Source organism: Anastrepha ludens, chromosome 6, assembly GCF_028408465.1.
Source record: "Anastrepha ludens isolate Willacy chromosome 6, idAnaLude1.1, whole genome shotgun sequence".
Taxonomy (NCBI): Eukaryota; Metazoa; Arthropoda; class Insecta; order Diptera; family Tephritidae; genus Anastrepha; species Anastrepha ludens.
Window position 1 is genome coordinate 65,596,781 of NC_071502.1, and position 144,179 is coordinate 65,740,959.

At 34.4% G+C, this 144,179-nt stretch overlaps 4 protein-coding genes and 2 long non-coding RNA genes across 9 annotated transcripts; 2 read left to right on the forward strand and 4 right to left on the reverse strand.

The window, feature by feature from the left end:
• The first annotated feature begins 1,526 nt into the window (after window positions 1-1,526).
• Window positions 1,527-82,858, forward strand: LOC128866089 (uncharacterized). 2 transcript variants are annotated; one of them, XR_008454914.1, is made up of 5 exons: window positions 1,527-2,127; window positions 4,453-4,763; window positions 60,078-60,180; window positions 78,091-78,139; window positions 82,196-82,858. It is a non-coding gene; the product is annotated as an uncharacterized LOC128866089 (long non-coding RNA). The 2 variants fall into 2 exon arrangements; XR_008454913.1 differs by lacking the exon at window positions 60,078-60,180 and having other exon boundaries at window positions 1,536-2,127; window positions 82,196-82,857.
• A 13,934-nt stretch (window positions 82,859-96,792) lies between these two features.
• LOC128866090 (uncharacterized) lies at window positions 96,793-97,623 on the reverse strand. 3 transcript variants are annotated; one of them, XR_008454916.1, is made up of 4 exons: window positions 97,561-97,623; window positions 97,398-97,477; window positions 97,225-97,328; window positions 96,793-97,155 (listed from the first exon to the last, which is right to left on the reverse strand). It is a non-coding gene; the product is annotated as an uncharacterized LOC128866090 (long non-coding RNA). The 3 variants fall into 3 exon arrangements; XR_008454917.1 differs by having other exon boundaries at window positions 97,211-97,328; XR_008454915.1 differs by lacking the exon at window positions 97,225-97,328.
• Window positions 97,624-102,332: 4,709 nt separating this feature from the next.
• Window positions 102,333-103,478, reverse strand: LOC128866091 (apolipoprotein D-like). The gene is made up of 5 exons (XM_054106589.1): window positions 103,406-103,478; window positions 103,230-103,344; window positions 103,030-103,160; window positions 102,738-102,919; window positions 102,333-102,664 (listed from the first exon to the last, which is right to left on the reverse strand). Exons 1-5 carry the CDS (start codon window positions 103,411-103,413, stop codon window positions 102,537-102,539), a joined length of 564 nt encoding a protein of 187 aa, XP_053962564.1. The 5' UTR covers window positions 103,414-103,478; the 3' UTR covers window positions 102,333-102,536.
• A 3,714-nt stretch (window positions 103,479-107,192) lies between these two features.
• On the reverse strand, window positions 107,193-132,894 carry LOC128866092 (apolipoprotein D-like). Its single transcript, XM_054106591.1, has 6 exons — window positions 132,889-132,894; window positions 108,292-108,309; window positions 108,104-108,215; window positions 107,904-108,034; window positions 107,576-107,748; window positions 107,193-107,506 (listed from the first exon to the last, which is right to left on the reverse strand). The coding sequence occupies exons 2-6, from the start codon at window positions 108,297-108,299 to the stop codon at window positions 107,373-107,375; spliced, it is 558 nt and encodes a 185-aa protein (XP_053962566.1). The 5' UTR covers window positions 108,300-108,309; window positions 132,889-132,894; the 3' UTR covers window positions 107,193-107,372.
• On the forward strand, window positions 115,224-116,762 carry LOC128866094 (apolipoprotein D-like). The gene is made up of 5 exons (XM_054106593.1): window positions 115,224-115,691; window positions 115,763-115,874; window positions 115,943-116,073; window positions 116,191-116,363; window positions 116,435-116,762. Exons 1-5 carry the CDS (start codon window positions 115,684-115,686, stop codon window positions 116,560-116,562), a joined length of 552 nt encoding a protein of 183 aa, XP_053962568.1. The 5' UTR covers window positions 115,224-115,683; the 3' UTR covers window positions 116,563-116,762.
• LOC128866093 (apolipoprotein D-like) lies at window positions 131,760-132,933 on the reverse strand. Its single transcript, XM_054106592.1, has 5 exons — window positions 132,868-132,933; window positions 132,673-132,784; window positions 132,474-132,604; window positions 132,174-132,346; window positions 131,760-132,102 (listed from the first exon to the last, which is right to left on the reverse strand). The coding sequence occupies exons 1-5, from the start codon at window positions 132,873-132,875 to the stop codon at window positions 131,975-131,977; spliced, it is 552 nt and encodes a 183-aa protein (XP_053962567.1). The 5' UTR covers window positions 132,876-132,933; the 3' UTR covers window positions 131,760-131,974.
• Window positions 132,934-144,179: the final 11,246 nt, after the last annotated feature.

The window sequence follows — 144,179 nt, forward strand, 5'->3', positions numbered from 1 at the left end:
AATACGGTGCTTGCGGAACGATATTAACATTATTTTTGTTCAAATAATCGCGAACAAGACGTGATGTGTGAGCTGGTGCATTATCGTGATGCAAGAACCATGACTTGTTGTCCCACAATTCCTTCCTTTTAAGACGAATGTTCTCGCGCAAACGCTTTAAAACGTTTAAATAATATTCAGCGTTAACCGATTTTGCGATTTGTGCGATTTTCAAGCACAATTTCCTTTACTTTTCTGATGTTTTCGTCGTTTACTGATGTTGCTGGACGACGTTCATGAGGCAAGTTTTCAACCGATGTACGGCCCTCTTTGAACGATTTGTACCACTGGAAAACACGTGCACGCGATAGAGCAGAGTCCCTATAGGTTGGCTGCAACATTTTTAAGGCGTCTGAAGCCGAAATTTTGTTGGAATATCAAAATTTCAAACAAATTCTTTGTTCAACTTGAATTTCCATCGTTAAATTCGAAGAACACACTCGAGCTTGACTTGTTTACAGTAGCACAGAAAACAAACTATGTGACATATCACGCTGAAATTTGCCATGTAAGCTTATAACAGTCCTACCAAAAAAGCAAAAATTTATTTTTGCCATATGTCATCCGCGGACCGTTTTATTGATAACGTCTCGTTCATATTTGAGCAGAAGGTATACATATATTTAAATCAAAGAATGCCAATAATAATAATAAGTTTTCCAGCTACAACATATTTTCAGAAAATTTACAGCAAAATATTTACATATATACATTCTAAGAATTTTAATTCTAAAAATGTTGTGGCCAGTGTTCTTAAAATCATTGCAACACACTTCAAATGAAATCAAATCAAACCGAGCATAACAGCGTTACAATGAAAACAATAACAACAACTTAGCCAAGCGCTGAAGTACTAAAACAAAGTATTATGTATTAAATACTCTGGCAGGTAGGTAAGTAATGCTGTTTATACTCGTAGTTGCCTTAGAGCTGGTGGTGGCCCAGGCGTAACGCATCCGCGCCGCCGGTCGACGCATACAAATCGTCGCCCAGTTGCCGTCAAAGTTGTTAAATCGCCAAAGACCAGATCGGATGTAGAAGAAGAAGATTCGCGGACTCCACCGACGTTAATCAACAAAGCGTGAAGCAGAAAAGAGTAAAGTGAGTGATGTGTGTGTGCAAGTGTGCTTGTGTCTGTGGGTCTGTCTACTTAAACTTAACGCGTCGCAAAAAGATATATAAAAACCAAAATTGACTTTGCTCATTAACAAAGGCAAAAACAACAAAATCCACATATAGCAGCTAAAAAATAAAGGAAAGAAAAACAAAAACACCGCCACAGTGGGCAGAGAGTCGGCCATAAGAAATGCCGAAGGAGAAGAGGTGAGGGCAATAAAACAAAATTGGCGGTGACTTAATTATAATTACTTTTTTCTTCGATGTTCAACACGCTGAGAAGCTCTCCACACACTCGTTGCAAATTCTCTGAAACTTCGCAAGACCGGTTTGGGGGTTTATGGCAGCACCCCAATGAGTGCAGTTTAAGAAAAGCAACTGAGCATACCAGCTGTTTGCTGTTTGCTGCAGACGCTGACTAACTTACGAGTAAATGCTTTGTGCTGAGCGCTTCAGTTGATTGCTTTTCTTTAGAGAAGTTTTGCTTTTTACTTAACTCATTTTCTTCTCATTGTCTCTTTGGCATTGGCCACTAACTTGTTTGCTGGCTTGCTGGCTTACTTGCAACTCAGCCAACCAATCAACTAGCCAGCTAGCAAGCTAGCCAAATGTCTCACAGCCACTACGATTTCGACAGTCTTAGCCTACTCGGTGTGGCGAGTACAACACAAACGCTTTGAGGTACGGTACGCGTGCGCACGTTGTCGTCGGACGGTTAAAAGTTTTAGTACATCGATTTTAGATTGAATTGGTTTGGATTTGATTGTGCGCGTGTGAAGTAGTGTGTGCGTGAGCTCGAATGTGGTTCGAGTGGAAGACGAGTATATGTACGAGTACAACGTTGCGAAGGAAGTCGAATAGACAACGCAACGAAACAGAGAAGTGATAATTTTAAATTTAAAGATAACCAATAAAAAAATATTAAAGAAAATAAATTTAATAAAACGTGATACGCTGTAAATTATTGCAAAGGTATGTGAGCATGCATGGAATGTGAATTCTAAATCAATGAAATTTTCAATAGAATTGTATTTTAGTTGGTTGGTAAAGTGAAGTGCGCGTTAAAGCATATCTAAATACATATGTACATATTTATGCCTTTCAACAACTCCCTTTTGAAAATAATGTTTACAAACGTCACGCGCCGCACGGCAGGAAGTCTCACAAATGCGTGCAAAGACTTGCTGAAGTTGTTAAATCATTGCTATTGGCATTTATGAATGCGTGCATGTGAATTGTTTTGCGGCTGACTTGATGATTTTAGCTGCTTGCATTTTTATTGTTGTTTTTGTTGCCCTTGTACGCTAACACGCTATGAATGATAGTGCAAATGAATGGGCTCAAGTTATTTCATGGTGCATTTCTTTACGATACACCCATTGCGCTTGCGGTTAAGCCTGAACGTTTAGTTAGAGTGAACTTTGTTGATGTTTTGAGTTTTTTTGTTTTGTATTGCTTAGCCGTCATTAGCAGTCGATGAGGTCAGCAAAATGTGCGCCTTGTGCTCATTTAATATATACACAAAGCGACAGTACGAGCCGTAAGAAATTGATTGATCAAAATTTGAGTTGCTGCTACTCTTCTCTTCGAAAGACTTAAGCAACGAACCCGCACCGCACCTAATTAAAGTTGCTGCGCAAATCTATACACATATTGTTTCGAAAAAACTAAAATTCATATATTTTGAGTGTTTTTGAGTGTGAATACCTGTGTGCGTCTTGCACGGTTGTGATTATGCCTTAAATAAAGCGCTCATCACCACACCATCTATGAAGTGAGCTGAGCTTAGTTGTGCGCCTTAAGCGTTCAGAGTATAAGTAAATAAACAAAATTAATATTAAACGCAGAAGTTGGTGTATTTGATTTCATAATACTTACGCTTACTGCCAGCGCAATGTATCGCGCTCTTGACCAACTCCATAGCTATACTTAAGCTGGCAATAGCAACAATAATAAAAAGGCCAAAAGCAGCAATAATATGTAATAACAAAAACTACAAAGCCAGCAACAGTTGAACAATCATCAGTCGCAAGCGTTGAATGAAGCGACAGCATAACCTCAATACAGCGCTGAAATTTATGCAAAAAAAAGAAAAAACCTACAATGAAATTAATAAATAAAAACACCCACAAAAGAAAATGTTGAAGAAGTACGAATAAATTACGAAAGCAAATGGAAGAATAATGGAAGAATGTGAAACAAACTGAAAAATAGGTAGCGAATTGGAATGTGAATGAGTACTGGGGGTGCAAAGTTTTGTATAAAAATTTCAAAAAAATCGGAAAAAATAATGGTTTCATTTAGAGAAAATAAACGGGTTTTAAAACGTTTTATAAAATATTACTTCCATATAAGATTCTAGTCTATATAGCATTTTTGATCATTTTGAAACTGGTCTCTAACTTTAAAGGCCACTTTATCATGCATTTCACTCATTTCAAGCGCTTATAAAACTCTCGGGTCAATATTTTTAAAGGCCAGTTTATATTCGCTTTAAAATTTTGTAGCTAAGATCGAAGGGTTTGAGTTCGAATCGCATTATTATTTTTGCGTAGGTTTTGAAATGGAATTAGATAATTTCTATTCTCATTAGAATTAAAGTTATATTAAGTACTTTAAATAAGCTGAGACGGTCCATGACTAAATTTGTAGTGAGATACAAGGTGGCGCAAAATTAATCACATTATCGGATGATGTTATAATTTTAGCAAATGCCGTCGTGCATCAATCATTTATTTGATAAAAAATTTATTCAAAAATAATTGGATGACTAATTTTGTGCCACCTTGTCGTTAAATTGTGAATATTTTTCCCAATAAGTTGGACTCAAGGACGGAATTTAAATAAACCACAAAATTTTAATTATTTTATTTATTTGGTAGGCCGATATTTTGTTAGGAGGTTATTTTGCTATTATAATTCTGCTGAAGTGAGATATTGCGACAGTTTTATTTCAATTTCGGATATTTTTTCCACCAAAGAAGAAAAAACTGCTATATCATATAAAACTGCTTTATCATCAGTTAAATAACTTTAGCTTAATATTGAAGAAAATATAAAAAGGCATAAAAAGAGTATATAAATAGAGATAAATAGAGCTAAATAATATACAAATGAAATTTTAAACAAAAAAATAGTTATACTGAACCACACAATTTTGGCTTGTTATGTAACCAAAGGAAAGTGGCCTAAAAAATGGGTGTAAAATATAAATCAAACTCATAAAGCTTTTTTTTGCAAAGACATATTTTGAAATAAACCAGAAGAAAAACTAATTTCCATAAATTTATTTGGCAGCAAAACATATAAATATCTACTATAATGTCCCAACAAGGAAGTAAAAAGAAATAAAATAAATTGCACGCAATAGCTACAACAACACTTAAATAATGAGCAACAAATAAAACTTTAAAATTCAACAACTACACAAATAATTTATATTTGGCAAAATTACGTAAAAATCAACAAGTCAAACAGCCAGCAGCGAAAGGAGCGGTCAACGAGTAGTGGGCAACCAAAAATTGGCAGAGTAAAATAAAAATATACAAAAAAAATTTAATATACAAAATTTAAATATATTAGTTACAACTGTCAAACAGCACAGACTGGTAAGTTTATGCAATAATTTTTGTAAACTGTTAGTAATTTTGGTTAATTACATAAAGAGCTGGCGTTGCTAATTTGGTTAAAATTTTTTGGCAAATTTCTTTTTCACTTTTTGCATCAAACATTTATCTCAAGTTTTCATTGGCTGTGAAACTTTTTTTTTAACAGTTACCTATGGAAGCATTTAATGACTGCCAAATCTTCTGTTGAAGCTTATGTAAGCACAATTAATATCTCAGCGGCGTATCTACCAATGTTAAATGTCACTTTACGCCTACTGCAAGACGTGCCATTTACCTTTGCTGAGCGAATAGATGCAGAATCGAGTTCAACTGCAATATTTCATTATTATTAATTAATTTTCATGTTTTTGGGCAATCATTTTTGTGCAATGGAAGCTTAAATATTTAATATATATTAAACACATTTCGATTATATCACTCGGCTATGTGGGTGCATGAGTTCATTGAAGTTTGTTTCTTAAGTCTTTTGTATGCCAACGCCACATCGAGCTCTTTGACGATTAAGGCTAACATTTCAATAAACGAATAAATTTATGAAATTCTAATAAAATTTGGCTTGAATTTTATGTAACTTTTTTCGTAGGCAAGCATTCGATTATTAAATTGTTTGTTTTTGTGGCAGTGGATGGCTGTTCAAAAAAGTTCGCAAATAATGTGATATTATATTATGAGTTAAAAAATTAACTATTTAGCTTGGAATGCAAAAAATATTAATTCTAGTGTCTAAGTATAATATTATACTACATATGCAGTCAGCGGCAAAAAAGTGTAATGATTTTTTAATTTCAGTTATTTTTTTTATAAAAAATGAGTTCAAAAACCAAATAATGCAAGGTTTCCAAAGTTCACAAAATTCGAGAAATTTTCATCAAAATGTGAAACTTTGCATTCAGAAGTTTTAGATAAAATCTGTGTATGCAGTTTTATAGGGCATTGAATTTTGGTAGTGTTTAGTATACTGGCTCAAAAATCTCGTTGGGTCTGGCAATTTTTTTGCTGATGTTGCCTTCTATCGGGTGTTGTCTTAAGAGCTTGAGAACTTGAAATGATAATGCAAAACAGAAATATTGTTGTTATGATTTTTTTTTATATATAATCTGGTAGATAATTTCATGGCAATATGAGATCCGGCACATGTCCGCCGTATTCGATCAGTTCAATTTTTGACTACTTTTTTCAATAAATGTTGCCGTACGGCACCAATAGAGGCTTGAATATTGGAATAAATCGATATATATGTATATATTATCGGCTTATATAATCAATATATATATAAGTATATACTTATATGTATGTACATATATCACTCACTATACAATGCAAAATTTTGACTTTTATGTATTTTTTATTTTTGATTTGAGTTTTGATTTTTTTATAAAAATACAAAACCGCAGATGGCTTTTTATGAGCACTGTTTTTATGAAAGAATGCACTTGGAGGTTTGCCATTGTTTGCCGAGAAGCGACGCCATTAGAAACAAATGTCTTCTATCATTCAACAGGATGATTTTATTTGTAATGAGGGGATTACTCAGTTGCGTCAATAGTATAAATACTAACCATTTGTGTTTTTCCTTTATAAAATAACTTTTCGTTGTTGGTGTATAGTATATGGAATACACAGTAGCTTTTCTAATTATATCTCTCCGATAATAATGTGTTAATTAATGTAATTTTGAAATAAATAAAAATATATATAGCGTATTTACAATTTCATCAGACAATATTCACGCAAATATTACAATCCTTTGAAGTTCTAGTTTGTTTTGTTTTAGCACTGTTTTGTTTTTGTGGCTGTCACGGCTCATTATTAATAATCATATACTGACGCACATATCTTAAAATTATTCCAAGCTTTTTCGTCAATACTTATGTGTTGATGTTGTCCTACAAATAAAGGTCTCTACAATTTATTTCTTTTGTTGATGCAATGATATTTCTTGTAGACGAGTTAAGGTATAAATAACTTTAGAAGATAGTGTACCGTGCCGTCTCTGAATATGAAGTAATTTTTATGAAAAGTTTTTTCATGGCGGAAATGAGTTCCGAAAACTTGACAATGCCCGTTGAGATGCAACTTTGGTTGTTTTGTTATTTTTTAATAAAAATTATAGTTAGGTTAAATTTTGTATAGCTGGTGCCTTGCACAGGGTGTTTGAAGGAAAGCGAGAGAAAACTCTTAATTCTTTTATATATATACAGGGTTTGATTGAAAAGTAATGAGCCTTATTTTTTTTAAGCAGTCTTATTAAACCTTTTGGTTTATTCAACTAATATTCTTCAAAATAGGATCCTTAAGCGTCAATACACCGCTGGTAGCGGTCCTTAGACTGCAGGAAACATTTTTTAAACTCATCTGCCGGAATCGCGTTCAATTCGGCTGTCACAGTTTTTTGGATCGCCTCGATGGAGTCGAAATACCTCCCCTTCAGCTTTCTTTCCAGGCGCGGGAACAAGAAGAAGTCCGGAGGGGACAGGTCTGGGCTGTAGGGAGGGTGGGGAAGCACCGGAACCCCTATCTTGGCCAATGCAGAGGTGCAGAGGAAGGCGGTGTGCACCGGCGCATTGTCGTGATGAAGGGTCCAATTGTTGACGAGGTCGGGCCGAACCCGAGCGATGCGATTTTTCAGCCGAAGGAACACTTCTTTGTAAAATGTCGCATTTACAATGCTTCCTGGAAGTACAAACTCCTTGTGGACGATCGAGTAACGTGGCTTCAATTTGCCCCTGCAAAATCCTAACACACTTTTAAAACAGCTTTCACGCGCGGAGCGATGTTGACTGCAACGCTGTTGCCAGCGAACTGGGACCGGTTTCTAGTGGAACGGGAAGGTCCAACGATCATTTTCCCCCACTAACCGATTCTCTATTTTGGTCTTTCACCGATATTCAAACCTACGTTCTCTCTGAATTCCGAATGATAGTTACGCACCAACTCATTCGCTTACGGTGGTCGCCTTGATTATTTTACCATAACGAAAATTTGAAATATTGAGTTTTATGGAGAACAAAAAGTTGTAAATTCTTACTTCTTCTTCGGCTAAGCATTCGAAAAAGGGCGGAAAAATTATTTTCGAGTCTTAGTCAGACCATAACAGTGACAAAGATAGTGCATAATACTTTCCATCTCCACGACGTCTCTTTAGCTTTTAAAAGAATAAAACTCATTCTCTTACTGGCTTTACTCATCAGAATATGACTTCATCTATATAAGAGTAACGAGGATATTAAAGATAATAACAATCATAATAACCACAATAAATTACATGCAATTTCATACCCATACAACTGATGACATTGAAACTATTTGCAAAAGCAATTTTAACCTCTTTGTTGGTGCTTTTTTGCTTAACACTTGATTTATATAACACATATTTGTACCCCTTGCACTGGAAAATTATAAATACAATTTTTTCTGAAAATACTTCCTCCAAAGTCGAGCTCATATACATAAACGACGATCTCCCTTTGGATTAATTTCTCGGATTTCTCTTCCAAATCATTGGTAAGAGCTACTTAAGTAAACCACATATTATGATGTGATAATATCTTTTAAAGAAATTTACCTGATGTTGTTTTGTTTTGTATCCAGCAATAAAAGTTCCAGTTGACTTTACTATTCAGGTTGAACTCACTTAAAAATTAAAAAAAAAAAAAAAAATGGAACTATTTCAAAATGTATTTGATAATATACTTGTGATTGTTGCTGTAACAGCATAAGAATTGCACATAAATGTTAGAGAAATATTGCCGAAGAGACAGTAAAGTAGACTGATGTCTAATGATGATACCATTGCCTGTATTGGTAATTTTCCTAGATTTTTAGAAATCGTTCCAATACATGAGTGCCATCTTTAGTCTCAGCACCCATCATATATTACTACAAATTCTACCCCCAGCTCTAATAAACCAATTAATAACCGGCACTCGACTTGTGTTTTTCCCTCTAACTGCGATTGTAAATTATTAATTGTGCTTAAAGAGTTAAATAAATGATGAGAAAATGATAAATAAATGAAGAACTTCTTTAATACAGCGATTTCATCTTCATTTCAACAGCAGCTTCATTCTCTCTCAATATATTTATACCATGAATTGTGCTTTGTTCGCGTAATTGATTGAAAATTCTTACCCAGTAGCGTATCCATTAACTAAGAAGCTTAAAAGATTCATTAATGTGTAAGCGAACATTGTATTCTACATCTGTGTGTATGTATATGTGTATGAATTTATAAGCTCACATGTAGCTAAACTTGGTGCTAATCAGAAGACATATACATTTGTTTTAGAACTAAGCCCATAGTGATTTCACATTCAGCCATCAAGTAAATTAATAAATGCGTTACTCCATTCTCTTAGTCGCCTACGAGTGATTACAAAAAGTATTTATGTACATATCTATATGTGTTTATACGTATTATTCTCAGGCGTATTTGGCATACGCAATAAAATATTCTCAGCATACTTGCACCGCGTAGCTGTCAATTCGTTTATCTACTTACATTTTGATGCATATGTGTGTGTAAGTTTGGTTATTTAGGAGACTGTTGGCGAGCAAAAGATGATTTCATATATTGAAGTTCAGCTACCCAGATAAATAACTTATGCACGTATCAAAACGCCAATTGTACATACTCGTACATATATTTTCATATGGCTATTTACCCTGAAGGGAAAATCGCTGCTCAAGAACTGGGGTTCATATAGTGATTTCGAGACTAATTCGAGTACTTTTATACATTGCTATTGAATAAAAAATAGAAAAAATAAAATATATATCCTTGTGCTCAACTAATTAAGTTAGCAATATTTTGAGCAATTTGGCTATACAGTAGGTTCTGTTTTTATGCGGTAGATACGTTCCGCAAGAAACAGCATAAAAAAAAACAGCATAAAAAAAGCTAATAGTTCTATAGTAAAACTATAGATACGTTTCAAATGCTAAAACCGCATAAATCTGAAATAATGTAATAAAATCGGATAAAAAAGGGCACTAGTCCCATATTATAACTATAGATACGTTCCATAGACCGCATGAATCTGAAATAATTAAATAAAATCGCATAAACAAAATATTGTATTTTTGAAAATTATATCTTTATTTAAGAAACGTCAGAATCGAAAAATAAATTTAAGTCAGAAATAGAATCAGACAATACCCACATGTTGCGCGTTCGTTTAGGATTTGGCGTAAAATCACTTCCGTCACTTGAGGAAATGTACACGTCTGATCAGGATGGTGATGCAGGCGGTTCCATACTTGTAGGGTTAGCATTTCTGATGTAATCTGTGATGAGTTTTTGCTTAGCTGGTTTAGAATCTTGTTTATATGTACAATTCCCGATAGGTCGACATGCATTTTGTAATTTAAAAAAAAACCGCACTATTTCAAAACCGCATAAAAAAAAGCCGCATAAAAACAGAACCTACTGTATTTATAATGTACGGTAATTTTTTTTATATGGGAAAGATTCCCAACACCGTCAAGGGAAAACATTATAAAAAATCAAAGAGAATTTTGAGTCACTCAAACTTTTATTTAACTATACTAAAATTCAATTACGTACCGAAATTTTTTCTAAAACTTCTGGATGGAAAGGTTGTTGAAAGGTTTTCGTGAAAATTTGTTGAATTCTTCAAAACGTGACTTTATATGGTATTTCTTATAAAATAAGGCAGATTTTTATATAAAAATTATCGGTCTAAATGACGCTGGCTCAGTTTGTTCAGCACACCTTGTGTTCAGTATAATAGAAGCGCGACAAATTTTAACTTTGTTTGTATGTTTTTATAAAAGCGATCCATATAACTCAAAGTTGCAAACTTTGTATAAAAGTCCCAAAAATGTAGGTTCGGTTAAAGCGGTTGTCGAGTGTGGGGCACACTTAAGCTCTAATCCTGCTAAAACCAGGGTGTAATTTTCAAAAATTTTAGAAGATTCATGATTTCCACAGAACTAAGAACTTCGAATTCGTAATTCCAAAAACTAAAAAGAAATTATCATCATAAATAAATAAACAAATAAATAAATAAATAAATTTTCAACTCTTTTAATCAGAATATTTGGAAAACTGCAAGATATGCAGTTCATTTAATTTTAGTAAAGGGTAAGTTTGAAGTTGCCCAAAAATTGCGCTGATTTTTGACAATTTTTCGGAGGCGATGTTTATAATTTTCTTCCACATATTCTTCCTCGGCAGTCTTATGGAGTAAAAGGCCTAACACTTCAGCGAGAAACAAATGTCGAAAATGAACCAAAATTTTGAGTTAATTGTAATTTGAACTTTGTTAAAAAAATATTTAAAGGGTTACGAAACTGAATTCCTAGAATTTTTTAAAATTTGTTTCGAAAATTCGGAATTAAAAGTTGGAAAATTGTACAAAAGTTTTTACAAAGCTTGGAGCTGTATGCTGTACGGTTTTTGTTGTATAATGCACTATACTTTTATAAAAACATACAAAAAAATTAAAAAAAAAATATTAAACCTTCTATTACTTCTCGAAAACCACTGTATTGCTTTACGTGCTCATAACCGTTCTGTTTCTGTATATATATTTTCAAAAGTTATTTACTTTATTTCATTTTCTGAGTTTCGGTTGCTCAAACTGTTCATGATTTTCCTACTGGGCATCCCAGTTGACTTGAATGTGTGAAAAAACTTCGCCAAAAAACCGGATTTCTGAAGACCAACAACGATGCAAAGTTGTCGCCGACAATCACCGCCGTGTTTGCTTAGTGGCTGCCGCAAAAGGCGTAAAAAAGTTGAAATTAAAGCTAACTTTGTGGACTTTTGCGGATTCACAGAAAAATGACGTCAAATGTGTGAGCGAAAAAGGCAAAAAAAATTCAAGATGTGCGCTCAAATATTATACATATTTATGTATATAGAAATAGTATTTGAATTAACAAAAACGCTGTCAAATATGTATGTGTGCTATTCCATATAATGGGTACATAACTTATGAAGAAATGCTTTAAAATTTATCAGCCAACGAAAATCGCTAAAAGGAAATGTTACAACATTTTATCGAACAGCATTACTTCACGTTTGATGTTTGATTGTTTGAAAGTATTTCATTTACTTTATTGACGCGATTTGTATTTATTGCAACTTGTTACCTTACTTGTGTTGATGTCACGCCCATGTCGAGAAATTGTCTAAAACGGCAGTTGCTTGGTTTCATTTATCCAAGCCAAGTATTAACCTGTTTTTCAAGGTTATAGCAAAATAAAAACATCAACTTTGTTTTTTTCGCTTTACTTCACTGTCGTTTGCAAATTGCCGATTGCACAAAATGCAGATACGAATTCGTACTTGTGTATACGAAATCGGACACTAACGTGATTGCCGGTGGTGACTTCGAATGTGTTGCCTTGATTGCAAATGTGTGAAAAAGCAGAGAATAATATCAAGCCAAAAAAGCCGAGGAAAAAAACGTTAAACTGATCTTCACTAAATTACATAAGAAATGGTTTACAGCTGTGTGTGCCGTTTCCGGCCACATGGACTGGATGCTGCAAACCAACTGTTGCCAACAAGCAATGGGTTAAAAATCAAAGCGTGAAAGTTATTGCATCATCGTTGTCATAACCGTTGCACATCGACAAGCAGCGGCTGCTCCTTTGGTGACAGCCAATTTGCTGTGACATTTTCACATTGACACTTAGCGGCCTTGAAACGCAAAAGTGGTGGGAAGCATGCACATACATGTGTAAGTATGTAAAGTATGATGAGCGTCTATGTGCGAGAGAATATGAGTTTCAGGTAAAACGACATTAAGTATTAATTAAGTACGTTGCTTAAAGTGGATTACGTGCAGTAGCGCTATTGCGTTATCCGTATATTTTTCTACGAAATAAACTTCTAATGAAAAAGGTGCGCTCTGCTAACAAGCAAAAAAAAAAATAATAGTAATAATAATAATAACAATAAAAGTAAAAGTACACAAAAATATATATATATATTATATATATATGTATATATTACAGCACACAATGAAAAATTACCGCTGTCAACACACCCCAATACCTTCATCATAAAATTCTCTGCTATGCGTTTCAAATGCAATAAAAGGACCGCTCTGTCGGTGCTCTTTGTCAACTACGCTTGACTGCTTACGGGCGGCTTACCACGGTTTTTTATTTGTTTTTGTTGCTGCAACACCTTTTTCCCACTTACAGCTCTTCTCACTCTCAGCGTTTGCTATTTGTTTGCTGCTTCTGTTTGCTATCACAGCTGAGATCATCATTCAGTAGCGTGGCAGCAAATGCAATACATAGGTATATATTTATCGATGTACGTACGTGCACTATGCGCTCACTCGCCGCACCCGGTTGCACCATTGCTGAACGAGTGCTATTGCATCGTGCCGTTCAAGGCAGATGACAAGCGGAAGTGCTTTTCATGGTGACACATTGAAAAATGTCTACTGTGGTGATTGACCTATTGGCCATGTGCGAAGTTTTGTGTTCATCGCGTGTCTTGATGTTATTTTTGATTTTTGATCTTGACTGAAGCATCGTGGTTGTGCGCTGCATGCGAGGTATGAGTAAAATGTATAATGCACCCAATGCATTATCTACTCACTACAAGTAGATTCTTGAAGATAATAGATAGCTGCCAGTTTTTATAAATATTTGTATTGGCTGACGTGTTTTTAGCCATGATATTTTCACTTCGATGATTTCAGGAATTAAAATGGAATCTTTGTATTTCGACATAAGCGCTGTTGAATTTCTTTTAAAATAATATACTACAACTAGCGTACACATAATTAATTGTTTGCTTAGTCTAAAAAACTTAGTCTTAGTCTATGGTATCAAACCGGCGCTTCAGTGCTACTTGAGGAGTGCCAGACTGGCACTTCAACCATTTCACCTACCTACCTACCTAAAAGCTCCACCATCCTATCCACTTCCTATGAAGAATCGATCGTTAAGGTTATTATGTTTTGCGAGATCTGAGTGATTTTATGTCAAGTAATAAAAGGATTTTGTTTATTTGTAGGCATGAGTATAATACAGGGTGGGCCATGTAAAATTAGCTTTTTGAATCGGCTATAAAAAAAAAACTAATCAATATTTTTTCAAAACTTTTTCTTTATTTTGAAGATTGAACATTGTCATTTATGAATGAAAAATAATATCGTTACAATGACTGCCACGACTGGTTTTACAGTAGGCCATTCGATCAACCTAATTTTTAAGCACATTTTCGATTGTTTGGGCTCCAATTTCATGAATGGAAACTTCGATTTCATGTTTTAAAACATCAATCGTCTCTGGATGGTTCGAATAGCACAAAAAATAGTCCAACGGACTTAAATCACAGCTTCGAGGCGGCCAATTGATATCGGAATTTCGGCTGATTAGTCGGTTTTCAAAAACGGTAGCCAAAAGTTCGAGTGTAACTTTTGGAAACAACTCGTTGATCATGTCATGGTAACGCTCGCCATTTACTGTAACCGCGGCTCTTCGCTCATTTTCGAAAAAAATGGCCCGATGATGCCGCCAGACCAAGAACTGCACCAAACAGTGACGCGTTGTGGATGCATTTGCTTCTCTACAGTAACGTGTGGATTTTCTGAGCCCCAAATCCGACAATTTTGCTTATTGACGAAGCCACCGATGTGAAAATCAGAAAAGAAGAAGAAGACTCACCACTTTGGAAATAGGTTTTCAATATTTCCCCATTTTGTTCAAGCGTAAAGCGTCCCATTTCGTTAATGTCAAACCTTTAAGTAAATTATGAACACATTTGACATGTCATTTGTGTTACCATTCTCAAAAAAATAGGTGGTTCAAAAGCAAACGCTATATGGCCCACCCTGTATGAAGTAAAGCGAAATTATTGAGAAAAAAATAATAGTTTTTGAGATTTACCCAATGTTGAAAATTGTGGTATAGAATTTTTTGAACTGAAAAATATCTTCGGTTTTTTTCTTAAAATTTTCATAAACATGTTTGTTTAATTTTTTTAGAGAAAAAAGTATAGTTTAAAAAAATGTTTTTAGGGGGAAAAATAACTTTTTTTGTTCAAAATTTTCGCAAATCTAAATTTTTGTGGTAATTTTTGAAAACAGCTCTACTCAGATTTTTTTTCTTATACTTTTGTAGTTGCAGCTCAGACTAGCCCAGTAATCCCAACAAGTTTCATAACGTGAATCCCATGACTTTTCGAGTCATATTCAAATTCATACAGCGAATAAGAGAACCAGTAGTCGCAAAGAGTATATAAATTCCAAGTACGCCCTTCGAATGCAACAGTTCCTCTTTACTTAAATTAGGCATTTTAGGGCAATTGTCCACAAGTTTATAAATATACCAGGCGATATAAAGAAGCATCTTTATTATACTGAGTCCGACACGTATATGTACACTAATTTACTTATCTCCTTAACAGTTGAAGATCCTGCTCTAAAACCTGAAGCTATGTAAAAAAAATTTTAAGTTGATGGAACGCAGACAATCCTTTACACATTTCGCTACTTTAAAATAAAAAAAAAATTTTTTGTTACCATTACTTAGAAGCTCATATCTTGACAAAATATCATCATATTAAAAAAATTGTGTACGCACTTTCATACTTAGTAGAGGTAAGGTGAAGGAAGTAGCCTATCCAGGCTCTTGTTAGTACATAGAAAAATATTTATTTAATTTTATCTTCCCATTTTAATCTCATTTCTTTTGTAAAATACTCTAGATTATTACTATATAAAAATCCTAATAAAACCAAGCTAAGCCGAGAGGTTTATTCCATAAAACAGCAAAAATGAAGAAAAAATTGAAAAACAAAAAAGAAATTTATTTCGGAAAATGCGCGTATTTAAAAAAGTGATCAGTAATCAATAAATGAGCGTGCAAAGTCTCGTTTCATTTACGTGCTAAATACTTACTGCAACTTGATTTATGCACAAACACTAAATTGAAAAACAAAACTAAATAGAATTTTACCGTTTTGAGCGCTTTGAAATATGTGGACAACACAAAGTGGAGTCAATTGACCCGCAAATTAATTTAATTTTAATATTTAATGTGTCGAAATTGCAGAAAACCCCCAAAAAAAAGTTAGCCCACAACTTTTCATTCCGCTCGAATGCGTAATAGGTATAATTGAAAATTTTTGTTTAGTGCGCAAATTGTTCCAAAGCCCAAAAATTTCAAACTAACATTTGAGTAGCTGAGGACATGGCTCAATAATAAAAGGTTGTGCAAAGCTTGACAAATGATTTCGAATGCTACTTAATCCATTGATGTAATTTGGATGGGAAAAGTGGGCACCATCCCCTTTCTGAAAAGGAATTAAAAAATTAAAAAAATGGTTCACAGAATAATTTTATGCTATTTTATGAATGGCACTTAATTATTTATACTTTTCGTGGATTTGTCACATATATATTGACAATGCATGTGATTGGCACCTATGTATGTGTGACTAGTTCTTTATATACTATATTTCATTATATTTTTGATTGCAAAGCTTTCGGGTTTTAGAAAGATAAATATCTTAACTTCAAAAGGTCGTAGTTTTAAACAATTGTGATAACCAAAACCATACAGAAGTAAAATACAACTTAACTTAGTATTTTCAATTTAATTACTGTATTTTAACAATTTCTGCAACTTTCGGCATGTTTCACAAAAGCTATAACATTCCCAGAAAAAACATAAAAAAATAATGCAATTCTCAGAAGGCCTTAGCATAGGCCATGTAGAAATTTTGGAAATTGCCTGTGACTTGATTTGGTTTGGTCTTCAAACTTTTTAATCTGCCCCTCAGAAAGTATTTGACTAACGTTGGATTTGAATTTATCCAGTTTCACTAGTCGTTACTTGGTATGGGCCAGTATATGAGGGCCAGTCAGTATATGATTTGAATCAAAATTCGTTTAAATAAAATTACACTTTTTAATTATTTACTTAGTATTTACTCTGCTTGATTAGAAGCGTCAACCAAAGGATGGCCCGGCTCAGGTTCATTCCAGCAATGCAAAACTTCGAGAGGCATCGGAAGAGCGTCATGAGACAACTTTGCCCTCTTCCGATCTGACCCGATCTCGAAATCCGTTGTCAAAGAGTGATACAAGCAAATTTTTCACCACGTTTCAATGAAGTGCCCATGCCGCGGCACAAACTTTTGCCCACGTTTTTTGGCATAACAAAAAGTACTTTTGAGTAATTTTTCTTTAGAATTTGCTCTGAAATAAAAAGTAACGTTTCCAAGAGGACATCACGAATTTATTAAGTGCTCAAGACCGCCGACACAGGAGGAAAATTAGACATCTTATATATATATATATATAATTGACGCGTACACCCTTTTTGGGGTGTTTGGCTGAGCTCGTCCTCCTATTTGTGGTGTGCGTCTTGATGTTGTTCCACATATGGAGGGACCTACAGTTTCAAGCCGACTCCGAACGGCAGATATTTTTATGAGGAGTTTTTTCATGGCAGAAATACACTCGGAGGTTTGCCATTGCCTGCCGAGGGGCGACCGCTATTAGAAAAATGTTTTTCTTAATTTTGGTGTTTCACCGAGATTCGAACCGACGTTCTCTTGGTGAATTCCGAATGGTAGTCACGCACCAACCCATTCGGCTACGGCGGCCCCTAACGACATCTTACATCTCCTTTAATTATTGCGTTATGAGTTGAGTATTGAATAAAATTCGAGCAAGTATAGAAATATGCACACTGCGCGATGGCCAGGTATCTGGATCTCTAGTACATATTTTTGTGCAAACGATGCATCATCCAACAACCATCAGTTCGAACTCGGCAACAAACTTAATCTATTGACCGCGCACACCCGTATGTATTTGATTTTCCATATTCATATATTGCCATGTCTACTTTTCAAAATGATATTAATTTTTGAAAAATCTAACGTAAGTTTTATAGTTTGCACGCTAGCTAGCAGCCCAATCTGACTAAGCTACGTGTATTAGCGTAAAAAACGTCAAACTCATACAGAGTTCACATATTTTAATGCATTGTACTACATTAAGTTTTAAACTCGCTCATATATAAGTATATTTATGTTCATATTTACACGTAAAACGTGCCACAACAGAGACCATTAAAATTTGCCTGCAGCTGTTATTAACGACCGTCTAGCCCATTAAATCACGTCTGGTTCTGAAACTTTCACTAAATTGCTTGAAGAACAAAAAATTTGTGAAAACTTATATTTATATACATACTCGAATGTACGAAATATGTACCTATATATGAATATGAAAGCATTTCAGTACCGATGTATTCAGGTATTTGAAAAAAAAGACATACTGAGAAATATTTATTTCTAGAACTGCCACCTAGTTGAGAATGTCATTAAATTTACAGGCATTACATTTACATGTACCTAATGACAGTTTAAAAAAAACTTTCACCCAGCGTAATTTTTCTAAGTGAAAAATAACCTTAGAACATGCGCTCACTTGAGTATTTACATATGCACAGATATCTGAGTTCATTAAAAAGGGTAATGTAAGGGTATCTTTAAAAATTACTATTAATCATAACTTCCAACTGTGAACTAGAAAATACCCATAAAATAAAATTATGCTGGTAGACAAATCGACTTCCGTTAAGCATACATGCGCATAAGCACAAGCATATAAATTCGAATATATAAATGTATGATTTATTCATTTGCAGTAATATACTCGTACGCCTGCTAATGCCTTAACAGCGAGTGTTTGTATGTGCAACAGCAAGCAGCAATGGCGATCGTTTCCAAGCTGTACACTGTCTATATTCTACTAGGTACTTGGGTATGTGTGTACATATGTATGCACACTTCTGTATCTGCTCACCTAAACTCCATATGCCGTGATGTGTGCTGACCGCCGCCGGAAGAGAAGAAAATTAAAGGTTCTGAATCAAACCGCAAACTAACTGCAGGGATAAAACAACAAAAACTTATTAGAACCAAGTGTCTGGAAAGCAGCTAATTTGGGGGAAAAGTTGACGGCAAGAACAACTAAAATAAATGAGGACTTGCAGTGCAGAGGTGAGGAAGAGGAGATTCTCCGGCAACGCCTTCGCGAGTATGTACTAATAACCAGCGGGCGTTAGCTAATTACAAAACGGGATTAGGTAGAAAGCAGACATAATTGTACAAAAATAATTTTTTACTGTTTGACTTGCGATGTAAAGAGCAGACACAGAGTGTAAAATTTGTGTTAGCCAACAGAGATTATAAAGCTATCTAAGGGAGTACACGATAAGTTCTTTTAAGTAGATATGATTAAAAGGGGAAAATATTGACCGAAAGATCCAGGTATATGTGAGGTATAAGCACATACATATGTAAATATTTGTGGATACAAATATCATTTTGCAAATTAGTGACCCAATCAACCATTCTGAAGACGCGTCTCATTTGCGTAGAGTAACTAAGAATATAAAAAAATAAATAAAAAAATCTTGAGTTGCCTGAAGGTTTGTAGTAGTTAATTTTAGAAAAAATCCATTTAAACGAAAAGGTATATTAATTCGAATTCCAAATCTTTTTTTAGTCTACAGCGAGAGTCTCACAAGCAGTTAGCTGTTTGACTCAGGAAAACAAATTCGAATTTAATAACTTTAAAATTCCGTTAAGGTTAAAGTTGCTTAAAAAACGTTTCTGTCTTCCGCATATCTGTTTTTAACAACTTATATATATTTCATACATATTTTGTTATAATCTTTTGGTAATTGCCACCAAGTTTTTTTGAAATCATTTCAAACCTTTCAACTGCACAAACTGAAAAAAATATGAGACAATGTGTTAAATATGGTATTAACGGGACAGATATCTCTAAACGGCCATATTTTTCCTGATTTTCATTAAAATTATTTAAAATGAAGAAGTCAATATATTTCTTTTAAAAATTGGCATACATTTTATTTATACATTAAAATAAATAACATAAAATTTGTTTTTTTTTAATAATTTAAAATGGCGAATGTACACTCAATTCTTCCAGAAAGGTCTTAGCGGGGCTTCTCAATCGGCGGACATTGTAGGTTTGGCGTCAGTGACCTGAATACAAAAACAAAACTAACATATTTTTTGTCTATTAATGTCATAATTTCTATATGAATTAACAATAAATGAAAAAAATGGCGAAATAATATGCTTAAAAATAAATGAATTTTGGCGCAAATTTTCTTACTAGTTTTGATTCGAAAAAAATATTTTTTCGAAAACTTGTAAATTCAAATAGAAAGTAATATCATAAGAAAGATGTGCGCAAAATTTCTGGAAGATCGGTTAATAACTTCTCGAGTTATCATATACGCCAATTCGAAAAATATAGTTTTGAGAAAGACGCGTCTAAAGTTTGAATACGACGTAATTATACTTCTCCCAGCGCCCGAACGCAAAAAAAAAAAATTTTTTTTTTGCGAAATTTCACAGGTATCTGTCCTCTTAACTACGGTTTGCTGTTGTGCTGAATTTAAATTCATGGGTTACGTTGAAAAATTCGAAATAGGCGACCCAATACCCCGCTATTTTTTTTTAAATTTGATATCGCTTGACGAAAGCATACCTACACTCCGCTACTTTTGAGGCTGCTGATCAAAAATGGCTGGAAACACTTTTTAAAGATAAATATGACTTGTTTCAAGTTATTTACTTGGGAATGCATCTTGATCGACGCCTCACATGGAAAAAGTATATTAAAGCTAAGCATCAACAGCTTAAAAATAAAACCAAGAGAATGTACTGGCTACTTGGTGGCAAGTCTCAACTTAGTCTGGAAAACAAGGTTAGATTGTATAAAGCTATATTGAAGCCTATATGGACCTACGGTATACAGCTTTGGGGAACTGCAAGCAAGTCCAATGTGGAGATTTTACAACGCTATCAGTCAAAGACCTTGCGAACACTTGTTAATGCACCTTGGTTTATCACAAACGAAGCCATACACATGGATCTAGGTATTTCATTTGTTAAGAGAGAAATCTCAGTATATTCTAGGAGATACATTGAACGATTGTCAAATCATGTAAACACAAATGGTATTTGCTTGTTGGACACAACCAATGAAATTAGACGATTAAAGCGCAAACATGTCTTAGACTTGCCATTCCTTTCAATTTGTCAATTTAATAATAATAATACAAAAAAACAAAAAAAAAAAAGAAGCTAAATATGAAATTGTTACAATGCTCCAATAAATTTTAAAATTCTAATTTAAGTTATACATGAAGTAAGTTATACAATTTTCGAGTAAAAATTAAATCTAATAACATAAAATATGCATAAGATTTGTAAAAAGAAAAAATTCTATAGTTTTCTATGTAGTTTTGCACCAGTGTAAATACTATGCTGTCATTAGGTAATAATATCTCTTTTGCTGAATATCTGTATTCTAAGATAGATTGCAAATAAAGTATTTCCATTTAAAAAAAAAATTTATTCTTAAATTTTTTATAATTTTGTCTGGGTAAATTTCATTTCCTTTAGTTTTTTATTTGTATGCTCCATTTTTTTATAATGGTTTTTTTGTAATGTATGTCAGGTTTACATTTCAAACTGCTTCATTATCGTGAGATCTTTGCCGCTACTCGTTCCATTATTGCAACTATTTTATCAAAAAAGTTGCAAAGTTTTACAACTTTCCGAGTGTCTAGAACTTTCACCTAAAAAATTAGCCAAGGTATCAAAAATATAGTACACCCTGATTTGATCAAGTTATTATAATTTTCGTAGGTGGGACATATTGGCGCAGAGCCGTTAAAGGGTTAAATTGTTTTCCCCAAATTGGTTTCTCTTAATTCTCTGCTTCATAAGTCTTCAGTCATTCAGACCCATATTCATATTCAGTTCAAACCAGTCTCAAAGAATTGTACAAAATAAAAACTGAAGCTTCGGCAGTGAAAATAATTTTGGTCCAGTCCATATTGTTAAGACAGTTTCTCCTTATAACCATATGTTTTTTGCTTCCGAATAATGAAGTTGAAGGTTTGAGGTTTCATTAAACTTAATTTTAGCTGTCTATTCAATCCTCTTTTTACTTATATGTAGTGATTTAAAAGTACTTCTCCAGACCATTTTTTTCTGGCTGTTTCCTGCTTGGCTTGGAGTTTAAGCTTAAAGTTTAAGCTTTATTTGAGCTTACTATCACGTTGCCTTTATCATAGTAAGCTAAAAAGTTCCATAAAAGTAATTGAGGAATATTTAGTCCCAGTTTTCTTAAAATTGAGAGGGAAAAGACGATTTGTAATCCATGGTAAAATCTTTTAACATTTAGCAACTGACATATGTATATCTTGAGGGAAAAATTTTGTTGGCAAGTGCTGCATTTAATTTATTTTTCGACTATTGATATAACTTCCTCTCCGACACATGCAATAATTTTACATTTTTATTAATTTTAAATCACTGAAAGAATAAAATTATATCTTTGAAAATCCGGCAAGAGGGCATAACTCTAAAGGCAATCAAAAATTCTTACCTGTGACCAATGGATAAGAAACTGTTCTACTACCCGCTTTTACCTCTTTGCTTTTCATACTTTATGCTAAGAATCTCCCCAATTATAAATTAAAATTTCATAAAGCAATCATAATTTCTGATTTTTGTTACATTCTTTGTTATTTAGCTGATCGTATTCTATTTGGTGGCAACTAATTAACACGCGTCGAAGCATTGAAGGCGCCAAAAGCTAATCGAAAAGGGAACAAGAGTGTTACACATACACGCACACATACAAGCATAACCACGCAAATGCACTAATAATAGCATTTTTCATAATTAGAAAAGAAGACAGCAATTTCTTAAAAATTCAGTGTGCACTGTGAATGCGTTTGCTCAAGCCCATAAAAAAGAAAAAACAAATTAAATAATAATTATTTTAAATTTTTCCTACGCTTGTTATGAGTTCAACAATGGCTGCTGTGTACGCTTGCGCACCTCTTGTAGCGTTGAAAATTTTGATTTATTATCGCTCAACAAGCATGAACAAAGTGTGGGCCGCAGAGAAAAGAATAGAATTGGCTGCTTCAAGTGTTGGCATAGAGCAGGATTAGAACCAATAGAGCTGTGGCATTGCAGTCAAAACACTTCCGTACTACATAGAAATTGATTTTGTGGTTGCACATCTGTTAATTTTCTTTTCTTACTCAATTCAAGTGGAGAAGTAATTTTCCTATTTCCTTGATTACTCTTCTGCTTTGTGCAATGATGTTTTATAGAGTAAAATGTGAGTAAAATGGTTGTATAATTAATAATCTTCAACACAATACCATTTTCCTTTCATGTAAATAAAAAGATTTGACGAATTGCCATTTAAATACCTAGTTTGTTGTTTTGTTTACTCAACTATCAAAATATTTATAGTGAGCTATTAAATAACTAATTATGACAGATTCACATTCACAGATAGATGTACTGCTTGCGTGTGAGAATGTAACCTTCTGTCAACTTTGTGAAAATGCTTCCTCAAATTCATTGATTCGGGTCAAAACAATAATGGAGCTACTGGCTTCATTACGTTAATAATGAACGAGCATTAGCTGCCAGGGCTATCAACAAAGTTATAACTTTGAGATTTATTCAATGTTGAACGCTTTGGTATACAGTTAATTGAAGTCGAATTTTCAGCTCCTTTCAATATCTTTAAAATGTTTTTGTTTTATTTTTATTTTTTTTTGTTTATAATAAAATATATTAAAAAACACTTATTTGAAAAAAAAAAAATTATATTTCGTGATTAGAAACTTTCTATATTTTTAGCGGACTTTTACAGTTTCGATGAATGAGCCAACATTCTCAAGTTCCTTACTTCTTTTTTTTTAATGGTTTACCTTTGACCGTTAAAAAATAAATCAATAATTGATGCGTACTCTTTTGTTAAGTGTTTAGCCAAGCACCTCTTCCTATTTGTGGTGGGCATTTTGATGTTGCTCCTCAAATGGAGAGACCTACAGTTTTCATGGCAGAAATACACTCGGAGATTTGCCATTGCCAGCCGAGAGGCGACCACTATTAGAAAAAGATGTTTTGTATTATTTGATGTTCATGAACAGCGATTGGAACCTATGCACTCCCGAATGGTAAGTAGGTAGGTAGGTAAAATGGCAAGAGTGCCACAGGCACACTTCAAGTAGCACTTACGTGCCATTTTGATACCATAATGTGGACCATTACCTGCGCAAAGAAAAGTTATGGAAAGAGAAAACCTTCTACAGCCATCCAGTGCTGTTGATTTAGTGGAGGAGAAAAAAGTGTTCTAGGCTGGAGAATTTCTTCAAGTCATCCCCAAAGGGCACGCTAAGGAATCTCAAGCGCCTAGCCGCCAGAGCCGGAAATTTGCAGACAAAATGTTCAACAGTCTCTTGCTCTGTAGGATCCCCACAGCTTCTGCAATAGGGATTGTACGGAATTCCAAGCTTCTCCACATGAGTACCGATCACCCAGTGACCAGTGAACACCGCAATGAGTTTAGAAAATTAATGGCGGGGAATCACATCACCTTAAGCATTCTATTTCTATCGTATTGAGGCCATAGTGTTTTTGAAATAGCGCACGATGAGACAAACCTCCATCTGTCTTTCGCTTTTCCTAGAAGGAAAAAAAAGACAACGGGACACCGATGTCTGCGAGGAGGACAGCTGAAACCGGTTCTGTCGACCCCTTCCTGGCAAGCTCGTCGGCAATTTCATTTCCTTCTATATTCTTGTGCCCGAATGGTAGTCCCGCACCAAACCTTTCTGTTACGGCAGCCGTTATGTCCGTTAACGCACACTACTTTCGCCTGAAAAGATCTCTACTAAAATTCCGACTCTACAAATTTACTATTTACTTTTCAGATTTAAATTTTAAATATCAAAATGATTCTCATATTTAAGAAACATTGGGTTAAAGCGTTCCACAAAAATATACGCCATTAAATTTTATTATATACACTTAAAGATAATATTAGTGGGAAATGCAGTTTTATACGAGTTTTGGCATTAGGGCTTAACCCTAATTAGCTATTAGGGAGACCTTAATACATTTTAAAAAACTTGTGATAGAGACAAAACGGCTGGTGGTCTAATATTCCAGAGCTCTTCTTTTCATAATTGCTAGTGATCATACATTCTTGTCTTTTTCTCCCAATTCGTATTCAAGGTGTAATTTAAAACAAAAAAGCGTTCATTAAAAACCAATTTTCTTAAAATATTCACTTAATTAAGGCCACTTATGCACATACGTAGTAAACCAACAATCATTTGATTGATTGTACATATTTTATTAAAAAAATAAAGGTACAAAGAAACACACAACTTACATACATACATACATACATACATACATAAAATCTTCTCCGTTTCTTTCTTTGATCTTTTTTATAAAAACTCTTTACTGCTGAACATTTACGCATTTTCTTTGTATTTTATATCTCTAAAGTAAAAACGAAATAAAAATAATACAAATTAATCAGCCAAGTTTGTTTTTAACAACTTTTCTGATAAATAAAAAAATGATTTTTAGAGATGCTCATATTTTATACAGCCGCCATTTGCAAAAATTATAAAACTTCCAATAGAGTGATTAATTTTGCGCCATTTTGTATGAATACTTAGGAATTAAAATCAGCAATAAAATCGAGTTGGAAACAAGTTTAAGTCGCCACATTTATAGTGAATGTGCTTTTGACAATGCAAATGTTCAAGAAAGTTGACTGACTGCTATGAGAGCTGCTGCGGCGGGTGTCGTTACCAGCAATGAGTAATATGTGTACAACAATAACATTTTGAATGAAATATATATGTATATGTATATGTTTAAGTGTTATATATATATATATACCTACGTGAATAAGCGCGTATAAGTACAAAAAGTAATAAACAATCACCCAAATATTTGTTTATACATAAATGCTTTTTATAAAAAAAAGCAACCGACCTTGAAAAAATAAGATTCGAGGCGGTACAAGCAAAACAACTTTAATTTAATAAACAAAAGCCGTCATAAAGTAAAACTTTTATGTGAGAAAAAGTACTTAAAATGACCACCAAAACCGGAATAAAGACAACTAATGGCATTCATGTAGAGTCTTTAAAGAATTTAAGTACAAAATCGCTATGTACAGTGAATAAAAAACTTTGCGCACGTACACGTTTGCAATTGAAGGTAAATTTGGTGCTACGAGTTGCTCGCTTAAGTCTTTCATAAAGGCAAACTAAGTTTTTAGTTACATGCCTACACAGATCTATATAGGTATATTTAAACTATTTTTAATAATAAATAGTCATTTTTAGAGCATATACTCATTCGTCTGCCGTTATATAAAGAGCATATCTGCAATATTTTTATATACACAGTGGGAAATGAAGGTAATATGTAGATGTTTGCTTGCCACTCATACTTACCAAAAAGGCGTTGCCAAAATAGCTAACTTTTTCGAATAACATTTCATTTCATCCCACTTATGAATCTTTCCATCCAAGTCTCCGTAAGTTAAACTTGAGGTAGCAGAATCCGATCTGGTATAGACATTCCCGCTAAAACAAGAAACACAGCGTTAAATAACTACAGCGCGGAGGCTTATTGACAAGTTTTGACAATTTATTTCTCTCTCGTTTAATTTAACATTTTTTTATGAAAACTCAGTTCATTCTCTAACATAAACCTTAACCTTATAAATACAATTTTGTAGAAATTTAAAAAAGATTAGCTAATTTTCATCAAAATTTTTAGTACAATAAAAAGCAGTTTTGAAGTGGCTCAGAAATCGCGTTGATTTATCAGAATTTATGTGCTCTCTCTGTTCCATATATAAAAACAAATATGTTGCTAAAACTTGTCAATAAGTTTCTGTGTTATAGGTAATAGGAAATCGATGCTTATTTCCCATATTACAAAAATCAAAATCAAATTTTCTGAATCTATTTATTAGATAGTGATGAACTTTTGGTACCTGAGGACGTTTTCAATTGAGGAGAATGACATTATGCTGTCGAAATAATTATAGGCATCTTGGTCATTTTGTTGCCAAGATTTCCTTCATATCAATCACATAGATTGCGGCAACACTAGTTTAGACAATTTTTTAGTATGTGTAACTGCGAAAGAACGCTAGATTTTGAGCCAATACAAATTTTTGCGCTATCTGTGAAGGTTGAAATCTCATCTTTGCTTAGAATGATATTAAATCTTAAATCACTTCTGCCGAGGAAGGGAATGTTCAAGTTGAAGACAAAGTTGTTGTGACCTGATAATTAGAGTTGCTTTATTTCATTCCAGTTCTGTTACGATGCTGAAGATATATGCTGACTTTTATTCATTCTGTTGGAACTGGAATATAACCCACGTTTATGTCCATCAAGACACTTTTTCCGTCTCACTTATTGAGTAGCTCATTTCTGAGGATGTTTCAATGACCATGAATTCGAATATATACATATATATATATAATATTTATAATTATGTAAATATAATTGGCACGTATACCCTTTTTGGGTGTTTGGCCAAGCTCCTCCTCCTATTTGTGGTGTGCGTCTTGATGTTGTGCAACAAATGGAGGGACCTACAATTTCAAGCCGACTCCGAACGGCAGATATTTTTTATGAGTAGCCTTTTCAGAGCAGAATTTGCCTGCCGAGGGGCGACCGCTATTAGAAAAAACTTTTTCTTAATTTTGATCTTTCACCGAGGCTCGAACCGACGCCCTCTCTCTGAATTCTGAATGGTAGTCACGCACCAACTCATTTGGCCACGGCGGCCGCCGAAATCTACCGAAATCAGGCTACGAGTGCTTTGTAAATGAGTTTTTCATTGTTTAATCATTTTCAAGTTAATTGTGACAGACACCAGAGTCAAAGTAGTAGTCCGACTATCTGAAAAATGGCGTAGATGTACATCTCGAAGGTGTCTCACAATGGTCCAATAGGAGAAAACCTTTGGTAGTTGAAAATATTACGGTTTTAAAATCACTCGGAAATTGTGACATATAGAAGAATCATCTATCATCAAGGGGTCACAGTAGACCCAAGTCTCAACCAAGTCTCAAGTCTGCTTTAAACTATGAAATTTCCTATTCCAATTAGATGTTGGTTGAAGGAGTAGCCCAAAATGCTGTTAATTCTGTTTGAGCTGTACAGATATAATCAGTTCCTTCCTTCTCCTAAAACTTAACTGCTAATACGTTATGTCCAGCACAAGAATATCATATAATTACTAAACTAATGCGTTGGGTGTAGAAAAAACCTTCTCATACACGAACTTCTTTGCTTGCTTTCGAATAAATTTTGGCAATAAATTCACTGATCTGTATTTTTTCCAAGCACGTCAGCTACCTTAAAGCAATTGAAAGCAACTGTAAATTAAATTAATTACCAAAAATATCAGCAATTTTGCTAAAAGCATCTTCAATGACCAATAAGAAATATGCGTTGCGAATTACTAAGTAGGAAATTAAGTGAAAAAGGAGAGAAGAAGATGCAGCGTTGGTACCTAGAATTTAAAGAAAAGTAGCATTATAGTTGTTTTTTTAAAGATGCTGATAAAATTTCGCTGACTTCAGGGCGTTGATGGCGTGAGTTGAACGAACTTCTTTCTTGAAGTAGCTGCCGAAAATGTATAAGGTAGTCTTTGTAGCTAATAACCGTGCCATGCGTATAATCATATAACCTTCGCTTATGAGTGCGTATGTGTTGGTAAGCAAAGTTAATGCTTACATATATAATTTGTTCTGTTCGCATAAATCCATTTCTTAATAATGCCAACAACCTTAAATATGCCATGGCGAAAATTAAAAAAAATTTGTTTTTTAAATCAAAGTCACAAAAATAGTAAGAAAAAATTTACCGCCCAGTAATTTGTGTAATTAATCATCAATCGACAAGCAACAAAAACACTTCAGAGCACATACGCACACATTCACCCAGAGCGGTGTATTGTTTCTTTTGCCAGTTACAAACTTCTCAGCATATGCCAATCATCAGTGGGGTTATCCACATCAGCTTATAGAAATGTAAGTTCGCTTCCGTACGAAAATTGTTGTTGTTTTCTTTGTCGAGTGCAATGTCCGCACCTTGTCTGTTATACTGCGCATGTACAAAAATGGGCAAGAAGAGAGCAATAAAGGCCAACGAAACAACGATTATAGTGAAGATCATGTTACGGATGTCATTGGGTAGTGGGATGTTAGTATTTGTCTTGTGAGGCGTTATTTTGGAGTGCCATTGTCATTGGCTTCCATCATGTTTCGTGAGCATTAATTTTATAACAAGTCTGAGTGTTACCTTTGTTTTTGTTTTATACAATTAGTTTGTGTTAGTCTTATTGTGACTGCTTTCGCTGCTATAATTTGGTTTGCTAATATTCAAATTTTTCAATTCGCAGCTGTTACTTTGTTGCATTGTTTTCTGATATTTTATCACACTATTTCATTTTTAATGTGGTGTATGTAATATAATATGCGCATATATTCACGTTTGTCTATCAGCATTCGGCTAACAGTTAGATGTGACGCAAAAGAAAAAATAAAATTTGAATGCAATTTGGTAGCTAATCACTTGCCATTCATACCCAAGTGTTGTTAGAAACTTTAAATAATTTTTTTCTTCCTTTTTGCATTTTTACTTTTGCAATTTTCCTTTTGAAATACTGTTTCCTCATTCAAGCCACTTCCTGATTTTTGTGCACTAAGTGGTTTTCACTGGAGTAAACGAATTTTTAAATGGAAAGGTGCGCTGCGGTGGGCACTTATGTTTCCCCATAAAAGTGGTTTAAAAGCAATTTATGATTTATGAGCAATTGAGTGCTCTCACAGTTTTAAAATTATTCTCTGGTGGGTTGCCAATGCTCATTAATGTAAATATTAATAGTTTTTGAAGAATTGAAAACTAATGGGAAGGAGTGATTTGTTCCCATTAGTTGTGAAAATGCATAAATATTAACAAAAAATGCTCAGAAAAGAACAATTGTTTGTATATTTTTAAGATTTATTAATCGTGTTGGTAGTGTCTGTAAAATTATCCAAAAATTATAAAACTATATAAATACACTGTTTATTATTATTTAGTATAAAATAAAATAACTATAGAATATGATTTAAATACCTAAAATATGCGGTGGAACACTCTCAATAGAAAAATAAAAATCGTTCCTGCTTTTCCATTTAAATTATTAGTTGGTTAGATTTAAAACTACGTTCAAAAATCGAGATTTTTACGAATAAAATAATTTTTTAGAAATGTTTTTGCGAAATAATCATGTCAGATAATAAAAAAAGTTTAGTATTAAAGAATGCATACAAATTTTGGAACATTTTCTCAACAGAATCAAAATAATCGGATTTTTTATGCTATTTCTGGTACAATTTTTTTATTCGAATTATTAAATTTTTTTCATTATTAGACTTCTTCCTAAATATTTCAATAAATTTGAAGTTTGACGTGAAGTGATCAGTTTTAAAGTACCTCCACAAATCGAGTTTTTCACGAGTAAAATTATTATTTTTTAATATTTTTTCCAAAGAATCATCCCAGCTGATATAAGCGCTCGATGCATAAACATTTTATCAGCATAATTAAAGTCATCAGATTTTTTAAGCTATTTTTCACTTTTACTATTTTTTTTTAACTTTTTTGAAACGTAAAAGTTTAATTTTCCAAAAAATTAAATTACTAAGAAAACACCTTTCCAATGATATTTTAGAAGTCTTAATCGATCAAGATTTAGCTAAGTTATTCAAGTTCTTCTTAAACATACAAAATCTTATTATTTTGAAACAGGATTTGCTTTATATCTTTATATAATTGCAGCAAAACCAAAAATTAAATCACTCATTTATACAACTTCAAAGTCGTACAGGCGAATTAAGTACTGAAACAGCTAGCGCTCCTCCTCCCACAAAATCTAAAATTTGCATACTGTTTATCTTCAATATCAGAAAAATTGTGGTGGAAAGAGATACATTAACAGCTTCGTTACATTTAAAATGTGTCAATTTTCACGATGAATTTTTCACTACCATCAATAAAATATGTTCGTTTCAAACATTTCAAATGAAATGACAACCGCCGCCGCTTCTCATGAAGTCGTTAAAAATTACAATTTTCACATAAAATACAAATAAATTAAATATAGCTTAAAAGTCGTCTGACAATTTTTAGCTTAGACATTACGGATGTGGATAAAAAACTGTCGTAAAATTACATTCATATCTATTCACACAGAGCGCGAAAATGTCGCAAAACTCATGACATATGCGAGTGTCGTTGGCTGCGGCAGCCGCAAAGAGGTGTGTCGGCGCTTGAATGCAAGCTATGTACATCTACTTATGTATGTATGGAACTCGTGCATAACGGTATGTATGTATGTGCATCAATATCTTTTCATGCATGCTCATATACCTACATACAAGCGTGGGTATCTTAAGTGCGCCAATTATGACTCATTTTGGCGTATTTTTTAATTTTATTTGACAAAGAATAACGGTACTTTCAAATCGAATTAGTGCAAGCATGAATTTTTTCCTGTTTTTCGTTATTCCTTTGCGAGTAGCAACAAATTTGTTGTGTTCAATTCTTAACATTTCATTTTCATTCACCATCGATCGATCGTTAGCCGATTATTTTCCTTCAATACAATTTATGACCAGCCTGACCTCCACCACTTCGCAACTATACGAATATAAATAGCTCTAGTTGTTTGAAAGTCTGAATGAGCGGCTGGCCTATTTGCCTTGTCTACATTTGCCATCTTAAATTTTGCAACAAAAAACAAGAAAAACAAAGCCAAAAAGTATGTGAGTGTAGTGCAAAAAATACATAGATAAATGGTCATAAAAGTCGCACGTTTAAAGTGGTTGGTGAGTTGGTGGTTTGACCGGCTAGTGGTGCCTAAGGGAGTGGCTAATTGTGTTTTGCCTGCAACTCGCCGCCAACACTTTTACACTTTTTGTATGCGGCTTTTGAACTATTTGTCCAAATCGGGCTTTGTGACTGAATATTTTATGCGAATTGAATGGGATACACGCTCGCAATATTTGTATGTAGATGTGATATGTACTCGTATATCCCAAGAGACGCGAGCAAAGGTGTTTTTTCTTATATACTCCGGTGGCCGCTAAGCAGCGATTTTGTTGAGTAATTTAAATATACTGAATGAAATGAGAGAATGGTATCAGAATTTAGTATTGAGTAAGTTGATATGTATGTATGTACGCAGTAAGAAGCGTTAACATGTTTGGTGAAATGATACTGAGCGAATATGGCTTGGGTATTAGAAGTTACGTTTAAAAAAGTACGATTAGAAAATTCAAGCGATTCAATTCAATTTTCGACAATAAATAATTGTGGGATAGCTTCCTTGCACTTCAGCAGCATTAATGACATGTAAAGGGTCACTAACAAACTTTCCCCTCTAGGAAGCTGAAATAAAGTATTTGTAATGCATTTATACATTTTTATTTAAGTTGAAAGATAATTAAATTTTTATATATTTTTGTAATGGTTTTCAAAGTTGATTTTACTACATATATATAATTTAAATGAAATCCAGGGAAACCATCCCTCAGTTGGAAAACGTTTTTAAAAGTTTCGGTTGGGCACCCGGGTCTGGCCTTTTTTCGTTCTGTTCGTCGATGCTTTTTAAAAGGTTATATCCATAAATTGATAAAAAATTAAATTTTGGGAAGCTACTATGATGCTCAAGTCGTTAACTATAATAGAAATATGTTAAATTCACGTCAAAAGTTGAAAAAGTCTGCCTAGACCTAGGTTCCCAACGGAGGGTTAAGCTCGTCCCTCATTATTTCCAGTATCTGTCTGTTTCAAATAACTGCTTCAAATCGATTTTTTTAAATCATACTAATTTGATTTTCACTTTGCAAACTTCCTATAACTCTATACAAAAATCTGTTGTAGTCAGTTCTTACGGCGGAGGAAGAGGGAAGATTAACGAAATGTGGATTAACGATGAAATTAAATCATTTAAAATTTAAATTCACATACATGTTTTTAATACAGATAAAGGTTAGAGTAATCAATATTTAAATTGTATTTACGGCCGTAGCCGAATAGGTTCTTTTCCTTGAGATTTTGCGGTTTAATCCGGGAAAGATAGGCCTCGCGTCAACTTAGCGAGTGCTAGGCTAGTGCGCAAACGTACAAAGTCGTGAGATCCTTCTCGCCACGGGTAGATCGGGCCGCTTGAGGGAACTTCTAAGACTTACAAAGCCGCAGCTGTCGAATTTGATAGGCATCTTTACCGGACATTATCCGTTAAGTGTCCATGCTGTGAGACTTGGGATTGCTTCAAGTCCTTTCAATCACCTAACCTTCTTCTAAGCTGCCCTGCTTTCGTCAAACAAAGATTGAGATTGATAGATCTGGGAATTCAGTGTAAAATTCATTGGTAGCTTGGTTCTTTTCCTTCCATCTTCTTCTTTCGAATTCCCTTTGTATTACTTTATTATTATTATTGCATTTCAAATGTGTACTTAAGAACAGTGGAATCTATTATTGATCTGAACCTGTTATATAAAATCTGCTGATCAAAAAAATCGTTCGTCCTCAAGACTTGACGACTGAACTGTCAAAATAAGGTCATAAGTCATTTGTCGATAATGACTCCTATCTCCAAATGAGAAAAGATTTTAATTTCTTTTAGTATTATTTTATTTTATTATAATGTTTCGGAATCACAGGATTTTTACAAGCGAATCTCGGAATTTCCGGAATTCCAAGATAGACATCCCTACAATGCATGTCTGGTATATAAGTCTCACTTCGTTGACAGCGTTACCAGCACACCAGAATATCGGTTACAAAACGACGAATTTTTGCTGCTCTATTTCGATTAAAATTGCGAGTGATTGGCTAGTGCAAAAAGGTAGCAATTTTCTTCAAAAGTTATTGCAACATACAGCAAACATACGTGGCAAGTTAATGCATAATGTGTTCGCCAGCAAGCAAACATACATCTACACATACACACAGACAAAGTTATGTGCATGTGAGCATGTTGCAAACAATAATGAAAAACGGCGGTGAGATAATAGAAAAACAAATAAAAAATTAAGCCAAAACATGCAACAGTAGAGCAGTAGGCATAGCCGTTGTGGCCACCATCGCCACCGCAGCTACCGAAGTAAATGTTAAACGGTATTTATTTGCTGATTGAACGTCTATAAATGACGGTGTTGGTAGTGGTGGCGCTGGCAACGTGACTACCGTGCTATGTACAACCGGACTATAACAACAACCGCCGCATATAAACATTTGCCACAAATGCATGAAAAATGTATGCAGCAATTGTGTGGCAATCAGAAGGCGGACAGTTTAAATGAGCCAAGAGCCTGAGAAAAATATAGTAAATATAGCGCGAGAATTGGAGTGGTGGACAATTTAACTGTATATATTTATACTGGTATAAATAAATATAATCCGTTCGCCTTTGCAAGCTGCTGCTGGTAGCTGCTAGTAGAGATTTTCTCAACTGCCTTGTCTTGCCTTGGCTATCACTTGGCCAAATTGTCTCTCCATGCAATTGGTGTATTTTTTTCGTACAAGGACTGCACAGCCCCAACAACTTTCCATTTTATGCATTAACGAGAAACAAGTTTGTTTGTTTGATTGAAGTCTTTCGTAGGCGAAAAACGCAGTTAGTCATGCAGAGCATCAAATTAAGACAAACTTATAGGCCGTTTTGCGAATATTTTTTTATATACAAATATACTTAAGTTCATATGTAAATTCTGTATATGCACGCCGTGCTTGGCTAAATGTTTTTCAATAAGATTGCTTGTGACTTTAACGTTCTTTAGTCGTGAGAATGTAAGTGGCCACTCAAAATTTGCTTTTTTCTTTAGTTACTTGGCCTAAAAAACTAGAACAAGCACGATTTGACTGTTTTTGCCTCTGATTAATAATCAGCAATTGCGTACTATTAAGTAAGCCACTTCAACTCACAATTAATGTGATTTTGAAAGTTTGATAGGGTGTGCCATTTGAAGGTCTCTGAAACAAAGAACTGTTGCTAATTACTGCTAGGAGTTCTTTTTATTAAAGTATTAACATTTGGTTTGGAAAAAAACAGTTTCTAATATATATTTTATTTATTTATCATATTTACATTTTGAATGAAGACAAATATGCCATTTTTATAGGTCTCTAAGGAAAAATGGCCGGCGGCCACCGTAGCCGAATGTTTTGGTGCGTGACTACAATTCGGAATTCAGAAAGAATGTAGGTTCGAATGTCGGTGAAAGACCAAAATGAAAAAAAAGTTTTTTCTAACAGCGGTTGCCCCTCGGCAGGCAATGGCAAACCTCCGAGTGTATTTCTGCCATGAAAAATCTCCTCATAAACAATATCTGCCGTTCGGAGACAGATTGAAACTGTAGGTCCCTCCATTTGTGGAACAACATCAAGACGCACGCTATAAATAGGAGGAGGAGCTCAGCCAAACACACAGAGAGGGTGTACGTGCCCATTGTATATACAGTGAAATTCCCCATTACGGACAGTCCTTATAACCGGACAGCTCCAATAACCGGACAAATTTTGGGCACACAGGTTTTTCATACATTTTTTCATACAAATATCATCCTAATAAACGGACACTCTAATAACCGGACGCGAAGTATTTCAAACCATTTTCATAAAAAAATTTCTCATAAACGGACAAAATTCAAAAATATCACAAGCAAGCTTTGTTGTTCATTATAAAAATGAAATAGGTGATTCCCCTTTTAACATGTATGCACTCATTCAAGTCCTGTGTTTTAAATTAAGAGTAGTTTTCCATTCAGTTTGTTAAGTCAGTTGCATGCGAATGGTCGCGTTCAAAGGTTTTCTCCAAATGGATCAAAATGTTTTCACTGAGGACAACAATATAGAAGTTCAATTTGACCAACAAGATGATACTATGGACATAAGTGATTCAGAAGATGAATTTTCAGAAGAAATAAGTGAGCCTATAACATCATATGATGAGGCTTTAAAACTTGTTGCGGGCTTGAAACAATATGCAAAAAATGACTATGTAGCTTTTCAGCACATTAAAAATATCGAGAGTCACTTTGAAAATGAACATTTTAAATTAAAGCAAGCAAGCATTACCTAATTTTTTCAATCAAACTAGTATTGAAATGTAAAGACTTGTACAATGTACTTAATCGCTATATGTACATATATGTATTTATATGTAATACTAAAGTATGCAAATATTCTTTACTTCCAAAAATTTCTTAAATAAACTATGTACAATACAATTTATATGTGTGGTATATATTTTGTGACTTCATCCCTTATAAGCGGACATCTCCCATAGCCGGACAAAAACACTGCGACGGTGAGTGTCCGGTTATAAGGAATTTCACTGTATATATAAAGGGTGATTTTTTAAGAGCTATAGGAAAAAAAAACACACGTAATATTCGGAAAAGTGCATGAAATTTTTTTTAAATCGATAGTACAGTCCATATAATTTAATGTTTGAAGATTATTTCATGCAAATGTCCACCGCGACTGCGCTTCAAATGGTCCATCCGCTTAGTACAATTTTGGCATACTCTTTCCAATATTTCGGCCGGTATCTCACATAAAAATACTTCGATGTTGTCTTCTAATGCGTTAATTGAAGCAGGCTTGACTGAATAGGCATGAGCTTCAACATAGCCGCACAAAAAATAATCTAAAGGCGTTATATCGAACGATCTGGGTGGCCAATTGACAGGTCCCGAACGTGAAATAAAATGTTCACCGAACTCGCCTCTCAACAAGTCCATTGTTACGCGTGCTGTGTGGCATGTGGCACCGTCTTGCTCAAACCACATGTCATGCAAGTCAAGCTCTTGCATTTTGGGCAATACAAAGTTGGATATCCTTTCACGGTAGCGCTCACCAATCACAGTTACGTTACGATTCGCAGCATCTTTGAAGAAGTACGGTCCAATGATATCTCCAGCCCATAAACCGCACCAAACTGTGACCTTTTCTGGATACATTGGTAGCTCTTGCATTTCTTCTGGCTGATATTCACTCCAAAATCGACAATTCTGCTTATTTACGTACCCATTGATCCAAAAATGAGCTTCGTCGCTGTACACAATTTTTCGATAAAAAAGTGGATCTTCGGCCAACTTTCCAAGAGTCCATTCACAAAAAATTCTGCGTTGCGGTAGGTCGTTCGGCTTCAATTCTTGCACCAGCTGCATTTTGAAAGGCTTCACACCTGAATCCTTTCGCAAAATGTTCCACGTTGTTTAGTAACAGAGGTCCAATTGCTGCGAACGGCGACGAATCGATAATTGATGGTCATCATTAACACTGGCCGATACAGCTGCGATATTTTCTTCAGTTCGCACTCTACGTAAGCATGTTGGTGGTTTTATGTCCAATAATGTAAATTTGGTTCTAAATTTAGTCACAATAGCTCGAATAGCTGCTTCAGTGGGTCGATTAAACTGACCATGAAATGGAAGAAGCGCGCGATAAACTTTCTTAATAGAACACGCATTTTTATAATAAAATTGAATGATTTCATGGTTAAATTATACGAAAACACGAAACGTACGTCAGCTGTTTAAACCAAGTTGTTTAAACCAAGCTTTCTCTTCTCTTAGAGGAAGATCTCGCTTACCCTTATAGTTGGTGCAATAAAAACCGTTTAGTCCTTAATTTTAATTAAAAATTAAAAAAACACCTCCAATTGAACCCATCAGGCATAGAGCAAGCGCTTGGAACGATTAATATTGTTGTGTGTTGTTTTTGTAACAGCAAAAATATTACTCATAGTTTGTTGTAGAATGCTGTTGGATAGTCCTTGGATAGTCTGAGTCATTCCGGTTACGTAATACCGACTGTTGTAGAAACGTGGTAATGTTGATGTTAATGCTTACTACAGTGGATTTGGAATATCTTAGCTTCCAATATTGATTCCACCCTTATTTGCTCTTATTGGATGTTAGTTACTTAAATAAATATTTCAAATATTTCAGTTCAAATCTATTCAATTTTGCTCTTTCTAAATGTTTGCTAATACTTTGGAAGCATCGAACCCAAGTAGATTTAAACCATTAAAGGATGTACGTCACAATAATAATATAATATTATATAAGGATAAGTAGCTATACTTCACGCTTTTGATAATGTTTCACTTGTTGAATAATCAAATCCTAATTATCTTAAACGAGAAATGCTTTACAGATAGTTTGTAAATGGATCCAAAGTTCGGAGCAAAGATTAACAACATTTTTCGTCAGATTTCAATCAGGAGTGATAGCCGGCATTAATAATTTGGAGACCCTGTGATCAACTGTCGATAGGTATGTTCAACAATTTTTTCTCAAATTCGCATTGCGCTCGCTAGGGCTTCAAACTCCTGTTCCGTCTTATGGCAAGAGGCTAATGCTAATTAACTTCAGTATTGTAGAAAAGGGATTACAGTTCTTTCATTGAGGTTTGCTTATAATATAGTTACCGGCATTATTGGTTACTTAATTTTACTCTGAGTGAAAACGTTTTAATATTCCACAAAGGAGTATTCGAAATTTTTACCTTACAGAAAGCTTCAAAACTAAATTTGCAATCAACGAATCGATCTCGCGAGCCCTTTGGGGGTTTAATGCATTATCTAATTCACATGAGCTAGGCTTTTCTTGGCCTAAATCGGCTTTTATTAGGGTTCTTAATTTAATAGCATAACTTTAGACGGAATTTTTAATTACAATATATATGCGCTCATAATGTTGAATGTGGTCAAAGTCAAAAACAAAAAAAAGTTTTATCAGTTACTTGAAAATGGCGCGTGGCTCTCTTCGATGTGTTTCTGAACTATAGAGAGTAATGTTAGGAAAATAACCAATTCTTTGTTAACAGATGCATCGGTAGGAAAGGATTTAATATTAAATTTACCTTAAATTTCGATGTATGTATGTATTTTACGCTCCAACAATGAGGAGAAGAAATTACATCTTAAAGAAAGTCATGATGTAAAGAACATTTACAAACTGCTGAAGGAGCTAGAAACAGTCAATTCCCGGAAATATTGTGGATTCTCATTTTACTTGCAAAAATCACTTTCTTATCCTAAACTTTTTGTTGCGTTAGTCTATTATAATTGAAATATGCCCGTGTACAATTTGGGCTTCCATAGTTTCCATGATACAAATCTCAAGAAGTATGTATGGGATGAAGAGACAGTTTTAAGAGGTTAACAGGAAGTAGCATCATGCATTTTAGTGTAGAAGAAGAATTATAATTTTGTTAAAAAGAATATCGCAGCCGGATTTTATTTCAACAAAATCACTAGAAGAATCAAAATCAAAGAGGATTAAAAAATACCCCGAGCGAATCTGTCTCTTGGCTGCAAATATTATACAATGGATGAGGTTCTTGAAAAATAAAATGAAAAATGAATGGTTCTTATAAAATGTTCTATAAAATTTCTTTAGATGATTCTAAATTCTGCACTTTGGATCTTTCGCCTACAAGAAGAATACCAATAATATCCGGAAATGTTAAGCTACTTCTATTATCATACCTATATACCACCACTAGACCAGTTACGGGGAAAAACATAAAGATATTACGTGTTTACTGCTATACGTCCCTCCAGTTTTTTCAGAAACAATTTAAGAAATTTGAGAACTTGAAATGTTAAATAAATTCAGTTAATTTTCAATTCCAATTATAAAACTAACATTTTCGTATGAAATTCACATGAAATTTCATATTCATAATAAATTTCGGTTCATCAAGACTAATAAAATTCTAAATAAAAGGATCACATCGTATAAAAATATGTTTAAATTTATTCAAATGCAATTTATTAAATATTTCAAAACAAGAAATAAACGACTTAGACCGTTTTTACAGTTATCGGTACATATGTATATCTTGATATTTTTTCTATCCCGTAAGGTGTATTGTACTGTAGATTTAAAATAAATAAGTAACTTGTCCGACTGTTCATCCGTCTGTTTAAGCAGAACTAGTCAAGCGCTCATTATTGGATTTGCCTAGAACACATGACTAAAATCCCCGTCTGGCTTGTGATAAAATAAATTAAAATTGTATGCTGCGGCGTTCTCATATTCAGGCATTTTATTTAGGTTACATTTTGAAACTCTATTATGAGTAAAAAATATTCCTTTGGAGTTGGAGGACTTCGCAGAGGTTATGGTTGAGCCCACTCTCAAAGCGAATCTGTTTAAAATGTTTTGGTCTTCTGACTAAACCGCTATCAACAAGTTGACATACACTTCTAGGCAGATTTGGATATGCATAGCGGATACTTCTGCTTACTCAACTGTATGATATTGAATATTTACCATTTAACTGGAGGCTTTTATGCTTGGAGCTATAAAAATTGCTTAATGGTCACTCCAAGGAGAAAAACTGATAGAATAGTTGGGGAGAAATTGTAGTAAGACTTTAGCCGGCACTGATTTTATGCTTTCAGTTCCTCGTCTTTAAGATTTTTAAAAGCAAATGCCATTTTTTGTTTTTTTATTTATTCGTGAAAGGCCTGTAATTTTTAACAAAAACTATTTCATAAAGCGTTTTCATAGCAAAATATAGCATTTAATAGCTTGAAGCAACGTCCTTATAATTTTATAATTCCATACTTATATACCTAAGTCTTTCTGTCAATTATAAAATAGTATGGAAAATATTTGGCGGCCGCCGTAGCCGAATGGGTTGGTGCGTGATTACCATTCGGAATTCACCGAGAGGTCGTTAGTTCGAATCTCGGTGAAGGCAAAATTAATAAAAACATTTTTCTAATAGCGGTCGCCCCTCGGCAGGCAATGGCAAACCTCCGAGTGTATTTCTGCCATGAAAAAGCTCCTCATAAAAATATCTGCCGTTCGGAGTCGGCTTGAAACTGTAGGTCCCTCCATTTGTGGAACAACATCAAGACGCACACCACAAATAGGAGGAGGAGCTCGGCCAAACACCTAACAGAAGTGTACGCGCCAATTATTTATTTATTTTTTATTTATGGAAAATATTTACATGCTATTAAGAAGTTATATTATTTTTCATTGTCTAGCTAACCTTCATTATTGTTGATTTACACTGTTTTATTAGCAACTATACCTACATAATTTTAAAAATATATTATATAAATAAAAAATTAACAACATCGTTCACCTTGAAATATTCGCTAAGTGCAATCAGTCAGTAATTTCGTACTATCGTATCTGAAAATCATTTTCAATTAACATAAACGTTCATGTCTAACAATGGGCACCTGAAGTCCAGCAAATAGAATTGCAGGTGCGAGCCCTCAGCCCATCAGCTCATCAGCTCATCGTACTAGTCGCATTAGCTGCTGTGGTACATTTCAGTTGTTATAAAATTGCTGCTTTATCACATATTTACTCATTCTATACAATCTCCCATGACGCTTACATAAAAATGAGGGGAGTGTGAGAGAGAGAGAGAGCGAGAGGTGATTGAGAGGAATGATAACCTTGGTAATGCGCGAAACACTGCAAAAATCTGTTGTATTGGCGTTATTGTTGCTATAGCAGTCGATGTTAATGCCGGCACTACTAACAACAACAAGTTTTTATAGCAACTTACACCATTATTAACTGTGAGCTATTTGCAATGCAGTTGCAAATGCGTTGAACGCTTCACTGATCACTTCTATACAATTCTCATCAGCGCCATTTTAGACCACACACCCCTCTGCTATAGCATTGGGCATTTATGCTAGCCGCTATTTACTGTACTCATAACATCAGCCCCACAAGTTGTTGAGGTGGCATTGCATATAATTTCAACTACCTGCTTCGCAGAGATTTTAGTATGTAATCAATCAAACCGAATGCGATATGCAAATTACCATATTTAATACCGTTACCTTCAACGCTTCATTTTATGGCACATATGTGCATATGTATGCTAATATACAGGGTGTTTCCAGTGTGAGTTTCTTTTTTAAACTGAATTTTGAATTCTTTAAATGGCGATCAGCATTCATTACCTGTCTATCTAGTGATTGATGATCTTTTACGAAATGTGCACGTTGAGGGATAATGATGAAAATATACCCATCATGTAGAGATGAAAATGCAATTCAGGCTGTCTCGCCAAATCAAAATAAATGAATAATTTTGCACAAATTTTTAATTCAACACTCGTAGTCGAATAGGTCGGTGCGTGACTACCATTGGTAGTGCCCAGATTTGAAACCTCGGACATGAGACACCCGATGGGTTCAAGAATAAAATAAGTTCCGGAGCTGAATGGTACTTAAACGATAGGTATCATGGAGGAAGGGCATGTGTTTCCCAAACGGAAATTTTTCCAATTCTGAAAGTAGCAGAATGAATAATTGAGAGAAGATGAAGCGGGAAACAGATTGGAGTCGTTAGAATCACCGAAGCTGCACTGAAGGCCCCTGGAGAACGCAAAGCAAACCTCATAGATTGTTCAAGAATGTACGAACAAGCTTAATTATGTTGCAATTGCCGATGAATTGGCTAATTAGTAAAATTTGTTTTCTCAAATTGGCGGATATCTTCAGATTTGCCAAAGAATTTGGAATACTCTCACATTCTCTGTCTCTATTCTATCCTATCTACTTCTCTCTACAATAAGTTGATCCCTCCGTTAGCTATGTGACCTGAAGTAGGTCATGAGAAGTGTACTGTTATTAAAAAATGCTGCATACTTCCATACGCATCTCTTTTCTGGTAATCGCATTTCCGGTTCTGATCTGATCATTTTGAACGTTTTCTCGTACAGCAGCAAGCCTTTCAATTGAGCGACCAGGGTGAGCATGCACTGTTTTTTGTGCCTCTTACCGAATCAGTTGATTTAGATTTTTCGAGTATTTTTTTGTTTCAAGTTTTATTGATCGGTTGTACCCATCAAAAATACACGGTTTCGACCAAAGGCTTCTTTGCTAACAAAAGAAAAAAACAAAAACTCGAAAAGAAGGTCAAAAATAAAAAACAAAAAACTTACGGTAAAAAAGGAGTAGGTCATACTTAATTAACATAATTAAGAGACAACAATAGCTGTCAGTAGCTGTGCTATCGCACTGAACGCATCTGCAGCATCATACACACGATGTACACGATGAATCGCACATTTGAAGAGCCCTCAAAAGTAATCAGTAATGACATTAAAGTTTTAATGCTGCAGATAAATTGACTTTCTTTTTTACGCGCGCAACGAAAGATATGAAGTGTTAGAAAAATGTTTGAAAAACACTTTCGAAATTCTTAAAAGTGGTAAAAGAACGTCAGCTACAGCTAATGATGATTGATTCACTGTGGCTACATAAGAAGATCATCTGCGACTTTTTACATATTTTATAAGAGTTTTTTTTTCTTGTTTTTTGTGGTTAATTTCTGATTTGTCTATAAACCGCAAAAAAGTACATAAAAAAATGTAAAAGCATACAGATTTTGAAGCCGCACACTTGTGCAAGTGAAATAAGGTCAGTACCTCATTGTTTTACAAAAGACTTAAGACACAAACTTCACTTTGGTGTACATATGTATGCAGAAACGCTAATGAATTGTAACACTTTTTATTTCGCTGAATAATGCAAAATAAATATGCTACGTTTTTTGATATAATTATTATAGTGCTTTTAATGCATTTCTTTTTGATTATTTCTGCGCTACCAGTTGTGAAGTTTTTCTGGCTGCCTGCTGGTGGCTAGTAATGCTAATTTCGATTGCTCACTGAAACGATTTGAGCTAAAGGAACAGTAGAAATCAGTAAAAATTTACGGAGCTGAAGAAAGTGGTGGAGGGGGTTATTGAAGAAAATAAAGAAATGCACAAAGGCCATAAAATGGGGTCACGTATGTCTGAGCTATACCACCACACTCCTCTACTTTACCTTATCGGCATTTTATGCTACTTTTTACAACTTTGTACTACTCTAACATACATAAAAACATATGTGTGCATATATGGCTATGTTTGTATATGGCTAGCTGTTTGATGTTTAACTCACATATACCCAAGGCGAATGAAGTTAGGAATACGCTGCAGAAAAAGGAAAATTAATTATCACACAGAAATGGGTTGCCTACTTACCGATGTCTGCCTACTCGCTTCTGGCACTTTGTATAGCAAATAGGTCGGCGCATTGATTCCAATGAAAAGTCAAAACATTAGCGTGTACATAAGTACATACTACAAAACATTGTTTCATACGTACCACTACAAGTTATGCCTTTGCCAGTTCGTTTTGTGTATGTCTGCTTTTTTGCTTTGACTTGGATGTTGTATGTGCGCGAATGGTCTTTCTTTTGCTCAATGTATGGATATTTGCGCAAATTACAGACAGTCTTGATGAAGTATTTGCATATTAACTCATCTTTCAAAATTAACTTGCGTTATTGTATTTCTTGCTTGTTTGGCGGTGCTTATTATTTGTTGTTTCACCTGGTTATACTTTTGCTATGCTTTGTGTGGTAGGGAGTTTCTACCTTTCTGTTTGAAGGATTGTGGGCAAAGAGTGAAACGTACAAAAAAAAAAAGAACTCAGAGTGAAATAATTGATTTCTTCTATTTATTATTTTTTAAATTTATTCCTTCTTATGGAATTTTACTCTCTCCTAGTGGGGATGGCATGGGTTGGTTCATTAACATTAGTATTATACCTATTATACCTTTTAGGATAGATAAAGAGATCTACTGGTTCCTAAAATAATTCACGGAATAGTTTATATAAAACGATGTATTAGTGAAAACTCGTTAATTCAAAATTTCACAAACCAGCCATTTATTGATTATCATAAAGTAGACAAGTTTTATTTATGATTTTGATGATAATTGACATATTCTTTAGCTAAAAACAGGAACAAAATCAAATCCTCGAACTATTATTAGAAAAATGGAGGTACAAGCAAAAAATAACAATGTTTTTAAATAATCCTTTAAACTGAATATCGCGAAAATGATTAAGTTTTGGATATCATGTCATGTAACAGTAAATGCCCTAAATAATAACGTCCTTAAATATCTAGAGCGACTTTCTCTGTAATCTGATGATGGAAAAATATTGGAAAAATATTTTTCCGACTCCATTTGCCGTTCGGAGTCGGCTTGAAACTGCGGGTCCCTCCTGTTGTGGAACAACATAAAGACACACAAATAAGTGGAGGAACGCGCACAAATAAAAAAAATAAAGGGTGTAAGCGCCAATTACATATATACATATAAAAGTATTACAGCATGAGATGAAAGAAATTATTTTTATGCAAAATCCTTTCCATAAACCACTTTTTGTAGCATTGCTACCCTAATTCTATGGCAAAAATATCAACTTATGGGAAATTTCAAATTATCAAGTATTAAGATATGGGTATCAAACGAAATGCACATATTTCGGTCTTGAATAGAACATATCATATTTCTGTCTGGTGTTGCCACATGATTTCTGTTCCAAAAATAACAGCTAATGACTCATTTCATTTGAACACTAAAATGTGGATGCCTGATAAAATTCTTTTAATTGGGCTTAAGAAATGTCTGTGCACGTTTCATTCCACACAAGTTAACTGAGGACTAAAAATTGCTCAGAATTCAACCCTCGAAAGACCTCATTAAAGAGGCAAGAAAAGACGAAAACTTCTTTTACAACATTGTAGCTGGTAGCGAAACGTGGTGGTTCCAACATGAACCTAAAACTAAGCGTCAAAGTGCTGAATGGAAAACCCCAGACGAGCCCCCACCCAAAAAATCGCGTTGGGAGTAGTTAAAAATAAAGTCGATGCTCATTTATTTTACGACTCCAATGGAATTGTCCAGAAGGAGTTCGTGCCAATGGGCCAAACCGTCAATACAATTTTCCACCTTGGCGTTTTGAAGCGTGGCGAAGGAGGAAGCTGGCGCTTATTGCATGATAATGCACCATCTCATCGATTCACTCTTGCGACTGATTTTTTGACTAGAAATCTCATTTTAGGTAATCATCAATCAGTCACCGTGTTCGCCTGATATGGCTTCCTGTGACTTCGACCTATTTGGAAAATTGCTCTTGGCCATGAAGGGAAAACGTTTTGCGTCCATAGAGACTATCTATAAGGCTTGTATCGACATCCTGAAGGACATTCCGGTCAATGACCTCAAACACTCTTTCGAAAAGCTTTTAGATCGCGCAAAACAGTGTATCGAGGCCAGAGGGGACTGTTTTGAATAAATAAACTCGAAGTAATCAGAACAAAGCTCCAGTCGTTTCTATTTTAGCTCAGCCTTCTTTATTTTGGACTTTACCCGGTATTTGTAAGAAGCTAATTTTTTCCATATAGAGTGCGTTATTTTTTTCTTAACCTGAATATGCGTTATTACAAAATCCACAGCCTTCACATGGATATTTTAGATTTCGTTGAACAATCCAAATGCTATGAAATTTTGCAAATTTTGATAAATTCAATAACATATTAATTACTTCAAATTGTATGCGATAATCTATTCTTTAAATTTGCATTTATTAAAATGCTACTTATACAAGTCAATGCAAGGCAAATCAACAATGCATGAATAATTGCTTCAAGTACGTCGCTTAAGTCTTTTGTTTTGGCGCATTTGAGGCTAGGCCAACTTTTGGATGGAAACCATAACTGAGTGGCAATTTTTATTTATACGAGTATGCGTGTATATGTGTTAATTTGGTGTAGCTGTTGTTGCAGTTCACTACTAATTAGCGCATAATTGTTTTGTGTCGCATGCACATTTTCCACTCAGTTACTCGCGTACATTTACCGTAAAAATGTGTCATAAATAGTCGATATAACAGTGTATGGCGATTCAAAGCGGCTGATGAATAGTGCGTTAAAACGAGCGAGTGTGCAAGCAGACGCATGTACCTATGAACGCTTGTATTTCCTAATGAGTATATGAATACATATGTATATATGAGAACTAGGATGTCGGACAAATTATTATTTTTAAGATAAAAGAAATATTAAACATCAACAATAAATTGTTAATACAATTTAAAAAATTATAATAATACAGTATATTTATATTAAACAATTTTTAAGGAAAAAAAATTTCCATTTTTTATCTCTGAATGTTTTTTTTTAATTTTTGGGGGCTTCAGCGTACCCTAAAAATTAGTATAAATTATTTTCAGGTTTCAAGTATAACATAGGGTGTCATTTTTTGCACGTCGGTGCAGGCAAATTAAAGAAGGAATTAAATAATATCGGTATGGAAACTTGTTATATAAATTTCATAGTAAATTGAGTGTTTCTGTTGGGTATTCAATGATAATCTTCAAAGCCTGCATGGCACGGGTTAATGTTAAAAAAGAAAAAAGAAATATAAAATTGTATTGTTTTATAGTCTTTTTTGTCTTAAAAATGTAAGGAAACAAAAAAAAAAACAATGTTTGTTTGGGCCATCCCTTTGCATCTTCTAGAAACTTAAATTTTACTATTTAACAAATATCTAATATTCGTCGCAATACTGCAGTTGTTAGGGGAATATTCATTTAATTTTATTGCACTTTTGTGTGCAATGCTTTTTTTTAGTTTTGTGAAATTTATTTTTCAATTACGAATTTATGTAGTTGCCCGAGCGTGAAGTTTATTTTATTTATGTTACTTTTATTGCTCAACAGAGCAATCGCATGCTGACATACATACACATGTATTTATATATATGCAATGTGGAGCATGTGTGCATATGTCGCTCTACATATCACCCAGTAGCACCCACAAGTTAAGTGGTGTAGCGCGCTCTCTTCAGCTCAATTTGTATGCATTTGTTTGTTTTTCTATTCTAATGCATTGCAATTGTTTAACAGCGTACTTGAGCTGTTGTTGCTATTCAAACTTTCCGACATATTTTTGTGTGTGCACACGTACTGCTAAATAGTAATTTATTCATTTGCACGCTTCACTACGCATGCGAATGTATGTATGCATGTGTGTCTGTTTGCATATACGCATGCCTTTATGTGTCACACGTTTAAGTGTCACTTTGGTCGCATTCATTGGATCAGTGATTCGGTCAGTTGGTCATTTCAATTGGAATTTTTTCTTTTTATATCACTTTGTAGTTGACTATTTCTTATTGTTGCTTTTTGATTATTTTTACAGTCATCACAGTTGAGTGACTCCATTGGCCATGTCCATATCTACACCAAATGTGACGAAAGCTCATAGTCAATTTGATGCCACCAAAGAAAAAAAATTACAATTCAAATTAAATTAATTTGAAAACTCTAAAAGTAATGGAAATAATCAAAAGGAATGTGTCTATGTCTTGGGTGGAGTAGGATGCCTGGTTTGGTATACGAGTAGGTGCAGCTGTGCTACCAGCAGAGATTATACATGCACATGCATGTGTGTGTGTGTGTCTCTGTATTTATTTTTCAAGTACACTGTAGGCTAAAGCTGTAAACTTATTTTCGATGATTTACATATAAAATTTATGCAGATATAAATAAAAAAACTACAAACATTTTAATAAAGTAATCAAATAAAAATAAAAACTAGGTAATAAATCTATAACAAAGGAATGCTGTGTGTTATAAAACAAGTGAAAAGTAAAATTAAAAATACTTGCTCAAATCTGAATGCCCGCAAAATAGCTCTGTTAATTTTTTTAATTGTTCCTTTTATCTAAATTGCTAATTTTTTGGCATGCACAAAGATTTTATGATAAGCCTCGATCAAACAATATAACTAATCAGGGAGAATCTGTTTTCATTCATATTGAAATATTGAAATATTCATTTTCGAACTCATATGGAAATTGTGCTTCGAAAATTTTATAGGTACATATATCTGATCACAAGCAAAGACTGTCCAAGCCGATTTCCGATGGTAAAAATACACACCAGACTTAGAAGTATCTCGATTTGAACCTACGAACGAATGTTCCCACTTTTTGAATTTGTCTTACTGTTTGATGACATGTCTCTATAGAGTCACGACATATAGATATAATTCACTATGATATTTGGATATCGTTCAAAAGGTTTGACATTCTTAAATGTTCTTGAGATCACGACTGTCTGTTCGATATCAAAATTTCAAGTACTTCAAGTGATGAATTAAGTGTTTGAAACCCTCAAATTAAGAGAAATAGGTCAAGAGTGTGGTGTTAACTGATTTCAATTCACAAAAAACAAAAAATTATTGGATAAACCGCAACCAAGTAATGTTGCAACACAAAGTGGCACTCATGTGGTGCGTAAAATGAAACAAAAAAGCAAAATAATATACAAAAAAAAAAAAAAGAAAACAATAATAATAAATAACACAGACAAGTTGTTAAAAAATCAGCTATAAAGAGCAAATGCAACGAACAACAACAATTGCGGCCTACAAGAGCAATTAATGCGCTCGGCTCAATTCACTGTTGCATCTCAACCAACTACTTTGCCTTCAACCGCTAGCTTTGTCGTCGCCACCTCTCGTGCTTAACTCACTGATTACAATACACACATACACACTTGTTGAATGCTGATCTCGCATAATATCAGTGCGCGCTTACACAATCGACGCACAGGTGGAGGAGTTGAAGGAGCGGTAGGAGGAGGTGAATTGACCAACTAGTACACTTACAATTTATTGCCTGAGTATGGTTTGTATATGCGTGTGCGTGTTTGCCGCTACACTGTTGGGCAAGTGGACGCGAAGTGGAATCAGCAATGCAGCGCAGCAACTGTTGTTTTTAGTAAAACAAAATACAAAAAAAAAAAAAAAAACTAATCGTGTACTTTTAACTGCTCTGCTTTAATTTGCTGTTTGGTCAGCATGGAATTTCGCATGCGCTAATAGTAAAAGCATTACTGGTGGAAGCCAATGATAAGGCACGCAGAAGAGTAGCTGCAACTACATTTTGGGTTTCTTTTGTGTATTTTTTGTAACTACAAATTTCTTAGCTGGTGAAACAATGCTATTGCTGATGTACCTCTAGCAAAAATGGGCGTATGCGGTGCGGTATATTTTGAAATAAAAATGGGAAACAAAAACCAGCCTAATTGCAATTTTCGATTGTGTATTTGTTGTTATTTTTCTTGTTTATTTTTTCTTTGTATTGTTTAGCTGGTTTTGGCTTAGCGTGGTAGACGGCAGACTATACTTGGTTGTGCTGGTTTCATAGTATTACCTCGTTAAGACGTTGAGGTCATCTTAACACAAAAAGAGTAGATTTACTTGTTTTTGTTTGGCGAATAAAACACGAAATATTTGAATATATGTACTTGTACTCAAATATACTTATGGCACACGATTACAGTTCAATAGAAGCGAATTTGAAGTTTATTTCACAAGTGCTTGGCTTTTTAAGAGGTGAATATACTTTTTGCTTATTCACAAAAATAACTGATTGATATGCCAAAAAACAACGGATGAAATTTTGATTAAGATTTGGCTGACATAAGAGCTTCGTCTTCAAGTTTTAATTGCATACAAGTAATAACGAGTGTCATAATGGCCCACAGCAGGATGAGCTAAACAAAAAACAGTTTTGTGTGATACTACCCCCTAAATTTCTTTTATGGCTAAAAAAATAATCACCTATATTTTTATTTTTGTTTTATTTAATATTTAACCGTATATTTATATAATTGTAATATTTAAAACTTAGTTGATCCGATAATGCTTTGAAAATTAGCATGGATAGAAAAAAATCACTTTTCCATAAGTTTTGGGGTAAAACATTGACAGATCAATTTAATTTCCTCTGTTGATTTTTCTTCACAAACATTCAAAAAGTGGTAGGCTATAAATTAAATACATATTTTGTAACTATTTTTGAAAGTTTAAAATATCTTAAAAATAAAAGAACAAAACTATAGATCTGTTTTTTTTGTGGTGCCATTTCCGAATATTTTTTGATGGTTCTGTAAACATTTTATACCACATTTTTAGAAAAGCGAAGTTTTTTCTTATAATTTTAATGTCTTTTTCAAACCGTTGGTGGCACGTGTAAATTTTCAGTAAAAAAAAACATGAAATGAAACATTTGTGTTCAATTTCTTTTGTTCATAGAACAAATTTAAGTAGCATAAAAAACAATTTTTTAGGTCTTTCAAAAGCTCATATCCTATCGGAAGATATATATAGTTCTTGCAAATGGCCTCGTACGCCAATCAAATTTATCATTGTTGAACTAGACAGCTGTAGTTTACAAAGAATGGAGTGCGTAAATGTAAAAATAAAGATTCCCATCACTCAAAACCATTTTCTTTTGTTTATTAAGAAAGTAATTCAAAATCAAAATTGAATAGATATTTTGCCCCACCTTGTATATATCCCTTACAGTTCACTCTAAATACTTATGTCTGTCTTTGGACCGCTTTTGGGATTTGACTAGACTCTAAAAATTTTCAATAGGATTCATATCCGTAGATTAAAAGGCCCACTTTAAATTAAAAAAAAAATTGATTTCTATTCAGTCTTTTCCTAGAAGAAAGAAATTGTACATATATCAGGTGAGATCAAGTAGGGATTGAACTCAAATTAGCTGTGCTTATTACGCGTATATCCATCTGCGATTATTCTGCGAAATAGTTGCGCATGAAATCGGTGCTTCCAAGCTTTGCTATGCAGATTCTGTTCGCTTTTTGCAATCTGCTTTGTTGACTGTAAATATTAATCGCAATGGTAATGGAGAAGATCACTACACTTTCAGAATTCATTCTGCATTTTTCTGCTCACTTCCTTACACTTTTCTTATGACTTTCATGTTACAGTTCTTAACTTACTCCAATAAATATTCATTTAAAATTTTTTGTAGAGCGATGCCAATGTTTTTACGGATTATAGACAATTGTCGACGTATGTGTTTTTTTGTTGTAAGCGTACGAGTAAAAAAAACATAGCTATTGTGTAGCTCAGATTGCCACTTTGCGAATCGAGTAGCGGAGACCATAGTGTACATATGTCCTTATAATACTCCAATTTGTGGTGCGCGTCTACAAATTCAAACGGCACTAGCCACTTTTTCATAGCACCTACTAAAATTAAAAGATCCTAGTCGATAAAAAATACTAAAAATGCAATATTATATTAATTGCATACCTTAGCTACCATACAGTTTAGTTTTAGTCACCTAAATATATTTTATGATTAGCACATCTCCACAACCTTGGTTGCGAATATTATTGCCATGCTTAATTGCATTTTGTACAATAACTCATCCCAAAGTCACAATTCCCTTTTGACACCCCCTCAAACATCAATAATACATAATAAATCACAGGCAGTCGAGTGCAGGCAGTAGAACCTGCCACGCTCACCTTCACACTTTGATTTTTGTTTACTGTTTTTGTTTTAGTTTCTAATTTGATCGTAGTACTTGGCAGTCATTCACTTTTTTATTCTCATTTACGATTGCATCTGCCGATACAGTCATATACAAAACAACAACTCATCATCTGCCCATCTGTTCGACTACAGACACGCTTACGTCATTTAGCTAATTTTAGTTAAAATATTTAATTCGTTGCATTGTTTTGCTAAGCTGAGCTTTGCTTTGAAGCTGAGGTTGAAGCTTGCGTTATTGAGTTTTGTAGTTTGCATTTTTCTCTTTTTGCGAGTTTTTTACTATATCTCACTTAAACAATTTTTTTCAATATTTGTTTTGCTGAAGCCTCAATAGTTTTTGCTAAAATCAGTAGCTTGTTTCATAGTGAAGTTGTTGGCGCATTCTATTGCACATATAGGGGTACATAGATTGAGCTTAGCTAGGTGTCTATAGTTAGCTGATTGCAAATACATACATTTATGTTTGTAAAAAAATATGCCGGTAATTGCTGGTATTGTACGAGTATGAGTATTAAGGAATTTCTAAACACCTGATGTGCATTAGTCTATTGACAGTCATCAGTTTTGCAATCGCCGGCCATGTTGTAGAGTCGTCGTGAGCGCCGGTTAACTTATTGAATTTAAGCGACAAAAGTGCACGCAAAAGTTTAATTAGATCCTAAAGAGTAAGTGAAATTTAAGCTCAATAGTATTTGAAAGAATTGTATATAGGGTGATATGTGAGTTCATATAAGTATGACTGGGAGCAACTGAAATAGAAATGTGAAAATATTTCTTCATAAAATAAGTGAATTGAGAGGAAATTATTGCATTTATAAATAAAATAAAATAAAATAAAATAAAATAAAATAAAATAATGTAGACTAAAATGAAACGAATTAAAATAAAATAAAATAAAATAAAGCGAAAATAAAGAAATGAAAAAAAAAACCAAATGAAATGAAATAAATTAAATCATATGAAAATAAAATAAGTAAATAAATTAAATCAAAATAAAATAAAGTAAAATAAAATAAAACAAAATTAAGTTAAGTATCACGTCAGTTCATAAGTTCGTGCGTATTTTACCCATAATTTCACTTTTGTACGATTTTTGCATACAAAAAATTATTCGCGGAATATAACGAAACTATTTATATTTTCTTTGATATATAGTGCATTCAACAAGTGATTTTTTGCGCGGAGAATGCCTCGCGCGCTGGTCGTACTGAAGTCTTTAACTCCGACGCCTTACTCGAACTCGTGGAAGCTGAGACAAATTGACAGTCGATATGATAGCTCAGAGATTAAATTCATCGCATGGAACAGCTCACAGGCACCTGGTTCAGTTGGGAAACGTTTCAAAACTGGGAAAATGGGTTCCGCATAGACTTTCCGTCGCCAACCTTCAGCAGAGAGTGAATGTGTGTTCTCAGCTGCTTGAAAATGGAAGTTTTTTTAACCGTATCGTTACTGGTGATGAAAAACAGGCCCTTTACAATAATCCTGTTCGCAAACGCCAATGGTTAGATAAAGATGAAATACCAGAACCTACCCCTAGAGATGGCCTTCACCCCAAGAAGATTCTCCTGTCTATTTGGTGGGATATGGCCGGTATTGTTTATTATGCACTTCTGGAACCAAACCAGACGATAACTGCTGATTATTATTCCCATTAGCTATCAAACCTTAATGAGGCACTTAAAAAAATTGACCGTCTTTAGTGAATAGACACAATGTTTTGTTTCACCACGACAACGCAAGACCTCATACCGCAAGGCAAACATTAGGCAAGCTGAACGAGCTCCGATGGGAGCTAATGCCGCATCCACCATACTCTCCGGATATTGCACCTTGTGATTATAACCTTTTCCGTGGGCTTCAATCCCATATGAGTAACAAGAACTACTCCTCAAAAGAAGCTATAAAAAGGGATATCGAAGCGTATTTTGGCTCCAAGGACAAACAATTTTTTGAGCAGGGAATTAAAAATTTGCCTAAACGTTGGGAAGACATTGTAAATAATGAAAGAAAATATATTATTGATTAATTAATACTTTAAACATCGTTTTTATTAATTTTAAAACCCCCTTTAAAAAACGCACAGACTTATGGACTGGCCTGCTAAATTGAAATAATGTAAAAAAAATATTTAAATAAAATACAATAGATAGTAAAGTAAAAGAATATAAAGAAAAGTAATTAAATTAAATCGGCCGTAGCCGAAAGGGTTGGTGCGTGACTATCATTTGGAATTCACAGAGAGAACGTAGGAATCGAATCTCGGTGAAACACCAAAATTAAGAAAAACAGTTTTCAAATATTAGTCGCTTCTTGGCAGGCAATAGCAAACCTCTGAGTGTATTTCTGCCATGAAAAAGCTCCTCATAAAAAAAATCTGCCGTTCGGAGTCGGCTTGAAACTGTAGGTTCCTCCCTTTGTAGAACAACATCAAGACACACGCCACAAATAGGAGGGGAGCTCGGCCAAACACCCAGAATGGGTGTACGCGCCAATTATATATATATGTATATATATAATTATATTAAATAAATGAAGATTAAGTAAAAACAATAAATTGAAGGACTAAAAATATAATAAAATAAATTAAAGAAAAAGTTAAACAAAGTAGAATAAAATAAAACAAAATTGATTCAAGTAAACTGAAATAATAATTAACACTAACCCTACCATGATGGGTCAAATGACCCATTTTAAACTTTTTGTCAGAAATTCTTAGAAATAACATTATTAAATCGCCGTTCGCTTTCACGACTTTTATTAAAAAATACATCGAACGTATTTTTCAAGACTTACTCCTCTCTTGCTAATTGTTTTACCGATAAATATATGTGATCTGCTCTAACTACCGTAACGGGTCATTTGACCCACTTTGGTAGGAGTTGGTTTAGTGTTTATGAAATACAATGAAGAATAAAGTAAACAAAAGAAATTAAAGGAAAGTAATTGAATAAAATAAATGAACATTAAGTAAAAAAATAAGGTACAAAATTAAAGCCAATGAAAGAATTGAATAAACTAAAAAAAAATGAAGCAAATACAAATAAGCTAGAATAAAATAAAAAGAAAGAAAACAAAGCAAAAATTCAAATATTGAACTGGCGTTTTGCCGATCTGATCCTCCTATTTGTGGTGTACGTCTTTAAGTTGTTCCACTAATGGCAGAACCGATAGTTTTAAGTCAATTCCGAAAGAATACGAGTAGAATAAAAGTAAAATGAAAAAAAATTAAGTACAAAAAAAAAAAAATAAAGTTAAAAATAAACATGGAAACGTAAAACAAACAAAAAATAAAAGTTATTGTACAATAAAATAAATCATAAAATTGAATTAAAAGTTAAATGAAAGAATATGACGTCAGATAAATAAAATAAAATAAAGTATAAAAATATTAAAAGAAAAATACATTAAAATAAAATACAGTAGGTTCTGTTTTTATGCGGTAGATACGTTCCGCAAGAAACAGCATAAAAAAAACAGCATAAAAAAAGCCACTAGTTCTATAGTAAAACTATAGATACGTTTCAAAAGTGCTAACACCGCATAAATCTGAAATAATGTAATAAAATCGCATAAAAAGGGGCACTAGTCCCATATTATAATTATAGATACGTTCCATAGACGACATGAATCTGAAATAATTAAATAAAATCGCATAAACAAAATATTGTATTTTTGAAAATTATATCTTTATTTAAGAAACGTCAGAATCGAAAAATAAATTTAAGTCAGAAATAGAATCAGACAATACCCACATGTTGCGCGTTCTTTTAGGATTTGGCGTAAAATCACTTTCATCACTTGAGGAAATGTACACGTCTGATCTAGATAGTTATGCAGGCGGTTCCATACTTATAGGGCTAGCATTTCTGATGTAATCTGTGATGAGTTTTTGCTTAGCTGGTTTAGAATCTTGTTTATATGTACAATTCCCGATAGGTCGACATGCATTTTGTAATTTAAAAAAAAAACCGCACTATTTCAAAAAAGCATAAAAAAAGCCGCATAAAAACAGAACCTACTGTAAAGTAAAATAAGTTAAAGGAATATTAAACCAAACGAAATAAAAATAAATAATAAATAAAATAAAAACGTATCTTAATTAAATGAAATACTGTTTTTTAATAAGTGGGATTAAAATAAAAAAATTGTGTGCTAAATGTTATAAAAAGTAAATATCTATACTAGTACTTCCGTCATCCCAAATTTCTCAATAAATGCTTTATTCTTGTTAATTGTGTATAAACTTCTACAAATAGTTATTTTTAAATTGTATAAAGGTATATACTCGCACTGTATACATTTTTATATAATTGCCACACGCACTTTTTGCTGGGCGCTTGACCGAGCTTCTTCTCCAATTTGCTGTGTGCGTCTTGATGCTATTCCGTAAATGTAGGGACCAGTTTTTCGTAGCAAAAATATGTTCGTAACTTTGTCATTGTCTGCCGAGGGTAAACGCTATTAGAATAAAGCTGTTATTTTATGCCTACAGTGCGCTCTATACCGCGTTTCTATTTTATTTCATAGGCTTAGAGAGGTCTCTTCATAAGCCCCTCATTTATAATGCGAGTTAATATTTAAAAAAATGCTTTCTGAAAAACGAACTTTAAATCTTAAACCTGTGTACTACATATTTTCAGGAAATTCGCTTTAGAAATTCCTTGAAATTTGTTTGGATCTTTTCTATTATATTTAGTAATCAAAATTAAACAGGTTTATTTGAGATACTTTTTGTTTGTTATTGGAGTGGGCAAGAGTTTTTTGAAAAATTATGTAAAATATTTAGCGTGCTCGTCATGAAAAATTTTCTGCCTGGGAATTCACGATGAGCAAATTCTTAGTCATATAAATTAACTATGAATTAACATTAAACAAAGTGTATAAAGTAGATGTTCGAGTCGTATTTAACTTCTTACTGTTGTATACTATCTAGTCCATTTCGAGCGCAAAGAAAATTAAATTAGGAGAAAATCAAAATAAAACTAGTTACTCAAATCTTCCAACATTCGGTATTTACCTACTTACGTTAAATAACTGTAAATATAATATGAGCTAACGTTTCGAATTACTCGCATACACAAATCCATTGTCTTTGATTAAACAACTTCTAAAAGTGCTTTGTTCATATCACAGTTTGCTTGTTTTCACATCTATTGTACCAGATCAATGAGATTCAACAAAAGTGCTCGATATACATATCGACATCTTGTACACCAAACGCATACCAACTAATGCAAATGGCTTTCATTGTAATCAGTGCGTATATATATGAGAAAAGCTCTCACAAACACTAGAATACTCCAAATGGCTATTTATCAACAAGCATTATAACAAAGTAATAAAACAAAGCAAGAGAAAAAAAACAGAAACAAAGCCTCTCAAACGGTAATGAATATGGTAAATAACAGTTAAGTGCAAACCACAATTTGAACGAGTGAAGAACGGCATAGTTTTTATTGTTGCAGCTTTTGTTTTGACTTTGTAATTGATACAAACAAATGATGAAGTTCACTCGATGCAGGTGATATGCATTCTCACATCTGTTTTATATGTATGCAGGTATGTAAAAGTGAATGTAGATGAAGTAGGGTGACCATATATTCCACACTAAGGTATTATTACACATTTATGCGCATAGACTGTGGGCCCTGTAGAGATACTTAGAAGCCTCTAAAGTTAAATGCACAGCTGATTTTTTGCATTTCATGTTCGACTGAATTTCCATGAAGGGTACTGTGGTTTTTGATGTGTTAGTTATTTGTTTATTTAAGCATAACTCTGCAACTGATTTTAAAATTTGAATTGGTTGATGTAAACCAGTTCGCAACGAGTCGCCATAAAATGAGTTGGAATGTTTCATTTATATTATATAAAAAAAAGTAGTATGTTACCATACTTTTTAATCGATTAAATTTTAGATTTCTGAAAAATATATTATATATTGAACCCAATCAGCCACGGCGATATGCGAGAATTGAATAGCAGCTCGTAGAAATATGCCTAGATCTTCAAATATGGATCCCACATGGGGAAGAAGACTTCAGTTGATCCGCCTTGGCTGCAATTTCTTCACAGACCTATCTAAGTAAAATTATTGAAATAGTTCGATTTTCAATGATTGTTTAAGCTCTCGGGTTATTGCTACATTTATCAAGCCGAAATCTACACTGCACTAAAACAGCTAAGTCGGCAGTCAAACTAACTACTCTTAACTCTCGTGGTTACTGCAGTGGAGATCAGAGATATACAAACTTTGCGCTAATAATCGAGCTCCTAACTGCTCAGAAATAGATCAAAATGAGTGGATTGATAAATTTTGCTGATAGCGTCTTAGCTATTCTGGTTCAGTGCTATGCCACTCATTGAGCGATATCGGACAACAGAGGATCATCAAACTATACTAAAACTGCCGAAAAAGTGTATAAGAATCTCAGCGTATCACTTCATACACTTTTTTGATAATACTAGGGACTTTTTTTGATCTCAGACAGTCTGCGTTGATCAGCCGTGTTTATCTAGTACTATCGAAACTGACTTGTTGAAATATTTATAATATAAAATTTGCTTCATATCTTATTTAAATAATTTTGGTTTTTGGGTTGCACGAAGAGGATGCCTTCTTCGAAGACATTCCTTGACTAAAGATTATTTTTAATTGTGGAGTTGGCAATTAAGGTATTGTAAACATTATGAATTTGATCGAATTCATTGATATTTAATCATTATTTTGATTATTTAATAATATAGTATTTTTTTTGAGATTCGTACATTTGCAATCAAATAATAAAAAAATTTGAGTTTTACTATATTATTCAGAAAATATAATGGTATATCGAGTTATTTTTTCTGATCAAAAATAAAAAAAAAGTTTTACCGCCTTAGTTTTTGCTCTGAAATAATGATTATTTTGTGAATTGCTATAATTTTGAGCAAAAATAGTGATCCTTTTATTAATTTCTAATTTTGTATCACAAAAAAAGAAAAATATTAGTTTTTGAGCTTTATTTCTTTGATCGACAATAAACTCATTTCGTGAGCGTTATTTTCTCTCTCAGAAATAAAATTTAGTACTTGTTTTGTTTTTTGGCAGATCAACAGATTCAAACCATCGCACCGCAGCTAAATTAACCTCAGCTAACCTTAATTCATCACTTCAACTATCCTTATACACACGTACATACACGTATACACAAAAAGTGCGTTTCATAACTATAGCACGGGGACTTATTGATAGGTTTTGACAATTTATTTCTTTCTTATTTAATTTAAATATTCTTTTTATGGAAACAGGCATTCTACTACAAAAACCATATAAAGCCAAGGTTTAAATTTTATGCAAATTAAAAAAAAGAAAAATTTAACAGTTTCAAGCTTTTTAATCAGATTTTTTCATGTTTTATAGCCCATTTAATTCTAGTTTGTTAAATCGGAAGTTTAAAATAAATTGATGTTTTACAATTTTTTTTTGCTGACAGCATTGGGTGTTTTCTTTCATACAACTAATGTTCAATGTATTTTCCTTTTCATATTTCGGTTACAATCGACCAACAGAAATGCGCTGGCATAGAGTTAATTCACTTGCCAGCGACTGTGACTAAGCCTGTGATGATGTTCATCATCATTATAAGTCACACAATAATCGTGCGCTTATCAATGAGTAGGGCAGTTAGTTGTCCATGCGCCGGTTTCAAGTTACACTTTTTTTAAAGAACACAACAAATGCGCGATTGATAGCAGTGATAGTGTACAAAATTTTCCCAGATATTTCCCTTAACTACGAGTATTTAGACACTTTATTCTCGTATTTTAACGCATCATTCACGCATTCACTGAACGGTGCATGAAGCGTGAAGTGCTAAAGGATGACTTGCTGATTTCAACCCCTTCGAATTTTTATGGTCACAATTCTAATAATCAAATAAATGTGAATAAGGTCAAAAAGAATAGAATGGTGTGCACGCCTGATAGTATTAGGAGTACAATTACATACACTTTGTGTAGGGTCGTAATGTGTGTCATTCGTAATGTATACGCATATGTACGTACGAGTATATCATTAAACTTGTGTTTTTTTCTTGTAGGTAACTGATACCGGAAATTAAGTTTGTGCCAGAAGAAGTTGTTCAATTCAGCCGCTGATGTGCTGCGGTCTAGCAAGTTTTATAGCAGTTCATCGTAAGAAAGGTCAGTGCTCGAAGGCCGCAAGTTAGCCACTTTATGCGGATGCAGATATACATATGCATATGTGCGCGTCCATATACAGACACACCTGTGTTCACAATAATAGCAGCGTGACATACTGCATAGGTTCGACTATTTCCTTACTTCTCATACATTTGTTTTTTGCATAAAAATATAGTTAATACTCAACTAAAATCATATAATTGTTCAATTGTTAAAAAGTTCAACAAATTTAGATGAAAATTTCAAACTGTTTAGTCAGCATCTTTTGAAAAATTCTAAGTATGTTGATTTATAGCCTATAAAATTTTAGTAAAATAAAGTGATGATAGCACTGATTTTTGACAATTTTTTGTTGACTATGTTGTCCATTTCCATATAACGAATGCTCGAAATTTTTTTATATGGAGAAATTGCAAAAGATCACAAGCAAACAAACTTGTTAAAAGACAAAATTATACTAAAATTCAATTGGTTGTAAAACCACATACTGGAATTTTTTCTAATTAGTCTGGTTAAAAAATTCGAAATTTTGAAGAAAATTCGTCGGATTTTGTTTTTAATTTTGTACAAAGCTTGAAACTTTAAATAACTTGCTATTTGTTTTAATATGAATAATACTTTTATAAATAATGTAGCAAAATTTATAAAAAATCAATTAACAGTCAAAACTGTGTAATATTTCTCGCTCCTATTATTGTGAACGCAAGTGTACATATGTAAGTAAATATCTTCAAATTATTCCTTATATGTAAGCACACAATGCCTGAGAATTTTTTTGAGTGGTAGAGCTTATATCTGAGGCTTTGTGTGGCGGATTTGGTATTCGATTTATATTAAATTTTCATTCTTGCGGCTACCATTCGTGGTGAAGTTTCCGGCAAGAGCGCTTTGTTGCAATCCGATTGATATGTGTAACGTGTATGGTGGTGTGAATGTACATATGTAAGCATACATATTCAAATTAGAGTGGGAATGTTTGGTAAATTAGCTGCCATTCAGAAGTTCACACTGGTCGAGTGCAATTATTATAAGAGCTTATTGTATTTACTGAATAGAGTCGTAAAAATCAATTTACAGTTATTTTAACTTCATTTATTATTTAGCTTTGACTGGTACATTGTACATACGTACATACTGGTACACACGTGTAAGTTTACCGCAATATTCTGAATTTTCCCTCTAAGGTGGTTTGGCTTTCCGGTCTGCGGGTAAATTCATTACAGAATGTTTTTATCAAAGTAATGAGATTACTAATAAGAGTCATTTAGGAAGTCAGTTCCGTTAGATTCATTCATTCATTATGTATGTATACATACATCTGAAGGACGCAATGTGGTATGGGGAGCCAGCACTGAATTGCTGAAGGTCGTATAGTGAAATGGAATGGTATTGTTATTGCCGTCTTCATTGGTTCCCTGCCGCCATGGAGTTGCTTAAATGGCTGGCTCTCCGCTTAATTATATGTATTTATAATATTTAAAGTTATGATAGTATGAAAATTGTGAGCATTATATACATACATATGTAGGTATATTACACAAATTACGATGGAGGAAAACCATTTTCCTTTCTTGATGCTTTCCCCTAACTTTGCTCAATGGCCAGATAAAGGAAACACCTATTTGTTATAGGGCCCGGAAATGATGAATGACCTATATGTGAGTCAAAGATAAGGAATAAAATAGCAAGAATTAGATGTTTAAATAATTTAAGTGTAAAGTGGATATAATAAGAAGTAAACTTAAAAAAAATTACAATTTGAATTTTTTTATGTAATGAAATGAAATATATTTTTTTGAAACATTTTTTTCTTACCAAACTTTAATTCTTATTTCTAAAATTTGTGGGAATTTTTTTTCGTAATTTTTGAAAACTCAGATTTTTTCTTAACTCTATGCTCAGTAACCCTTGCAAGTTTCATATACTTTGCGAGCTACATATATTCAAATCCGTACAGTGAATCAGTGAAAAATCAGTGTAAAATATTGCTCTAGTGTTAGCATACGAACTCATGCGAGTATATTACACACGTTTGCAAAACGCTCAGAGCGCCGCTACGTTCATTAGTAAGCTTATACACGGTAAATTATTCTTTTTTTGTTAGTGCATCCTACGATTATATATACACCGGAAGTTATATATGAAAAACTTTTTGAAAAAAAAGGGAAAAATATTAACACGAATTTATGTTCACATCTGAAAATTGGTGCTCCAGGCATGCATACCTCATGCTGACCACATGTCCGAAATCAATTTCCTGGTGTTATGAAGCTACATATTGTATATATATATACAGGGTAAACGGTATAAAGTGTTACCAACTTCACACTGATTGTATCTGTAAAACAGCTCATGACATCAACGTCAAAATTGTTCTTATGACATTTCAATATATTGTTTATACGCTATCAAAAGCATTTGCGTCTCAAAGTGAATAAAATGTTTGTGTATCGCACTACAAAACGTTACAATGGTGGTAGCATTGCAAAACGCTATGAAGGTGGACCAAAAATAACCACAACAACGCCAGAAATGGTTCGGAAAGTGAAGGCTCGACTTGAACGAAATCCACGTCGAAGTGGAAGAAAAATGGCCAAAGAACTGAAATATCGCAAGACAGTACTCGACGCATATTAAAAAATGAGCTCAAGGTCAAGGCTTCCAAGTTCCAAAAAGCACACGATCTTTCACCCTTGCAAAAAAAAGTTCGGTGCGAAAGCGCAAATGAGTTGTTGCGCTTGCACGAACGTGGCGAATTTCCTAACATTCTGATGAAAAAAAATTCCCAATTGAGCAGTTCATAAACACTCAAAACGATCGTGTTTACTTGACCGAACGCTCATACGAGAATTTGAGCCTACGTATGGCCACTCGAAGCAATTTCCCATCGCAAGTAATGGTTTGGGCCGCAGTGATTGCTGATGGACGCTCTCCAATCGTTTTTATCGAGCCTGGTGTCAAAATGAATGCAACTTATTATCGGGAAAATGTTTTAGAAGCTGCTTCAGAGCCGTGGACACGCAAACATTTCGGTCGTAGACCATGGACGTTCCAAGAGGACTCGGCAACGTCTCATAAAGCTCGTGTGAACCAAGAATGGTTAAAAAATCATGTTCCTCACTTCATTTCGTCCACACAATGGCTTTCGAATTCGCCAGACGCAAATCCGATAGACTATTCCATCTGGTCCATTTTGAAGAGCAAGGTGAGGCCCAAAAAATATTCCAGTATGGATGCGTTGATAAAAGCGATTATACGAGAATGGGCCAAAATACCTCAAGAACACATTCGTGAAGCATGCAACTAATTTTTTGACCGTTTGAAGGCTATAGTCAAGACAAAAGGTGGTCATATCGAGCTGAAGTGAGTGTATGTTAAAATTGTAATCATTTTTGAACAAATTTGTCTTTGAAATCAATAAAAACTAATTTCCCACAAAAAAGTTATGGTGTTTTGAGTAACACTGAAGTAACACTTCATATCATTCACCCTGTATATATATACAATACATCAGTGCAAACATTTCATTTCCAAACGCTTACGGTTTTCATTCGAAAATGTATGTACTCTTCAAACTCTTAAAAGAAAAACAAAGGATATGTGTTTTTTCTTGTATTCCAACCAAATGCAGGAATCGGTTTCTTGGTGTAGAAGAATGATTCAATAAGCTCCTGAAAAAAAAACAACACTCAAAGTTTCTCCAAATGAGACAGTTTTCGTCGAATCAATGGAAAAGCTCTCTGCAATATGGTGTGACTGAAGGTTTTACAAGGTAAAGAATGTGAGTGAAGAAAACTTTTGATTTGGGAATATGAAGAATACATTTGAATAGTACATAGATTGCAGAGTAGGTTCATTAGAGGAAGCGAAATTTGAGTTTGGTAGTGAAATTCGAAATACACTATCACTAAAGGTTTAGTGGTAGTGAAAATCTTGATTTAGTGAACATTACTATATTCAACCCTTTATTATGTCCTCAATTAATTCCAACTGGATGCCACCTTAAATTAATCACACACAACTATACCCAGCTACGGCGGCGATTACTAGACCAGTTGAGAGAAAGAATATATGCTCCTATAACTGCTGGAATTTGTATGCTTAGCTGTGTATTTATCAATCTCAAATATTATCATCACAAAATTGGTATACAGTAGCTTGTAATAATTTGTTTTATCATTAAAATATCATTGAAATTAGGTAAATTATGCTTTCAACATTGTTTAATGCTGCATCATGGCACAAATTCTTTAAAATCTAACCTTTCCCAACACTTATTACGAATATCGCTGACACTTTTCCACTACCAATATGCAAATTTGCTATCACAATAAATATTTAACACTTAAGTCCAGCAGGCAACAAATAGGAGAATGGAAAGGTATCAACACAAAAGAAAGACATGAAAAGTTGTTACCATTTAAAGCTCTTATGGTTGTTGTTGCAGTCTATTTTTTTAGTTCGAAGAAATGGGTTATACTATACGAGTATAAGGCCATTTAAGTAGCAGAATTCATAGGTACAGCGGCACATGGAGAAAGAAAAAGGGCTAGAAAGCCAATTGCATGCAAATAGAACGAATAGTTGCAAGCTAGCGGCTGAAGAAAAGGGGCGCTCTGCATACGTTTATCATAGTTTGTTGCACAAGAGTACCCATTAAATAAAGCGAAAAGGCATAACACGTTGTCGAAGAAGCAGAACTATTTGTCGGCCAGCGCGAACTTTAGTGACAACTGCTAAGTATTACTGTCCCCCTTAGTATAGTAGAGTTGCATTATGGCTTTCTCCAACAATTCAATGACTAGGAAATGAAATGAAATATTCTTCATTGGCAATGTAGTAGAAAAGAAAAATTTTCTAAATTTTTTTCATTATATTAATACTTTCTTGTGTTTATGTGTTTTCTTCTCCAACCTATTTAATATGCAAATTTCGTGTTGCTTCCAAAGGGGGCATGCGCATGAGTAGCTACCATAATACCAGCTGAGTTGGTGCACTTATGCGCCGGTCGCTTGGTCGATCCGGTCAAAGTCGTGCTTTATGCTACTGAAGAAAGAAACTTGATTTTCGTTTTGTGTGTCGTATTTCGGATTTTATATTATTTTGCCTCACAATCGGGGTGAAGAAAGTCAGAGATTTGCATAGAATTTGTGTGCGAGTCAGCCTATTTAAATATGGGTATGTCTGTATTATGTTTTGTTGCTTTTGTTGTTTGGAAAGAAGAGAAATTTTCATAATTCATAATACCTTGGCGTATTTTGCAGTAGCTAAAAATATTTGCGGAAGTAATTTTGGTTGCTGGTTTGGTGTCAAAGCATTTGCATAAACGTGCGCTGAAGTATGATTGGATTAAATGTTTGCGAAGTGTTATAGCTGACGGTTACGGCGATGGTGGCGGGACAGGTATGTGTGGGGAAGACGAATATCCTCGTTCTTCAAATAAGATTTTGCTTAAAAGGCGCATGAGCTGATGAATAATGGCGTCACCGCATTCGTTCTTTTTTAATAAATTAATTTAAAACATAAACTACATACAAGTATATGTGAATGTATGTGAATGAATGTGTCTATATTAATGGGTTTAAAATTTGCAATCAGGTCTGTGAAATTTAAAAGTTTCTTTAAAACTTTTCTTTGGGGTTGCTCAGTTCCAGCAATGCAATGCAGATACAAAGTTTTCAGAAAAAAGTACTAAGCATTTAGAAGGCAAGGCTAAACGAAAAAAGCTCAATAATCTCCTGGAGTAAACAACATCCCTGCAATTCTGCAGAATTCCTATAAAATTTTTTGCTAGACAAAACTTATCGCACTTTGCTCGTAAGTTAAAAAATGAATAACTAATTGCAATGTTAATAATAAATAAAATAAAAAAAAAAACACATAAAAGTGATCGTTAATTTCCGATTGCATTTTTCTCAACTATAACAAAATACAAAAAAATAACTATTGGTCTTGACAATAACGGCAACACTACGATTTATATTTGTGTTTGTATAGTAATTATTTTTTGAACTTTGGATTTGATAGCAACTTCTACGAAACTGAACTACGTGAAAATTGAGTTCACAGAATCGCTTTTGTTTTTAGTGGTTTGTATCGGCAGCACTAGAAAAGAAATCGGGTGCTTTTATTTGAATGTGAATCAAGCGTCGAAATTTTCAATAATAAATTTCTTTAAAATATGATCGAAAAAATAAAAGTACAAAAATATTGATTAAATATAATCGGCAGAAAAAAAATTTTAAATATGGAGCAAATGTGTTTGAAAACCATAAATTTTAGAATTTCAATCAATATTTTATTTTTTATCAAAAATATTTATATATTTATATATATATATTTATTATTATCATAAAAAAAAAAATTAACGTTTAAATATGATTAAAAAAATACAAATCTTAAAATATCGAGCAAGTGAGATTGAAAAAATAAAAATCACAAACTGTATGCTAGGTTTGATTGGCTGGGAAAAAAATTTGAAAATATAGCTCGGATATGATTCAAAGAATAAATATTTAGATTACTAGTCAGCCATTAATCAATCATCGATCAAATATGACCAAAGCAATAAAAATTAAAAAATATATATATATATTTGGAAATATCGATCAAATGTTATGGGAAAATAAAATTTTCAAAATGTCGAACAAATATGGCAAAAAACCAGAAATTTTAAAACACATTTCAATATGTTAGAAAATATAAAATGCTGTCGAATAATAGAAGTTTCAATATAAACGGTGGTTAAGTTTTAAGGGCCAGTGTTGATTTTGAAAAAAAATAAATTTTTTTTAGGAAATTATTGCCATTTCTCTTTATTATGATAATATTCGTATGGCTCAATTACTTATGAAACAAAATATCGGCTGAGTGGCCGCCACGGCCTCGGCGGCACACCTCCACCCGATGGTCAAAATTTTCGATGACGCTGAGGCATAATTGAGGTTCTATGCCGTTAATGTGCCGAAATATCTGATCCTTTAGCTCTTGAATTGTTACTGGCTTATCGACTTACACCTTTTCTTTCAAATGACCCCAAAGAAAGAAGTCCAACGGTGTCAAATCACATGATCTTGGCGCCCAATTGACGACGTGAGATTATTCGGCCATAAAATTTTTCGCGCAAAGAGCCATTGTTTTGTTAGCTGTGTGACAAGTGGCAATGTCCTGTTGAAACCAAATATCGTCCACATCCATATCTTCCAATTCGGGCCATAAAAAGTTCGTTATCATCTCACGATAGCAAACACTATTCACAGTAACTGCCTGACCGGCCTCACTTTGGAAAAAATACGGCCCAATGATGCCGCCGGCCCATAAACCGCACCGAACAGTAACTCTTTGTGGGTGCATTGGTTTTTCAGCAATCACTCTTGGGTTATCATTCCCCCGAATGCGGCAATTCTGCTTATTGACGAATCCACTGAGGTGAAAATGTGCCTCATCACTGAAGATGATTTTCTTCGAAAATTGGTCATTCACTGTTGCAATTTCCTGCCACCAATCTAACCATTGACGACGCTTGAAATGGTCAAGAGGCTATAGTTCTTGAGTGAATTGCACCTTGTAGTCGTGTAAATGCAAGTCTTTATGCATAATATTCATCAACGACCAGCGTGAGAGGTGCAATTGTTGGGCACGACGACGAGTCGAGGTGGACGGCTCTTCAACGACACTATCCCGAACAGCAGCAATATTTTCTGCAGTACGAGCTGTACACGCATGTACTGGTGTTTTCACATCTCCTACAGACCCGGTTTGCTCAAACTTTTGCACAATTTTTGCGATTGTACGCACATTTAGACGATTAAGTTGACCGATACAATCGATTATCTACCTTTCCATGTATCAAATTGAGTTAGTCTGAAATTGAACAATGTCAAATGAAATGCAGAAAAAAGTTTGACGTTTAGGTGTGGTTCACATTCAACATCGGCTCTTGAAATTTAACCACCCTTTATAAAAAAAAAAATATTTATTTTTTGCTTTAACTCCTAATATGACGTCCTAATATTAAAAAAGGCTTCAGAATATTGATCGAATTTGATCAAAAATAAAAATTTCGAATTACACTGCCCTGCAAATTTCAATTTTTCTGATGCGAATAAGATGTGACCTAGTGTTCCCGAAGGGAATTTTCGCGCTGAGCACGAATCCGAGTTCAAAAATTTTCCATCACGTCAGGTTTTCGAGAAAAGGGGGGTTGAAACCCCTAAAAATAGCGTATTTGGCCATTTTTCAAAAATTGTGGAGCAGAACCCTAACGTGCTACGATCTTCGTTATTGTCAGTAATTGAAGGTTGAACTTTGCTCTTTGAAATAAGCCCAAACCCAAATTGTTCGCATGCACCCTTAGAGTAGGGGGTGTACTTATGTCTACGGGGGTAGGGAAAAAAATGAACATAGGAACTTATCTACACCCAAGATAAGATATAATGAAAAGTGCAGTGTTCCTAAGGTATTTAGTGTCGCTCTTATTCGCAAAACCGATGCAGGGCAGTGTTATCGACCAAACGCCATGGAAACAAACAAAATTTCGATCAGATGCTATGGAAAAATAAAAGTTTCAAGTTACGATCGAATATGATCAGAAAGAAACATTTTTAAATTAAAATTTCGAAATGGCAATCAAAAATATCAAATCAAAATAAAAATTGATCGAATATAATCTACTAATAAGATTCTCAAATTTACAATATAAAGAGTCAGAACTAAAAATTTCAAAATATCTGTGCAAAGATAAAAATTTCTTACCTGTCAAATAGAGTTTCATTTGTTGAAATTGGGAATACTAAATCTCCATTTGTGTCAACTTCTGGAGTACCAAAAGGTAGCATTCTTGGCCTTATCTTATTTATACTTTTCTTTAATGACGTTGGGCGTTGTTTCAAGTATTCTAAATATTGACTCTATGCAGACTATTTGACACGTTTTCGCAGAATCTCTGGCTGTCGGATGTATTGCTATTATTGCATGATTGGGCCCTACAAAACAAACTATGTGTTAATACTATACTCTACTACTACTTCAGCGTTATCGCATGAGGTTTTCCAAATCCATGAATCTCCTTTCCATTTAAATTTAACTATTTTCTCTGTCAATGAAATTCGTGATCTTTGTGTTATTTTTGATTCGTCTTTTACGTTCGTTATCCATATTAACTTCGGAATAATAGGAATGTTCGAATGCTCACATTCTCTTAGAGTTGAAAGAGTGCAATACAACCTCTACACTGTGATAGTCCCTTGCCATCCTACAGTGCAGTGCATGATGGTCGATGTTTTATTACTTGAGATCCAATGACTCGTTGAAAGCTTAATGATCATATACGATATAATATCCGGCGATTATTGACTGTTCAGAGACTTCGCTCTTATAATTTATTTTATATCGAAGATCTCAGATCTAATTATCTAAGAGGGTCGAACTCTTACAAGAGGACTTGAAGAGTTTAATCGGTTTTCTAGAAGTCTGACCTTCATTTTGCGTTGCCAAGGTCTCGGTTTAAGTCTCTCATTGAGTTTTAATATTTATCAAATTTATTTTAGTTCTTATGCTTTTGTTTTGCTATTTTATTTTAGTTCTTATACTTTTGTTATGTAACCCTGTAAATCGACTCAGTAGGGCTGTTACCATTGACGTAAATAAATAAAGAAAATAAAAATAAATAAAAATATTAACGATAAAATAAAAATTTGAACTTATCGGTATAACATGATCGAAAATAAAAAATTTAAATCATAGGTACATCGATGTAATCGAAAATAAATAATAAATAATTAAATATGCTAAAAAAATTATTTCGGCCGAATATGATCAAAAATAAAAATGTCAAAATATCGATACAATGTTATCAAATATGATCGAGATAATTAAATTTTCAAAATATGGATTAAATATGACATACAAATCATATCGATGGTTTTCGAGAAAAGCCACACAACTCAAAATTAACTCAAAATTCGGAGTTTTGCCGTTAAAAGCAAAAATCAACTACAGAGTTTATATATTTTTAACTGGAAAAGCGTCATAAGCGAATCTTGAAGCAATTCTGAGAGATGGCGTTAGTGTCGTTGTGTCAGGTGATCGAATTGGCGCGTCACTTATCTAGAAAACTGACTCAACTCAGTATTTTGTATTTTTGAATTATGTCACTTTTCTCGAAAATCATCGATATACATATATCAATACAATATGATTAAAAAATAAAAATTCCCAATTATCGATCTGATAGTTTAGAAAAATAATAATAAGAATAAAAATAAAATATGATCGAAAGATTCTCCAGGTAAACGAAAGGATAGATGCTAAAGAGTTGATCTATTTCGGTCAAGCCGTATTCTGTCTTTGAAAAATTAATTTAACGAATACGTTTTGTTCCCGGAAATTTTGGAAACCGACCGCAAGAATACACAAATTGTTTTGTTGGGAAATAAATATTTGATCTACGGAGGATAACAATCAAGGTATTGCGTTATAATATATATTTTAAAAGCTAAGCCGTCTGTCTGTCCATCCAGGCAAAAAGAAATATTGCTTTCTTAGATCGTTGTAAAATTTAGTATACTGTATGATTTCCACCAACAGATTCTTTGGTTCAATACATGATCATTCATGAGCTGAACTGAGTTAAAAAACCTCTAATGGTTGAATTTTCATAAATGCATGAAAATAATATGCATACACTAATGATAACTCAAAATATCGGCATCATAGCTTGCAATAAATCTACCTACAGGTTTTAAATAATGAGATTTCTATGAGGCTCAAAAAAATCTCACTTTTTATAAATTAAAAGATTTTAAATCACTAAGAAACTTTATAGAACCTTAGTACGTGATCTTAGTAGTCAATTTTCAATTTTGATGGACAATAATACATTCTGTAAGGCAGACCGATGTAGTCGTTTTTCCATCCTAATATAATACTTGTACATATACACACATATACATTATACAGCAGAGATAGCAGATTTTTTTAAAAATAAAAAAAGGAATAAATTGCTCGGGGTACTTTAATTACTACGGTAATGTCTTAAGTGTTGTTAATCATTGAAAATCCTTTTTTTATTACCAGCGCAATTTAGATTTTTAAATTGTCTTAGCTTATGTTGCAGTTTATCATAGTGGACATTTTGGACGCTTGTTGCCGCTTTGACATTTTTGTTACGTTTTTATTTGAGCGGCTAACTGTTTGAATTACTAATAGCCTTTGCATATTTCGCTAGCGGTAATTTTAAGACGTGACAAATGTTGCATGCGAGATCAGAAAAAAAATCTGTAAACAGATTTATATTGAACATTCGCTCGATTTTTGTTTACCCAAAAGAGTTTGAGTTTTCAGCCAACAGTCATTATTTGCATGTTACTCATTGCCATGTTGCATGTGGCATGTATACTACTTACTGTTTCACTAATACTCGTGTTTGGTTGCTGGTCGATAGGTTTTTCTATTAATAATTTCTATCCCATTTGCTGCCGACCGTCGGATTTTGGACCAGTTTGCTTTGTCGCTTTATAATTTATTCCATGCAGTTTGCCATCTCATTTAATTGTTTGTTTTTGTGTATTACTGAGATTTTGGGTCAATTGCTTTTGCGCCAACTTATTACTAAATTCATATCAAAAAAAGTACAATATTTTAATTATTTTCCAATAAACACAGCTTATTTCAGCATTTATGTATTAGTTAATATTTTCTTTCAAACGAATTTTGGTCATTCTCACTTTATTGAAGGCAATTTTGTAGGGAAAAAGGTGGACTTTAGATTTATTGAATTTATACAGTTTCATATTCTTGACGCTAATGAGTAGCGAACAGCCGTGGCGCACGTACAAAGCGATTTCAACGAAAGACTATTGCAACAAACTTCTTCCTCTTTGCTTTGATTGGCCTCCATTACATTGTATTTAAAGTGTTCAAGTATTGCATTTCTTTGTGTGCTTCGTTTTAATTTTACGCTAAAAGCTCATTAATGTACCAATAAAGTTCGAATATTTATTAGCACTTTAGCGTGAAACTAAAATGCATGAGTTTTATTAACAGCGATTATAAAATTACAGTACATCGTAGTATACAGCACAGTAAAGCGCAATGTTAACTTAACAGACTATATGGTATGAGAAGTTTAAAAAATAATTATCAAATATAACAGATTATGAACAAACCTTTAATGTGCATATTATAATAAAAAGTATGCAGACTTGCAGGTATTTGAAGAGTTTAAGTAACTATTACATAAAGTTGTTTGTACAACCTGTGGCTCCAATGAATGCGGATGGAAATTGAAGATGGTTAATGCCTCAAATTGAAATTGCAAAATATATTTTTATGGTAAATTTATTGGAATATAAAATGTGAAATTCCACGCTTAATATTGTTAGCGAAGCCGGTTGTTTTCTTAACATTTTTTTGCAGAAGATGTTTTTATATGGATAAAATGCGCCATACCGTGAAGGGAATTATTTCAAAGAAATTCCGGAATTTTTTAGGAACTTGAATTCCATTTTCAAATTTAATAAGCTATAAAACTGCATATTAAAGTTTGTTCTAGAAATTCCAACTGAAAGTAATGAAACTGTGGTGGAAATTTGTAAAATTTTATAGATTTTTTTATAAAGCTGGGAAACCGTGTGATTAGGTTTTTGTTAGATAATGAGCATTATTTTCATAAAAATAATGAAAGGAAAAGAAAAATCAAATAAAAATAGTCAAAAGTTGTCAAAATGTTTGGCAATCGTTTGGTCGTGTACATAAGAAAGCAAATCCAACACCATTTCAAATAAAGAATATTTAGCCACGCCTCGCAATTCCATCAGAGCATTCATTTTCATTCTCACTGGTCCTTGAGTTTATCGAAAAACTGAATTTTGAATGAATTGTTACGTACGCACAATCGAATTGGGCTAATTTGCATTCCAGGACCCAGAGGTATAACTGGGAGCTAAATAGCGGACGCATTGGTAAGAGAGGCTGCGGCCTCATTAGTAGGATCTGAACCCTTCCTTGCTATGGGACAACACACCATCAAGGAGAATTTTGGAAGTGAAGAGGTAAAGCTAAGTGAGGTTAGCTGGTCCAAACTATGAGGCTACGCTAGGCGAAATACTTACTGGGGGCGTACAACCAAACGAGGTTTAAAAATCTTACAACTTTCCCTAAGGATAAACTGAGAATGCTCACGGGCGTTTTCACAGGCTATTGTGGACTGCGTAGTCATCTGCATATGAACGGGATATTGTCCACTGACTTTTGTGGTTTCTGTGACCAATCCCAGGAATGCGGCGCTATTGCGCGGAGAAGGTTAAGACATCTCGGCCATTTGCAGCCGAAAGAAAGGCACATACGTTCAATCCAGCTCTATCTTAAGTTTAATAAGAGAACTGGGTGTGGATTAGTAGATGGCACAAAATACCACGAGGTTGAAGTGCAAACCTCCTCTATATCTAAATCTAAATCATATTCACAGCCTAACACATTATCCATTTGGGTAAATAGAGAGCAATTTAAAAGTTACGGGGTAACGCCATTTAGACATATTGTTTTTGTTAAATATTTTTATCTATAATATACAAATAAGTCGGGTTTTCCTTCCCGACGTTATAACTGCAGAACGCACGAACCGATTTCAACGGTTTTGCATTCGTTGGAAAGGTGTCGGGCTCCGTGAGGTTTATAGCATGTACTCTGTTCAATTTATTTCATGTGAGATTTATTATGCGCACGTTCTTTCAAACGCTAACTTAAAACCGGTATTGTGTTCACTATGAAATTGAGGTTAAAGTTATTCGTTTCCTAACAGTTCAATTGGAAACCATCAAATCAATCATGCGTATTGTGCAAATTTGACGTTCATTTGAGGTTGTGAAATGGGAAAATTGTTGATGCAATGCAAGCTCATTGTTTGGGCTGAGTGCACAATGACACATAAGAAATCACTTGAATCACTTAACTTCACACTGAAGGATCCTCGGCGAAATAACAACATCTTTGGCGGCATGATGATATTGTTGGCTGACGATTTCAGGCAGACGTTGTCAGTAATTCCCCGTGGAACGCCTGCAGATGAATTGAATGGTTGCCTGAAAGCATCACTTTTGTGGAATAACGTAAAAACATTATCGCTAACCGCTAATATGAGAGTTCAACTTCAAAATGATCAAAGTGCTGCACAATTTTCCAAACAATTGTTGGGTCCCAGTTGATGCGACAGCTGGATTAATTACTCTTACCAACGACTTTTGCCGATTTGTAGACTCTCAATTAGCTCTTATTGAAAATGTTTTCCCAAACATTAGTGAGAATTATCAGAATTATGCTTGGTTAAGTCAACGAGCAATTCTTGCCGCAAAGATTAATGATGTACACACACTGAATTTCACCATTCAATCAAAAATCGATGGCGATTTGGTGACATAAATATCCGTTGATTCCATAACAAATCCCGATGATGTAGTAAATTATCCAACGGAGTTTTTGAACTCTCTGAAGTTACTAGGATTTCCACCACATAATTTGCAACTCAAAGTTGGTTCAGTTATTATGATATTGCGTAATTTGAATCGACCGTGACTTTGCAACGGTACTCTATTTGCGGTGAAAAGACTTATGCCGAATTTGATTGAGGCAACCATTATTAACGGAAAGTATGCATGTGAAAATGTATGTATTCCTCGATTACCAATGTTTCTGACTGATCTTCCGTTTGACTTCAAACGATTGCAATTTCCGGTTCGCCTTGCGTTTGCAGTGACAATTAACAAGTCGCAAGGCCAATCGCTTAGTGTTTGCGGGATAAATTTAGAAAATCATTGTTTTTCATATAGGCAGCTATATGTTGCGTGTGCACGAGTTGGGAAACCATCCGCTTTGTTTGTGTTAACGTCAGACCAAAGAACAAAAAATGTGGTTATCCAAAGAGCACTTCAATGAAAGGGATAATTTGCGGACACGTATAACGCTTCGCTACGGTATTTACTTTGGATTCACTTTCATTTTTTACTTAGAGAAGTTCAACTTAATTACACTTCATTTTTGTAATCGAAATGAATTCATTACTGTAATGAAATGAAATAAAATTTTTCCTTTTCAAATATAAAACAAAAAAAAATAATTTTTCTTCATCTTTTAACCCCCTAACGAAACGTTACATAAAACGAAGCCATCTGGTGGCGAAAGGGAGTTCGCCGGGTTTGCTAGTGTTTACATAAAAACCAACAATGTAAGGAATTCCTTTTTTCCCATTTAAGGGTTGGGAGGCTACGATATTTAAAAATATTTTTGGACTATAACTTTCTGTAACACTTTCTAATAAAATTTCCATTTAATACCCATATTTTAATATTTTACTCAGTCTCGTAATTAAGTTATACTTAAAAAAACATTAAGAATTAGGTGGCATCACCGTTGAAAATATTTTTTTCTTTTTAAGAAATATAGGTATTTTTTATTTAATACCCTTGCTGTAATATTTAAATATTTATATCAGTAATGCAATTAATTCTTTTTTTCCGATTTAGAGATTGGGAGGCTACGACATTTAAAAATTGTTTTCACTATAACTTTTTCCAGCGCTTTTAATATTCAATACATATATTTTTTTACTCAGCTTTGCAATTAAATTATTCTTTCCTATTAATTAAAAATTAGGTGACAGCGTCATTAAAAAATATATTTTTTGATTAAAGAATTGTTTTTAAATTTTGATTCGACATCTCTGTTTTGGTGTCTAATGCAATTGTGGCATTGGTTCCTATTTTAGCAATAAAAATTAGGTGACAGTTCTATTAAAACGTGTTGTTTTCTTGTTAAGTTTTCCTAAATGACCTTCGTTTTAAAACCACTATTGTAATATTTACTTCTATGTTACATTATTATTTTTTTTTTAATTTTCAAACAAACATATTTCTTTGGGTTCTTCTTGTTTTTCCTTGCGTTGTGAAAAGAGTTTTGGTTTCTGTACCTCGGGCGCGCTTTGAACTCATTTTCATACTTCCTACGCAAAATTATATCTATATGTGGATATATACCTCGAATATACAATATATAAATGGACAGGCTCAAAATAATCAGGTTAGAAAAATAAAAAAATGTCTTAGATTTTTGAGAAGACGAAGACGAAAAAAATTACCCACAAATGACTTACGCAAAAGTGCTAATGAATGAGCGAAGGAATCAAAAATACATTAACCTTTCTAGTTCAGTTTGCCAATGGCAATTTTCGTTGCCAAAATTCGATTATTTTAATGAGTTTCAGGTTTTTCTGCAAATCTTGTTCTTTTTTTACTACACCAGCGGCGCACGCGTATCTGTCAATTAATCTCTGTTAAGTTTACAACCGCGAAAAGTGTTAATAAGCCAGAAGACAAAGAATTGGTTGCTTTGTTCGTCGCCCAATGTTAAATGTTTGCTTTTGTTACGGGTACGTGCGTGTGCATGCGTATTTGTGTGGGTTGCTGCGAAACGAATTGCGTCGAGGTAATGCTTTAATGCCAAGACGTTTGCTAATGTATAAATTGCTATCAAAAGTGTGTTAAGATTATGGAAATAAAAATGTGTTTTTGTGTGTATTTGTGAAATACGAGTACAATTTCCACACATTCGAATTGAGGCCGGTTTTTTACAATATGATTTAATCGGATTGCTCACACCCATAGTATTCGAAAGGATTTTTTATTTTCTTTATTTTCTTCTGCTTGCAAAAAATTCTGAAATCTCTTGAAATAATCGCCAAATGCGAATTGGAAATTTTTTTTATTTCCATGCTCATATTTTAATACGCGGCACATACTCGTAATTTAGATCTTTATAACTAAACCAAAATAATTTTTTTAATTTTGGAGAATATGAATGCCACATCCCAGTGTTATGTATACATACAGCAAATTTTAATGATTGACGAGTCACATTTTAATCTCTCTGGAAACGTGAATAAACAAAATTGCCGCATTTGGGGAACTGAGAATTCACACAAGATCCAATGAGATCCATTGCATGACCGGAAAGTAACTGTTTGGGCTAGCATTTGCGCCAAAACTATCATTGGGCGATATTTTTACCGAGAAAACAAAACGGTCGCTGGAAACCGACATCGATGGATGTTGACTCATTATGTCTGCCCACAAATGCGTGAGAAAAGTTTAGACGGTTACTGGTTTCAACAAGACGTTCGCCATGCCACCCGGCGAATGCAACAATTGAGTTTCTACAACGAAAATTCCCGGGACGTCTACTAACAGAAAGAGGCGGCACCGATTGGCCCCCCAGATCACCTGACTTAACCCCCCGGACTTCTTTTTGTGGGATTATTTGAAAAGTGAGGTTTACGCCATCAAGCTGCAGAATATTGACCAGCTTAAGGCAAACATTCGTGCCGAAATCGATGCTATAAAACCCGAAATGCTTGACAAGGTGATGCAAAGCGCAGAAAAAAGATCGCAGTTTATGATTGCTAATAAAGGTGACCACTTGATTGATATTGTATCCAAAAAATAGTTTTAATAAATTGTAAATAACCATACCAAATAAAAATACCTCACTTATACAAATTAGTCATTTTTTTTTCAAAGTTATTCAATGCTTTCATAACGACATAAAATAAAGCGCACCCTGTATATGTGACTTCAAAACTTACTTCAAATTCTACTAAGCTTGTTAAAGGTTTTGCTTTCGAGCTTAAAGTAATGAAAGGGGATAACAACAGTCTTCTACATTCGCGAAATTTAAAAAAAAGGTCCGAAAATCTAGAACATGCGCTGGGTATACAAGTTCATAGGTATATCTAAAGTTCAGCTCCATTCGCACATCGGAAAATATCAATTTATTACTATTAAGATAACAATTACTATTAGTATATATTATATTAGTAAAATTGAATTTCATTAATTAGAGATTATTTTCTTATATTTACAGCAAAATGAAGCCATTCACACAACTCGTCTATGCGGCGCTGCAAATAATCGTAAGTATTTTTTGTAGACAAATTTTATTCAAACTATGTTTTTAATTATTTATATTTAAATTATATTGAAGGGCATACATTTTTGGGATCAACTAGCCAATATTAGATGTCCAATGTAAAAAATTTAATCAAGATCAGATCAACAATCTTTGAGAGAAATTTTAAGTGCCCTTAACAATCTTTCAAACAGCGGCTGGACTTTTTTTGTCAGCATTATTACTAGTCTCAAGATGGTTTTTAATTCCCACACCTGAGAAATCGGTTAATTCTAAAAAATTTTGAACCTTTTGCTTCCCCAAATATAAAATCAAAAACTGTTATCAACTACCGAAACTTTTAAAATCCTAGATGCACCACTATGCCTGCAATTTTGAATAGTCCAGTTTTAATAAAAAGGTACGCGCCCGAAAGTTTAAGCCAACTTGGATCACCTCAATTTACGTTTGCTACGTTATTAATGGCTTGAATCACAAAAATACTTCTAAAGATGCATTGAGTAAAAGTGCAAGAACCGATTTATGTGAGAAAAAACACTTTTTTATACAACACAGCAGGATACCCCTTAATAAAAAGAAGCTTGAAACCATCGATTCTTCTTGCTTAGCGCGAGAAGCCTTTCATTAATCAATGTAAAATAAAAATCAATGAAATGCATGACATTTTGACTTCTGCCCATGAAAACTGCTGAAGTAACAAGTGACCTGCATAGAAATGAAATTACGTACTCGTCACGTAGTAGTAGAAAGAAAATTGGCATACATCCGACATATGCACGTCACCCGAAATATTTGCTTCTTGTTGAGTTTTTTTTGTTTTAATTTTCTAGCCTTGCTTTGCAACAGAGCAGTTATTTTCGGCACTCTAAGTTTGTTACTCAAATTGCTCATATTGACCTCTTAGGGTCAGTGGATATGTGGCACATATTCCTTTAGACTACTACCAACATACACAATTTCTCACATTTTTCCACTTACAATGCAGTTGCATTGCAATTTATTCGAAGTAATTTGCTTGCCAGTCTTGCACACACATCTACTCGTACAACATTATAGCAGTTGAGTTGAAACGGTGTCTTGCGAAGTTCTTTAGTTCGTCGCTGCTTGCATACTAATTTTCCTTAAATTGCAAGTAATTTTGGCGAAAGTGTTTGCAACATTAGTCAGAAACGTGGGAATACAGTATTATAAGTTTTCTCTGTAGCGGATATTCCATTGGTGGCTTAATAATCGCAACTGCAAATTTGTATTTTTTTCGCTGTGGCTTTAGATGTGTGGTGGTAAATTCTTCTAAAAATTCCGTTAATCTGCATTTGTCGGCCTTAAGTGAAAAAATTAATTTCCTAGTCTACCGTCGTATATTGAGCTCATTAAATGGTTAACAAATATACGAGGAGCTGCAAATTCATTGTATGTATGTATATGTAAGTGCATATATACCTATGTACATATACGGCCGCCGTAGCCGAATGGGTTGGTGCGTGATTACCATTCGGAATTCACAGAGAGGTCGTTGGCTCGAATCCCGGTGAAAGCAAAATTAATAAAAACATTTTTCTAAAATATCTGCCGTTCGGAGTCGGCTTGAAACTGTAGGTCCCTCCATTTGTAGAACAACATCAAGACGCACACCACAAATAAGAGGAGGAGCTCGGCCAAACACCTAACATAAGTGTACGCGCCAATTATTTATTTATATTTTTATTTTTACATATATATATCATACTGAAAATTTACACAATTTCATAAAAGTACTAATACTACACAAATAACTTCCTTACTCGATTCCTCCAAACGATTCAAAAAGAAGAAACATCATCTCTTTACATTTTGCTGAGTATCTAACAGATGCTGCTTACAGAGGGTGGCGACTGTTACAGCTACAGATTTTAAACTAAAGTTGAGAACCTAACAGGGACTGCTTACAGAGTGCAAGCTTGTTGCTACAACCAATAACATTGCGAAGGAAAATACATTTGCTGGCCATAACCACATATCTGTACTCATGCTAGGCTTGAGTCAGTAGGATTTTTTCTCCTTGAAGTTCTATTCTGTTTTTTTACCTCATTTGTCACTTTGTAATATTAATGTTCACTTTTATAGCGCATGGGATTAAATTTTACATTTTACATTTCATTTTTATTTAACATCTTTAACATCCTAACATTTTATCTATTTTGCTATCGCAAGCAACACGCCAAGTAAGCTAAACATTGGATGTGGTTGATAGCCAGTATTTCTTGCCTTTTTATTGACAATCATACATTCTTTCATATTAATATGTGTATTTTTAATGAAACTCAATCTAGTCACTTTTTGCTGTAATAATTTGATTAGCCTTCAGCGGTGCGTTATTTCCATATAAGACTAAGTTCCGTGTTTGTATATCAGGAGTAAGTTTTTCAGCGATGAATTCAATAAGTGCTGTCTAATTATTGCTTAGTATTTATTTTTTCGGAAAGATGTATGGAGTTTTCGAACTATCTTCTAAATGAATTTTTTTTTAAATAAATTCTACTACTAGTGCTGCTTTCGAGATGAAATTAATAAAGTGCGATAATAACATTTTCCAACATTCATGAAATTTTTCAAAAGGAGAAAATGTCTAATGTTCAATTCTGTCCGCACATCGACAAATATTATGTTGAAATTTTCGAATCAACTTCTAAATGGGAAATAACACTGAATATTGGGTAAGAATCAGCAAAATTTTAAACAATTATACTCAAATGCTATTCAAGCACATTTTTCGCTGATATATTTCCCAAACTTGTATCACTCGAGTAGCTTGATTATTAGAGATCCATCTGTCGCGAAATTGTGTACATCAATTTTATATGCGATTTTTAGAAATTCATATCAATTCTGCTTTTCATATAGCAGAGATAAATCCATTTAAAAGAGTGAGAAATTTACACAAAAACCGTTCAAGGTTAAATGAGAAGTTTTTCATGGTAACTTTTTCAATTATATAAAATCTGTCCATCGGTAGTTATTATATGAAGTTCTTTAAACTCTTTTGTTAATAACGAATGTGACAATTTTCGGTTGACTGGGATTTTTTATATATATTTTTTGAATTATAAACAATTAATTTTGAATTATAATTAATTAATTAACAATTGAATTATAATTAATTAATCGTACTTGATTGGTTTTAATATTCCAAAAAATCTCCGATAGGTCAAATTAAAGGAGGGCTGATGAAGGTGACTTCAGATTTCGCCGGCGACGTACTGCATTCGAAATTGAAATTTTTTTGTCACAATGATATACGAGTACGATTATGATACATATATAATTGATCATCGTGAAATTGTTAGAAATTTTTATTTTCTAAGTAGTATTTGGGATATGCATGTATATCTGAATGTGTTTTTGTGTGTTTGGGGTTTTCTCGCTATCGAAAAATAGCTAGAAAATTCACCAGAGTGGTCCCTCAGGTCCCCGAAATTGTAAAGGACCCAGAAAGAATGGGAACTTGTCAAAATTAAGGCACTAAAGATTGCATAGCTGAGAGATTTCAAGGCCATACCAAATTGCACATATCAGAAGTCCCTTAAGAATTGGAACACGAGCTGAAATCAGATATACAAAGCTGAAATAGATATACATACGTTGTAGATATCGATTAATACATAAATATATTTCGAGAGAATTCCACTGTCGAAACTAGCTACGGTTTCGCAGGAAGCGAATAAAGCCCTTCTTCCGTTCTTATATTCATATAGAAATTTAAAATTCAATGCCAGCTTTGAATTTATATTCTAATCAACATGCAATATTAATTATAACAGTCTACGAATACTGTTCTAAAAGTCAAAAAACGCAAAAAAAAAAACAGAAAACACAAACAACATCTAAATCTATATAATCTCTTATGTTATTGAATTTTACTACTGCAGGTAACTGGTGAAGTAGTCTTTCAATCAGCATCACAATTTCTACTCCATTAGTCACATTACAGTAGGTGCAGCTGAATTTTATATAATGTGTATTTATTTACTTTGCTAATTTACTTCAAATTAAAATTGGTTTCCTCTCCTTAACTTATTTGCAGACAATCACCACATTGGTCACACATGGTGCACAAATACCAACAGCCACGAGTAAGTAATGCATTTTTGCACAAAATTAATTTATCAAAATCAATATTGGAAAATAATTACAATAAGTCGAACAATCCAATACCTATTAACCTAAATTGAATGAAGAAATGTGAATTGAGTGTCTGTATCTGTGTCTGAGAGTTATGTTTGTACAAGTATTAATACCTTTTTACTTTATGTTAATTAAAATATATTGTGTGCATGATTTTCACCATTTCTCTCGACTTACATGCTTTGAGCTGTCAGAAATAAATACAGGAAATGAAAGGAGAAATGGGTTTCTATTGAAATAAATATAGTTTGCAAATTAATTTTGTTTTTTAAATTAATGTAAACAATTGCAATGTTATAAAACTCAGTAAACGCGATGCAAATTATTACATTGGGCTATTAGCCAGATTGAATGCGTCTGTTCAACTGATATGCACAGAACCACACTCATTGTAATTTTATGATAAAATGCTCTCTCTTAAGGATTGTTAAAACTACTAATGACAAAATGAAAAAAATAACAAATTAAGGCTTATTCTCCTCTGTGCCTCTATATACCTTTTCTACGATCTCGTTGAAACTAAGTTACGCTGTTTTGCAACCGCACGCAAAGATTGTGAGAATATTAGAGTAGAATGGGGTAAGATAGGTATGGGGGCACAATAGGTAGGTGCGGTTTTCGTCGCACTGTTTTTGCAGAGGTCACTCGTCTTATGTGAATTGAATACGTGGTAGGGAACAACATTTGCGACTGTTATTTCGGCCGTCACCATTCATTAGTTATCCTAGTTCTGGCGTCGTTTAGTTTTTTGTGAGCTTTTCTCCGACATAGCATTTTTTTTATTCTACGGTGCAGTGCATTTAATGTATGTAAATATTTGTCAGGTGAGTTTTATTTTACGTAGAAAATAATGCTGAACACGAATAATGTGTTAGTTTTTTGATATTATTGTTTTAAAAAAAAATATCGACACTAACATAAAACATGTGCTTGGGGGCACTATAGGTCAGCCGTCTGGGGGCATTATAGGTCACTACTTTTAATTGAATAAAATAAATTTTAATTGTTTTTGCAGCAAAATGGTGCGTAATTATGTGCGAAAAACGCCGAAACGAAATGAAGAGGATGTAAAAAACGCAATCGCGGCAGTCCGAGGTGGCGCTAGTGTTCGATCAGCCTCTAAACAATTTAAAATTCCGTTCGAAACATTACGTGCTCGCGTGATGAATTAAAGAAAAATTCCTAACTTTTATAACATGTGCAGTGTTCATACTCTATAAATAAAAGTTAAAACGTTAATTTCCAAGCCATGTACATTGTTCTTTTCCTCTCACACATAGTGACCTATCGTGCCCCCCGATTTTGAAAATATCGAAAAAAAGTACCTTTGTCTTATTGAATGCAGCTTCCAAAAAATATTTAGCCAAACATAAGTCAGTATAACCAAAATGTTAGCAGATAAATAACCTTTCAAAATCTTGCTTATTTTTCAAAATCAATGCAAAAACACCGTAGCAAGAGCTCTCCAAAAAAAAATGACCTATCTTACCCCATTCTACTCTATTATTAAGAATTTAGTTATAAACTACATATATTCTATAGGCAAAATTGCATACTAGGCGTTAACGACTAAGATCTTCAGCCTAAGTGTGTGAGATATTAGAAATAAGTTTATTACTGACCTGATTTGGTTCATACACCTACTAAACCGGTTTGCAAACAGATAATAATTTTTTACTCAAGAGCCAGCCCACCCAATTCCTGTGCCTATACAGGCAGTCCTGCTATCCTTGAAAATTTTGTGCAAACACTTAATTTGTATTAAATTTTATAATTTAAATTTATTATTCTGAGTAATTTGGTACTAGGAAAACCAACTAACGATATCGCACAGATGATATAAATGATTCTGTGCTGGCTATCTGCCAAAATTTACTTAAGTATGGTCAATGCAGAAATGAATGTTGTTATTCCCTTACGAATAACTTTGTAGACCTAATTAGGATTTTTTTATTTAGATGTTACATTTAAATTCTATTAAATAAAGTAGATTTAAGGAGTACAACAAATCTTCGAAATTTATTTTGTGACAAAATATAAATCGAAAAGTTTCATATTTTTGAGCAAAAACAGTTTAACTTTGTAAATACAATACTTTGGAAACTTTTAGTTATATTGAAAAAATTAGTATGAGTGAGAGCAGTCTGGTGATATTTAAGCTCAAGCAATAGCTTCTCCCTCCAAAATTCCTGGCACCTTTAAAATCTTCTTGCATTAAAAATAATCCTGAAGTAAGCCCTTCCAAAACTCTTTTTCAACCTTAAATCTATAGCTCTAAGAATAATAGGTTAAGAGGATTTGCACCTATTATCACTTATAGAGTGGCGTCCATTGAGATCGTACGATAGAGGGGCAGAAAATCTGGCAATAAGCTACTCTGGCAGGACGAGATACCTATTCCACCCATATCCGACTTAAATAACTCATAGCAAACAGCAGGCCCATGGGCAGGACAAGCTACAAGCAGATCTTATTTGATGTAGCGTAGTGGTTAAAGTTTCGAGGGACCTTTGCCTTACCGTTTTTTGCTGCCTCCGAAGAGCAAATTAGATTTTATTAAAATCATTTTCATGGGAGATGTACCCACAAAGGTAGGGCTTCCAGCGCAAATAAGCCTTGTTAAAATGAATATTTTTTCTTATATCATTGGAAAAACTTGACACCCTAAGGTATTAATTCAATTAAGCTCTTCACTGCGCTGCTAGAGGAAGTTTTAGTTAAAATACTTCGTAGGCAGGGGATTGCTACTTTATTGCTATAATCGTGGGATTTTCTGAGCTATAGAGCAGCACCATTTTACCGATTCTTGTATCATCGAAAACATAACATTACCTAAATGAATCTTAACCACTTCCACATTGTAGAAATATTTGGATCAAAGCGATTGCCTATGTTACTTGTAATAGCGACGAAAAAACGAGAACCAATTCTATATCACAGATTTCGGCTGAACAATTAGCTTTATTTTGTAGTGGAGACGACAGTTGCATAGATTCTGCAATTACTTCTAAACTCTTCCGCAAATGGACTGCCGTTTTGCAGAGAAGCTGGATGTCTTCTTCATTTACATCTCTATTGCTTCTGTGCGAACCATTACAGGCTATAATCAGATTTCCTTTTTTAACTGTAGGATGTCTAAATTTGTTAAACAATTTAAGATAACTCAAAGAAAGCCTAAGAAATTAAAGGAACTGGGGCACAATGTTTAAAGACCAGCAGAAAAGTAACAATATTTACAAGTTCATAACAGTTTTTTTTTTAAAAATGAAGAGTCTTCGTCAATTCTTTACAATACATTAAATTTACAAAAGATGTGGGGCAGATAACGTTTTTTCGATTAAACTACGCTAATAAAGCAATCATTTACTGGATGTTTTTTGTCTACTTAATTACAAAAATATTAGATAATAGCATTGTAACAATATAAATAAACTGGCAGAAATCACAAAGTTGAAAAGACCAAAGTACCAAAAAATATTCATGTTTATAATAAAAGTAACAAAAAACGAGTTTAAAAATAAGTGAACACAAAAATGCGCACAACTGAGCAAAAATGACGTGAATGTGGTTGCGGCGCATGAAAGTGAATGTGTGGACGGCACAACAAATACAATAAAAAAAGAAAAAACAACACGAATTTCGCGAAAAGTATAAAGCATTCAATATAGAGTAGACACAAATTGTAAGCTTAAACTTAGCTACTTAAAAAAAAAAAAAATACATACCTGAATATGTGCAGCAAATGTGAGCGACTTTGGACTGTGTTTTTCTTTCTTTTCTTAGATTTGTTTATTATACCCTTCAAAAGATATTTTTATTAAAAAAAGTAAATTTAATTGGAGCACAGTTTCAGATAGTACAATACAAAAAATTTAATGACACCAAAGGTTTCAGCACAAAATGCAGTTGATGGGTCTAGATTGTGATCGAGCTTAGACTTTATTGATTGCAGGTAACCATCGTTCCCACAACAGTCGGTGCTACGTTACCGGAAAGACCCGGATATATATGCGACCAAGGACTGTCACTCCAACAGCATTCCCCATACATGCATGGAGAATGTATATGCTGCTACAGCAACAACAACGGAGTTTTCCTCGGCTTCCTTCGCGTTTGCTGTTAGAATATATAAACTCTTGATGATTTTTCTAATTAGAAACTCCAAATTTCATTCAAGTATTTCTAAGTGATATTTGGAGATACTCTTTGCTTTCGATTTATCAACCATCTTAATTGTTGTTCACTGGGCAAGCAGCAGAATTCTTGGTACACTCTTTTAGGTAAATTTCAATACATCTAAGTATAGCACACGTTTAAGTTGTATTTTTAGCCTTGGTGTATTAAGATACTTATAGCATAATAGAATTTGATGGAAATTATTTTTTGAGTACATTTTAAATCGTTATATCTTCAGTTTAGAGTTTTTTGCCTTTTCTCGTTAAAGCGACAAATACACCATATATTGGTGAGTTAGAGGGTTAAATGTTCCACAAATATTTGCCGTTATTTTTAACGTAGCACCTGCTGAACACATTATATTATCTAATTTGTCTAAGATGTAAGGATTTCATTGTTGTATGGCGATTTACCATAAGAATGTAGAACAGGGTGAAAACTTTAACCCTCTCTGAAATAAAATTGTGAGCTCACCAATCACTATGACAGGTAAATTTGTTTTGTCGTCTTCTACCAGATTCTACTGTCGGAACTTTGTTATTTTTTATGTTGTGTTGTACAGTGTACCACTGTAAAGTTGGTAATAGGTTATCGGTATATCTCTATGAATTATGATTTCTGCGACTCTTACGTCGGGCAAAAGATTTCAAAAAAATATAATTCATATTTTTCGTGTCAAAATATACATATAGGTATAAATCCTTAGCTCCAGTGCTTAAGAAAATGAACTCCCTAGTACAAATAGCATGGGAACACTTATTCAGATTAAGAAACGGATGATTCCGAGTATACCAAGTCTGCAGGCTACCATTCTCAGCTTTAAGAATGATGGAGTCATGCAGATCACTAATTGTAGAGTATATCATCATGAGGTAATATACATATAATAGTAGACATTTAGATGATGAGTAACAGGGACCGATGCTATTATAGCGAAATTATGTACTGCGACCTATGATGTTGTCTACTGTGCTTGACCGCAATAGGAGGTCAGGCTGATGATTTGGAGTACCTCCTAAGGCCAAAATCGACTGTGTTTTTACATGCGTTCGTTATGTCTGTATTGCGACATATCGCTGGCTTGCTAAGACCACTGATCTTATATCAGTCTTGGTCAGAGAGGATTAAAGCACTTCAACTTCTATAATGTCGAACCTTCAAATGCTAGGAATTCTTCTACAAAAAGTTTATGTGGGAGGTGGAGGGGCTTTTGCGTGGCCAGAGTTAGAAAAGTATACGTATTAAAGGGAGAAAACTTTAGATTGCAGTGTTCCTTCGTTTTCTGTTACGTAAAACTGAATATTTTTATAGTGGTAGAGCTGCTGTAAATACTGTAAGCTGAACATTTTCTAAATTACATAACACAGAAGATTATCGTTCATTTTAAAATTAATGATAGTGCTAAAATACGAACCCTTTGAAGCGTGAAAGGCATATTATTACTAATTTTGTACTTTCTGCTAAGACTTTTTGTTAGTTTTCTTTACTTTAAATATTTTGCTTTTTTTGCCTCCTTCTTTTTCATTGTATTTCAGTCTCGGTCAGTAAACTTGTTTTATTTTTAGGGTGTTTACGTTGGCGCCCCCGCGTTAGCGTTATGTTACTATACTTTTTTTGTACTTTTTCGCACACTTGGTGGGCCATTTTTCTCCAAAAATTCATTTGCTTGTGTGGCTTTCACTATGTCGCAATTTCGGTTTGTTGCCATTATTTGGCCGTTGGCACATTATCGCTTGTATATCTGTATATATTTGTACTCGCAAAAAGATATATTGGCATTAGTAAGTTGTCACAATTTGGGTAAAGAAAACATTGTTGAACTGAATTGCGAGTTGAGTTGTGCAGAGTTGCGATAAAAATTGTCAAATTGTTGTCCAAGTGGCAAGCGTGCAACTCGAGTGATGGTGGTTGATAGCTGAATAATGAGTAACAATTACATTTTTATTGTTATTTTTATATATATATGCGTACGTAGATAAGCATGTGGCTTAGGTATAGAGAAAAAATAGGTCGCTTTGTGTAATTTTTACAAACTTACCAAATTGTTTACTTTAAGGTGTCCCGGCGCATTTCTTAATTTTAATAATTTCAAAAATGGCGCTGAAGTTGATCTTCCCGAAAAATTGGACCTGGACGGTGTTGTCCATTTTGGCTCTTCTACTTATCTGAAATACAAAAGCCAAACAAATTATTATTCAGTATGACTGTGGCTATGTCCCGTACTGGAATAAAAAAAAATTAAAAAAATGGCGCGGTTTAGAATTTGACACTCTAAAAGTGGGTTTTTTTAGTTCTTTAATCAAAAAAATACGAAATAATTGAAATAATAACATGATTCTAGTACGGGCGATAGCCATTGAATATTATTGTGAACAACATATTAAAATTTCGGACGATTCGGTTGAATGGTTTTTTTTTAGATAGCACCAGGCCGAAAAAGTCGTTTCCAGATAAATGAGTTTAAAGTTTGAGGTACAGGAGCGCGCGGACCGCTCTCTACCTAGTCAATGGGGTTTAGAAGCTATAATATTGGGAATTTCTGAATGAAAATTTCACAGTATACTCGTAAGATACTATACTTTCGAAATATCGAGAAAACAAGAAATCAATTTTTTGAAATTTCTAGACCACCGGGTCCCCTTAAATGCGGTTAGCCATTATTGAATTAAAAATAACGATTTGCCTTTACGAAAAAAATTTTTTTAAATGCACATAACTTAGTCAAAAATGAACCGATTTTAATAATTCTGGGTTCAAAATGATCGTAATTACTTACACGAGCGACTTCATGTAGAAACAATTGCAAAAAAGTAGTTGAACATTTTTTATTTAGCAAAACAGAAAAAAAATTGAAATTTTTTCGAAATTTAATATTTCAAAATGTGTAATTTTTTTTTTTATAACTTTTTCCAAATCAAAAGGACATCTCAAACTTTAATTGAGCTGAATGCCTAGTAGCTAAAATGAGTTGTCTTTGAGTAATGAATTTTTGAGTAAAAACCCTGTTTCGCACTTTTTGTTTTTTGCAAAATAAAACATTTTCAACTACTATTTTGCAATTGTTTCTGCATGAAGTCGCTCGTGTAAGTAATTACGATTATTTTGAACTCAAAATCATTCAAATTTTTTTGACTAAGTTATGAGTAATTAAAAAAAAATTTCTTATATTATTAAAAAACATCGATTTTGAGCCGAAAAACAAACTTGCCGATTAAGCTAGAAAAAAAAATTTTCGGCCGAACAAAAAAATACGTGTCTCATTATTTTGACCAGAGAGCAACATATTTGAGTTACATCGAAATCGAAGAACACGACCCGAATAGCCCGGTCGAATTGAAATGGAAAGCATTCAATTGCCAATTCAAGACACCTCCTCGGGAGATGATCAAAACCGCAAATAGTTCATAATAAAGTTCTGTCACTACTATTCTTTACAATAGAGAAACTAATATTAAACGACAGATTTGATGGACGCCATTAAAGCAGTATGCCGCCACTGACGGTCAATATCGACCTCTTCCCATTGAAAAATCCTTTATTTTACAGATTTTTTTACTTATTTGCTTAACTCATAACTAATATAAATTTTGCGATTTTCTAATTAAAAAAAAAAAAAACAAAAAAAACAAAGGCGGCAGTTAATTTAGATAGTTGATAAGCGTGAAATTGTTTAATGGCGATGCCATTTTCCAGCAGGTTTTAGAGTTTCTGTAAAAATAGCAGAGAAAGATTTTCATAGTAACATAATCGTAGTAAGACAAATTCTAGCAGATTTGATATACATATGTAAGCTAGTATGTAACTATATAGTAACTATGTACGCGAAGGATCTTTATGTAAGAAGTAACAAAAATTCGTTTTGGCCATCGGATTAAAAGGGGTTACATTGCAATGCTGAACTTAGAAAGATGTCCGCATGAGAAGCGGTTATGCTTAGTAAACATATTTAATCAGTCTCAGAAATTACAGAATTATAAAATAGATAGAATAAAGCATAGCAAATAACATAAGTAAACGAATGTGAAAATATGCGTGGCACGAAGTTATGACCAGTTCAATTAAGGCCACATGCAATTGTAAAACTTCAACGCGTCCAACTGAGCTGCTCGCTGATCGATGCAGTGTGGCTCTCCAATCACGAAGAGTAGTTGCATTGAGTGAGTAGCAGGGCGGAAGCATGGAAGGTTGTTTCTGCCAGTTGGCTGCTGTGACGCCATTTTTTATGACACCGCAAAACTGGCTGACGGCTGCGACATGGCAATCACGTTGCACATAACTGCGTTTGCGAATCTTCCAGCCAGCGCTGTGGCGGCGAGGTCTGCGGAAAAGGCAATTCGTTAGGGCGAGCGCATAAAAAGCGGTAGAAAAGTAGTTATATCAGTTAGAAAAGAAGCAATCCAACTGGCAATGGCGGGTATGACGACGCAAATATACTAGAATATACCTGTGTATATGCAACATATAGCGTCGCCTTTGGTCCAACAAAGGAAGAAAATGCAACAAAGTGTCTACCAGTAGAAATTGCAATAGAAGACGTTGCAGCAATTCGCGTTACTCGTAAATACTCATAGGCTTGTTTGGTTACTTGCTATGACTGCTTTGGTCACCAGCTGCTAGAAGCGACCAAAAGGCATTGCACTTTGGTTGCAGAAATAAAAAGGGTTCAGTGAACTTGAAAACGACATTTGTGGCAGAAATGCAGAAGTACAGACGTACGTACATAGATACATGGTCTAAGTGTGGCTGTATTAGCCGGAAGAATGAGTGGCAACTGCGCCTGCAGCGGTTGGTAAATTCTACTTGTAAAAGTATAGATGTATGGATAGCAATAACCGGGAAGTTATGGGAATTATATTGCCGGTTTTGCTGTGAAAAGACGGATACGTTCAGCGAGAGCTGCTGTCTGCCTGTCCTAATGACTGTGGGTATTTACGATACTACAATGCATATTCCTTCTTTTATCATTCTTTAGACATGGGCACTAAGCACCCTTGAAGCTGATCAAACAGTAATCAGTGATGCAATTAGTGAAAAAACATTGGCTCACGACCATTACACAAATCAAACGAAGTATCATAATTGTTCAGGTTTGTGTAGAATTTAGATTGGGCTGTCAAGGTTAACAGAGCAGTGCGGCAATTAATGGTGTAACGCCACATTTATTGGTTGAGTGAGTGCCGAGTTAAGAGTTAAATACTTTTACGCTATCAATCTTTTTTTCATAACTTCATGTTTCATACCCACGGTGGGTGTCAAGTCCGCAACAACCGAATGGTTTTCACGCACAATCTCACTTAGCTGTAGTCATACCATGATAGATCAAGAAATCTCCAAACGCTTTTATATAAAGTAAATATATCTCCCACCGCGAAAATATCAAAATTATTCTTTAGGAAAATATCCGCGAATTTAAACGGAATATTGTTTTTTTTTTTACTTTTCTTGAATTCTGAAGAACATATCGAAAACCAGATCGACACAACTTTTTTATAATTTTTTCATTTAATGCATAATTCTGATGCTAGATTTCGAAAGGCACGAAATTACTCTCACTTAGCTTTTAAGATTTTCTTTATCTGTTTATCTTTTATCATAAGCAAAGTGTCAGAAAAGAATATTCACTTTTGAATTTTTATATTTCACTATTTTTAATTTTTGTGCATTTATTATATATAAGTTAAAAAATGGTTTTTCATACAAAACGATTTCTACTAAGCTCATAGCCGCATGCGTTTACGATGCATCAATATGAAATGTGTAAAAATTGCTTGGATAAAGCTTTCTTGCGCACTCATTTGAACGCGTACGAATTTTTGTCTTCAGTGACTCCCATTCAATTTGCTAAAACTCAAATTTTGTAAATAATATTCAAAGTTTCGCCCGAATCTTAAAACTTTAACTCTATTAACAAAAAAAGTAAGCCCCTTAGGACTAGTACTGCCTTCGGTAAAGTTAATTCTGGAAACCTTCTCTTTTATAACCCCTGGAGATGTTTCGTGTTGAGTTACCAGCGTTGGACAGTGTTATTCTTGAACCAAAAACCTTCCGATAATCACAAACATTTTTTTCATTATATTTTATAATAAAGATATGAAAAAAGTAGTATTTTTCTTAATAATTCTAAGGAAAATTTAATAAAAAAAAATTTTTTTTCACTCTATTAGTAACGTAAAAGAAAACTAAAATTTTAAATTTAGAATCCAGACCTAAAGTTTTTCAAAAGATGTGTATGAAAAATACATAAGAAAAATCCAAGAATGCATTTAAAACAACACCCGACCAAAGCCAAAAGTGTCGGGTAAACGCAACATCGCTACCATGAAAGCCGGCGAATCGCAATAACTGTGCAACTGCAATGTGGCGTGGAGCAGGAAACCAACATTTATAACAGTTGCACAAAATCAAAAGGTTCTGACTAGTCTTGGCTTCGTTTCTGGGTTCAAAGAACTTTGTTGGCCCACAGCTATGCCATTTGTGGCAGCCACCTTTTTGTGTGCACAATGATGCGACAGTGTCTGATATTTTTGTTGCTTTTGTTCGTTTCGCGCAACAAACAGGCATACCATCTTGCCTTGCGACTCTGCTGCAATTGTGTGTGTCGCTATGTTTCGTGGGCTTAGTATTTGCTTGTGTCGCATCTTACATGCGCTAATCTCAATGATCTTGTGCTTTTGCATGGCTTTTCTCTGGGTTGTTTTTTTCGTTATTTATTTTATTTATTTCTTTGCTATGTGCCTAATATTGCCACTATATGTCGCAGTTGGCATGCCGTAACAAGTTCAGCTTCTTCTTCTTATACTCGTACTTCAACTCCAGCTTTGTTTGCTTCCGCGTTTTTGTCCATTGAATTTGGGTTTGTAATTCTTGTCTGTTCCTTCAACTTCTGCCTGACTTTACATGGAGTTGTTCCAATGTCATGATCGCAGTGCGCGTTGTTTGCTTGACTTTGAATGCACTTTTAAAGTTCCAAATTTGTTTACATAAAATCGCACATACCATAAATTCATATGTGTGGGCATGAATAAATGTAGGTTCGTCTGTCGTACCTACTGTGAACTTCAAATATTGAAAAGCATTTTTGCTGATGTCACACCTCAGTCACTGATGCTTAGTCATCAGGTTAAAGGCGAGTTAAATGAGCTTTCGAAAAAATGTACACCGATTTCAAATAAGCTATTTTTGATTAAAATGATCACCCTAGTAGAGCAATGACTATTACATGCACTTTAATAAAGTATGGGTCCATTACGAGAAAAAATATCGATTTCCTAGCGGAAGAATTAGAATGAGTGCTCACATAACTAAGTCATTTTATCTTTTTAAAATATGCGTAATAGTTTTGGTATGATTTTGAAATTTGAATTCGCTTAAAAACCGTTTAGAGTTTTGAAAATTTGTTGTATACAATGTTTAGAATTATTTTCCATAGAACTTCCGAGCATGTGCTTTTTACGAAAGAAAATTCTCAAAATCGTTTGCAAAAAAAAAAAACTAAAATTGAATGGGCTATAAATCAGAAGTTTTAAATAGATTCTGATTAAGAAGTTGAAAAATTTGATGTAAAATAAATAAACAAATGATTGGCGGCAACACTTCTGTTGCCGAGCTCCTCCTCCTATCTGCGGCGTGCGTCTTGATGTTGTTCCACAAATGGAGGGACCTTCAGTTTTAAGCCGACTCCGAAAGGCACATTATTTATGTGGAGCTTTTTCATGACAGAAATTCACTTGGCGACCCTGACATTTTTTACACCGTTGGAAAACCTATGGGTGATAAAAGGTTTGAGTGTAGCACTTATTTTAGAAGAATGCTGGCACGTGTTTGTATTTAAAAATAAGTAATTTATTAAAAAACAAACATAGGTATTACAAATTCGGTATCAAGGTATAATAAAAAAAAATGATCCAGAACAATTTTTTCAATAGCGTTGCCATCTGAATTTTACTGCAATACCAACTTATCAAAACTTTATTTCAATATTATGATATAGTGTTCAAATGAAAGGTGTTTAAACGAGCTTTAATAAGAAAGTGTATTTTTAGAAAATAAGAAATTGAATTAAAAAGTATATGAATTGTAAAAATATATGGTAATACTATCCCGCAAAGCAATATGTTAAAAGTTCTTTACGGTTTTCTTTCTTTTTGATGCTATCTCTCTACTTTGTGATCCTTTCAGCAGCGGTATTACGCGCGAGTTTTCTCGTGATATGTAAAACTAAAAACTTAAATCTGAATTTTGTATTAAATTAAAATTGTGATTATTAATAAAGTAAATAATATTTAATATAGCCGGTTACATAGTTTTTTCTTTATAAATACCCTAACCGCCACATATTCATACATATAAAGATAGTTTCAATCCAATATAATATTTTTAAATAGCGCAGCAAGCTAGAAATGTGTTAAGAAGAATGAGTGAAGCTTTAGTATTAAGATGATGGAGAACGTTTTAATAAAAAAATATTTTATTTTATTTCTAAATTCAGAAGGTAATGCAATTTCCATATAATAAAGGGTTTTTCAATTGGCGCGGGTCGATTTTGGCGCCCTGTGGCAGCCATTTTGTTTTGGTGACATCTGTCAAATCTTTTGTTTATTATTTAGTTGCTTATGCCAAATCAACATGGCAAGTTACACGATTGAACAGCACGTTCAAATGATAAAACTTTATTATCAAAATGAGTGTTCGTTAACGCAAACGTTGCGCGCATTGCGCCCATTTTTCGGTAGACGTGGTGACCCTTCAAAGTCGACTCTTCAACGTTTGGTGGCCAAATTTGAGACGACTGGGTCAGTAAACAATCAGCCAACACCCGTATGTTCAAGGAACGCAAGATCAGCCGAGAACATTGCCGCGGTCCGTGAAAGTGTACGGCAGAACCCGAGGCAGTCTATTCCTCGCCGTGCACAAGAACTGGGCCTTTCGCAACCTTCAACTTGGCGAATTTTGCGTTGGGACTTGGGCCTACACCCGTACAAGATCCAACTGATCCAGGAGCTCAAAGTTGATGACCATAGACAACGTCGTTTGTTCGCTGACTGGGCTTTGAATCGTTTGGAAAAGAACCCCAGTTTTGGGCGAAAAATCATCTTTAGTGACGAGGCGCATTTTTGGATGAATGGCTGTGTTAACGAACAAAATTGCCGTATATGGGACGACACCAATCCCCACGAGGTTCACCAGGTGATAATGTATCCTCAAAAAGTTACCATTTGGTGTGGATTTTGGGCCGGCGGTGTCATTGGTCCGTACTTTTTTGAAAACGACGCTGGTGAGGCGGTCACCGTCAACAGCGAGCGCTACACAACGATGATAACCAATTTCTTATGGCCCATATTGAACCATATGGACCTAGACGACATGTGGTTCCAGCAGGAGGCGCTACGTGCCACACAGCAAACGCCACAGCAACATCTACCCGCCCTTATTGAAAAACCCTATATAAAATGTATTACTGCCTTTTGAAACATTACTAGGCGAAACCTACTATCGAAAAGAGAAACTCACGGCTTCGTCCTCACTCACGGCGACCTCTATTAAAACCGAAAAGTAGCAACTTTGCTTTAGTTGTATGTTATATTATGATATTATCCTGGTTCTGACTCTGGAGAGAGAAGCACAATTTTCTGAAATTATTTACTATATACTATGTATATGTACCTATGCTCAAAATAATAGAAATTTGATATTTTATTCAGTTTTCACTACGTTTCTGCATACTCAAACAATTTTCTAAAAATTCTGCTAAAACTTCCAAATGTAAAGTTTATCAATTTTCCCAAATTTTTTAAAAAGTTTGAAGCATTGATTTATTTGACATTTATTGAAGAATGAACTATACTTTTACAATAAATTAATCAGAATTCAAAAAGGAAAAAGAAATGTCAATGCTGTTCGAAATATCGCGTTTCTGTATACTAAATCATATTATTTTAATTTTATTTTTATAAGATTAGTGACCCAGCTGAACCTTATGAATGCTTCCAAAACACAAGTACAGTGTTCAAGTGTTGCTTTTTTCCCCCTGTCTCTGACAGAGTTTCGCAAAGTTCACTTTTAGGACAATACCTAGGTTTTTTAAATGCAGCTTTTTCATGGCAGAAATAATCTCGGAGGTTTGCCATTGCCCGCCGAGGGGCGAACACAATTAGAAAAAAGGTTTTATTAATTTTCGTGTTTTACGCAGATTCGAACCTACGTAGTCTCGTATCTCATTCAGCTACGGCGGCTGCCATGTGCGCAAAATATGAAAACTCTCATAAAAATCATCCATTAATCATGGGAAACTCATATCGAATATTTTGATTCACACCAGACTATTTATTTGATACTATATTTAACAAAAAGTTAGTTTTATCAATTCCAGATGTTAAGAATACATATGTTTTTTAGATTTCTGTAGTTTCAAGCCAATCCATTGCGGTTTTTAACATTTAGAAGGAATTACCATAAATTGCTGCTTAGAAAGTGCTTTGCTCTGTAAGAGTGAATGGCGTGAGATCAATACCATTGAAACTCATTCCTTTCTAGCTTTCGCGGACTCGCAGGAGTAAACAATTGCGTAGCTAACGAAATCGGTAGACACAATCCAATAGATTGGTAGCAAGGTTTTAGGAAGCCTGAAACTTTCCATTCGAAATCAGCGTGGCACTACCGGAGAGAATGGGTTTTTTGCCGGTCCTACGAAATAAAAGAAAAATTGAAATTAACGCACGGGAGGTGACATATTTTTTACATTGTATCTAGTACAGCGATTTCATTTTGACTTTTTCGCAGGAGTGATACTGTCACACACTTATTGTCGTTTTCGAAATCAACAGGGTACTGGAATATTCGTAAAAGGTGCCCATATACTGTATCGCAAATTGAAAATATTAATTTCTTAGTTTGACACATTAACACAACGGTGCACGTTTACTTACAGCCTTCACGTCGAAATTACTTTGTGCTGGAAGATCAACACAGACCGAAGAGGGTCAAGGCGATGATTGCAAGAATTGTCCTGTATTAGTATTAGTACAAGTTATTAGTTTAAATGTAAAGATTAGCTCTTTAGGTTTTCTTTAAGCATTTTTCGTTACTTACTTTTGTATGCTGTCTACTTTGGGTAGTTTACTGGTTGAAAATAAATTTTTGCTTGCACTGATTACTCGTTTTATACTCGAAGTAAGGAATTTATTTGAGTTATGTAGCCACGACTACTCTTACAGTGTTCAGGCATAGGTGATCGGTCACAATATGCATTGAGGTTTTTAAAATTTTTTTTTTTAATTGAGAATAATAACTGAGAAATAGATAAAAACTGAAAAAAAAATTAATAACACTAATTTTTTTGCATGCATACATATTTATTGGATTGTCTGATCTTATTGTGGGCTGTGCGTATTTTATATTACACTTCGTTAAATATTGTACTTTAAAAAGAAATTGTAAACTTGTTCAAAAGGAGTCGATGCCCCTTCTAAAATTTTGTTTTTATTTATTTCTTAAATATTTTACATAGATTCACATAGATCATACTTTTAGCAACATAATTTGTTCCCCTTTAATGAAATATTCGGTAACTGAAGAATAATCACTTGTAACTAATATTTTTCTTTAACATATTCTTTATGCTAATTTTATTCGAAATAAGGTTTTACTTTGGGTCTTAAGCAAGTCTTTTGTTTGATGATCATACTGGAATTATTCAAAAATGACATTATACCCTTCTTCTTATCGAATTAATATAATTAATTTTCCTCAAGTATTACACTGTGCAATTGCTTATCTATTAACCTTATCTATTTTACTCGTTTCGAGTGCATGAAGGCATTTGTAACATCACGATTTGTCGTGGTTTAATTTCGTTCGCCTAATCGTGTGATTTTTCGCATATCGTGTGTTGTAAAGCAATAAAATTCAGAAAAATAAATAACTCAGGATTGTGCAAAAGTTTATCAACTTTGCAAATTAAAGAAGTTCTTTATATGTTCAAAAATACTATAAGTTCTATAAGTAAATTTTGGCTAGTGGTATGTGGCTGGTGGTATGTCTCCAATGCTTTACCTCTCCAATTCTACGAAATTGGATAATTCGGAGAAATTTTTATCGCCAAGCTCTCTTATTTACCTTCAATATCAATTTAGAGAAATCAGAATTGAAAGATTATTATCGTGAGTGAAATAGCTGAAAAATATTCTCATCGATTCCGATCTGAAGTCAGCTTCACGTCAACTCAACGGCTAAAGATAACGCTAAACAAGCTGCAGGTCTCGAATTTTGTGGGCATTGCTTCAAGTCCTGTTTGTAGCAGCTGTCTGGTGGAGGACGTGGACTCATCTCAGCACCTTCTCCTCAGCTGCTCGGTTCTCGCCGATTCAGACATCTTGGCTCTCACTTTTGTGCCACATCTGCGAATATAGCAGATTTGTGTACCTGGTAAATTTCATCAGTCGGTTGCAGCGATGAACCCAATAGTAATTAAACACCGTCTCCTCGTTATATTAGATTTAGATTAGGATTAGAGATCCAAGATCGCCTCTTCCGTTGCCCCTTTGTTCTGTTCTACTCGTTTTATTTTAATCTCTATGGTACCACAATGGACGAATTTCATTCTTTCTACAAGAGAGCTCTTATATGGGCAGCCATTTAACCTAACATAACTTACTTCAAGTTTAGATCGGCATGTTACGAGGTTGTGAACGGTAGCTCTGAATTATATCAGGAAACGGCGTCTCAACACTACCAAGTTTAGCTAATTTTAGACGAAAGAGTGAAGGAGTTTGTGGTCTTTTTACTGCGTCAGATGATCTGTAGCCATTAATAAAATATTCAAAGAGGATATTTCAGACTGCAAGATCAAAAGTGCGAGATGGTAAATGCCTGAGACGTAAATTGTGCTCTGCAATAATTGTTTGTGGTAGAGCTTCTATACAAAAAATCATTTGCAACGCTTTTATAATTTAAATTGTTGAAGTATTTTCCATTTTAATGATAAATGTGCTCGCTGAAAGAGTCAACACAAATTAAACACATGTGGTTTTGGAAGGACCTGTGAAATCGAAGTGTATTCTCCCCAACTATTGCACATGTAAAAAACTCTTTAAGTTGATATAATTTATAACTGCTACATGATGAATATGTTGAACAATGGATAACTCCTTCGATATCGACCTTAACAGTGAGATATTTACCCCCATTTCTTTCGTAGAGATAATTAAAACCCTTACGTAGGAGTTATCTTGGAAATACAACTTGATTGAATTCAGTTTGAATAATATAACAATTTTAATAATGGTAAAACCAAAGCGGTTATGAGAATAAAGTAAGGTTCATATTTCCTCTGACAAATTCAGAGTTATTCTGACATGGAAGACGTGAAACTGCGTTTTCGTATAATTTTGTACTTTTATATAGAATGAACACTGTCGCACGATTATGCTTGAACATAATAACATACATATATACAAAATCAAAAATTTTGTATGCTTTTTGTCATTCACAGATGTAAAATCATTTATTATTCGCCTTTGTGCACGCAACAACTCAGACTGCCTGCCATTACCGACAAAATCGGTGCTTTTTTGGTACTGAGAGATGTAGCGTATTGGGGGAAAACATTTTAAAAGTGTAATTACGACTCAGAAAGGACAGTGTTTATGCAATAGGTGATTTTCTAATGATGGTAAACAGGGCGAATTTCTGCCCTCCGTCGTTTTTGCTCTAATAATAAATAATAATCTAATAATATTGGGTATGGGAATAAGTCTCCGCCCTCGTAAAAGATGTATCGCTGCTGATACTATTTTTGTGTCCGCTCTAGTAATGTACCGGTAATGTGAGGTCTTGATCACAGTAGTTAAGACTCGTGTGAAGCGTAAATATCCTTTTTTATCTGACGTCAAAAATGTCAAATGCCATGCTTCGTTATTTGCTTTTTAAGAAAAGTGCAGCGGAAACGTATCTTATATTGATCAATATTTACGGTAATCACACTGCATCAAATAAAGCTTGTGAAAAGTGGTTTCGACGCTTCCAAAGAGTCAAATGCCGATTTTCAGTATATTGTTTCATAAGTACCACAAAAATTTTCGAAATCAATTTTTTCAAAAATTGTAATTGTTGCACAGGTCTCTAGCAATAATTTGGCTTTTACAGATTGAAAAAATATCAATTAGTCGACGAGTTATAGCCAAAAAACCATATAAACAATTTTGCTCCGATTTCGAACTTCGAAGGCCGATTAAAAAAAAATTCGAACTAACATAAAAAAACGGCGCGATACGGGTCTTCTAATTTCGCCTCTATTTTCACCCGCCACTCTCAGAATGGACCTAATTTTTGCTAACCTGAATTTGTTGCACAGTGTTATTGCATGAAGACGCATGTAAAACCCTTCATGATATGTCTAAAGAAAGGACGGAAACTTATTCCCACACCCACTTGTAGTGTACCAGGACTGATCTTCTGCTATTCACAATACATTCATCAGATGTGCCATGCCTTAGCCATTTACCCTTAGTACTAAGACTGGGGGAAATAAAATAATGTATTAAGTGATATATACTTAGGTATATCATGCATATTAAGGTAGCGTGGTAGTATGTGAAAATATATATCACCGATTTTTATTTTTGTAATTGCAGAACTAACATAGAGGAAGCATAATTTAAATAATAAAACCTGACACAACTTATCCCCCAGAATACAAGCTCGTCCCTGAAAGCCACTTGACGTCACCAAATACATTAATAACACTAAATAGCTTTATAAATTATTTTAGAATGCTATGAAAATGCTTTGGAGTTGACCTTCCTGAAGATTTGCTAAATGCCATTAAAAAAATTTTACTCCATCCTATTACATATCATCATCAACATCATCACCGATATCACAACTACAGTTCTCCACTCCGATCGATTTCTGCGACGTCTTTCCAGTTCGTTAACCCAATTTTCTACAAGTGGGCTGTGAGCTCCTCAATCCAGGGTTTGCTTGGTCTCTCTCGACCTCTCCGTCCAACCACTTACCTATGGAAAGCTATACTGGCTGCATCTGATCGTTGACTTTTTATAATATTACATATTAATAATCATGTTAAGTATTTAAAATAACCTTTGGGATCGATATAAAGGTTTTATGAAAAGTTAGCTTTTGAACGAAAGGTTACGCTCGGCAAACTTTTTTTCACGAAGATTCGACACGAAGAGCTTTTATAAGTGCACAAAATTAGCAGATTGACTTCTTTAAACCTTCATTGTATCTTCGAAAGTACCACTCGGACAGACGATTCAATGAGTAAACGATTTTATTACAGAGGAATTTCAGATATCACCAGGCGTTCCTAGCTCAACGCTATATCATTTGTTTACATCCTTGCAGACGATACCGCAATTAGGTAGTGCAACAGTTGCCCAACAGAGGCATCAACAATTTTTCAAAACCACTTTAAGCTTTTAGAGGAGTGGCTGTGGGACTGGCGAGTTAAAACGATAAGAAAAATTGTAAAAATGTGTACCTTAATGTTGTGTACCTTAAAATACTTTTGGGCAAACTCCTTATCTGGAAAGGATGCATTCCTGCCTGAAAACTTTAAATTTACATTGATTAATTGACCAGCAGTTAGAAGCAGTGACATGAGGGCAATATCCAAATTTAGCCACCTCACCAATAATATAATTTTTTATTCAACGAGAATATCATATACCCTAATTTTAAGAAAAGAGTATACAAAAATATATAGCAAATATAATCAAATCAAACTTCAATTTATCAAGATAGAACTCACTCACAGTCGAAGTGTTTTTATAAATTCAGAATTTTGCAAAATAGCGTCGACTGTCCAGTCCAGCAGTACTTAAAATGCGAAATTTATGTTGAAAATATCAGGGAATGTTTTATTTGATATTATAAGAAATATTATACAATGCGTGCCAATTACTTTTATTTGGCATACACAATTTATTTAAGTTAACTGACAGAGAGATTTTAAATTGAATACGCCACTTATTCACAATTTAAAGCTCGTTCCTTCAGTTAGGGGTTTTCAGCTTATGGGAGCAAATATTCGGAACTGCTGCTTAGCAATTGCTTTGATCCGTTACAATCAATTTACTCAAAGAAACGCCGTTTTCAGTCAAAACTCTTTTAGCTTTCGAAATAATTTCGGCAGAGGGTGCCCGTGTGCGGGATAAGATCCAAGCAAAGACTGTGGGAAACAAGTGAAATAAAATTGAGAAATACAAGTTTGTACACTATAGTTAATTTTGAAATCTACTAACTACTATGTGAGTTGGCGTCAGATGGCTGGCAGGAGTAAACAACACTGTAATTATCGTAATCGGTAGACAAAACCCAGTAGTTGGAGATGACACTAGAGGGAGCGCTTTGCGGGAAGGTAACCTTCAGCTTAGCATTCTCAACGACCACGGCAGAACCGGCAGTGGAACTGGGTTTGTTGGTACTGAAAGGAAAAAAAAAATAAAAAGAAATCAAGTTGACATTCACACCCGGAAGAGAACACTTTTTATCTAAGAAGTACGAGTACATAAGGATTTTGTTTACATTACTTACATCGTATTAATCCCGCTATTCACCATGTCCACTCCACCGTCCCTCCTCAACGTTAATTGCCCTTGTATACACCTACGATTAGCCTCAAAGAAAGCGGGATACTTGGAATATTCGTACCAAATCCCCATATACTATACCGCATATTGAAAATATGAATTTCTTAGTTTGATGCATTAACACAACCGCGCAATTTTACTTACAGCCAACACGTTGAAATTACTTTGTACCCGCACATTGGTTGGGCAGGCACCATCAAATTTGACTTGCGCATTAGCGAAACCGAAGAGGGCCAATGCGATGATTGCAAGAACTGTCCTACATTAAAGCAAGTTAATAGTTTAAATTTAAGTCTCCTTAAAAATTTTCTATTACTTACTTTTGCATGTCGTCTACTTTGTGTAGTTTACTGGTTGAAACTAATGTTTTGCCTGCACTGACTACTCGTTTTATACTCGTAGTACAGAATTTATTTAAGTTTCGTAGCCACGACTACCCGTACAGTGCTTAAAATTTTATTTTAATTGAGAATTGAAATTATACCGAACAATAGTTGAAAAATAGATAAAAAAAACATTAAGAATACTATTGTACTTTTATTAATACTTTAATACGGTAACCCTCTTCAAAAGCATTTCGTACTAATATTTTTCAACGTTTTCTTTATGCTTACAATACAATATCTGCACCGTTTTTACGCTTTTGTCTACTTTTTTAGACTAAATAAGGTATGTGAAATAAGATTTTGGTTTGGTATCTTAAAAATCTTTTGTGCGATGAACTTTGGTAGAATTTTCTTTCTTCATTTTTCCAATTTTGTTTGATACACATAGTGTGATCTTTACTTATACTTCGCATTGAATTTATTGAATAATTTTCAAAAAATATTAAAAATATTTGCAGGTGGTCTATCATTCTAAAACGAGTCAACTTTAATATAATTGATTTTCTTCATTTTTTGCATTGTGAAATTCACTGATCTATTTTACTATTTATGAGTACTCGGAGCTCACGATTTGTCGTGATTTAAGTTCGTTCGCCTGATTGTGTAGTTTTTTGCATATCGTGTGTTGTAAAGAAATAAAAATCAGATAAATATATATGTAATTTAGTAACTTTGCTAATTAAGAAAGTTCTTTGTTTGTTGAAAAATACCTGGCCAATACCAAATCTGGCCTTTTATCACCTGGTTCTAGTTTTGCAATGACTTTTCTTTAGAGTACATCTTACAATTCCTATTGTCTTCGTGGGGGGGGAGGTGATTGGTGTTAGGTCACATTCGCTTTCCCTATTCAAATCTGTTAAATTGAATAATTCACCGATATTTTTTTTGCCCAGCTCTCATATTTCCCTTCAATATCAAATTCGAGGAATTAGAACTAAAAGATAATTACCGCACCGGATATAGCTCAAGAATATTCCTACAGATTCCGATGTTACATATATTAATATATAAATTAGCCCTTTTAGTTTACCAGTTTTAAATCCAATAAATATAACAGTTTTCGATCTACTTTTTTATGAAATTTTCTAATATGTGAAATAGAGTCATCGATGAAAGATACATCACCAATCTCCTCTGCCGCTATCACGGCTTAATTAACAATTGAATTGCCTCTGTCCTCTCAATTGAGTTTTGATTTCTCCAGCTTCTTTATTTGTTTCATACTCCGGGAAGCTCTACGTCAACCTTAAATTCAGGCTACCGCACCACTGTAGTGTTTTGCAATCGGAGGTAGCCACAACCAAAGAAGCAGTGGATTGGTTGCTTACTTCTGTACCTACTGTGAGGAAGTTAAACATTTACCCCGACAGCCAAGCGGCAATAGAGCCATGGAATCGTTGTTGGTGCGTTCGAAAAAAATGTGTTCTCTCCCGACTGCATTCGAATACTTCGATATTAAGCATTGCGGCAATCTGCTGACCTGATGAGATAGCTATACAGGAGACCCACGAATTTGTTTCCCAGCTGAATGAAAGGATTGGTGTTCCTGAAAATCTGTGGTCCGCTTCTAGAAAGATGGGCTTCGCGTTAACTCAGCGGGAGCTGGGTACACTGCAATTTTTCTAAACTTTTGGATATGGTATTTTCCAATTGTCTCTGTACACTTTTTTGACCTTGGTACTCAACTTTGCTCTCATAAATGTACATGTTTTACCACTATCATATAATCTCTGCATTAGTATTAGTATTGCGATTTGGAATATATTTCTCGTCGGTTTCGTCTGTGTGAATAATAATCTTTATAATTAGCACCACCGGGAATTCCACTGGTTCGAATTGTGTGCTTGATCAAACGCTGAAAAATTGTAGGTTCGCTTGCTACATGCAATGCTAAGTGCTGACATTGGTAAAGACCTGATCTCATTGTTTTTTATAAATCTATAGCTCATTATCTAACTTCTTGAGACACATTTTACTTGATTCTCTAGGACGGTAGAGACAGGAACAGAACATACTGAAACCCTAGGTGGAGTTAACATGAAAGAATGCATTATTGGCCCTCACTCCAATTTGTCTACCGTCATTTATATTAAATATGATAGAATAGGTAGTAGGCAAACAGGTCCATATCGAAGCAGATACACCATAACTTACATCTGATAATAACTCAGATGAAGCCAGAAATAGGGCTCTAGTAATGGAAGGAATAATAATACTTTCGCTTAGTGGATAGGCAATATGCTAAGTACGAGAAAGGTAGGTAAAGAGATACTAAATATGATACATCCAAAGGGTACTCGCAAGGTGGTAAATGGTGTAGTATATGAACTCCTGATGGATTAAGACAGGAATGTTTTATCATTTGAGATAAAAATGCAAGGATAAGTTAAGAGTCTTAAGTATAATATTTCACCAAAACTTATTATGGAAGACATGCATAGAGCGGATGGCATGAAAGGTCATAAGAGTATTCATGACAGAATTGACTCAACTGTAGAGTACTCGTAATAGAGTGGAGTATAGTTAGAAGCAATGATATGAGCGGATTTTTCCAATTTAGCCCCCTCATCAATCATATAATCTTCTATTCAACGAGAATATCAAGCTATTGTTGTGAAAAAGTATACAAAACCCTGATAGTCTACGAATATTCGATTGAAAGTGTTTCCGTAAGTGTATAAGTGAAATGAAATATTTTCGATCATCATGCTTACTTGGCTTTGAGGTGGTGGCAACAGGTATTCATTTAATTTAGCTAATTTGGTTTTTGTTTTGTGATGCCTTTGAAGTGCCAATTATAGTATTAAGTATTTATTTATTATTCGAATATTAGGCTTGATCTTATTATTGATTTTGCATAAATATAACTTTGCAGAGTTCTTATACGTGGGTATAATGCATCTGTGACTATTGTATAACAAAACGCAGTTGTAGTAAAAAGTAGTTTAATTTAGTGACGTTTACATTTGACCTCAAAGTCTAAATCAGGGGGTTTTATTTGTGTCCTTGGTCCCATTACGGGTGAGGCGATATGACAAAATTGATAATTTAGGCTATATTGTTGCTCTTTGTATGTTTATATGTACAATATATGTAATATATAAGTACGTGAATGGACACGTAATTTACTGCAATAGCTTATTTTGGAATATGCGACATCGACCTTACCCAACTCTCTAAATGAAGCTATTTGCAGTTAGACAAGCAGATACACCAAAAGCGAAAAGGATTGAAAATACACTAACACACATCTTAATTAAAAAAAAAGTTATTTATCAATATTAAAATTTCTGTATACACATTTTGGATTTCATGCTCACTCTTCTTACTGACCAATGATTAATGCTTTCATACAATATTCTTCTCGATCAGTCGATCAATTCCGATCGAATCGATGTGACGTCATTATAATAGACAATTTTTGTCGATTTCTTATAGAAATGGGGTGCGTGTGCTTCCACAAAATAATTTTTTAAATATTTTAATCTTTCGATAAGTATGTCCTATGATCAGTTAACATCACTTACACAATTACTGCACTCATAAAATAAGAATCTACAAAGGATTGAAAAGTTGGGTCATAAATTTCAAACATTTGCTCGATAACTAGAACGTCGAGGTGTTTTTATGAATCCTGAACAATAGCCTAGACTGTCAGGAGCTCAAAATAAAAAAAAACTGTCTTAAAAACATCCATTAAAAATGTGAAATTCATATTGAATATTTGGTTCAGAAGTGATTATTTATTTGATACTATATTTAATAAGAAGTTAGTTTCGCCAATTATAGATGTTAGGAATACATATTTTTTCTAGATTTTTGTTTAAACTATGTAGCCTATTCATTCAAAATTCCGTACCAATCCATTCAAATACAGTTTTTAAACATTTAGGAGCAATTATCAATCCCTGCAATTACTTTGATCCGTAATAGTCAATGGTGCGAGAGAAATTCCATTTGAACTCAAGAATTTTCCAGCATTCATAACAGCAGCAGCAGAGGGTCTCCGTGAGCGGGTTAGGATCCAAACATATGCTGTGGAAAGTCAGAAATACCATGTAATCGAATCTTAAAATACTGCATTTAATATTTATTCCTTCTTACTGTTATGTGTGTTGCCACTAGCGGGTTCGCAGGTGTAAATAATAGCGTAGTTCTCGTAATCGGTAGACAAAATCCAATAGCTGGTAGGAATTTTGGGATCTTTGTAAGTAACCATAAACTTACTATTCGAAATCTCCTTGCCCTCACCAACGATAATCTTACTTTTGCCGGTACTGTAGAGCAAAAAGGAAACACGGAAAGGAGAATGTGAAATGAATAAAGTGAAATTAACACCCGGAAGAGGACATATAAAACATGTAAAAGGTACAAACATGTAAAGGTACATATTATAGGCATGTACATTATACATTTCAGATTGATAACTTACGATGGATTAACCATTCTCTTCAGTATATATACTTCACTTAGATTTTCTGGCGAGAATACCACTGTCACACACTTAGAGTTACCCTCGAAACTAGCAGGATACTTGGCGTATTCATGCCAAGTGCCCGAATACTGTGTCGAAAATTGAAAAATATTAATATTCCATCTGATAAATGCGTGCAACCGTGTACTTCTACTTACAGACGAAAAGTTGAAATCACTCTGCACTGGCGGATTTGGGCAGGCACCACCGGAGTTGATTTGAGCATTGGCGAGCCCGAAGAGGGTCAAGGCGATGATTGAAAGAATTGTCCTATGTTGGCTCAAGTTAATAGTTTATATTTACATATTTGTTTTTTAAGTCTCCTTAAGGATTTTCTTTAACTTACTTTTGCATGCCGCCTACTTTTTTTAGTTTACTGCTTGAAAATAAATTTTTGCTTGTACTGACTACTCTTTTTATGCTCGTAGTAAGGAATTCATTGGAGTCTCGTAGTCACGACTACTCGTACAGTGTTCAGGCATAGGCGACCTGATTGGTTAAAATATGCATAATTTTATTTTAATTTTTTTAATTGTCGTTTGTTTGATTTATTCAAAAATGATATTAGACCCTTGTTAGATCCTTTCTTTCTTATTTTTATACATTTTGTTTAATACACATAATATGATCTTTTAATTTTACTTCTTATCGAATTTTTCATACAATTAATTTTTCTCAAGCGTTACTCTGTGAAATTTTACCTAATCTAGTCTACTATTCACGAGTACTCGAAGTCTTTTGTAACATCACGATTTATCGTGGTTTAATTTCGTTTCTAATTGTGGGATTTTTCGCACATCGTGTGTTGTAAAGAAAAAATAAAACAATCAGAAAAATATAATATATAACTCAGGAATTTGCAAAAGTTTGACAACATTGTAAATTACAGAAGTTCTTTATTATTCGCGTCAACTCAGCGCGAGTTGGGTTGACTAAAGATAAGGCTAACCAAGCCGCAGTTTTCGAATTTTGTGGGTATCCTTACCGGACATTGTCCGTTAGGTATCCATGCGGTGAGGATTGGGATTGCTTCAAGTCCTTTCTGTAGTAGAAATTTGACTTTTACTTTTGTGCTACACTTACGAATATAGCAAGTATAGATAGCACACACCGCATACTCTTCTAATCCACGGTCGCCTCTTCCTTTCCGGCTCTATGCTGTTCCACTCTCTTTATTTTCTTCTATATGGTATCACAATGGCCGAATTTCATTCCTTCTCTAAGTTGGCCCTTATATGGGCATATAAAAATCATACCAAGCTATGTATTGTGCGTTTTTAACCTGAAGAGATATTTTTATTTACCGAACAGTTGTCTGCTGTATATATCGAATTCGTGCTTATCCTGCTTTAATGGATGAAATGTGGAAAGTGTTGTAAGAACCATTATTACGTTTACTTCTGGAAGCATCTTTCCCCGTTGTTTTAAGAGCGGAGTATACAAATGTTGCTGCTTCGTAAAAGTTTCTGCGTGAATTCGTGTTGGTTTTACAGGATTACCGAAATATCTGCTTTCATTTTCCTATAAAATGCTGAAAGCTAGACTACTCCGTGAGACACAGGTTACGGGCTTCTCTAGGACGGCAGATACAGGAACAGACTGCTCTGAAACCCTGGTGTAAAAGAATAGGCAACAACATTTCAAAAGTATCATTACGACTCTGAATGGTCATTATTCACATTCAATAGGTTTTTTTTTTTTTTTGTTTGTTTATATAAATAGTACATAGTAAGACTAAGGTCTTTTAATAGTACTTCAACAATATTATAAACAACTGGAATGTTTTTAACATACAAGTTTCTTAATCTAAATTTTACACCAGTTCATTTACGAATTAATTCAATATATTTAACTTAACTATAATAATAAGAAGAAAAGAAGCAATAGGAAAAGAAAAGAAGGATTTAGAGAAGAAAGAACAAAAGTAGTAATTAGAGAATGTAGAGAGAAATTTAATGCCCTAATTTAATGCAATCAAACACTTTTAAAGTAATTATAGACTTGTGCCCTGAAGTTAAATCTGTTAAGTCCAGCCTTCACAGTGTCGGGTAATGAGTTCCACACTTTAATAGCGTTAATGAAAAATAATCTAGATGATGGTAGGTAATTAAATTTTGGAACGATGAATTTGTTGGGTCTGCGAGACCTTACTGGTATCACCTTCTCTGTCAGATAGGGCGGAGACTTGAATAATGTAAGTTTGCATAAAAATATGCAATTTCTAGCAGACAAATAACTATTAAGGCAACATCTCAGTAACCGTGATCGCCATGCAGATATATGCTCATATCTGCCAATCCCATATACATACCGCGTGGCGTTATTAAATGCCACATTAAGTTTATGGCAAGATGTGGAGTCGAGTTTGCTGTATACCACCTCAGAGTACGTAATGAGAGGCATAATTAGCTGGAGAACTAATTTGCGCCTCGTTTTCTCTGGCGTGAATGTTGCAGAGACTCTCAGCTTACGCAATGTCGCATAAATGTTCCCCACAACCCTATTTATATGGTCAGCCCTGTGCTTTTTGTGTTGAGAATAAACTCCAAATTTTTTACCTTATCCTTAAAGGTAAGGGAACTTGTACCTATCCACAATTTAGGGATATTGTCAACATGCACAACACTATTACATACATAGTAAGACATATGACTTTGACGCGTTCAGACAAAGAGAGTTTTCATTAGCCCATACAGAAATAGCAGACAAATCACTGTTTATTTTGAAACATAAATCTTCAACAAGACCAATACGACTGGACAAGTACAATTGTATATCATCAGCATACGCATGGACATTCACATACTGACAAACGTTAAAAACATCATTGACAAAAATACTGATTTTTAATGACTGATTTGTTAATGGTGGACGAATTTCTGTTCGCTCCCTTTTTTACAGCAGAATACTCGAATATAAAATTTTAATCGAATAATCTTATATTTTGAAAAGCACTCATTGGCACTCACCAGGACTGATATTCTGGTATTCAAAATACATTCATGAGATGTGCCATACCTCACAACCGGCTCCTAGTGCTGAGGCTCGAGTCAAATTAAAAAATAATTAAATGGTGCATATGCACATACATACAACATGAGTATTAAGAAGGAGTGATAGTATGTGTAATTTTTTATACTTTGTTTGTAAGCATGTGACACTTACGTTCAAAACAAATTGTGTAATCCTTTTCCAAGAAGCCAATGGTGTAAATCTTGGTATGCATTTAGACAGATCCTTAACTTTAAAAGGCGCATCACTACCAAAAGCGGACAAATAAATTTGAAAACTGAAAATTTACATCAACTTGAAGCAAAGTGAATCACTCGACGAAATATTTCATTCTACCCATTTATAAAGCAATTGTCGTGTATACTGCTAGAACAAAACTGCAGCTAGTACAGCTGAAATTATGTTTTAAAAAATAGAGCGGTTCAGTTCATGGTTTTATATTAAACGTAATATATTTTCAAGCCATGCTTGGAAGTTTTCTCGCCTTCATTTATTTACTCATTTATCGAGAACATCGAGGTGCTCGTTGAAAAGTCATATCATCTGTCTACTCGAAATCATTTTTGAAATTGTTTTGGTATGCCAGCATGCATGTGTATGACAAGTTAACGGCATATAAATTTCAAACATGTCCTCGAAAAGTAGACTGTTGAGGTATTTTTATATATTCGGAATATTGGCAAATGAACTCGACTGCTAGCAGTTCAAAATAAAAAAAAAACTGTCATACAAATCATCCATTAAAAATGCGAATTTCATTTCGAATATTTAGATTACCAAGAGCTTATTTATTTGATACTATATTTAATAAGAAGTTAGTTTCACCAATTCCCGATGTTAAGAATACATATGTTTTTAGCTTTTTGTTGAAACTTATTCATAATTCCAAGCCAGTTCATTCAATTGGAGTTTTTCAGCGTTTAGGAGGAATTATCAGAAGCTGCTGCTTAGGAATTGCTTTGATCCGTAACTGTCAATGGTACCAGAGAAATTCCATTTGAACTCAAAACATTTCTAGTTTTCGCAATGGTATCATCAGAAGGACTTCGTTCGCGAGTAAAGATCCAGGAAATCTTACAGTACGGCATTCAACTTTTATTCCTACTTACTGTTATGTGACTTGCCATCAGCAGGTTCGCAGGTGTAAGTAACAGCATAGTGAGCGCAATCCGTAGAAACAACCCACTAGATGCGAGGAAGGGTAGTAGCAGTTTCGTAGGTAGCCTGAAACTTACCATTCGAAATCAGCTTCGTACCAGTAACAGAGGTGTTTTTGTTGGTACTTTAGAGCAAAGCAAAAAAAAAAAAATAGAGGAAGGATGATGTCAAAAGTGAAGGTAACACCTGGAGGGGGAACTACTTCCGTTGGATCAACAATTGTACTCAGCTCACGCATTTTAGTTTCACTTATTTGCGTGTGTGATACGCTAACGCACTTGTCGTTACCCTCGAAAGCCACAGGATACTTGGCATATTCGTAAAAGGTGCCCATATACTGTATCGCAAATCGAAAATATTAATTTCATATTTGATTCACTTTTACTTACTGCAGATAGGACGAAATTACTCTGCGCTGGCACATTTGGACAGGCACCACCAGATTTGACTTGTGCGAGACCGAAGAGGGCCAAGGCGATGACTGAAAGAATTGTCCTGTATATGTATATGCTGTTATATAGTTTAAATTCATAGATTTAGTTTTCACATTTCTTTAGGGAAATTCTACTACTTACTTTTGCAATCTGTTTACTTTGTGCAGTTTATTGTTTGAAACTAATGTTTTGCCTGCGCTGACTACTCGTTTTATACTCGTAGTAAGGAATTCATTTGAGTCTCGTAGCCACGGCTACTCGTACAGTGTTCAGTCATAGGCGATGCGATTGGTCAAAATGTGCATTGCGTTGTTTATAAATGTATTTAAATTGAGAATTGAAATAGTACTGATAATAATAATTGAAAAATAGATATAACAATAATAATTAAATAGGAATTAGTAATGCTAGTTTTTTACATACCATATATTTATTTAATTTATTAACCTCTTATTTCATACTCAACTTTTTTATATATAACACTGTGCGACAGTGATAATATACTTTTATGGAGACCTAGTACAACTTGTAGGTATAGTAAAACTAAGAAAATCGGTATAGGAGAAATTTCCAATACACCGCCAAAATTTCATTTTATGGCCATAAAACCGTTTCCATCCGCTTTCGAATTTGTGTTTTTAGTTCGAAAGAACAAAAACAAGCCTTTTTGACAGTGTGTTGACAATTTTTCTGAAATGACAACTGACGAGACTGTAGACGGAAATATTTGGAATTTTTTTATTTTTCTCTATTTTTTCAACTTTGACATAATTTTTACGATATTATCCGTTATTGAGGATTTTTTTAGTACACTACTGTCATAGAAAATTTAATTTTGCGTCGAATGAGCTACATTTGACTGTAATTGAATTGAACTGAAGAGTTATTTCCTGATGCATCTGTGAATATGAGTTCAAACGATTTGTGGCGTAGTTGTTGTTTATATTTCAGAAAGAGATTTTGGTGTATAGTGATGCAAGTATGTTGTTTACAGTAGCTTTGAAAGCACTAGACAAATTCCAATACGGAAAGAAGCCATGGCAGGAATTCGGCATAAACTTTCCGAGTAGGCTTAACTGGGAGATTCATTTTGCTGGCCAGGAAATGCACATGGTGTTACTCTGGAAGTCTTTTTGGGAGGTGTTTTCTATTGATAGAATTGAAAACTTAAGTATATGAGTTGTTGTTATTGCAGCATAAAGTTTAATGTAGAGCCCAGCGGTCATGTAGCTTCTACATTCAGTTATGCTTGGAAGTTTGTAGGTTCAGCTAAAATTTTACGGATTGGAGTGTGGTGAATGCACGTAAATCTTTCCACATTGCAGCGTGATATGAAGTAAAAAGAAGATTCGGGTTGCTTTTGGCTCAAGCTCCTTAGAATGGGTGTGCGTAATAAATTAGAGTGTAGGGTTAGATTTTAGAAAGGTTTTTTTGATGGTAGTTAATTGGTTTATTTCTTATGTAATTGCAATAAATTTTAAAACAAATTTTTTTGTCAATTAAAACAATATTTTTAATTCGTCACGATATTAATAGATGTTATTATTGTACCTGAATTCCACGTTGGAACAGCAGCACTTCCGCCGAACATGCAAGATGCTGCATTATTCATATGAATGAATCGTTGCTGATTCAAGCAACCATACGAAAATATCGTCCAGAATTTTAGTAACAAAAATTGTAACTCAATAGATTATTAAGCTTAGTAAATATAAAAAATCATCGGCGCAAATAATTGGTTTTTTTTTATTATTACTTATTTACAATTTTGCTAATTTCATCAAACGCGATAATAAATAAAGCCACAAATTCTTCTGTTCTCTTCTTTCTTTCCATCAGCAAATAGATTATTATTTACAATAAGGTGACGTATAGTAGAATTACTATAGAACCCCGATAATTAATTTTATTGTTCCATATTTCTTTACGAGTGAATAATGGGTTTATTAAGCTCTGAACTTTTATAAAACTTTCCTTTTTCGCTTTCTGACATAAAATTAAATTTTGATATGAGCTGCTTTATACTCCTTGAAGTTTTGGTACGACCAAAAACGCGTGTGTAAATGTATTCCACGTGGAGAAATGTATCGGAGATTTATTATTTCAGAAAGTTCAATCTAGGGAACAAACTACTTCATCAGTGGCTATGCCCGCCATGCATTTACATCCCCTCAAACGATAAGTAATTGTGCCAGTGAAATTGATTTGAAATGGCGCAGATCGATGTTCAAGTTTATTTGGAAATCAATTATTTAATGGTTAACACCGTTTTTAATAAGCACATTGGTCGCGTGTTTGTTAATCTAAACTACATAAGGAGAGGAAGGGCTATGATTCCAAAAATGTGTTTCTTGTGCTACAAGTTCAGGCTTATGTTTCGAAATTAACGAAAGAAGCTCGACGTAGTTATTAAAACAGTTGTTCACATTCCATTGCAAAAATGTTAACATAATAAATTACAATATATAAATTGTATTAAGAGAAAGTTAAGTAATCGACATTTATTGCGAGCATCATTTGTCAGAAGAGTTTGATAATTTTGACATTTGAGTTTAAGAGAGAACCCGTTCAAAGTCGGAGGCGGAGAAAAAGTGGTACCATTGAAACTGTGATCAGTGATTGTATTGGTATTTCTTATAGCGTTGCTTAAATTGTTGTATTCTGTAGGGGGTAATAGTAGGTGCCTTCGGTTCGGCAATTCTGCTTGCTGTGCTCACTTGACGAAAATTTGCAAGTGAAAACAACAATAAAGTTATTGAGCAATATTCGTCGTTAGCGAGTCTGCTTATACCGCATTAAACTCTCTATTTTCATAAAACAAATGTACTTTTTGGTAGCTCTTTTCCAGCGCTACCAATATGTGTTTATTTATACCAGTTGCTTCATCTATTCGCCACTTGCTAAGGCTTGGCGAAACGAGGAAGCCTTACATCTTCGGGCTTTTGACGTTCTTCTCTTTCTTTAACAACCATCTAAGCACATCGTAGCTTAGTCGAAGCTGAATTTACCATAATAAATCAGCTATAGAAACGTGGCTACCAAACACAAGCAATTCCGTTACTAAGAGTATAAAAAGAGTTACCAGTGCAGGCAAAACATTAGTTTTAAACAGGAAACTACACAAAGTAGACAGCATGCAAAAGTAAGTAATAGACCATCCTTAAGGAGAACCCAAATCTAAAAAATTTAAACTATTAATTTGAACCAATAAAGGACAATTCTTTCAATCATCGCCTTGACCCTGTTTGGTCTCGCCAATGCACAAATCAACTCAAGTGGGGCGTGCCCAAGTCCGGCAGCGCAGAGTAACTTCAACTTATATGCAGTAAGTAAAAGTGAACAGTTGCGTACATTTGTCAAATACTAAATAAATGTTTTCTGTTTGTGATACAGTATATGGGCACCTTTTACGAATATGCCAAGTATCCTTCTGCTTTGGAGGGTAACTCCAAGTGCGTGAAAGCAGTACACACGCAACCAAGTGAAAATGTGATGTACACGGTGGATACATTGGTTGATCCAACGTAAGTAATTCAATTGAAATCTATACCTACATATACCTTTTTCATAAAACATGTTCTCTTTCGGATATTAGTTCAGCTTTTGATATTATCTTTTCCATTTTTTTTTGTGCTCTGCAGTACCGGCAAAAGCAGCGATTATGGCGCTAATGCCACGCAAATTTCGAGTGGTAAATTCATGATTTACTACCCTGGTGAAGTAACTCCCACCAGTTTTTCGGTTTTGTTCACCGATTACATTAGCTACGCTGTTGTTTACACCTGCGAACCCGCTAGTGGCAACACACATAACAGTGAGTAGAATTGAAAATTAAATTCCAAGAATTGATTAAATTCGGTGTTTTATGTTTCTGATTTTCCTTAGCGTGGATTTGGATCTTTACCCGCGAACGAGTACCATCTGCTGCCACTGTGGCGAAGGCTAAAAATGTTGTGAGCTCAAGTGGATTTGATCTCTCGCCATTGACTGTTACGGATCAAAGCAATTGCTAAGCAGCAGCTTCTGATAATTTTTCTTGAATGCAGAAAAATTCTAATTGAGTGGACTGGCTTGGAATTATGAATAAGTAGGCTGCTCAGTCAAACAAAAAGCTAAATAAATATGAATTCTTAACATCTGGAATTAGTAAAAAGAACTTTTTGTTAAATATAGTATCAAATAAATAAGCTCTTGGAAGCAAAATATTCGATATGACTTTCGCATTTATAATGTATATTTTTTATGACAGCTTTTTATTATGTAATATTGAATTAAAAAAAAAACTCCAATTGTATGGAAATTTATAGGGACAATTTCAAAGTTAAGAGTGTATTTCTGTCATGAAAAAGGTTCCCACAAAAAATATCTGTCGTTCGGAGTCGGCTTAAAATTTTAGGCCTCTCCTTTTGTGCAACAACATCAAAGCGCACACGATAAATATGAGGAGGAGGTCGGCTAAACACCGGAAAAGGGTGGAAGTGCCAATCACATGCAAATAAGTACATACAAACAATAGTCAATTCCGCTAACTGTTGAGTTATAGAGATTGAGATTCTACGTTAATAATTTATTATCTACTATTGACTTGGACCCGTTGTTTTCGGGTTCAGATGACTCAAGTTGATTTGGTCTATTTGAATCAGAAGTTGCTAGCATTGCTCGTGCTAATATTCCTCTCAATATAAGGAATCAATGTCAAATGGCTTGACATCTTAAACATTTAAAGAAATTAAAGAATCCAATCATAAAATTCTTTCATTAATTCTAAAGACAACCCAGAAATCTATTAATTTTTTTTAGTTGAATTTTCAACAACAATTTTCTAGTTCAGTTTTTACATAATAACTACATTTTGAGTTATGAAGCTAATATAAAAACCAATGCAAAAGCTATTTAAAATTTCATAAAATCTAAAAAAGTACTCTCTAGCACTCCATCTGCCTTACTTTTCAATGATAAAGGTGTGAATTCTGGTAATGATATTTCTTTTTTAAATAAATTTTATTCCTCCGTCTGCTAGGGATTTTGAGTTTGAGTTCACGAAGAAATAACTGCTCACAAACAATTGTCGATGGCTTTCGGCGGTTCTGCTTAAAAATTTCGTTTCGCCAGTTGATCTATAACAGGTCATAATCGATAGGTAATTTTCTTGATGAGTGGAAATTGTCTTTTATTACATGAATCGTTAAAACGGAAAAAAGAAATATATGAGTAATGACAGCTCTATTTCACCCCTGGAACGACCGACCATTTCAGACCAGGCTGTTTTCTCAGAAAATTGCGTAACAACTCTTCAGAAAAGGTTTTCTGGTCGATGTTGTACATATATACTTCTCACAGAGTTTTGCATTCAGTCCTTGTTAAGAAATTAGCGTGTCTTAGCTTCCATTCCCCAACCCTCCATTGGCCGGAGACCTATCTCTTTAATCGTAGATGTGTGATTGTTGTTGACAATCATCAGCCATATTATTTTATCGCGCCATCTGGAGTCCCAAATTAGATTTTTGAATCCTTTGCCATTTGTCCTGTTCATCAAAAAACTGAGTTTTGTATGCCAAGTTTTTACTTTTTTGCTGACGCCATTGAAGTTATATTGTGAGAAACTCAAACACGGTTGGAAAGTTTACATAACGGCTGTTTACATCACGATATCTTATCTCTGGGTATCCTAAACATTAAATTATCTGGTTGATAATTGGAACCTAAAAAAAATATGTTAACTGACGAAGGCCGATCAAGTTCGGCAGAGCACAGCTGATTGATTGTTGATTTTAGTATAAAGATATCCTAAATGGGAGTTTCTCTGGTCTGAGAAAAGAGGAAAATCCGACAAACTAAATATTATTCCTAAAAAATAGCATTTGAAGAAAGTATAATAGAAGTACTGAGCTCAATTGAAAGCTTCCAGATTTGAGATCTATAAAATTGTTAACCAAGTAAACTTACCAAAGGCGACCGCTATTAGAAAAATAACAGAAACCTTCTTTTGCTACTATTGCGAAGGCTAGAATTTTTTTGAGTTCAAACGGATATGATCTCGAGCCATTGACTATTACGGATCAAAACAATTGCTAATCAGCAATTTGTATTCTCCACAACTGGAATTGGTAAAAATAACTTTTTTATTAAGTATAAAATGAATAATCTCTTGTGAACTAAAATATTAGATGTGTTTTACGACAGTTCTTTTTATTTTGAGCTCGCGGCAGTTGACGCAATTTTGCAATATTCCGAATTTATAAAAACAATTCGACTGAAAAATACTTCCCTCTATCAACACTCCATCTTCAATACTCCGTCGCGGACTCTTTCGCATCGCCAAATAATATAAGTATTTATCTCAATGGATTTTCTAAAGCCTTTCCTCAAAATTGCCATGAGAGGTAAGAGTGAGCTACTGAAAAGGGGGTCTATGATATTCTCATAGATTTGGATAATGCCTTCAAGTCATAACTTCTAACTGAAATTTTTGGTTCACAATTGAGTCAATGCAGTCAGTGGATAAGATTTTATAAACGGATTCACTCCATATTAGTGATCTACTACATTTCAGAAGCTGTTTACACAAATATATCAACGCACTTTTGATAATTCAGCATTGAAAGCTATTTGATAAAGGAGATTTTATATACTTTTATACGGTGTGCTGCAGTCCTCGTGGCTAAATTGGTTTAGTATCACTGCTGATACTTGTGTTTGAACGGGTAGTGCTTCAAAGCTGTACATCATATGCCCGAATTGGTTTTATGAAGGAATTTTATAGTAATACTTTACTTCTATTTAATTAACAAATATAAATTTGTAGTTTTGATATTTATTTGTACCTGTTAAGTCAAAATGCAACAAAACTTTGAATAAAACAAGAAGGAAATAATGGCAGATGTAAAAAAATTGTACTTAATCTTAACATTAGATAATATTACCTTGACCTCGCTGAACTTGAATAAATAATAAAACAATAATTGGTACGTTCACTTCTGTTAGGTGTTTGGTCGAGCTCCTTCTCTTATTTGTGGCGTACATCTTGATGTCGCTTTACTTATCTTTCGCTATTTACTTTCGTTCGTTGACTGTTATTACTATTAACCCACTATTTACGTAACTATACTAACTCCAACTATCCACTTACTATTTCGTGTATCCTAGCAATATCAAAAAATAAAGAAAAACACTTGAACACACAAATTTCTTAAATAGTTCCGCCACAAAATAGTGTCGAATTTTCAGTACGTTTTTGGTAGGAATTGGTGCTTTCTAGGTATATCGAGGTACACCATATTGCCTTCTTGGAGAATGGTTACATTACTTGTTTTGAGCATAAGTGTCACGTATTTACACTTGTGCTCATTCACTTTAACTCGTCAGTTCCACAGCCACTCCTCTACAAGTTTTAAGTGATTTTTTAAGACTTTTGATATCTCTGTTGGGCATTTGTTTCGCCACCTAATTGCGGAATCATGTGCACTTGCGGAAAACTTGGCGTTTTGCCCTAGGAATAAGGGTACAAACATATTAGATCGTACCAACAAAAAAAGCTCATCGCACAACCCTGAGTTTGAAGTGTCTGGTATTTTTTTAGCTGCATGGGAACTATCTACAGATATATCTATAACTATAGTTTGACAGCAAAGAATGGTAAATTGTGTTGACATTTCTCTTCCGTAAAATTTGGCAATCGTTTAACGGCACAACAATGCTTCCAAATTGTGCCTAAATATCGATTCATTGTCGTTCTGAAATTATCTTTCAGATTATGATAAAAAAATTTATTTCAACAATATTTTTGTGCTTTGACAGAAGAGTGCCCCGAAAGATCTATGCTCCGCTTAGACTGACAGATGGCACTTATCGCATTAGGCACAATGCCGAACTGGAAGACATAGTTAAGAAAGAAATTATAAGAAGATTTATTAAGTCTCAACGAGTTAGATGGCTGGTACACGTGGCTATAATGCCGATGGAGCGATCAACGAGAAAGGCACTAGATTTTTGCCCAATTGGAGAAAGAAAAAGGGGACGCCCGAGGAAAAGGTGGTTAGAAGATGTGGAAGCTGATCTTAGGAAAATGCGCGTGCAATGTTCGAGGGAAGTGGCTGTGCATCGAGATCGATGGCAAGAAGCTATGAAGGAAGCAATTGTGCACCAAGGACTGTGGCGCTAAGCAGAAGAAAAATATTTTTGTTTACAACCATTTTCGGCCGCCGTAGCCGAAGGGATTAGTGCGTGACTACCATTCGGAATTCAGAGAGAACGTTGGTTCGAATTTCGGTGAAAGAGCAAAATGATAATAGCGGTCACTCCTCGGCAGGCAATGGCAAACCTCCGAGTGTATTTCTGCTATGAAAAAGCTCCTCATAAAAATATCTGCCGTTCGGAGTGGGCTTGAAACTGTAGGTCCCTTCATTTGTAGAACAACATCAAGACGCACACCACAAATAGGAGGAGGAGCTCGGCCAAACACCCAAAAAAGCGTGCACGCGCCAATTATGTATATATATATATATATTACCATTTTAAGTTCTCCAGTTTTTATAACAACACCCTTTATTTTGGTGTATTTAAAAGGTACTTTCGACATTAATTTTTATATCCTCGGAATTTACTGCCTGCCAGCCTACGGCCGGGGCCCAGCCGAATATCGAAACAAATGAAAATATTGTACTCGCAGCTATAATTGTGCACCATAATGTGCGCCCATCCGTGCGCAAGAGAGCGGCTACCTTGCGACTTCATAGTTTTTGCATGAAATATTGAGGAAGGATCTTAGACTTCATCCCTTCGAAATTCAAATGATGCAATCGTATAATCTAACGAGTACAATTTTGCGTAAAAATTTCTTCGCGAGTTATTTCGTGCGGTAAAGACTACTATCTGCGATGAATCCCATTTTTATTTAAATGCTAGTGTAAATAACCAAAGGACCGAACCCACTCCTAAAACATGAACAGCCATTTCACAACCTCAAAGGTTTGGCGTGCACTGTCAGGCAGTGGAATAATTGGACCATATTTTTTTGAAAATCTTCGAGGACAAGCAATTTCTGTGAACGATGCCTTTTATCTTAAAGAAAGTATCGTTCACGAGATTAAAGACAAACTCCTCCAGCTAGTGGCATGGAGTGAGGAGGCCAGATTCCAAGAGGGTACTATAATACACTAAACTCAAACCGCCTGCCAGTGGTGTTATCCTCTTGTGCTCTGACACCTACAAATTACTTAATAAAATATATATCTTCTGACTTTCTGTTAAAGTGAGGGAATATATACTCAATCCCATCCGATGATTGTGCCAACTACTTGGCCATACCTCAAATGGTATAGAAATCAAGCAATTTTTGTTATGTTCTCTTTACCCACACATCAACCAGATGAATGCATTCGCATTATGAATGCCAATATGCCATTCAGTGAGAACAAACATTTTAAATTAGGGAAGGATATCTTAGCCATTAAAACAAGAATCAAGAGCTTCATGATGGAAACTAGAAACATACACCGCACGCTAATTACATTGACCCCAGTTAATACCTCAACACTACACAAACTACAAGTACTACACAAAGTACTTTTACTCCGAAAACAATAACAAACGAAAACAACAATAGCATTTATTTATTGAATGACAAACCAGGTAATACTCCAAGTAGAGCTCTTTCTTTAACAGACTCTTTACGTTCCACCCTTACAAAAATATACCTTTATTTGAATAACAGGAATCACCAAAACAACAACAACATGAAAACGCTAAACAAAATAATTCTCCAGTTCACTGAGTCTGAACGACCAAAATTATCTTTTTCTCGGAAATTGAACAAGCTGAACCAATAAACAATATAAACAATAAAAATAAGCAACTTATAACAACAAAATTAAACAATAATATTTGTTAGCAATATGAACAAAGAGAATAGTTCTGTTGAATATTGATTCAGAAGCATAAACGACACACTGGGCTTTTCCGTTTTGCCAAGCGTTAGCAAGTGCTGAATAGATGAAGCAACTGGTATAAATAAACACATCTTGGTAGCGCTGGAAAAGAGCTGACAAAAATTACATTTGTTTGTGAAAATAGAGAGTTATACCAGTTTAATGAGTTATACCAGTATTCGTTAGCGGCGAATCAAACTCGAAAACTTTATTGTCGCTTTCACGTGTAAATTTTTCATCAAGTGAGTAGAGCCCAGAGATAGTGAGTAGATAAGTAGCGGATGGAAGCGCATTCAAGGTTAAGAACTGTTATATTTACAATTCATCAGCGGTGATGCTTAATGTTAAGACGCCATATGCACTCCGGAGTTTACTGTATAATAATTGAAAAATATACAAAATTAAAAAAAAAAACTTTTACATTTTATCGAATTTAGCAAATAATTTCCTAAAAAATATTCAAAGTATCAGCAGGGTATCTCTCATTTTAAAGTAAATCAACTTCAATATAATTCATTTTCTTCAAGTGTTACACTGCGCAATTCTACCAATATATTTTACTCTTTATGAGTACTCGCAATCACTTGTGACATCTCGACTTATCGTGGTTTAAAAATTCAGAAAAACTTGTAATTCAGGATTGTGCAAAAGATTATCTGCATTGTAAATTAAAAAAGTTCTTTACTTGGTGAATAATTATATAAATCATAAACCTGAAGGTTTCCTAATCGGGCTTAATGTTGTGCTTTTGTTATACTTTCCGCGCTGTTATTTTTCAGGAATAATTTGTAGTTTCTCGGAGCATGTATATTCGCATTTTCTCAAACCGGAGAAACTCCCATTTGGGTTGGTGGATATCTTTATAATAAAATCAAAATTCAATCAGCTGTGCTCTGCCGAAGTCGATCGACCTTCCTTTGTTAACAGATTTTTTTAAGTCCGACTATTAACCAGATAATTAGATATTAAAACATCCATGAGGCAGGACATTGTGTACTATATAATGTCTAGTATACGCCATAATACAACATCTACCATTACATTCGTCTGCCAGTATATGTACCCGGGCCTCTCGGCCATATAATTTTGCCATCAAAAAGACAACGTCAATTTCATGACCTAAAGTCCTAAGAACTTACTTTAGTCGGCCGAAGGTTAAAGGGAAGTATACATTGTTATACTTGTATAGAGCAGTAAAAATATGTATGAGAAAGGAAATTGTTAAATATTTGAGCTAAGTGACATTTTGACATGACATGAATGGGCGGAACTCAAATTGTTTTGCGTATAGATAAGTCTAGTATGGATTTTAAGGTGGAGCGATAGTATTATGTGGACACTTTTCTATATTTTTTGTAAATACTGGACCATAAATTTATATAAATGTTCTTTGTAAAATACTTCTGAAATGTAGTCGATTACTAATATTGAGTAATTTCGATAAAATCTTATCCACTGCTAAAATATGCGTCATCGCCGAATTGTAGAATCTGACTAACAGCATTGACTCAATTGTTCAACGAGAATATCATAGATCTGATCTGTAGTCCACTTCTATCTGTCATTACCAATTTTGAGAAGAGACTATAAACAATTCATCGAGGTAAGTCCTTATATTATTTGCCGATGCTGCAGAGTCCTGACCGTGACGGAGTATTGAAGATGGGGGGAAGTATTTTTCTAGAAACATCTCTTAGTTGAACAAAGTGTCACCAGGAGCCTACTGGTGATACCACAGAGACATGTATAAAAAAAGTTAAAAGCTCAATCGCACTTTATACATTGCACTACATGAGTGACGGAATCGTCAATATTGTGCTCAAAGTAGACTCTATGTATCAAGGCCTTTCTGTCTCTACCTCGTACATCGAACTGCCCGTCAAAAAGTTATATTACATAGATCTCAAGAGAGTCACTTTTGAAAATATTTTGGTATATCAGAATTTTTGTATATCAGTAAATATGATAAGTTAGTGGCATTTGCCCGTTACACTCATAAAATAAGAAGATGCAATGTTGTTATTGGCTAAAGAATAAAAATTCACCCTATAAATTTCCACACAGTCGAGGTGTTTTTATAAATTCGGAATATTGCAAAATTGCGTCAACTGCCGCGCGCTCAAAATAAAGAAAACTGCCGTAAAAACTTGAACATTTTGGTTCAGAAGAGATTATTTATTTGATCCTATATTTAACAAGAAGTTATATTTACCAATTCCAGTTGCTCATAATGTCATGCTCATGTGTCGAAAATTGAAAATATTAATTTCCAATTAGATATACATTCCAGCAAAAACAATTTAGACATACATATGTATGTGTAACGCGCGCTTTTTAAACGAACAATTCCCGATCTTTTTTTTGGCAGAATGCAACAGTGCATTTTTACTTACTTTAGTTATTTGGAAATTACTCTGAACTGGCGGATTTGGGCAGGCACCATTAAATTTCATTTCTGCGTTGGCTATACCAAACAGAGCCAAAGGCAAGAATTGTCATATATTGGTGCAAGTTAATAGTTTAAATGTATAGATTAGCATTTTAGGTTTTCCTTAAGGATTTTCTATTACTTACTTTTGCATGTTCTCTCTAGTTGAAACTAATGTTTTGCTTGCAGTGCTTACTATTTTTTTAATCGTGGTAAGGAATTTATTTGAGTTTCGTACTCATGGCTACTCGTACAGTGGTCAGTCAAGGCGATCTGATAAGACAAAATATACATACATTAGTTTCATTGAGAATTGAAAAAAATTAATTTTAATAAAAATTTAATATTAATACTTCTTTGCATACACATGTATTTATTCAATTTGTTAATCTTATGTATTACGGGGATTTCCTTCTATTTTTTAATTTTGTCTGTTTCACATAATGTAGTCTATTATTTCTACCTTTTGTGGAATTTATTAAATAATTTTCTAAAAAATATTTAAAATATTAGCAGGATGTCTATAATTTTAATACAAACTTTAATATACATAATTAATTTTCCTCAAGTGTTACACTGTGCAATTCTATCTTATCTTATTTTACTGCTTGAAAATACTCGAAACCATTTGTAACATCACGATTTGTTGTAGTTTAGTTTCGTTCGCCTAATTGTGCGAGTTTTTGAACATCGTTTGTTATAAAGGAATAAAATTCTGGAAAATATATAACTTAGGATTTTACAAAAGTTTATCAACAATGTAAATTAAAGAAGTCCTTTATTAGGTGACCTATTTTATAAATCTCAAATCGGGATGCTTTCCAATTGGTTTTAGTACTTCTATTATCCTTTCCTCGCTGTTAATTTTTTATATCTTTTTTCTATTGATTTATTTATTTAAGTCTATGAATTACAATCATTACAGGCTACTGATATATTATATATATTTAAAAAATAACATAAAATTCAAGAGATTAAAAACAAAATAACTTTTGAAAGCGAGAAATAGGGAACAACATCATTATTAATGGAATTTATGTCACATAAAACACGAGTAATGGGAGTATTACTGGCAAAATTAGTTTTAAAGTTTTCCCAATAAAAAGAGTAGGGGTAAAGGTAAATCGAATCCTTTCTAACAAGTTGGGACAATCAATGATTCTGTAATAATATTATGAGTCAAGGCCAGACACAGTGTAGACCTATGAATTTCTAAGGACTTGAGACTTATAAGCATCAGACGAACAGAATATGAAGACATGGGATCAATAAAATTCAGAGACCGAAGGGCATATTTGGGAAAGATTTTTTTTGCACACGCTCGATTCTACTAATAGCTTGCTGACTACATGGTATCGAAATAAAAACAGCATGTTCTAAATGGGGCCTAATAAATGATGTATAGAAAAACTTGATGGTATAGGTTTCAGACAACTTCCATTTGGCATTCCATCTGACAAAACCCAACATGGAGAAATGTTTTGAAGTGATATAATTTATACGGTTATTAAAGGAAAATTTGTTATCAAAGTCAACGACAAGGCCTTAAACGCACTAACAGACTGCAGGACACAAGTCGAGATACTGCGGTTAGTATACACAATGTTAGACGTTCTCGAGTAAGACACTTGAAAGCACTTGGACAAGTTCAGCGAAGACGATGGCACCACAAGTAAAGCCTATCCATATCGGATTGAACAGTAAAAGTACGTTCACATATACATTAATTACCAATAAATCCTCAAAATTAATCAACCCGTTCACATATGGCAGATTACCTGCAAAGTTGACAATCAGCTGTCAATACTGTTGTGAAAGGTTTTTCTTCATAGAAATTATTTTGGTGGAATAGTTTGGTGTTTTTAATTTTTTAATTATTATTAACGTTATGAAGAAAAGACAAGGAGAAGCAATAGCTAATTTAATTGCACAATTGGCTGCTAATAATAAACTGTTGGAGGAAATCCGTAAACGGCGTTTACTGCGATTTCAAAAAATTATGGCAGCAATACGCATTCGATATTCGATACTAAATTTTATAATAAGTAATAAGAGGACACACGCATTTATTCTGTTATATGAATGCATAGTTAATAATACCTAACAAACATTTTATTAGAATTATGTCTACAAACCTGTTTTCTTTACCGGCATCCATTTTATTTAGTTTTTACTTTAACGTTTTTCTTTACCCGCGTAAAAATAATGATCTATTGCACAGAAAACACAGAGTTGTATGTCAAAACGTATGGTTATTATCTAGGATTATTTTATAATCTCAGATTTCGGGAGAGAAATTTTGTATGGGAAATCACGCTTTTTAATTGCGGATTGGGAGTTAAGCACGAAAAAGTAGGTCATCTACTTATATGTGAACGTATTATAATGACATCCTCTGGAGCCTTGATCGCTGAGGAGATCTTAAGGTCATCAGCATAAAGAAGACATTTAGCAAATGAGAAACAATTTTTGATATCATTAATGAAAAACACAAATAAGAGCGGTCTCAAGATACTTCCTGACGGAACACCAGAGATGGCAGCAAAGGGAGTAAATGTGTTTAACACAAGTAAGAGTTTATCCATCGCAGAAAAGCAGAATAACAAGCTAATTTTTTAACAAAAATTCTATAAGAAACTTTGTCAAATGATTTCGAAAAATCAGTGTTATTTATTTATTCGACCAGGAAACGAGCCGAGAAAGAATCAATGCAGTACTCTCTAAAAACAGCCATGTTAGATACTGCAGATCTGCTGGCCAAAAGCCCATGCTGATTTGTACAAATTAAAGATTTAACGGCAAAACTGAGTTTTGCATTGACATCCTTCTTCTTCTTAATTGGCGCGATAACCGCTTACGCGATTGTGGCTGAGTTTAACAAAGCGCGCCAGTCGTTTCTTTCTCGTGCTAACCGGCACCAGTTGGACACACCAAGTGAAACCAAGTCCTTCTCCACTTGATATTTCCAACGTAGAGGAGGCCTTCCTCTTCCTTTTCCTCTACTACCACCAGCTGGTACCGCATCGAATACTTTCAGAGCCGGAGCGTTTGTATCCATTTGACGAACGTTTGTATCCACATGACCCAGCCAATGTAGCCGCTAGATCTTTATTCGCTGCGCTATGTCTTTGTGGTCGTAAAGCTCATACAGCTCATCGTTCCATCGCCTGCGATATTCGCCGTTGCCAACGTGCAAAGGTCCAAAAATCTTACGCAGAATCTTTCTCTCAAACACTCCAAGCGTCGCTTCATCGGATGTTGTCATCGTCCACGCTTCTGCGCCATACGTTAGGACGGGTATGACGAGAGCCTGGTAGAGCGTTAGTTTTGTTCGCTGAGAGAGGACTTTAGTACTCAATTGCCTCCTTAGTCCAAAGTAGCCCTTGAGAGGAAGATTTGAGTTTAAATAAGTCATTACTAATATTCTCAGGGGGCGGCCGCCGTAGCCGAATGGGTTGGTGCGTGATTACCATTCGGAATTCACCGAGAGGTCGTTAGTTCGAATCTCGGTGAAGGCAAAATTAATAAAAACATTTTTCTAATAGCGGTCGCCCCTCGGCAGGCAATGGCAAACCTCCGAGTGTATTTCTGCCATGAAAAAGCTCCTCATAAAAATATCTGCCGTTCGGAGTCGGCTTGAAACTGTAGGTCCCTCCATTTGTGGAACAACATCAAGACGCACACCACAAATAGGAGGAGGAGCTCGGCCAAACACCTAACAGAAGTGTACGCGCCAATTATTTATTTTATTTTTAATATTCTCAGGGAAAAAACAAAAAGCTCCAAAGTTTAAGGCATAATCTATGTCAGAAGAGAAGTAGCGCGAAAGAATAAGTTCTTCATCAACTAAATTATTAATTACTGTCAACTGTCATTTAAGCGGATGCCTGTCTCCACTCATGAATGGTGACTCTCTGTTAGACCAGATCTGTGTCTGTATAAGTTGTTCCACTTCCACAAGTTGTACAAGGCGTCGGTTGACAACATAGTACATCTAGTTTGAAATACTTTAAATGACAATCATTTATGTGTCTTAGCTGATCCAACATGCCTCTAACTAGTATCTCTAACTCTACTCTCACAACAAATAATTTTTCTGAAAATGCCGAATTTTATTTAATAGATTATGTTCTTGGTTGGTTGGTTGGTTGGTTTAAGGGTGACCCCGCATCGGAGTGCCACATAGGTCACAAGTTGGGTCCGTTGTGTTGCCCTAGAGCTCATTATTTTAAATGATTTCCCCACCTAACCGAGATTTTTATTGTAGATCTTTGTCAAAGATATTAATTCGTTTCGAGAATTTGATGAGAGATTCGATTCTCAGGTCCGAGAGTACTGAAAGATTGTCAATTGTTGGAGAGCCTAGAAGAGCGAGTCGACTTCTGGCTAGACCGGGACAACTGCACAGCAAATGTCTGCGCGATACTTCTTCATCTTCGTCCTCGCAGTATCTGCACAGGTCGTTTTGAGGAACCCCGAGCCGACGTGCGTGAGTGCCCAAAAGGCAGTGGCCGGTGATAAGAGATATTATATGCCTTAGTTCGTGTTTCGAAAGACTTATAAGGGTTTTTGTCTGTTTCAGATTGTAGGATGGCCAGATTTGTCTGGTCGTAACGCAAATAGTTTCCACTCGCCACCTCCGATCAGCAATGCTGTGAAATTCTCGATCAATGAGCAATTTACATGTTGAGAGCGGAATGTGGATTGTGGGTAAGTTACTAACATTTGATTGCGCAGCTCCAGCTCTTGCGAGCTCATCAGCTTTGCAGTTACCTTCGAATCCACTGTGACCCGGTATCCAGATAACTTGGACAGAATTCTGAACACTTATCTCGTTAAGAGATAAGAGAAAGGATCGAACCACATCTGAGTGGGTATAAGAGGAGCTAAGTGCTCGAACGGCCGCTTGACTGTCGGTGAAAAAGCGGATATCCTCTAGTGATATTCTATTTTCTAAGAGAGTTTTCGCAGCATACCAGATAGCGCATACTTCCGCTTGGAATACGCTACAGTAGTCGGGTAATCTAAATGATAGATTGATGTGAGGAGAATTGGAAAAGATTCCAAATCCCACTTTGCCGTCTTGTTTTGAACCATCTGTATATATAATCAGTGGGCCATCGATTTCGGTTAGATTTGTCTTCCATTCTTCCCTAGTTGGGAGTGAACAGGAGAATAGCAAGGGTGGTGATGGAAGACTTACATGATAGTCTACGTCGGAAGAGATAACAGTGTTCCTGTGCAGTATGGCAGAACGGCCAAGATACTTTTTCCATTTTGATATGGCATTCATGCGTGTCGCTGCTTTCACTGCAATCGCCTTGCCAGCCAGATCGATAGGGAACAAGTGAAGCAACGTATTTAGAGCCTTAGTAGGTGTTGTACTTAAGCATCCTGTTATCAGGAGGCAGGCTGTTCTTTGAACTCGATCAATTGTGGCTACTCTACACCGTTTTTCGAGTGCTGTCCACCATACAACCACACCGTAGAAGAGTATCGGTTTGATGATCGAGGTATATATCCAATAAATGATCCGAGGTGAATAACCCCAGGTTTTGCTTATAGCTTTCTTACAAGTATAAAGAGCTATGAAAGCTTTTTTACATCTGTTTTCGATGTTCAATTTCCAACTCAACTTCCTATCTAGAATAACTCCTAGATATTTAGCTGAATCAGATAGGAGTAATGATTCCCCTTTTAAGGTTATTGTTTGCAGTGGAGGAGATTGTTGTTTCCTATTGAAGAGAACAAGATCTGTCTTTGCTGGATTCGCTTTTAGTCCGCATTCGGTGCACCATTTTGACAGAATATTGATTGAGCGTTGCATGAGCTCAGTGAGGGTATTCAGGTGTTTGCCTGACACGCAGAGAGCAATATCATCTGCATAGGCTACAACCTTGCAGCCTGCTTTTTCGAGATTTCGAAGCAAACTGTTTACAGCGAGATTCCAGAGAAGGGGTGAAAGTACTCCGCCTTGAGGAGTGCCTTTGACGGCGTACATTCTCATGCGGTTTAACCCAAGCTCTGAAGTGATTATTCTATTTTGGAGCATTTGTTCGATCATCGATTATGTTCTTAGTCTGAATTTATTTCAAATTAACAATTTTGTTAATTCTCTGAATAGAATTATGGGCCCTATATTTGTAAGTGATAACTTAAGCTAAGATATCAATGAATGTTTGAATCACATAAACCCTAAAGATATGCATCATTTACTCTTAGTTGTCAAACTCGATTTCTACTGTTTTGCTACTTTGTTTTGCTGTTCCTTCGGATGCCAGGTTATCGCTTAATTATCCATTATGCAATTTTGCCAACTCCAGTTTTTATTGTTATTCTGCTTGGATAACATTCCACTTAGAAAGAAAAAGAATTACATTATAATTTACCTTGGTATCCTAAGGATTTTAAAAGGCTTAAATATCTTAAAAATAAGTTTAAATATACTAAAAATCATTTGTATTTCGTTAAAGGATTTCAACTATTAACATAAATGTGTCTATGATACTTAAATTAATAACATGGAGTTGAACATTAAAGCAAATCCTAAAACCTTCTGGAAATACATAAAATCTAGAAAGAGTATTGCCAGTGTTTCCACCGCCATCTTTTTAGATAGTAGTCAAGGGCGAAGCTGAAGTGAAGCGGTAAATTTATTTGCTGAGTTTTTTGAATCTAATTTTTTTGATGAAGAACTTGTTCTTCCGTGCGACTTTTCTTCTGACATAGATTACGTCTTGAGCTTTGGAGCTCTTTGTCTTTCTACTAAGGGTATTAGTAGTGTTTTATTTAAACTGAACAGGCTTATTTCCAGAAAAATTAAGGCGCGATTATCATAAAAAACATCCATTATATATGCGAAATTCATATGGAACATTTTAATTTTCAAGAATTTATTTATTTGATACTACATATATTTAGTAAGAAGTTATTTTTATCAATTCCAGTTGTTAAGAATTCATATTTATTTAGCTTTTTGCTTAACTGAATAGCCAGCTTATTCATAATTCCAAGCCAGTCCATTCAATTGGGGTTTTCCAGCATTTGGGAGAAATCATCAGAAGCTGCTGCTTAGCATTTGCTTTGATCCGTAACAGTCAATAGCGAGGGATCAAATCCACTTGAGCTCACAACATTTTTAGCCTTCGCCACAGTGGCAGCAGATGGTACTCGTTGGCGGGTAAGGATCCAAATCCACGCTAAGGAAAATCAGAAATATAAAACACTGAATTTAATCAATTCTTGGAATTTAATTTTCCATTCTACTTACTTTTATGTGTGTTGCCACTAGCGGGTTCGCAGGTGTAAACAACAGCGTAGCTAATGTAATCGGTGAACAAAACCCAAAAGTTGTTGGGAGTTACTTGACCAGAGTAGTGAATTGTGAACTTACCATTTGAAATTTGCGTGGCAGTAGCGACATAATCGCTGCTTTTGCCGGTACTGCAGAGCACAAAAAAAATGGAAAAGATAATATCAAAAGCTGAACTAATATCCCAAAGAGGACATGTTTTATGAAAAAGGTGCATATACGGTATATGCAGGTATATATTTCAATTGAATTACTTACGTTGGATCAACCAATGTATCCACCTTGTGCATCACATTTTTACTTTTTTGGGTGTGTACTGTTCTCACACACTTGGAGTTACCCTCCAAAGCAGAAGGATACTTGGCATATTCGTAAAAGGTGCCCATATACTGTATCGCAAACAGAAAACATTAATTTAGTATTTGACAAATGTACGCAACTGTTCACTTTTACTTACTGCATATAAGTTGAAGTAACTCTGTACTGCCGGACTTGGGCAGGCACCTTTAGATCGGATTTGTGCATTGGCAAGACCGAACAGGGCCAAGGCGATGATTGGAAGGATTGTCCTATATTGGTGCAAGTTACAAGCATTAGTTTAAATTTATAGATTGGTTTCTTGGGTTTCCCTTAAGGATTTTCTATTACTTACTTTTGCATGCCGTATACTTCGTGTAGTTTACTGGTTAAACTAATGTTTTGCTTGCACTGGTTGCACTTTTTATACCCTTAGTAACGAATTTATTCGAGTTTTGTGGCCACCGCTACTCGTACAGTGTTCAGTTATAGACGGTCTGGTAGGTCAAAATATGCATTATTTTAATTCAGAAGTGAAATGGTATTGAATAATTGTTGAAAAAATAGATGAAATTAAAACAAGAACTGGAATGAAAAAGTAATAACAATAAAAATGTTGAATACTAATTCTGTACATACCCATTAGGGTGTCCCAGGCTACAAGGGGGAATTTTTTTTTTCGGAATTTCAATACGCATACCCTTTATTTTTTCCATTTGACTCTAAAAACTTAAATATAAAATATTATTGAGATCGGATGTCATTAACCCGTGCCGACTTGATGTCAAACTTTAAGTTTAAAAGTTAGTATGAAAGCTATAGGCTCACAATAGAGAAAAGTTTAATTGAATTTTTAGATAAATTAAATAAATAAAAATAAATAAAATATTTCGTATTTATTTTCTTTTTATTATAAAAGGGACATCAATCATCAAATTTTCTTTTCAAAGTTTGCTTTTTACAGACGGGATACCTGTCTGTGTTCTTGTACGGAACGTAATAAAAATTGTTTTTGCTCCTCTTGAACAGTGATCAAACCATGGAAGTCTTGCATTAAGGGGTTATATACCTTGTGGTCCGGTGAAATTAGCGAAAGTTGGGTTTTTTTTAAAGATATGTAGCAATAATTTTATTGTATAAACGTTTTTATTATTGGATATTACAATGTTTAAAGAAAAAAAAAGGCTTTGTTTGTGTAAAAATATTTAAAAATGGCGGAGTTATGGCGTTTTCCCCCAAGACCCTTTTTTTGGAAGAGGCTTGCGGTGGACGCGATTCAAGTCCACCAAGTCAACTGAAATCAAAAAATCGAAAAGATTTCATTAGTATAGGGTTATATCTTCTTAGTGAACGATCAATATATTAAATATTTTGATTTTTGTGAAAATAGGAACATGTTTTTAAAAAACTCCACTTCTACAGTCCTAAAATTGGCATTAAAAAATTCATATCTGCAAAATAAAAATTTATACATAAAAAGTTGATCGTTCACTAAGAGGCGACATCAATTACGAACAATTTAAAAAAAAAATTATAAAAATCGGTTGAATACTTTTTTTGCAATCGCGTCCACCGCAAAAGCATTTTTGGAAAAACACGTTTTTGAGATAATCGCGTTTAAAGTTTCAAGCGCCGCATGAGGCCGTACGCTCAGGACGTGACGACGCACAATTTAAAACGCTGTAACTTTCGATCTATTGCTCAGATCTCTATGAAATTTTTGGAAAATGTTCTCAAGGGATTGTACTTTACGATAAAGAAATAAAATTTATTTTGATTTTTTTGAAAAACACAAGGTATATAACCCCTTAACTTAACCACTCTTTCTGCCGTATCATTTAACTGATTTCAGTCCTAGAAGCTTATTTTTAGCTTGTAGAAACGAATCATCATTTGACAACGAAGAGGGGCACTTGTTCAGAAAACTGTCGTCAATCTGGAGTCGATTAAACAGGAACTTGCTTTTGACAAAGACGAAGTCATCAATGTTTTTCTCTGAAATTAAAACAGATAGATCAGTTATCAATTATACCTATTAGCAAACTTAGTAAAAGAACAAAATCAAGGCTTAATTAACGTACCAAAAAGTGGGCCCCAGAGTTCTTCTTTGGATGCAATGTAACGTTTATTGTGAGCTGTTGGGTTTTCTCTAGTTAAGTTAGCAATCATTTTTACTTTAGTTTCTAGATTGACATCATCATCAAATAAAGCCAGAATAGATACTTCATCTGTCAAATACCAAAAATGCTGGCAAAACTTCTGCAAAGCTGCTTTTGAAATACTTTTGCCTATTGTTTCGTAATTTTTCATGGCCTTCAAAAAACACAAATCCTGATACGGCGCCTTTACTGCTAAAATACATTGGAGCCAGGGTTATACGTAGGATGTCACGATGAACAGACATACGTCCAACAGAGCTGCCTTATCCTTGTTTGAAATCTGAATTGAGAGCTAAGTAACGATATTTTTAACGAATAAATGGCTCTCGCCATGCATCGAGCCTGGTGCATAGCACCTGGTGCCGAATCTTAAATTTCTTCTCTGAATCTCCGCCAAGAAATATAATTGAAAGCTCAATTAATTCGCGATAGTCATAGATAGATTTTCTCGGGATCGATATTTTTCCAGTTTTCTCGGAATTTCTTCAATAATGGGATAACTGGGCTTGTAGTTACTTGACTGATTTTCGCTTCAAACACGCCTTTAAGTACTAATTCGTAAACGTGATGACGGCAAGCAAAAATAAGCACTTCTCTACCCAGTTTTTGTTCGAGAAGCACACATGCTCCATTTATGCGGCCTGTGTTAGAAGCAGTAGTATCACAACAGAGAATCTGCACTTTGTCTTCAAGGTTCCAATTCGTAATAGCATCCCTAACTGCGTCTGCCTGTTCCCTTCCTGTCGAGCTATCCAATTTAGGAACAGCAATAATTTGTTCTTTATTATCGTATGTAATAATTACCGGTAGGTGTTCTTCTTTACTTTTACGTGAATCTAGAGCTGGCAACAGTTTTCCGTCCCAGTGGACAGTTATCGTGTCCGGGACCTTGTTTTGAAAATAAATTTTTATAGCTTCATTTCCGTACGAACTCTATGGATGGAGGACCTGCTTATAGGGAATTCATCCGTATTGTGCCCCAGAGCCTCAATAGTAGCTTCAATTATAAAGACAGAATCCCTCACACTTAACTGACACCTGTGTAATGCGGCAAATAACTTGGGAGTTATGATATTTTTCCGCATAGAAGTTTTATCGAGCTGAGAGGAGGCTTCTCTTGCGCTGGGCCTATTTTCTTCTAATTCTATTATTTCACAATCAGAAGAGGACTTTTCTAGTGGTGGTTCGCAAGATGATGTTGATGGGGCTAAGGATGAAAAATTTTTAGCACGTCGCTTTTCCTCCTCGATGATTCTAAGGCACGTCCTTTCCTCTTTGTTTGTCAGTTTTTTGTCCACTCCGGCTAAGTGACCGGGCCGACCTGGTTTTCTTTGGCGCTGCAAGAAGATCTTATCTTCATTTATTGTAATCGATTGAAGAGCATCGGCATGTGCAATGTCAAACAAATTCTTTAAGTTTGAAACAAACTCCTTTCGACGCTTCAAACACTTCTTGAGTTTTTTTCGCATTTTTTTGCAATTCACTCCAAACTTGGTATAGTTAACTAGTTTCTTAACACATTTAGATATTGATCTGGTCGGTATACGTGCCTTTTCCCAATAAATAATACACTCACAAATTGTGAGATTTGCACTTTCATTGACACTTAAGTTCACTTCACGAATATTAAAGAACAAAACTGCCAGTACTTTCCCGTTAGAGGGAAGTTTAGAACCGGTGATTTGATGTTTTACGTCCCCTATTACAAATATCTCCTTTTAGGAACTTCGTAACTCCACTGACATGTTGACTACACGAAAAAAAACGCGATTACTAATAAAATAAACAAGTAATTACATGCAATCAATCCGACAGTTCGCGCGCGCCGTACTATACAAGTACCGACAGGTTTCCACGCAACTCGGCACGGGTTGCCGTGATTCTAAATAGACGAAACTTTATTTTTGGATGTTTTGAGACCATTCAAACAAAATAAGAGGGTATGCGTTAAAAAAAAAAACACTTTAATTTTTTTGGGACACTCTAATACCCATATATCTATTTTATTTTTTAGTCTTATTCCACTGTTGTTCTTCCTCCCTTTCTAATTTTGGTGCGATACACATAATGTACTTATTATTATTTGCATAATAATTTATTAAATAATTTTCTAAAATATATTTAAAGTATTAGCCGGATAACTATCATTTTATTAGATAAAAACTTTAATATAATTAAGTTTCCGCAAGTGTTACACTGTGCAATGCTACCTAATCTATTTTATTCTTTACGAGTGCACGAAGTCATTTGTAAGGTCACGATTTGTCGTGGTTTAATTTTGTTCGCCTAATTGTGAGATTTTTTGCACATCGTGTGTTGTAACGAAATAAAATTCAGGATAGTGCAGAAATTTGTAAATTGAAAAAGTTCTTTATTTGGTGAACAAATTTATAAGCCTCAAATCTGGAGGTTTCCTAATTGGGATTTGCACTTTTGCTATTTGCTATACTGTTCTCACTGTTATTTTTCAGGAATAATTTTTAGTTTTTCGGATCCTCTTTTATCAAACCGGATATACTCCCATTTAGGATGGTAGATATCTTTACACTAAAATCAACAATCAATAGGCTGTGCTCTGCCGAAGTTGGTCGGCCTTCTTCTATCAAAAAGACATCGTAGACTTCATGACCTAAAGGCCTAAGAGCTTGGTTTACTCGGTGGAAGGTTAAAGAGAAGTATACATTGTTATACTTCTATAGAGCAGTAAAAATATGTATGAGAAAGGAAATTGTTAAATCTTTGAGCTAAGTGACATTTTGACATGACATGAATGGGCGGAACTCAAATTGTTTTGCGTATAGATAAGTCTAGTATGGATTTTAAGGTGGAGCGATAGTATTATGTGGACACTTTTCTATATTTTTTGTAAATACTGGACCATAAATTTATATAAATGTTCTTTGTAAAATACTTCTGAAATGTAGTCGATTGCTAATATTGAGTAATTTCGATAAAATCTTATCCACTGCTAAAATATGCGTCATCGCCGAATTGTAGAATCTGACTAACAGCATTGACTCAATTGTTCAACGAGAATATCATAGATCTGATCTGTAGTCCACTTCTATCTGTCATTACCAATTTTGAGAAGAGACTATAAACAATTCATCGAGGTAAGTCCTTATATTATTTGCCGATGCTGCAGAGTCCTGACCGTGACGGAGTATTGAAGATGGGGGGAAGTATTTTTCTAGAAACATCTCTTAGTTGAACAAAGTGTCACCAGGAACCTACTGGTGATACCACAGAGACATGTATAAAAAAAGTTAAAAGCTCAATCGCACTTTATACATTGCACTACATGAGTGACGGAATCGTCAATATTGTGCTCAAAGTAGACTCTATGTATCAAGGCCTTTCTGTCTCTACCTCGTACATCGAACTGCCCGTCAAAAAGTTATATTACATAGATCTCAAGAGAGTCACTTTTGAAAATATTTTGGTATATCAGAATTTTTGTATATCAGTAAATATGATAAGTTAGTGGCATTTGCCCGTTACACTCATAAAATAAGAAGATGCAATGTTGTTATTGGCTAAAGAATAAAAATTCACCCTATAAATTTCCACACAGTCGAGGTGTTTTTATAAATTCGGAATATTGCAAAATTGCGTCAACTGCCGCGCGCTCAAAATAAAGAAAACTGCCGTAAAAACTTGAACATTTTGGTTCAGAAGAGATTATTTATTTGATCCTATATTTAACAAGAAGTTATATTTACCAATTCCAGTTGCTCATAATGTCATGCTCATGTGTCGAAAATTGAAAATATTAATTTCCAATTAGATATACATTCCAGCAAAAACAATTTAGACATACATATGTATGTGTAACGCGCGCTTTTTAAACGAACAATTCCCGATCTTTTTTTTGGCAGAATGCAACAGTGCATTTTTACTTACTTTAGTTATTTGGAAATTACTCTGAACTGGCGGATTTGGGCAGGCACCATTAAATTTCATTTCTGCGTTGGCTATACCAAACAGAGCCAAAGGCAAGAATTGTCATATATTGGTGCAAGTTAATAGTTTAAATGTATAGATTAGCATTTTAGGTTTTCCTTAAGGATTTTCTATTACTTACTTTTGCATGTTCTCTCTAGTTGAAACTAATGTTTTGCTTGCAGTGCTTACTATTTTTTTAATCGTGGTAAGGAATTTATTTGAGTTTCGTACTCATGGCTACTCGTACAGTGGTCAGTCAAGGCGATCTGATAAGACAAAATATACATACATTAGTTTCATTGAGAATTGAAAAAAATTAATTTTAATAAAAATTTAATATTAATACTTCTTTGCATACACATGTATTTATTCAATTTGTTAATCTTATGTATTACGGGGATTTCCTTCTATTTTTTAATTTTGTCTGTTTCACATAATGTAGTCTATTATTTCTACCTTTTGTGGAATTTATTAAATAATTTTCTAAAAAATATTTAAAATATTAGCAGGATGTCTATAATTTTAATACAAACTTTAATATACATAATTCATTTTCCTCAAGTGTTACACTGTGCAATTCTATCTTATCTTATTTTACTGCTTGAAAATACTCGAAACCATTTGTAACATCACGATTTGTTGTAGTTTAGTTTCGTTCGCCTAATTGTGCGAGTTTTTGAACATCGTTTGTTATAAAGGAATAAAATTCTGGAAAATATATAACTTAGGATTTTACAAAAGTTTATCAACAATGTAAATTAAAGAAGTCCTTTATTAGGTGACCTATTTTATAAATCTCAAATCGGGATGCTTTCCAATTGGTTTTAGTACTTCTATTATCCTTTCCTCGCTGTTAATTTTTTATATCTTTTTTCTATTGATTTATTTATTTAAGTCTATGAATTACAATCATTACAGGCTACTGATATATTATATATATTTAAAAAATAACATAAAATTCAAGAGATTAAAAACAAAATAACTTTTGAAAGCGAGAAATAGGGAACAACATCATTATTAATGGAATTTATGTCACATAAAACACGAGTAATGGGAGTATTACTGGCAAAATTAGTTTTAAAGTTTTCCCAATAAAAAGAGTAGGGGTAAAGGTAAATCGAATCCTTTCTAACAAGTTGGGACAATCAATGATTCTGTAATAATATTATGAGTCAAGGCCAGACACAGTGTAGACCTATGAATTTCTAAGGACTTGAGACTTATAAGCATCAGACGAACAGAATATGAAGACATGGGATCAATAAAATTCAGAGACCGAAGGGCATATTTGGGAAAGATTTCTTTTGCACACGCTCGATTCTACTAATAGCTTGCTGACTACATGGTATCGAAATAAAAACAGCATGTTCTAAATGGGGCCTAATAAATGATGTATAGAAAAACTTGATGGTATAGGTTTCAGACAACTTCCATTTGGCATTCCATCTGACAAAACCCAACATGGAGAAATGTTTTGAAGTGATATAATTTATACGGTTATTAAAGGAAAATTTGTTATCAAAGTCAACGACAAGGCCTTAAACGCACTAACAGACTGCAGGACACAAGTCGAGATACTGCGGTTAGTATACACAATGTTAGACGTTCTCGAGTAAGACACTTGAAAGCACTTGGACAAGTTCAGCGAAGACGATGGCACCACAAGTAAAGCCTATCCATATCGGATTGAACAGTAAAAGTACGTTCACATATACATTAATTACCAATAAATCCTCAAAATTAATCAACCCGTTCACATATGGCAGATTACCTGCAAAGTTGACAATCAGCTGTCAATACTGTTGTGAAAGGTTTTTCTTCATAGAAATTATTTTGGTGGAATAGTTTGGTGTTTTTAATTTTTTAATTATTATTAACGTTATGAAGAAAAGACAAGGAGAAGCAATAGCTAATTTAATTGCACAATTGACTGCTAATAATAAACTGTTGGAGGAAATCCGTAAACGGCGTTTACTGCGATTTCAAAAAATTATGGCAGCAATACGCATTCGATATTCGATATTAAATTTTATAATAAGTAATAAGAGGACACACGCATTTATTCTGTTATATGAATGCATAGTTAATAATACCTAACAAACATTTTATTAGAATTATGTCTACAAACCTGTTTTCTTTACCGGCATCCATTTTATTTAGTTTTTACTTTAACGTTTTTCTTTACCCGCGTAAAAATAATGATCTATTGCACAGAAAACACAGAGTTGTATGTCAAAACGTATGGTTATTATCTAGGATTATTTTATAATCTCAGATTTCGGGAGAGAAATTTTGTATGGGAAATCACGCTTTTTAATTGCGGATTGGGAGTTAAGCACGAAAAAGTAGGTCATCTACTTATATGTGAACGTATTATAATGACATCCTCTGGAGCCTTGATCGCTGAGGAGATCTTAAGGTCATCAGCATAAAGAAGACATTTAGCAAATGAGAAACAATTTTTGATATCATTAATGAAAAACACAAATAAGAGCGGTCTCAAGATACTTCCTGACGGAACACCAGAGATGGCAGCAAAGGGAGTAAATGTGTTTAACACAAGTAAGAGTTTATCCATCGCAGAAAAGCAGAATAACAAGCTAATTTTTTAACAAAAATTCTATAAGAAACTTTGTCAAATGATTTCGAAAAATCAGTGTTATTTATTTATTCGACCAGGAAACGAGCCGAGAAAGAATCAATGCAGTACTCTCTGAGTAAACTGAGTTTTGCATTGACATCCTTCTTCTTCTTAATTGGCGCGATAACCGCTTACGCGATTGTGGCTGAGTTTAACAAAGCGCGCCAGTCGTTTCTTTCTCGTGCTAACCGGCACCAGTTGGACACACCAAGTGAAACCAAGTCCTTCTCCACTTGATATTTCCAACGTAGAGGAGGCCTTCCTCTTCCTTTTCCTCTACTACCACCAGCTGGTACCGCATCGAATACTTTCAGAGCCGGAGCGTTTGTATCCATTTGACGAACGTTTGTATCCACATGACCCAGCCAATGTAGCCGCTAGATCTTTATTCGCTGCGCTATGTCTTTGTGGTCGCAAAGCTCATACAGCTCATCGTTCCATCGCCTGCGATATTCGCCGTTGCCAACGTGCAAAGGTCCAAAAATCTTACGCAGAATCTTTCTCTCAAACACTCCAAGCGTCGCTTCATCGGATGTTGTCATCGTCCACGCTTCTGCGCCATACGTTAGGACGGGTATGACGAGAGCCTGGTAGAGCGTTAGTTTTGTTCGCTGAGAGAGGACTTTAGTACTCAATTGCCTCCTTAGTCCAAAGTAGCCCTTGAGAGGAAGATTTGAGTTTAAATAAGTCATTACTAATATTCTCAGGGAAAAAACAAAAAGCTCCAAAGTTTAAGGCATAATCTATGTCAGAAGAGAAGTAGCGCGAAAGAATAAGTTCTTCATCAACTAAATTATTAATTACTGTCAACTGTCATTTAAGCGGATGCCTGTCTCCACTCATGAATGGTGACTCTCTGTTAGACCAGATCTGTGTCTGTATAAGTTGTTCCACTTCCACAAGTTGTACAAGGCGTCGGTTGACAACATAGTACATCTAGTTTGAAATACTTTAAATGACAATCATTTATGTGTCTTAGCTGATCCAACATGCCTCTAACTAGTATCTCTAACTCTACTCTCACAACAAATAATTTTTCTGAAAATGCCGAATTTTATTTAATAGATTATGTTCTTGGTTGGTTGGTTGGTTGGTTTAAGGGTGACCCCGCATCGGAGTGCCACATAGGTCACAAGTTGGGTCCGTTGTGTTGCCCTAGAGCTCATTATTTTAAATGATTTCCCCACCTAACCGAGATTTTTATTGTAGATCTTTGTCAAAGATATTAATTCGTTTCGAGAATTTGATGAGAGATTCGATTCTCAGGTCCGAGAGTACTGAAAGATTGTCAATTGTTGGAGAGCCTAGAAGAGCGAGTCGACTTCTGGCTAGACCGGGACAACTGCACAGCAAATGTCTGCGCGATACTTCTTCATCTTCGTCCTCGCAGTATCTGCACAGGTCGTTTTGAGGAACCCCGAGCCGACGTGCGTGAGTGCCCAAAAGGCAGTGGCCGGTGATAAGAGATATTATATGCCTTAGTTCGTGTTTCGAAAGACTTATAAGGGTTTTTGTCTGTTTCAGATTGTAGGATGGCCAGATTTGTCTGGTCGTAACGCAAATAGTTTCCACTCGCCACCTCCGATCAGCAATGCTGTGAAATTCTCGATCAATGAGCAATTTACATGTTGAGAGCGGAATGTGGATTGTGGGTAAGTTACTAACATTTGATTGCGCAGCTCCAGCTCTTGCGAGCTCATCAGCTTTGCAGTTACCTTCGAATCCACTGTGACCCGGTATCCAGATAACTTGGACAGAATTCTGAACACTTATCTCGTTAAGAGATAAGAGAAAGGATCGAACCACATCTGAGTGGGTATAAGAGGAGCTAAGTGCTCGAACGGCCGCTTGACTGTCGGTGAAAAAGCGGATATCCTCTAGTGATATTCTATTTTCTAAGAGAGTTTTCGCAGCATACCAGATAGCGCATACTTCCGCTTGGAATACGCTACAGTAGTCGGGTAATCTAAATGATAGATTGATGTGAGGAGAATTGGAAAAGATTCCAAATCCCACTTTGCCGTCTTGTTTTGAACCATCTGTATATATAATCAGTGGGCCATCGATTTCGGTTAGATTTGTCTTCCATTCTTCCCTAGTTGGGAGTGAACAGGAGAATAGCAAGGGTGGTGATGGAAGACTTACATGATAGTCTACGTCGGAAGAGATAACAGTGTTCCTGTGCAGTATGGCAGAACGGCCAAGATACTTTTTCCATTTTGATATGGCATTCATGCGTGTCGCTGCTTTCACTGCAATCGCCTTGCCAGCCAGATCGATAGGGAACAAGTGAAGCAACGTATTTAGAGCCTTAGTAGGTGTTGTACTTAAGCATCCTGTTATCAGGAGGCAGGCTGTTCTTTGAACTCGATCAATTGTGGCTACTCTACACCGTTTTTCGAGTGCTGTCCACCATACAACCACACCGTAGAAGAGTATCGGTTTGATGATCGAGGTATATATCCAATAAATGATCCGAGGTGAATAACCCCAGGTTTTGCTTATAGCTTTCTTACAAGTATAAAGAGCTATGAAAGCTTTTTTACATCTGTTTTCGATGTTCAATTTCCAACTCAACTTCCTATCTAGAATAACTCCTAGATATTTAGCTGAATCAGATAGGAGTAATGATTCCCCATTTAAGGTTATTGTTTGCAGTGGAGGAGATTGTTGTTTCCTATTGAAGAGAACAAGATCTGTCTTTGCTGGATTCGCTTTTAGTCCGCATTCGGTGCACCATTTTGACAGAATATTGATTGAGCGTTGCATGAGCTCAGTGAGGGTATTCAGGTGTTTGCCTGACACGCAGAGAGCAATATCATCTGCATAGGCTACAACCTTGCAGCCTGCTTTTTCGAGATTTCGAAGCAAACTGTTTACAGCGAGATTCCAGAGAAGGGGTGAAAGTACTCCGCCTTGAGG

Coding starts and splice junctions, on each gene's coding strand:
- LOC128866091 (XM_054106589.1), bottom strand. Junction 102,920..103,029: donor AATAGCGGGATTAATACGAT/GTAAGTAATGTA, acceptor TTTTCCTTTCAG/TACCAACAAACCCAGTTCCA. Junction 102,665..102,737: donor TGACGCCAACTCACATAGTA/GTTAGTAGATTT, acceptor TGTTTCCCACAG/TCTTTGCTTGGATCTTATCC.
- LOC128866092 (XM_054106591.1), bottom strand. Junction 108,035..108,103: donor GTGATTTCAACTTTTCGTCT/GTAAGTAGAAGT, acceptor TTTTCGACACAG/TATTCGGGCACTTGGCATGA. Junction 107,507..107,575: donor TAGTGGCAACACACATAACA/GTAAGAAGGAAT, acceptor GACTTTCCACAG/CATATGTTTGGATCCTAACC.
- LOC128866094 (XM_054106593.1), top strand. Junction 115,875..115,942: donor GTAACTTCAACTTATATGCA/GTAAGTAAAAGT, acceptor TTTGTGATACAG/TATATGGGCACCTTTTACGA. Junction 116,074..116,190: donor GATACATTGGTTGATCCAAC/GTAAGTAATTCA, acceptor TGTGCTCTGCAG/TACCGGCAAAAGCAGCGATT.
- LOC128866093 (XM_054106592.1), bottom strand. Junction 132,605..132,672: donor GTTACTTCAACTTATATGCA/GTAAGTAAAAGT, acceptor TTTGCGATACAG/TATATGGGCACCTTTTACGA. Junction 132,103..132,173: donor TAGTGGCAACACACATAAAA/GTAAGTAGAATG, acceptor GATTTTCCTTAG/CGTGGATTTGGATCCTTACC.